Consider the following 144,179-nt stretch of genomic DNA (forward strand, 5'->3'; position numbering starts at 1 on the left):
TACACATCCTGCCAGCTTACACCCATGTCTTCCCCTATTGCAGCTAGGAGTCCAGTCCGGGTTCCTCATCTCACCTCCTGGCTCCTTGCCTGCAATGCCTTCTGGGACTTGTATTTCAGACTGAAACTGCCTTAACCCAACTATCCTGGAGGTGACTTTATCACAGCATAACTGACCCTACTTTATCACTATGCACTCAATTGCACACCTAACTTTGGGTGGCATTTAAAGAATTTGGGGGCAAGTAAATAATTTAGCTTGGCAATAACAGTGAATCCTAACAACCTATGAAACAAACACATGACAACCTATACCAAGGATCCAATGCAACAAAAATGTCCATAGTTATAGGAAGAATCCGAGACTTAGAATCAAGGAATAAATCAGATCTAACTACAGTCTTACAAACATGGAAACAAGAAAGAAAAAATAAAGAAATGGAAATAAGCTTTCTTCTTTAGCTACAGAGCTAATCTGCAAACATAGGGGTCCTTTTACTAAGGTGCGCACTTACAAAAAATGCCTTTTAAAATTTTTTGCCGAAAAGGGACATGCAGCAAAATGAAAATGGCCGTGCATCCATTTTGGATCTGAGACCTTGACCAGGCGGTAAGGTCTCATGCGGTAACCGGGCGGTAACCGGGCGGTAACGGTCTATGCGTGTGAAATTACACTTGATGCACGTAGCTGCCGTGCGTAAAAAAATAAAAAATATTTTTCAGACGCGCGTAGTGGACGCTCGCCTAAATTGAAATTACTGCAAGGGCCATGTGGTAACCGTTTCCGCATACAGTTCAAACTCCTCATATTGACCTATAAGTGCATTCACTCTGCAGCTCCTCAGTACCTCTCCACTCTTATCTCTCCCTGCATTCCTCCCTGGAAACTCCGTTCACTGGGTAAATCTCTTTTATCTACACCCTTCTCCACTACTAACTCCAGACTCCGTTCCTTTTATCTTGCTGCACCATATGCCTGGAATAGCTTTCCTGAGCCGGTACATCAAGCTCCATCTCTGGCCGTCTTCAAATCTAAGCTAAAAGCCCACCTTTTTGATGCTGCTTTTAACTCCTAACCCTTATTCACTTATTCAGAACCCTTATTTTATCATCCTCACTTTAATATTCCCTAATCTCTTGTTTGTCCTGTTTGTCTGTCCTAATTAGATTGTAAGCTCTATCGAGCAGGGACTGTATCTTCATGTTCAAGTGTACAACGCTGCGTACGTCTAGTAGCACTATAGAAATGATAAGTAGTAGTAGTAGTAACTGGGCGGTAACTCCAATTTGGCACGCATTGGGCATGCATAGGCGCCTACGCAGCTTAGTAAAAGAGTCCCATAGCAAACCGACCACTTACCTGCTGGAAATCATATGAGTACTTTGTCCCCTTGAAGTACTGAAGATGAGGAGTCATACGCTGGATAGGGCCAGGCTGCAAATTCCCCCTACTCCTTCTGGAGCTACTAGATGGATTGCCCCAGGTACAAAAACTTAGATTGTGAGCCCTCTAGAGACAGAGAAAGTACCTACATATAATGTGTACAGCGTTGCATACGTCTAGTAGCACTATAGAAATTATTATTATTAGTAGTAGTAGTAGTAGTCATCATTGCTAAAGAGACTTCCTTGGGTCTGGAAATAGAATTCAATTAATCTTGGTAAGAAATACATTATACAAGCTTGTGTCATGAGAATCATTTGTAAACCTCACATCAAGGCTACACATCAACCTGCAAGGGTGCAGTACCAGGAAGGATGCTAAAAATGTCACAATGTAAAGGCAGAATATGAAAGGAGCGTATGTTTGTGGAGGAATTTTCAGATAGCCTGGAGAGGTAAATGAAGAGGGGGGTGGAAAGGGTTAGCGAAGAGAAAAGTGAAAGGGGACAATGTGGAGAGAGGCCCCTGGAAGCTGTCAGTGTGATATGATTATGGGACATGAATCTAAAAGGGGGCAAATGGGGAAGAACCCAGAAATAGAGTCCTTGATTCCTTTAATCCAGGAATCATGATTTTAAAGTTGGTAATTCTAGTTACTCTCACTTTTAAAGGGAAAAAGATGATGGTGGCAACTGGCAAATCCCATGGATGTAAAAGTCCTGTTTGACTCCACCTTCTCCATCACCAGGAGAGGTGCTAGGATACTACAAGGGACAAAATAATCCCAGCTGTTGGTGTGATGGTGTTGCAAAGGGGAGAATGAAAACCTCAGTCACAGACAAGTCAACTCCAGAGACAGAGCAAGGACACAGGGAGGGCTAACCACGCAGCAGCAGCAGCAGCAGCAGCACACAGAGGACCAGCCAAAGAGCCATGGTAAAAGCCTTTAGTGACAGCCTTTTTCTATTCTTAAAAAAGAGGGGTTATCCATGAACACGTTTCTTGTGTCTAGGACTTAACTTTTGAAATATTCCTGTTCTAAATTGGACTGAATATGTGGGTTTTTCACATGCTGGATAAAGCTCTGAAATATACATATATATATATTGGTACATGATATTCAACAAAAGATGATTGTTTTTATTCAGTGTATGAATTTCTTTTCATGTTTCATATCAAATATCTTAACAAGGAGTAGCCTAGTGGTTACAGCACTAGGCTGACAACCTGGTTCAAAACCCACTGCTGCTGCTTTTGATCTTGACAAGTCACATGAATTGAGGTTGCGGGGTGGTAGATCTAGGAGTAATGTCAGAAAATTCTTTTTCATGAAGACGGTGGTGGATGCCTGGAATGACCTTCAGAGGGAGGTGGTGGAGAAAAAAAACCTGTGGCGGAATTCAAAAAAGCATGGGATGAACACAGAGGATCTCTAATTAGAAGATGAATGATGTAAAAAAAAAACAAACTTAAAGAGTTGCATATGTTTTTGCATATCAAGTGGTGCTTAGATGGCAACTCTGGCTGCATCAACTAAGGCGGGTGCTGGTCTGGCTTGAACGGTCTGAGTCCTGTATATGGCGATCCGGTTTAGGATGGGCTAGAGAGAGCTTCAGTGGTTTGGAATGTGAGGACAGTGCCAGGCAGACTTTTATGGTCCTTGTCCCGCAAATGACAAGACAGATTTGAATAGGCTGGAGTAGTTGGAACATAAGGACAGAGCTGGGCAGACTTCTATAGTCTATGTCCCAGAAACACCAAAGAAAACACATGATCAAGTATATAATATCACATTCGTTGTTGATTTAAATTGAATTGATAATGAATGCGACTGTTGGGCAGACTGGATGGACCACTCAGGTCTTTATTTGCCGTCACTTACTCTGTTACCACGTTACTTATCCACACACTGCCTCAGATACAAATGTAGAATGTAGCCTTCCATGGACAGGAAAATACCTAGTGTACCTGAATGTATCTCACCTTGAGCTACAACTGGAAAAGGTGTGACCTAAATCTATGTAAATGTGGTTAAGCACAACATCTGTTATTTATTTTCTCTAGTATGGGTTTATCAACACCTGTCTGAAATCGCTTGTTGTGGAGAAATTTGGTGAGGAAACCTGGGAGAACCTTCGGTGAGCATTTCTTTCCAAAAGTATAATGTCAATAAGTTACAAATTTTGTTTACATTGACGTAATTTTAGTCCTGTAGCTAGACAGCATAATAATGATTTTTCTTTTTTGTCGAGAGACATTGAAGTCTCAAATGATAAAACTGCCAGCTGCAGTGTCTCTGATTTGCTATTGTTTCCTGATGACTAAGGAAGTATCAAAAAGGGAACTTTTTCAGTTTCCAAATAATTTGCCATATATTCCAGTATAGTTATGGAGTAGAGGCTTTGTCTAGTGGTTAGAGCAGTGGGCAAAGCTGGCATTTCAATCCTTCAGCTGCCATTGACATACTTCCCCCAACTATTGTTCAGAGTGTAGAAGGTTTTGCTCGCTTACTCTTCTTACTCTCTTATCTATCTATATGTTCCATCTCTGCTTATACCCTACGCTATTAAAATGTTTTATTATGTATTATGTTGACATTGTAACTAGTATATTATCCAGCTTATTTTCGAAAGTGATGGGCGCCCATATTTTGACCCAAATCGGGAGATGGGCGCCCATCTCGCAAAGGCACCCAAATCGGTATAATCGAAAGCCAATTTTGGGTGCCTTCAACTGCACTCCGTCGTGGAAATGGCCAAAGTTGATGGGGACATGTCGGAGGCGTGGTGAAGGCAGGACTGGGGCGTGGTTATCGGCTGAGGAGAGATGGGCGCCTTTGGCCGATAATTGAAAAAAATGGGAGTTTTTACCGAGAATTTAGGGCACTTTTTTGGACCCTTTTTTTCACGAACAAGTCCCAAAAAAGTGCCCTAAATGACCAGATGACCACCGGAGGGAATCGGGGATGACCTCCCCTGACACCCCCAGTGGTCACTAACCCCTCCCACCAAACAAAAAGAACTTTAAAAACTTTTTTTTCCAGCCTGTATGCCAGCCTCAAATGTCATACCCAGCTCCCTGACAGCAGTATGCAGGTCCCTGGAGCAGTTGTTTCTGGGTGCAGTGCACTTCAGGCAGGTGGACCCAGTCCCATCCCCCCCTACCTGTCACACTTGTGGTGCTTAATGCTGAGCCCTCCAAAAAACCCCAAAACCCACTGTACTCACATGTAGGTGCCCCCCTTAGGGCTATGGTAATGGTGTAGACTTGTGGGCAGTGGGTTTTGGGTGGATTTGGGGGGGCTCAGCACACAAGGGAAGGGTGTTATGAACCTGGGAGCTCTTTTAAGGTTTTTTATTAATTTTTCAAAGTGCCCCCTAGGGTGCCCAGTTGGTGTCCTGGCATGTGAGGAGGACCAGTGCACTACGAATCCTGGCCCCTCCCATGACCCAATGCCTTGGATTTATTCGTTTTTGAGCTGGGCACCTTCAGTTTCCATTATCGCTAAAAACCGATAGCGCCCAGCTCAAAAATGCCCAAATCCTAGGCATTTGCCCCGCACAACCCGTATTATCGAAAAAAAGATGGGCACCCATCTTTTTTCGAAAATACGGTTTGTGCCGCCCACGGAGATGGGCATTCGCGTTCGATTATGACCCTCCATGCCATACTTTTTATTGTCATTTGAATACTTTTATTGCTGTAATTGTCATGTTTGGCTTATTCTTGCTGTACACCGCTTTGAGTGAATGCCTTCAAAAAGGCGTAAATAAATCCTAATAAATAAATAATGCTTTGAACTATGCCATAGGAATTGTGACACTATGGATTACACTTTGTGACATTTTCAAGTGCTGTGATTATACCTTGTTGAGCTATGAGTAGTTGACTTGAAAGATTGTGGCAGTCTCTAAATATTTATGAGCACCACTTAAATTGAATAAAGTTGTTTGAGAGGTATTTTTTAAATAAAGTTTTTTGTGGTATCTCTGGCATTTAAATGCAAGTGCTTGCATCAGCTCTATGGCTGGTGTAAGAACTCATGTCTAACCACTAAGGTTGCCAACTAGCTTCAGATTCGCCCAATAGGATTGATCCAGCAGATTTGCTTGACAGGGTTGATCCAGTCTTGGGCTTACCCCAAAGCATGCAGGGACTTGTAGCCTGGCTTTCCTTAGGGAATTCAATGGGGAAATCAGAGCCACAAGGCCCTGCATGCATTGGGGTAAGCCCAAGACTGGATCAACCCTGTTGGGTGAATCTGGATCTAGTTGCCAACTCTACTAACCATCCGATAAACAGGGGAACACTTATTCTAAACAGAGTGTTATTCTCAATGTCTAACAAAAATACACTCTGAGACAATTAAGCGTATAACAATTATTTTATTGGTGCATACACATGCACCAATATCTTAACATACACGTTTTAAAAAAGGTTGTAAGAAATGCTCATCCTCTACTCACTCACACCGACCCAGCATTCATAAACACACGCACCCTTATTCTTTTTATTACATTTGTCACAATGCTACGCAGTAGCTGCATTGATTTATACAACGTGTATCAAAACCTTATACCAACTAAATCGATGTTTATGCTTCAAAACATATTCAATTTCTCCAAAACATATTCAAAACATATTCAATTTGTTAAACTCTACTAACCACACACGCTGTAATGGAAAGTAGAAGGCTACATTCCTTTATAGAAAAGGTGCCACATCGTTATACTGTTACAGAACTACCCTCAAAGGCAAAATAATATTTGATTTTATACTACATACATGTAGGCATGTTCTGGAGCAGAATTTGATTGGAGAATGGGTAGAGTAATAAAATACACGTGGAGGGGCATAATCAAAAGGGACATCCTCATTTCGATTTGGACGTCCTCGCAAAATGTTCCTATCCAGGGGCAGTTAAACCTGTATTTCCGAAACAAGATGGACGTCCATCTTTTGTTTTGATAATACGGTCAGGTTAGAAAGCTATTTGTGCAAAAATATGGTGCAGAAGTAGCGCCCAATGTTTGGTGCCATATATAGAATTTATTTATTTATTGCTCTTGTATCCCACATTTTCCTACCTATTTGCAGGCTCAATGTGGCTTACAAAGACCTATTACAATGTGGCTTACAAAGACCAGGGTTAAGAAAACTATTGGTGTTACAAGAAGTTGTGGACTACAGGAGGATCTGGTCAAGCAGTTATACAGGATACATTCTTAAAGACAGTGGCGTTCCTAGCCTGGATGACACCCGGGGCGGATCGCCGATGCGCCCCCCCCCCGGGTGCAGTGCACCCCCACTGTGAAATGACACCTCCCCCCCCTGGCGAAATGACACCCCCCCGGGTGCACGCCGCTGGGGGGGGGGGTGCTGCGGCGCACGCCTGTCGGCTCCGAGTTCACTAACTTCGCTCGTTCGCTGCAGCTCCCTCTGCCCTGGAACAGGAAGTAACCTGTTCCGGGGCAGAGGAAGCTGCAGCGAACGAGCGGTTAGCAAACTCGGAGCCGACAGGCGCGCGCCGCAGCACCCCCCAGCGGCATGCACCCGGGGCGGACCGCCCCCATCGCCCCCCCTTGATATGCCACTGCTTAAAGATACATTCTTAAAGGTGGTCAGGTAGGTAGACAGATACATTCTGAGTAAGTGTGTGTTAGCACTTAATGTGGTATACCAAAGGAGCCCCCAAGTAAAGTGAGGTTGGAATTAAGGGAAAGTCATGTTAATGAAAGTGGTCAAATCTGGATTCAGGCTTTGGTGAATGTACCAAGGTACCACAAGCCTCTGCAAATTTCCCATAGACTGGAAATGGCACCAACCCCCATAGTATACTGCTGCACTGACTTTTTAGACATGTGCCTTCAAATTGTAAATGATTTAATTTTCCACTTTAACCCACATCTTCTGGAATTCTTTTCAGAATACAAGCTGAGGTTCAAGACAACTTCATGACTTATGAAGTTTACGATGATGTCATTACTTTAAGACTGATTAAAGAGGCTTGCAGGATGCTGAGTAAGTGAGCCTTATGACCCTGAAGATTTGTTAGCATGAACTAGAAGGTTCTGATTATAGAGTGAATGAGGAACCAGGCTGTGACTGATTCCACTAGGCTTTCAGCATTTCCAGAAAATCTGGAGTGCGCTGGATGCAAACCATAAAGCATTAGGGGGGTCTTTTTACTAAGCTGTGGTAAAAGGGGACCTGCGATAGCATCACTGCATGCTTTTGACACGCGCTGAGGCCCCCTTTTACAGTAGCGGGTAAACGGCTATCTTTTTCTGAGGACAAGAAATGGCCATGCGGTAAGTGAACCACTTGCCATGCGGCCACTTCAGGGGCCACCTGTGCCACCCATTGAGGTGGCGGTAAGGGATCCTGCGCTAAGCCGACAGTACGTCCAAGAAAGATAGAATTACAGTAGTTTATACTGATCAGTACCAATGCCTGCATAACAGTTCATTAGTTGTCTGGAGACAGAGAGAATTATAAACGCCTATTACGTTTGGGGCCAATATTCAGACCACAGGAGAAAGCTCGGCTAACTCTCAGGTTGGTGGTCATCCCGGATATTCAATACCAGGCCGTTTCCGGTGACCAGCATTGAATATCTGGTTTATTTTTGGCCGGTTTAAACTTAACTGGCTAAGTTGATATTCGTAGATAAACAGTTAGGTTTAAACCAGCAAAAGATATTCCAGCTACTTATGTGGCCCAATGTGGCCACTTACAATAGCCGGCTACGCGGTGAATATTCGGGGATAGTCGTCTATATTGTGCGATATAGCCGGTTATCTCCTAGCTGCTAACTGGGAATATTCAGCAGGGGGATAGCCGGCTAAGTGCTTTATTTTTCTTATATTTCATACAAATTGCTAAATGCTAAACATTTTTACCAAATAGAAAACAAAATGAGATTTAAGAAGGCTAACACATGGAAGAAACAAGACCAGGGAAAAAAAAGTGCACATTCTGGGAAAAAAACAAATTGCACTTCTGCTTGAAGGATCCTCCTGGATGAAGTTATTTCAAAATGTTTTATAACACATGGTGGTAATAAGTCATGTTTCTTAATAATGCAGATGTTTCTGAAGAAGCAGTGCTGAAGCTATTTGGAGAATATTTCTTCAGTTTTTGTAAAATGTCCGGCTATGACAGAATGTTACGGACACTGGGAGGAAACCTGATGGAATTCATCGAGAACTTGGATGCTTTGCACAGTTATCTTGCATTGTCCTACCAGGTACAGTCAGGTTTCTTCATTGACCTAGGAATGAGGACAACATAGATGATCATAAACACTGGCAAATTCAACGCAAAATAGTACTAAGACAGGTCAAGAGAGAATTTGAAAAAATGTTTGCAGTAGAAGCAAAAACTAACTTTGAGGCATGTTTACTAAACGGTGTTAGGATTTGGAGTTAACATTGATTTTAGCGCATATTAACTGCAAATCTAATGCTTTTCCTTTTGAGGGTATGTTTTAATGCCGTCATTAACATGCCATAATTGCTAGGATTTAATGCAGGAGCACTTAATGACTTCTATGTAGGAGGTGCTAAGTAATCTAGCGTTAACTCAGCTGTTATCCATTTAGCATGTGTTACCTAGAATGCGCTAACAGGATAATGTTTCCACACCTATGCCACACCTTGTCCCAGAAGAATTCCCCAATTTGCGTGCTAACAGTTATATTACCACAGAATGCCTTAACACTGTCATACGGAAGCCCTGTTAGCGCATGCTAGGGGTTTAATGCCCTCTAGTAAACATACCCCATTATTTTTTAAAATACATCTAAAGCAAGAAGCCTGTGATGGTGCCAGTTGGATGCTGATGGAAGGGGAAGCAATCACTGTTCCCTCTAAGCTCAGTCAGAGTCCTCCACCTACAGTCCTGCCAGTGAGGGGCGCTGTTTCACTATCACATTTTAAATAGGGAGGGACAAGCAAGCTCTGCAGGTCTCCAGGGAACCTGCCTGTCCCTAGTGATTGAAGACACAGTATTGTAGCACTACCCCCCATTGGCAGCAATGCAGTTGGAGGACACCCACTCATCTTAGAGAGAACAGTGGGGGCAATTCGATACATGGGTGCCTTCTTTTAGGCACCCCAATGCTTCACAAAAACCACTTCTATAACAGCATCTGGGTGCCCAGATTCCATTACAGAATAATAGTGAAACCCAGCATCGGTGCACCTAAAATCTAGGCAGCCATAGGTACACCAGATATAATCCTGCTGCAGGCACCTAAATATAGCAAGGGAGCACATAGCTCGCAGTATTCTGCAAGTTGTACGTGTCAATTATAGCCCTGCCCATGCCTCTTCCATGTTTCACCCATGTGAATGCCCCTCCATGCATTTACACGCAATGCCACTTATGTGCACTCTTAGTATAAAAACAAAAAAAGCAACACTGGGCCTTCAAGACTGAGACAACAGGAGTATTTTATTGACAAATGACCCAACACGGGCCGTGTTTCGGCGTAAAGCAACACCTGCCTCAGGGGTCAGGGTGTACTTGCAAAGTGTGCGCAATATATATGCATCCAATGCCTTTGAAAATAATTGAAGTCTTTAAAACAAACGTTCCTGTTGCAAAAGACAGTCGTGATGTTGGAAGTAAACTCCTATATTATCATCGATCTTTTTGATCTTATGTTTTGCACGGAGTGATTTTTGAAAAAAGTATTGCAGTGGACAAGAACTTTGCAGGAAGAAGATCTTTGGTTCTGCACAATCTCTACCTAAGCTAAGTAGCTGTTATACAATATTCCTTTTTTTGAACATCAGTTTTTTAACATCAGGTTTTGGATACTGTTTATTAATTAAACATTGTGATCAGGATGGAGGTAGGATGTGCTATGATGTAAATGCGGTGTCCCTGCAAAGTTTGGACTTTCAGTCCACAGCAATACACCAAAAAACTGAGCACAATAAATAAATATTTATATAATTTTATTGAGCTTTTTACAAAAAGTAATTATTTATACAACATGAGTAAATGAGAGTTTTTCTAATATTTTAAAGCTTTGATAAGGGTTTCTGTTATAGTTTACTTAGTCTGAGTAACCAGGCCCTGCTTGCCTCTTACTTCTGAGGGTCCTCAGTCCTTGGCTCACATGGTATGTCCCCCTTCTCTTTTGGGTTGGGCTCTGAGCCTCCGGCTCTCATCCTCCTCTTAAATGAATACCTCATTTCTGGCTAAGCCTAGTGGACTTTAGTGTAAAGCGGATTTCCTTACCCAAGCTTCCACCTGGACTTGTGGATCTAACAGCTGCTGCATGATTGCTCCAATCTCTTTCCTCTGTCTCTTTTCCCATGAAGCTTCTGTATGTGGATGGGTCTTCCTCCTCTATAAAACCTCTATCCTAAAAGTCTGGGTGGAAGAGCACTGGATCAGCAAAAATCATACAAAGTTTTCTTTTTCATGCAGTGCCTAATTAATCTATCTAATATATTGCTGGAGGAAGTGATTAGGGTGATTAAAATAGCAGGATTCAAAAGACATCTGGACAAATTTCTGGAGGAAAAGTCAATACAAATGATTAACTAGATAGACCTGGGAAGGCTCTGGATATGAGATATGAGAAATTTTATCTACATGTTGGGATTTGTCAGCAGGGCCAGATGTGTGCATGTTGTTGTCACTATGTTGTAACGTTTAAGATGTCCCCTCAATATGTAGGAAGTAAATTTTAGTCTTAATAGATGGGAAAAAATAAGAAATATACAATAACCAACAGTACTCAATAATAAAAACAATAATCATGATAGTTTTATAGTTTAAATTTCATTAGTTACAAATACATTAAATTTTCGGTAGTGAAGCATGAGGCCCTTGGTAAGGCCCCTAAGTTATAGTTTGTCTAGCTTATATGTAAATCTGTCCTTGTCTGCCATGTACTTAAGACCGGGACTGGCCACTGTCAAAGACAGGATGTTGGGCTCTGAGGCTGTTGTCTGTCGTAGCATGGCTTTTCTTATGGTCTTGTGAACAAATATATATGTTTAGTTCATTTTAATAATCCAGACATGCCTGGTTTACTTCAGAGAGGGGCAGTGGGATCACTTTAAGTCACTTTAAATGGATGTGAGGATGGATGTTCAAGTCTGAACCAGTTGAGGTCATTTACAAACTAGGGAAAATATCTGCCATTTGTAAGACTATCCTGCTATAATATGCAGACCTTTCTTTCCCAGTGGATTCAAGAAATCCATGAAACTCTTTTCTGCTTTGAGAACTAGCTTCAGGAACATGAATGCAGTTTATTAAATAATTTTCTGTGCCAGAGGTATTCAATTGTCATGCTTTATGCTCTCTGATACCTTTTGACATTGATTGTCATATGTAACTGGACACTGGCATGGCTGGTGTTAGGGAGTGGCAAACAGGGCAGTTGCCCTGGGCCTTCATACCACAGGGGGCCCTAAACTTGCCTCAAGTTGTAGGAGATGTTGCTTGCAGGCAGGCTTTAGGGCCTCCTCAGTTTCTGCCCTGGGCCCCTGAATGTCTAACACCAGCCCTGGACACTGGATGTTTACAGATGAAAGTAATTTGCCTCCTGTACTAACAGAAATGTTTTGGCTTCTCAGGCGATGAATGCACCATCATTTCGTGTGGAAAAAAGGGCTGATAAATCAATGCTTCTTCACTATTACTCTGACAGGCATGGCCTGTGCCATATAGTTCCAGGTAATCTTTAACTGTTCCAAATTGTCAGCTCTTTATTTACAAGGCTAGGGTCTCTAAACCTGCATTATTATTCATTCATATAATCAGAGGAAAAACAAAATACCTGTGTTATGTTATGTTATTTTTGGACCTGTCCTTGTAGGTTTTGCTTATGTCAAATGTGAGATGCTAATTGTCTCCCAGAGAATCTAACACTAACTGTGCAAGTCCAGCCCTATTGGATGCAGTCCCAGGGTGCTGCATCTGGATATCATCAGCTAGCTGGCTTGAACATACTAATAAAATCCACTAAAATCTACCAGCGAGAGATCCCAAAACCCAGGTGATAAATACAGGGCAACAACCAGTTTCCTTGCACAGGGCTATAAACAATCTTGCATCAAGAAGGAGTAGCCTAATTGTTAAGTAACAGGCTGAAAGGCAAGGAAGCCAGAGTTCAAACCCTGCTAATGCTCCTCCTTGTGATCCTCCTTTGTAAACTCTCTGGGGAAAGAGAAACACCTGCATGCAATTTGTCTTAGGCTAACAACAAAATGCAACGAGCTAAATCCAAAACACAACCACAGATATGTGATATTGCTATGAAGGAGGATATACAGTAGAATAAATCTTATCAGCAATACATAGCAACATCCCCACTTGTATGTGCAGTCTTGAAAGAGCGTGGGACATAGAGATCATCTGACCTGTGTGCATGTTGAAGATGGAGGCACACTGGACTGATTGAATGGCTGGTTTCCACAGTCCTTGCATTCAATACCAGTCTTTTGTATGTCTCTGTATTTGTACCTTTTTAGTAACTCTGGGCAGGCTCATGTTGTTTAAAGACAGCAGTCTACACATAGACCCCACTGCCCCACAAAAGCAGTGCTGTATGAAGGTGTCTACTATAGGGATCTTTCCCCACTGGCATCAACAGCAATCTCTCAAGCGTAGTTTTGAGGGTTGGCTATTATGCCATTCAGGTTTGATCTGACTGGATGAAACACTGGCAGAGTCAGGAAGTGGTCAGAAGTTCAGACATCGGGTAATGCCTATCCTTTATGAATTAGCCCCAGTATTACAAACACAGTGGGAATTTAAGGACCTGACAAAAGCAGGGCAAAAAGAAAAAAAAAAGCGTAAAGGCTACAGATGAGTAACTTAGGAAATGCTGAAATTGTGCATCTTATGCCACAGGCCTTGGGTTCCTGAAGCTTTAGGAAGGGGGAAAAAGTCTACAGGAAAAAGATGTACAAGTCAAAGCTTGTGAAAATAAAAGTTGGTTCTAAGTACTAATAGAGGAGTAGCCTAGTGGGTAGAGCACCAGGCTGACAACCGGGGAAGTCTGGTTCAAATCTTACTACTGCCCTGTGTGATTTTGGACAACTCACTTAACCCCAGGGGCATAGCCAGACCTTGAATTGGGAGGGGCACATTTTAGCCCACCTCCCCGCTGCTCTCTCCCGCCCCGCTGCAATGCCAAATACCATGGCTGGCAGGGGTCCCAACCCCCACCTGCTGAAGCATTTCTCCAGCGCTGTTGTCCTTACATTGCCTGCCCTTCTTCCCTTCACGTTGCGCATGCTCGATTTTAATGAAATTGAGCATGCACAAAGTGTCGCGCATGCTCAGTTTCACTAAAACCGAACATGCATGCAACGAGAGGGACAACCACACAAAGTGGAGGAACAATAAGTCCCTACATACGTCAGCAAGAGAGAGTCCAAGGAGTTGGGTAGATAGACACTTCAAGGACCGCTGGCGTTTTGCTGACAGAATGTTCCATGCGTGTTCACAGACTCTGGATCTATTCCATTCATTTAAAGTTGTACGCCATCTTGGAAACATTGCCTACCTTTGTACAACGAACATCATGAGACTCCTGAAGCAGCCGGGTTGACGCTGAAACACAGCAGTTATGTCGAGTCATTTGACTTGTTTCGATAAAGATCACCTTTTTGAACTAGCGTCTCCCTTGGTCCTTTGGAAGTGTCTATCTACCCTACTCCTTGGACTCTCTCTTGCAATGAGAGGGAAGCAGGGCAATGTAAAAAGAGCAGCTATACTACTCCTTAACCCTCCACTGTTTCAGGTACAAACATAGATTGTAAACCCTCTGGGGACAGGAAAATCCCTAGTGTGCGAGTGTAACTCACCTTGAGCTACTACTGAAAATGACAAGCACAAATGCCACAGTGATCTTTATGTGGGTATTTTCATATCAGGTTACCTATGTAAAATATTCAAAAAAGTGCCTGTGTCAGATGGTCAGAACTATCGCTATCAGTGCGCACACTCTCTTGCCCAAATTTACCCCTGCTCTGAAGAATGTGCAAATTTGTGCCTATGCTCTGTGGGGGTAATTTTGTAAAGGGTTTTCTCCATGTACATATTTTACATATAGAGAAGGCCTTGTACAAAACTGTGCACTGGTCTATGCATGTATAAAGTACACATGGTGGTAGCTTCTAGCAAGGACTCCCAAAATATGGGCAGTAAGGACTAGATTGTATAAATGGCACCAACCCCCCCCCCCCCCCCCCCACCACCACTTAAGCAGTATTCTATAAGCCGCGCCTAAAGTTTGGCACAGTTTATAGAATTAACACTTAAGCAGAGAGGTCGCGCATAAATTTAGGTGCCGCCATTTGCACCAGCGAAAATATGGTGCAAATGCCCATGGCTAAATTTACAGGTGGATCACCATTATTCTATAATTACACATGTAACTCAAAACCATGCCCTGATCTGTCCTGAAACGCTCATCAACCTCCTATTTCTGTGCTTCCTTTCTTTGGCCGTGCATAAATTTTAGGCGTAGATCCCATGCCTAACTTTATGCACGTAATGTATTTATTTATTTATTTTATCACATTTATACCCCACATTTTCCCACATGTTTGCAGGCTCAATGTGGCTCACATTAAACTGAGAAGGCAATCGCCAACCCGGTTATTAATCAATTACAATATATTGTTGTAAACAGAGAGTGTAGAAGTATAAGTTGAAAGGAGGGAAAAGGGAAAGGAAAAAGAGTCCAAAATAGTCCATTAATGTATTGCTTTGGAGGACTTTAGGATTTATGTTGGATCCTGGGAGTAGGCTTTCTTGAATAAGCTGGTCTTGAGTAATTTCCTAAAGTTAAGATGATTCCCTTTAAATCTAATTAGCACCAATAATTGTTTGTTAAAAAGTCAATTGTGGGGGTCTTTTACTGAGCCATGGAAGTGTTTTTAGCTGGTGGTAGAAATCAGCTGACAGTAAATGCTGAGACATCCATTACCACAGCTTAGTAAAAGACTCTCTATTAGCGCAAATTGGCTCGTTATTCTATTAAAGGGCAAATCAGGGCCGCACCTAAAGTTTTGGTGACTTTGATAGGCTCAGGGAGTGTCAATTCTATAATGGCACTTACTACTACTACTACTTAACATTTCTAGAGCGCTACTAGGGTTACGCAGCGCTGTACAAATTAACAAATAAGGACAGTCCCTGCTCAGGAGAGCTTACAATCTAAAGGATGAAATGTCAAGTTGGGGTAGTTTAGATTTCCTGAGAAAAGGTGTAGTGATTAGGTGCCGAAGGCGACACTGAAGAGGTGGGCTTTGAGCAATGATTTGAAGATGGGTAGGGAGGGGGCCCGGCGTATGGAATTCCTGTTATTGAATAGAATGGCACGTGCGCGCCTAGACACATGGAGGGTAATTTTATAACAGAGAGACTATGGATATGTTAAAGTGCTTAATTTATAGCCAAGATTTTTCTCCTCGCTGCTTCTTTTTCAACAATGTTCCTTTAATTCACAGTTTTCATAACATGTACTATACAGTAACTCGTACTGTTTATTACTTATGTAAGCCACATAGAGCTGAATAATTGTATTCAGATAATGTAGGATACAAGTATCAAATAAATAAATAAATACCTACTTTATAAATGATATACGTGGACATGGTTTTTCTATTTTAAGATGAAATATTTTGATATTTTATAAATGCAACAAAGGTGCCTATGTGCTTTTATGAAACAGTCTCAGAACTCTCTCCAATAGGGCATGTATTCTTTGGTAGAAATTTACTTATGATCCAAAGAACATGTAAATAGATGCATATATACTCTATATTTTTATAAAATACACCCTAGCTCTGTTCAAACTGTGCCCCCAAGTATACTTATATACAGATTGTATGCTCTTATTGGCACATATAATTATATGCATGTATGCCTCCTGCAAATTTTAATAATCACTTCCCTCGTCTAAAATGGGGGGGGGGGGGGGGGGGGGAGGGAAGAGGGAAGAAATGGATTTGGGTTTTCAGTGTTGTGTGAAATGTCTTATTGTGTATTGTGTTGGCATTGTAATGTAGCATACCATGCTATACTTTGTATTGCTGTTTGAATATTTTCATTGCTGTAATTGACTATTGAGTATGTTTGAATTATTCCTACTGTACACCACCTTGAGTGAATTCCTTCAAAAAGGCAGTAAATAAATCCTAATAACTTAAAGTGTAAGCATTTATGCTATGTCAAAGGCTGGTGTAATTACTGGTGCCTTAAGCATTGTGTAATTTATACGTGCAACTGCAGGGCATGACCCTGATCTGCCCATGGGCTTTGCAGTTGCGTGCTACAGCATTTAGGTGCTATGGGCCCAGTGGCGATCCTAGGTCGGCTGCCACTCGGGGCGGATCGCTGCTGCGTACCCTCCCAGGTGCAGCATGACACCCCCCCCTGCACATCGACACTCCCCCTCCCTGGCGCATTAAGCCCCCCCTCCCCCAGGTGCATTCTTGGCTGCTGGAGGGTGCAGAGAGCAGCCGCGTGCCTGTCGGCTCCACTGGCTCCCTGCTCCCTCTGCCCCAGAACAGGAAGTAACCTGTTCCGGGGCAGAGGGCGCAGGGAGCCAACGGAGCCGACAGGCGCGAGGCTGCTCTCTGCACCCTCCAGCAGCGTGCACCCGGGGCAGACCACCCCCACCGCCCCGCCCTTGCTACGCCACTGTATGGGCCCGATACTTAGCTGGCGGCAATCAGCGTTTTGTATGTGTGACCTCATCAATGAGAATTCAGCTATGCAGCTTTAGAATAACCATTTTCCCCACATGTAAATCCTGCTGTAGTGAGGCCCCACTTGGAGTACTGTGTTCAGTTTTGGAGGCTGTTTCTCAGGAAAGACATACAAAAAAAGACTTGACGTGGTTCAGAGGAAGGTGAGAAAAATGGTATGGGGCTTGCACAGACAGGCTATAAGAAGGCCCATATCATTTTTGTCACATTGGACATCATTCTGACATTTAGTGACTGTTCTGATCCAGGCAGTTGCAGAAAGGTGGCCACATTGGGCCTCTTTTTGTCAATGAACCCTTATCGCCATACCGGTTAGGTGCGTCCCAAGCTAGTCCTCGGGACACACCTAACCAGTTAAGTTTTTGGAATACAAACAATTAATAGAAAGGAAAGGTACAACCTGGTCAGGGGACACCAGGAAGGCTGAACAATTAAGAAACAATTAGGACAAACAGGAAGGCTGATCTATTAGACTAAAAGATCAATTGTTCCTCTCCTCTCTGCCTTACACAAGGGAACTAGATTTTGGAAGATTTATGACTCACTGTTAGGGATTGCTCTGTGGAACTCTCTTCCTATTGCTATTAGGACTGATATCAACTACCTCAGCTTCTGGAAGAAATTAAAAACCTTTTGATTCTCAAAGAATATCATGTGATCACTACTGCACAATTCATGATAATGCTGTCTTCTGTTTCTTTACTCCCACGTACTGTTTCATAGCCTCAATTTATCTTGCACTGTTCAAAGGCATGTGATGTATCTGGTGCTCTAATTCATGTAATTTTTCGATGTAAACCGCATCGAACCCTGGAAAGGAGATTTTAATGGTTTGTAAGACCCAATTTGAATTTGAACAAATGACAGAGACTAACCAGTATGGCGATGATGGTTTATTGACAAAATGAGGCCTGATATGTCCATGTTTCTGCAACTGCCTGCATCAGACCAGCCATTAGATGTCAGAATGATGTCCAGTGTAGTGGGAAAAAACTTTTATCCTACTTTCAAGGCCCAATGCACAAAGACAGCTGTAAAATATAGCTGCCTTGGTAAAATTTAATAACTTGCTAACAACGAGCTAGGGAGAAACGGGATCGCATGCAAATGAACTGCACGGATCCCACTTTGTACATTGCTCGTGGTTTGCAAGTCCGAGCTGTCAAATGGATTTGACACTGCTGTCAAATCCATTTCACAGCTCTGATTCATTGGACCCTCCCCAACCCCACAGTTTTTTTAATGACCCCCCTCTGAATCTTATTTTTAAAAAATTTTCCATGATTCCCCCCTCCCCGTGGTCCTCCCTGTGACCCCAAATGCCGGACCCCTTCCCCTTCGCGTACACACACTCCCCTCCTGTTCAGGACCCTGACCCTACCTGCACCCCTCGTGTACCTTTACAACAGCTCCTCCCTCTATCTTGGGCACACACAGAACACAATGGCGGCACTCAAGCCCTACTCAGTGCATTCTGGAATGCACTGGGCAGGGCTAAACACCATATAAGGAGTTTTTTCCTTATGTGGTGCTTAGCTCTGTCCAGTATGTCCCATAATACACTAGGCAGGGCCTGGGCACCGCCATTGTGTTCTGGGCGGGCCCAAGGCACGAGGGAGGAGCTATTGTAAAAGTACACGAGGGGTGCAGGTAGGGTGAGGGTCCTGACCAGGCGGGGTGTGGGTGGGGTCAGGGTTGGAAAGGTGTGTGTGGATGCGTGGGGGGACTGGAACACCAGGGAGGACTGTGGGGATGGGGAGTCAGGGTCCACTTGACAGTCAAGGATAATTTAAAACAAAATAAACAAACAAAAAAAAGATTTGGGGGATCATGGTCCACTGGACCACCAGGGAAATTGAAAAAATAAAAAGATTCGGGGGGGGGGGGGGTGTCGGGGTACATTGAACCACCAGGGAAATAAAACAAAATTCAGAGGTGGGGGGGGGGGGGGGTTGCTGGGAGGTGAGAAGTAGGAAGCACAAGCAGGTAGCCTTTGCAGCTGCCTACTTGTGCTTCTCTGCTCTCCGATAGCTCCAGAGTAGCCGTAAAATTTGCTTATTAACTTACTGCTGCTCTGGCGCTGTGCATCCCCTGGAATACATATTAGAATACAAATGACCTCATTGTAATACATTTGCATTGGGTTCTCAGTGGCTGTTAACAGCACACGTTTGAGCCAGGGAAAACCCCTTAGTGCATTACTATCTACATAATTTCTTGCTTTACACTGGCTGGAACCATCTAAACCAAACATTAATAGCACTTTAAGCTTTGTGCATCTGGCCCTCAGTCTTGTATTCTTCTTTAAAGTCTACAGACTGAATAGCAACAAAATCACAGCAAATTTTTAAAGCAGGCAGTTATCAAAACATGACCGCGTTGGGCCTCTTTTTGTCAATAAACCATCATCGTAATACTGGTCACTCTCCGTCAATTGTATGGCCTTTCTGGTATCTCCTTACCAGGTTATACCTTTCTGGATCGCCTCTCTGGTTCTCCTACCCACAATGAATATGCATGTGACTGATTTGCATACAATAGAGGTAGTGCATGCAAATTTATCTCATGCATGTTCACTGTGGGTTTCCTGAAAACCTGACTGGCTAGGTGTTTCCCAAGGACTGGGCTGAGAATTCCTGCCCTAGAAGAAAGGAGGGACAGGGGAGAAACTATACAGACATGCAAATACTTGAAAGGGATTAATTTACAAACAGAGAAGATGAAGCGGTGGGACATGAATTGAGGTTGCAGGACAGTAGACTTAGGAGTAATGTCAGGAAATACTTTTTCACAGAGAGTGGATGCCTGGAATACCCTCCCATGAAGGTGCTGGGAACAAAAACAGTAACAGAATTCAAAAACAGTTTTTGTAAAATACAGATGATCCCTACATAGAAAGTGGATGGAATCTAAACAAAGCTTAAATGACCGTCATGCATTAAACAGGGCATAGAGGGTGTAACATCCACGGAGCGGAAGGTACAACTCTAACTGCCTTGTTGGACAGACAGTTACGATTTACGATGTTACTACATGCCAGCGATTGCAAAATTGTGCAAGCAACTGACTGGTAGGCTTTTTGCTCTTTTCCACCCCAATCCTTAAATCTGCTCCTTAATATTTGATACTTTTAACCTATCCTGAACTGTAATGGAAGACATCATATTTCTGCCTTTTTTTAACACTGAGACTCACTGATATTTTTGTTGACACAGGCATAATAGAGTCAGTGGCAAAGGACTTCTTTGACAGTGATGTGACTATGGAGATCCTTAATCAGACTGAAGAAGAGGAGAGGACAGGGAAGAAAGAACACGTTGTCTTCCTTGTTCTACAGAAGTTCCGACAACCAACGAAAAAAACAAATGAGAAAACAGGGACAGAAGCCGCCATCCAGCAAAACCAACCCGAGGTGCCATGGTCATACATAATATGAACGTGATTATATTCAGCATAATGTGATCTGATCATTGCTTTACAACACGGAAATACATCAAGCACTCTCACTCTGTCTAGGAGCAATTTTAGGGTCCTATTTACTAACCTGTGCCTTATTTTACCACTGGACTCACTAACTGATGGTACCTGAGTACTGTGGGTTAGTGAGGGCTATGGTAAATTTATTTTGCATTGCTGCAGCCAGGAATAATGTGGTCACTGCTGCTGCGCTGCACCATGATAGCAGATCTCAAATCAGGCCTGCTATCTTTTAAGGGGCTGGCCTGCACTTTCAAAAATATATGCCCCCACCTCTGCTGGTCTCATAAAGAAATTGTTGAAGTCCCTTTCCTGGCTTCCTAAGAGAAATTATCACTGTCCCTGGTGACTCCCATTCCCCAGTTCCTTAGGGAAAGTATCAATGCTCCTGTGTATCCCCATCCCTGATCGCTTAGAGCAATTATCAGTGCTTCCCAATCTCCTCACCTCCCAATCTCTTTTTTTAACAGATTTGGGTGCAGCTAGCCACCCCCCAACACTTCCTGTGTCATCTCTAGGAGCTATTGGGGATAGGAGTGGAGGAGTAGCCTAGTGGATAGAGTAGAGGTCTCAGCCAGGGTTCAAATCCCACTACTGCTTCAAGTGATCTTGGGCAAGTTACTTAACCCCCTATTGCTTTGGGTAGGAGATTGCAGGCTCTCAGGAGACAGAAAAGTACCTAAATGTCACTCACCTTGAGCTATAACTGAAAAGGCATGAGCAGAATACAAAAGTATTTCCAGTTATTTCTGCCCCAGTGATTCCCATATGCAAAATGGCACCCTTCAGACCCCTAGCAGCAGGGGCGTAGCTAGGTGGGGCCATGGGGGCATGGGTCCCCACAGATTTAGCCCTGGCCCCCTTACTTTTCGATCCTCCTTCCCGTCACCACCGACCCTCCCTGCCGCCTGGTACCATTGCTGGTTGGGGTCCCCAACCCCCGCCAGACGAAGTCTTCTTCAGCGCCGGTGTCCGGCACCTTCACTGATCTGTTTCTGTCAGTCCTGTGAGTATCACTGCCACTTGAGAACACTGAAACAAGGCATATATACCCAGGATAGGTCCGTGGAAGTGGGTGGGGGATGGGAGGGCTCTGGGGAGCTGTGGCTATTGTATCCGGGCAGTGGGTTTGTGTATTGGAACTCAATGGGGGGGGGGGTCAGGAGTGAGCTCGGCCCTCATGGGGTGTCAGGAGGGCAATTGGCACTCATGGGGGAAGTTGGAGGGGGCTCAGAACTGTTGGTAGGGGAGCAGGTGGAGGCTCAGGAACTCCTCTTGATTGGGAGGTCAGGAGGGGGAGCGGACCTGTGCAGCCATGCAGACGGGCAATAGCGCCTCTGCATCTTCTGTCCTCTTGGCAGTTCTGTGACAGTCTGGGTCAATATGAATATCTCTGTTACTGTTTTATTACATAGACATTCATGTGCTATCTAATGGATGTTTATGTGTCTGCTTTTCCCCATCCATATCTTCAAATTGTTTTTCCTAAAATACACATTCCTACTGCACATAATTGGCACAAAGATGTCCATTTCATCATGTATTTTAGAACTAGCCCTATGTCGGTAGATCCTGTTTCAAAATACTAGTGGAACTTCAAATGTCCCAACCCAGAAATCTAATTTCGATCTGAACATCTGTTCTAAAATGCTGTTCCAAGTTATTGTTATGGCCAGGCTGATTAAGAACAAAAAAATCCTTTACCAGTTTGTTTTCTTTTTTTTTTTTAATAGCTGAATTCTTTTGGATTACAAATCCAGTGCTTTCGAAAACCCGCTAAATCCATATTAGTTGCATTTGACAGAGGGTTTTGGAAATAGGTGTTTTGTCCTGGTTCAAAAGTACATGAATAACCCAGTGGTGAAACATGCCACAAAGTGAAATCTAAATTTAACAGGACTTCACAATTATTCATCTGATCCAAAGTCCGCTAACAGCCATGCTCCAAGTACATAGTTCTCTTTCAAAGAAAACGACACACATATTTTCCAAGGTCATTCAAGAGTCTAACCTGAAGTGGGACAACACTTTCTTGACAAACTGAGTTTTCAGTTAATATGTTATGATTTTATTTGATGGCTTTTCAGCTGGTACAATGATTATAGAGGCTTCGTGACCTGAATCCAGTTTTTGCTGTAATATCTGGAGCTGGATGTATATGAGTAGTCAACTTTTTCTAAGTATGAAAGGAAGGTCTTTGGGACTACAAATTGTGCTAATATTCAAAGTTCTGGCCACCACATAAAGATAAATAGGTGGCTTATTTGTATATCATTAGGCCCGGTATTCAGCGGATCTAATCTGGCCTCCATAGACAAGTTACTCTTACCTTGGGTGTGTTTCTAGCAGGTATAAATGCATGTGCACATGATTAATGATGAATGTCCATATTGGTGTTATTAAATATGTAGTATATTTTAAAACAGGGAACCCTAAACTATGGCCCATGAGTCAAGACAGCCCACCACCTGGGTTTCCTAGCCTGCCTGGTGTCCCCATACCACATGGGTCTCAGGCCATTTAAATTTTACTCCCCTCCTCAACTGCTTCTAACTCCACCACATCCAGCACTTCTTCCTCTCTCTCTCCCCTCCCTCTTTCCTTTAATCCTGCATCTCTTCTGTCTCCCTCTCTTCTGCTGCTACTGCCACATCCTGCCATGCTGCAGCAGTAGCACCAATTAAAGAAATGTGCCTGCCCTGGAGCCTCCCCTCTGATGTGGCAGAGGGAAGGTTCTGGGGTGGATGCAAGGTAGCATTTCTTCAATTTCTGCCCCTGATGCGGCCTGGTGGGATGCAACAGCAGTGGCAAGGAGAGGAGATATGCTGGATCATGGAGTGAGAAGGAGGGAAGAGAGAGGGAGAGATGCTGGACAACAAAGTGGGAGGGTAAAAAGGGTAGATGCAAGGTGACTGGGATGGAAGGAAGAGAGAGGGAGAGATGCTGAACCACAAGATGAGAGATGCTGAACCAAGAGGAAAGGGAGAGAAGAAAGAGGGAGAGATGATGGACCACAAAGTGGTATGATAGGAAAGGGAGATGTAGGAGTGGGATGGAAGGAAGAGAGAGGGAGAGATGTTCACATGGCAAGGAGTGGTAAGGAACAGAAGGAAGATAATGGACCACAAGGTGAGGGTGGAGGGGAATACTGGACTGTAACTCCTTTATGCTTAGGATGCCCAAAGTATGGCCCTGGAGCCTCAGCAACATCTAAGGTACATAGTTTTACTCCTCACCTCTACCAGTGATCTGAAATGTCCATGTGGCTCTTGGCCAAAAATGTTTGAGGACCTCTGTTTTAGCGACACACCCTCAACACATTTTTACATGCTTATAGTCTGGCACTTTCTCTGTTGTATGGTCACAGTCTGTCGCATACACTGTTTTTCTGCTTTTATGTGTCTATTTCCTACATTAGTCTTTTACAATCTTCCTCATTAATGTACAGTAAAACACACATTAAACAACTAATGGTTTATCTCTCCAGGGGATTAGATGTAATCATTAACTAATTAATTAATTAAGCAGTAATAAAGCATTTGATAGTAGTTAATGGCAATTAGCAGACACTTAAGTGGCAATAGCCTCCGGCTGTCTACCAGCAGAGCAAATAATCCTGGGGTTTATTGTTAGACAATAACATTTGCATATTTTGGGGTTTCTACAAAAAGTAGGAGATCAGACACCCCTGGTACTCTGGGAAATCAGATTGCTTCTTCTCAAACTTAAACATGGCGTTTGGCTTATAATGAAGCACTGATCCTTGTAAATGAATAAGGAGCACATGTGTTATGTGACAGACTCTGGATTTGTAAGCAAAATTGTTTGTGCTTAGTTATACAGACATAATCGATGGCTGCCAGCGCGACCAAAAAAAATTTCAATCTGATTAAAATAATGCACTCTAAATAAATTCAATGGGCAGAAAACCTCTGATTTAATATACATTCCATATAATACCAAACTGACAGAAATCACCAACGAAATCAAGCTCAGCTTGAACATCATGGACTCATGGGCAAATGTATTTCAACTAAAACTCAATAAAGAAAAAACTCATTGTCTCATCTTTTCATCCCACCACAGCGCGGACAATCGCACAAGTATCAACACCCCAGACTACACCCTTCCTATATCAGACAGCCTGAAAATTCTCGGCATTACAATAAACCGCAACTTTACACTAGAGAGCCAAGCGGCATCCACAACAAAGAAAATGTTCCACTCAATGTGGAAACTCAAACGCCTGAAAAACTTCTTCCCAAGGGAAACATTCCGCAATCTGATACAATCAATGGTGCTAAGCCACGTAGACTACTGCAATGGAATTTATGCAGGATGCAAAGAACAAACCTTAAAGAGACTCCAGACCGCTCAAAACACGGCAGCTATGCTTATATTTGGAAAAACGCAATTTGAAAGCGCAAAACCCCTCTGCGAAAAACTGCACTGGCTCCCAATCAAAGAACACATTGCCTTTAAAATCTGTACCCTGGTCTACAAGATTATCTATGATGAAGCCCCATGGATACATGACAGACGATCGACTTACCAACTAGAAACACATCAGAATCAACACGATCATATCTAAATCTGCACTACCCAAGCTGCAAAGGACTTAAATACAAATCAATTTACGCATCCAGCTTCTCCTACATAAGCACACAACTATGGAATGCATTGCCAAAAGCCTTGAATTCTACGTACGACCACCTAAACTTCCGGAAATCACTAAAAACTAACCTGTTCAAAAAGGCATACCCCACCGATCCAACTTAAATGCCTGATCCCTGCAACACAACAAAACTAAAGTACGTAATGGACAAAACACAACTCTTCCGATGTACGTTTCCCTAATGTGGCTATGCCACATGAACTTCATCTTACCACAACATCACTTTGTATTTGTTCTCACCGGAGTCTGCAAACGCTCTCCGGTACTATGTAAGCCATATTGAGCCTACAAATAGTTGGAAAAATGTGGGATGCAAATGTAACAAAATAAAAATAAATTATTAAAAAAGACATGAAGGGTCTTTTCTTTTTATTACCATGAAACCTGAGTAAACAAGCAGTTGTGTAAGAACAGCAAGCGGAAGGCTCAGAAACTGGTGAGTAGCCCCCAGGAGAGAGAGAAGAAAGGAGCACCTTTTACTGAAGTGGGAAAAATCTGGGTTTAGCACATTCTAACATTGGACTTTCTCATGTGCTAAACACAAATTTAATGTGACATTTTTGTAGGGCTTTTTCTATTTTTTTTTTTTGTTGCAGGTTGTGTGCTAATGTTCCCATTAGTGCACGGTACCTGCAAAAATTAATGTTGAACCTCTTATCCTCTTTTATTTAGGAGGAGCTAAATGCTCCTGGGTTAACCATGCATTATTCAGTTAGCGCACACTAATCCTGACAGGCTAGCTGCTGGATAACACGGGACTGCCCACTCTCCACCCATGACATGCCCCTTCTACAAAAATATTTTTACAAAATAGGTAATGCGTGGGATATCTTGCGCTAACAGGCAAAATACTGCAAAATGTTGTAACGTGTTTTGCAGTAGCCTGTTGGTGCTCTCTAACTGCACATTATCTAGGGAATTCTATATATGGTGCCTAGGGTTATGTGCTATTTCTGCACATAATGGGTCGATGTGGAGCGTCTGTTTACGCTTTCCAAAAATACTAGGACAAGGGGGCATGTGATGAAGCTGCAGTGTGGTAAATTTAAAATGAATCGGAGGAAATGTTTCTTCACTCAACGCATAGTTAAACTCTGGAATGCGCTGCCGGCAAAGGTGGTTAAGGCGGTTAACTTAGAGGACTTCAAAAAAGGGTTGGACGGCTTCCTGGAGGAAAATGCCATAGAATGTTATTGAATGGACGAGGGAATACAATATTTATAGGATGGGCGGGACAAATTGCTTGTTCTTTTGGCCGCTGTCGGTGACAGGGTGCTGGGCTTGATGGACCTTTGGTCTGTCCCAGCATGGCGATGCTTATATACTTATGTACATTGATTATTTTGGCGCAGAAAAAGCATTATAATGGAAGCAAGGGGCTGAAATGGTCCAAAAATGGCAGATGAGCACAGAACTACATTTATAAAACAGCACCTAAGTGTTTCCACATGGATCTGAAAAGGGAATAATGATGGGAGGGACATGGGTGGGTTTTGGAGCATTCCCTTAAAATGCACACAGTGTTATAGAATTTTTGGGATCCACGCCCAACATGCGCCAGGATTTACATCTAGTTTCAGTTGGCGTGGGGGGCGTGGCTAAGCCTTGAGCAGGATGGCTGCCTGATTTATCAGCTCCCGCTGTTTAACAAACTCCTGAACTTTCGTCAGGCCAGAACTCTAGCCTTGCGATTTCAAAAGTATTGGGGTCAATTACCGATCACTTCGGCATGATATGGCTGGGAAAAATCTGAAGGGGGACCCAATCTCAACACCGTTACCAGCCCCTAAGTGGCACAAACAGGATTCCCGTTCCACGCCGGGCGCGGTGACGGAAGCGGCTTCCGAGGTTTCTCTCCTTGTTATAATGGATGAGTTGCGCTCCATTAAAAACATCTTACAGGAGAACCAGACTTCCCTTAAGGATATTAAGGAGGAGATACAGGATCTCAAGGCGAATCTCTCCCATATGGAGACTCACACTGCGGTGCTCGAGTGCAAAGCAGAGCGGCAGGAAAATCTGATCCTCGATCTACAAAAGAAAGCCCGGGACATGGATCTCTTAAAAAAGGAGGTCGAGGATCTTCAAAACAGGCTACGAAGAAACTCTATTAGGCTGCTTGGCTTGCTGGAAGGCGCAGAAGGTCTCAATTTGAGCGCCTTCCTGGAATCTTTTTTGCCGAAGCTGCTGGACATTAATGCGGAACAACGGTTGGAAATTGAACAGGCCAACCGAACGCCATCTTTTAAACGGCCGCATGAACAATCGCCATGGCCTATAGTGATAAAGTTCCTCCGGTACCTGACTGCGTTACTTGTCCTGCAGAAGGCTAAATTTAAGGCTCCTCTTGCCTATGAGGGTACGAAACTCTTTATTTTTCCGGACCTGAATAAAACTACAGTTCAACGAAGAAGGGCTTTCCTGCAGTTCAGGGATCGTCTGAAAGCCCTCGGAGTGCAGTACGGACTTCTTTACCCGGCACAGATGTGAGTGACAGTGCACAATAACACCAGAAGTTTCGAAGACCCACAACTTTTGGCTTCCTTTCTGGACTCATTGAAGAACTGAAGCTTTTTAGTTCTAATCCACTTATTGTTGGCTTATTTTTCCTGCTTGATGTTAGTTCATAGTTTCTTATTTGTAGAAGGGGTGGTCTTCAGCTCTCCTTTCCACTCCCATGATCGCTTGTTATTATAGGGTTGCTTGCAACTTTTTTATTGTTTGTTCTGTTCTCAGGGGTTATTTTATGTTTGAAGTATGTTTTCTTTGGTTTCTATTATACAATTTCCATGGCAATGCCTGTGATAACAGGTCTTTCCTCTGTTTGAGTGTTATTTTTCTTGCAGGTGCCCTGGATGGCTTAATTACAATTTTCAACTGCTCATCCTGTCTCATATGTGGGTCTTTAATGTAGTGCTGCTGGAGTATCTGTGCAGGCTTCATGTGGCTTACATATTCTTATTAATATAGTCATTGTATGTATAATGTGTTAATGTGGTCTCTGATTTTCTTGCAGGAGGCACTTCCATTGGTATCATTTGTCACTCCATTGTCTCTTTCTCTTGTCATAGGGGGATTTCAGTACCACTTCACTTGCACTTCTACTAAATGAAAATAATTTCACTTAATGTGCAGGGATTGAACAATCCTATAAAACGTAAGAAGGTATTGCTGTACCTCGGGAGACTGCAGGCTGACATTGTTCTGGTTCAGGAGACTCATCTCTTGGCCTCAGATGTAGTCGGATTCCAGGATCAGTTCTATTCTCTTGTTGCTGCATCCTCTGCGGCATTTAAAAAGAATGGGGTTGCAATTCTAGCGCGTAAATCACTTTCCCATTCCATTATAAAGCAAAGCTCTGATAATGAGGGAAGATGGATTTTGGTGCACTTGCAGTTGCGGGATTCCCAGATGTTAATAGGAAACTTGTATGCCCCAAATGCCGACTCTCCCTCGTTTTTTCACAGTGTAATCTCGGAGATTGTTTCCTTTGGAACCGACCGTATCCTCCTTGGTGGTGATTTTAACCAAGTGCAGGATCCTGTTCTAGACAGGAAATCCAAGTGCCTCTCTAGGGTGGCGAAAGCGCTCTATAAGATCCAGGACCTTAAGACAACCCTGGGTCTAGTAGATCCTTGGCGTGTTTTCCATCCCACAGACCTGGGTTTCACTTTTTACTAACCCCCTCATGGCAGTTTTTCACGGATTGACTACTTTTTAATCTCCACCAATTTACTACCTCAGGTATGTAATTCTGAGATACTTGGTAGAGTTCTCTCTGATCACTCGCCAGTATCTCTTCAGTTGGCTAATATCTTAACTGTCCAGAGTAAATCGTCTTGGAGGTTTCAATCAGTTCTGTTGCAGGATGATGACTATTTAATTCATACAATCCAAGATGGATGACTTTTTCCATTTTAATCCCTTAGAGGAGCATAAAGCTCTCCTGTGGTGGGATGCCTTCAAGGCTACTATCAGAGGACATATTATTAGTTATTCTGCCATGGCCAATCTTAGGTGCAGAACGGGCATGTTGGAGAAAACAGCCAAACTTAAGCAGTTGGAAAGTCAGTTCATTGTAGATAATGACCCGGCTACTCTTTTGAGTTGGCAGAAATTAAAATATGATTTAAATACCACACTCTCAAAGGAGGCGCTGGACCTCATTCATGCTCAAAAATCCACATTGTATGCGGAGAGTAATAAAGCAAGCCATCTTCTTGCGCAGTACCTGAAAACTAAAAGGAGTAGGAATAGGATCTCACAAATTGTTGACTCCTCGGAGGTCGTGCATGTCCAGGATGATGCAATTGCTCAGCAATTCCAATTGTACTATAACAAATTATATGATGCTGAAGTTCAATTTTCCGTGGGGTCCTTTGGGGAGTTTGGGAACCATCTTGATAGGCCTATTTTAGATGTCTCTCAAAATGATGCTTTAGAACAACCATTCTCCCATAAGGAGATCCTGGATGCCATTCACTCTCTTTTACCTGGTAAGTCTCCTGGAAATGATGGTTTCACTGTAGAATTTTACCAGAGGTTTGCAGATTTTTTGGCGCCCAAGCTGCTAGCTCTTTATAATTCTCTCTTATTGCATGAGGGTCAAACTGGCTCCTTCCACCAATCCACGATTATTGTTATACCCAAACCAGACAGGGACCCGTCCAAAGTTGAGAATTATAGACCTATTTCTCTGATTAACATAGATAACAAAATTTATGCAAAAATGTTGGCACTCCGCCTTCAACATATTGTTCCAGATATAATCCATAGGGATCAAAATGGGTTCACGGTAGATAGATTAGCTGGTGATAACTCTAGACTTTTCTGGAATATTCTGGCACGTGTTGAGGGCTCTCGTGAACCTTTTCTAGCGGTTTCACTTGATGCCAAGAAAGCCTTTGATAGAATTGAATGGCCTTATTTGTTCCATGTCTTGGCTTGGTTTAATTTTAGCTTATCCTTTATTAAAATGATTAAAGTTTTGTATGCTAATCCGATGGCCACAATCTCAGTGAATGGTAATAATTCTCACTTTTTCCCCTTAGAAGAGGCACAAAACAAGGCTGTCCATTGTCACCTCTCCTTTTCAACATTGCCTTGGAGCCACTAGCTATAGCTATTAGAGCTCATTCGCATATTTCTGGGGTCTCTGTTGGAGGGGAGATGTTTAAACTTTCCATCTACGTGGATGATATTTTGTTATATACCACACCAAATTCTCTTCCAAGTGTATTGGCAGTGATCAATTCTTTTTCCTCTCTGTCTGGTTATAAAATAAACTGGTCTAAGTCAGTCATAATGCCACTCAATTCCTTAGTGCATAGATCACAGGTATCTCAATACCCATTTTCCTGGGAGCCACACAAAATTAAGTATTTAGGAGTATGGTATTCCAAATCTGTTGATCAAAGTCTGTCCCTCATTAAGGACCAAATCTTATCTTTAACTGCTTCCATCCTGGATGCATGGTCTCCACTATATCTAACGTGGTGGGGGAGGGTAGAAGCAATCAAGATGGTTCTAGCCCCAAAGCTAAATTACATTTTCAGCATGACCCCCTTCTCCTTTCCCAACTCACTCTACAACAAGCTTGATTCCCTCCTAATTAAGTTTTTATGGAGGCAAAAGCCTCCCCGCATTGCGCTCAAGAAACTTAGGTTACCGAAACACTTGGGAGGTCTTAATGTTCCTGATTTTAAACATTATCATAAGGCCTTTCGGCTTGCCCAGTCTTTAAGGTGGTTCCAAAGGGAATTTTCTCATCTCATGCCTCGGTGGCAGATTTTTGAGGCGGCGTTGGTGCACCCTTGCCCTTTATCTCTTCTCCCGTATGTAGATTTGTACCCCTATACCAGATGCACTCGGCTGTTAAAAGCCACTGCCTCTGATATCCATACGTTTAGGGCTGGTCTTGGAATCTGTGCTGTCTCTTTGGAGGATATATCTCTCTGGTATAACTCTGGTTTTCCAGCTGGTCTCCTGCAGTCTCAAACAGTGGAAAGGCAGGAGAGGGGTGTATGGCAACTGTCGCAACTGTATGTTGCTGGTACTCTGTTGTCGCCTGCTGCTCTGTCTGCACTGTATAATGTTTCTATACCAGATTCTGGCACATGGAAGGACTTTTCCACATATATTTCAAATTTTCAGGTCTCCAATTCACTTGTACTGACTCCTTCAGAGTTTATCTCCTTTTGTTGTACAATTACATCAGGTGGGAAGAAGGCTTCTCTGCTATACAAAAAACTTCAGGACCTATATATATGCTGATGCAGTTGCTCCATTGAGGATGTCTTGGGAAGCGGAATTTGGTTTGGATGCGTCTGAGTTTGATTGGTCCACTTTCTGGGTTAACTCCATACGTCCCACGAAGTCAGCAGCAATATCCCAATCCTCATACTTCATCTTCCACAAAGCCTATTGGACTCCTGCTCGAGTGGCCAGAATCACTAAGAGTGTCAACTTCAGCTGCTGGTCTTGTCAGGAACGAGATGGTTCACTGGCACACATGGTTTTCTTTTGTAAAAACATCAGAGCTTACTGGCAACTTATATGCAAAAAAATGTGTTTAATCTTTCGCTTGCCTGAGTCCACTGCGCTCTCTTATGAGGTCGTGATCTTAAGAGCTTCTTGTCCTGCTATCTCTCTTTTGGAGTCGGATAAGAAATTGTACAATATACTGCTAGCTGTTGCTTTGCATTTAATTGTCTCCAATTGGAAAAACAATGTGTACTTGAATTATAATGAATGGTGGAGTTATGTATGCATGATCAGGAAATACGAAACAATTTTGGCCCATAGGCGTAGAACCATTAGGTCTGTTTTGCGGACCTGGGCTTGTTTAGATCTCTTTTGCAGGAGCCACATAGCACTCATTGACCTGGAGTACCTATTTGTTTACAGGTATTGCCATGGACCTCTGATTATGTTATGCTGATCTTTTTTTTTTTTTTTAACATTGTGTTTATTTTTGGGGTTTTTTTGTTTGCTTTAGTGTTCACTTTTGTATTATTTGTATGACAAACGCTTTAATAAAACATATAAAATATAGTTTCAGTTGGTGTAAATCCAGTGACATAGCTGGGGAGGGGGGGGTCGCCAGGGGAGCGACCATGCCCCCAGAATTCTGTAGGCTCCGGTGTCTATTTTTCACATGGTCTGTCGCCTACTCAGTCCACGCGCGTGCCTATGCACTCTGCTGTCCGCTCTTCCTGATGACACAACCTTGCTACTCTTCTGTGTAAATCCTCATGCCCAAAATTGGTGCACAGATCCTAGTGCTAAGCTCCAGTGGCGAACCAAGGGGGGGGGCGGTGGGGGCGGTCCGCCCTGGGTGCACGCCGCTGGGGGGTGCCATGGCGCGCACCTGTCGACTGCGAGTTCGCTACGCTAAATTCTCTTGTTCGCTGCAGCGCCCTCCCTCTGCCCCGGAACAGGTTACTTCCTGTTCCGGGGCAGAGGGAGGGAGCTGCAGTGAACGAGAGAATTTAGCGTAGCGAACTCGCAGCCGACAGGCGTGCACCGCAGCACCCCCCCCCCCAGTCATTTCACCGGGGGGGGGGGGGGGGGGGGGGGGGGGGCGCTGCACCAGGGGGGGGCATCGGCGATCTGCCCCGAGTGTCGTCGAGGCTAGGAACGCCACTGCTAAGCTCTATTCTATAAATGGTGCCCATCTTGGAGTGCCATTTATAGCAAAATGCTTGGCGCTCATTTTTTTCGACGACCAAATTTGGGTACCATTTACTGAATCTAGTCCTAAAGGCTTACTGTCCTTTAGCAAAAAGGCCCCAAAATTATCTCTGTAGGGCTCATCAGACATTGGAACTGACTTATAAAGTTTTTATTCCATAGATCTAGTGGGGGTGATTTTATAAAAGTCATTTTAGTACATTTGCATGTTATAAAACTCCAACTGGCATATGAGTAAGCGCATTGCGATGATGGTACATACTCTGCCGGTAGGTGTGTACAGGGACGGAATTTGGGCAGAGCATGGAAGAATACGCAAGTATGCACAGAGATTAGAAAATACCCTAATTTATGTACATACTTAAATTTTCTAGGTGATGGTTATTGCACTTGTTCGAGAGTAGGTATAAATGTTCCTACCTGTAATGTAGGTGTAATTCTGTCACTTATGCTAGTATTTTTTTTAAAGAAAGGTAGGTGCATGAAAATACACTTAATCTAGGCACTCCCTTATAAAATTACTCTCAGAATGGGAAAAAGAGCCTTATTAAATCATGCCCAGTGAGTTTTACATATGAGGGTAGATGGATTCAGAAATAACATTAGAGACTATTTCTAGACAGAAATAATGGCAGATCAGGGGCTCATAACCGAGTCCTCTGGACACGCCCATCCAGTCAGATTTTTAGGATATCCTCAATGAATATACACATGAGAGATTTGAATGCATTGCTTTCATTATATGCAAATCTTCCTCATGCGTATTCATTGTGGAAATCCTGAAAACATTTCATATTCACATTTCAACTCTATTTAATATATCACAAATAACAGTTAAAGGGAAAGAGGGAATGAAATGACAGAGGAGTACTAAATTACAATCAAATCTGTTACAAGGGTATGGGATGGGGGTCAATTAAAACTAGTATAACAATGAGGCAGAAACAGTAGGAAGGGAGAAAGAACATGAGACAAGTGAATCAAGGAGAAATAGCTGCTGTATGGCTGAGGGATACGGCAAATCATGTAAAATCGTGATGTTGAAGAAGGAAAAGCTTGTGAGAAAAAGTAAGTTTTTAATAAGGCCTTAAATTTCAAAAAAGACAACTCGGATTAAAGGTACAAGGGGAGTGAATTCCATAGCATAGGCATTCCATAGCATAGGCACTAAAACATGTGGATCACTCAAAATGAGAGCAGATTTGAAGAGATGAGGGAACAACAAGGAGATGCTATTCAACAGAATGTAAAGAATGGACAGGTCAATAAGGAGTAAGAAAACTGAGTAAAAAAGATGGGGATCTTTGGTGAAATAAGGATCTTAAACGATAGATAAAAAAAATATGGGTAGACAATGTTCAATATGAAAAAATGGTGTCATGCTATCAAACTTCTTGGCCCCAAATAGTCTTTTCAGGGATGTATTCTGAATAACCTGTAGACAGCATAATTGATATTGAGGTATACCATAAAGAACAGAATTACAGTAATCCAGGTGGGAAAGAACAAGTGAGTGAATAAGAAGACGAAGAGAGGATTTGTCAAGAAGAGAATGAGCAGCATGAAACTGCCTCAAAGTAAAAAAAAGATTTCTGGTCGAAATATGAGAAGAAAAGGACAGTTGACTGTTGGGGTGTGTCCCGAGGACTAAGCTGAGAAGCACTGTGGTAGATGCATGGAATAGATTCACAGTGGCAGAGGTGAAGTGATAAAGAGAAAATTGGAAAAGGAATTTAAAAAAGTAGGAGAAGATTCCTAGAGGTGGTGGGGAGGAGGGGGGGAGGGTATGAATCAGTTGGGGTCTGTGGGTTGAACCAGGAAAGAAGTGGGGCAGTCTAGAGGGGCCCGATGTCCTTGTCTGCTGTCATTTTCTAACTCAGTGGTAGGGACAGGATCGGCAAGCTGGATGTTTGGACAACAGTCTCTTGAGATTTGGTAGCTGTTCAGATTATAACAAAACTTGGATGTAAACCATGAGGCTAGGTGGAAGGACGAATGACTGGGTGCTGGATTAATTAAGAGATCCTGTATGCTCATCTACCAGAAGGGTATCGAGGTAATCAGAAAGAAAACAAGATTGGAGCAGTGTATTCATGAAGAATACAATGGTGTGGTAGCCATGTTATTCTACTTTTAAAAGTAATAAATAGGAACAAAACAAAACTTTTTTATTGGACTGACAATACATATCTTGATTAGCTTTCGAAGGCAACACCTTCGTCTTCAGATCAGAAATGAGCAAATGTTCACAAATTAAAAAATATATAAGTAAAACATAAAAGCATTCCAATGACAGTCTGACAGGAAGAAGGTAGGGGTGGGTTTGGTGAGACACAGGGAGAGCTGGGCAGGTCCAAAAAATGCTTATTCCCCATTTCAAAAGGGAATGAACATTTATGTACAAAGAGATAGACATCAGGATTTAAACATGCTACTCGGGACGTTCAGAAAAGTGCTCCTTTTGAGCAGAGGTCTATCGGAGGGGTTATGAGAGGTCACCTCCTTTATCCCCCTACTACTACTACTACTACTACTACTACTAAACTAATCATTTCTGTAGTGCTGCTAGGTGTATGCAGCACTGTACACATTATGGGCCAGATTCTATATATGACGCTTAGAAAATCTGTGCGGAAAACATTTCCACCTAAGCGTATTCTATAAACAGCACACTATTTACAATTTATGCGCGGAAATTTCTAAGCATATTCTATAAAGAACTGCACCAAAATAAACACAAGTAGCTTAAAAGGGACGTGTTTATGGGCATTTTGTGGGCATTCCAAAATTTCCACATGTAATTACAGAATATAGGTCAGTGTGCCTAAATCTACGTGCATGGAGTTATACCAGGTTTTTATTGGCATAAATGGATGCATGTAGATTTAGGTGCTATGGTATTGACTAGAGTATTCTATACACCACATCTAAATCTTATAGAGAACTCTTAGCTCCATACAGATTTTTTAGGCGCCATATATAGAATCTGGCCCAGAGTGGGTGCATTCTATAACAACGTGCACAGATTTTAACAATGCCCATGCCACATGCATGGCCACACCCCTTTCAACTGACTTAGAATTTCGGCACACCACATTACAGAATACACTTAGCGAGTTGTGTGCATAAATATTAATGCAAATTAGTGCTGATAATTGCTTGTTAACATCCAATTAACAGCGCTGATTAGCTAGTTAATCAATTAAGTTACACGCATTGTTATAGAATACACTTTGGTTTCCATGTGGAAATTAAGGTGCCATACATAGAATCTTGGGTTTAATGCCCTTTAGAAAAAAGGCCCCACAGTACGATGTGGAACACTATTTTTAAAGAATACTATTTGCTTGGCGAAGTGCGGCACAAGCTCACCGTCAAATATGTTTGGAAAATGACACGATTATGGTTGACACTTCTATCATAGTTGGTGGTTAAGTTTAAAAAGTTGTTCAGAAAAGAAACGAGCTGCTGTGGAATCAACAACAATAAAATTAACTGTGTGAAACAGTGAGGGATTTTATTTTGTGGAACTTTTTCATTTCCACATGTTTTTTCCCAGGTGCTTCCTACAATAAAATGAAGAAATGAACTCCTATCCAAGCAGTGGCTATGTTTAGCCAAAGTATATAACCTTATATAATATTCAAACATTTGAGCACCCATTTAATACACATTTTCTAGGAAACTTTAAATAAACTTCCAGGAGTCCTGGGCAGAGTTATACCTACAGAATGAATTCTAACTAATTAATTAAATAAATATAAAATATTGGATTTTATATTCTTAGTTGGCATTTCTCACCACAGGAGCTGGATACGGCTGTTCAGAAAATATCTACAAAATGTTCCAGTTCATCCTCTGGCCAAGTACTGAAGAAATCCTACTGGGATATTGTGAGAAGTGTTGTCAAATTTGGAAAAGGTGAGTGTGCTTCATTTATTAACTTCAGGAGCCCTTTTACTACAGTGTATTTATTTATTTATGACATTTATATACCACATTAGCCCAAGTAGAACTCAGGTTCAATGTGACTTGCAAAACAATTAGAAAAGCATGAACATATTCAAAATAAATTAACAGAAAGTAAAATACATCATATAGGGGCCCTTTAACTAAAGTGTGCTGAAAAATGGGTGCGCTAGTGTAGGTGTGTGTTTTGGGCATGCACAGATCCATTTTTCAGTGTGCCTGTAAAAAAGCCTATTTAAAATGTTTGCCGAAAATGGACATGCGGCAAAATAAAAATTGGCGCGTGTCCATTTTGGGTCTGAGACCTTACTGCCAGCCATTGACTTAGTGGTAAGGTCTCACGCATTAACTGTGAGGTAACTGCCTACATGCATAGAATGACAATTACCGCCCGGTTTCTGCCATGCGCCAGAAACTAAAAATTATTTTACTGCGCGCGTAGCGGACACGTGTCAAAAATGAAATTACCACAAGGGGCACTCGGTAGCTGGCTTGTAACTCCAAACTGACATGTGTTGGGTGGCTTAGTAAAAGGGTCCCAGAATATTAGACCAGTAAAACCTGAATTAGGAACAGATGTAATTAAATACTTAGGGGCTCTTAAAGGCACGGTAGGCTCTACATATGTGCAGCATGTGCCAAAACGAGACTACCGCCAGGCTAGCATGCCCCTTGGTGGTAATTTCTGATCTGGCAAGTGCCCATACCGCTGGGACTAATTATTTTTAAATTTCCTACAGCACACGGCGTTTCCGGCGTTAATCGACAGTGTGTAGCATGTGAGCCCTTACCGCTAGATCAATGGGTGACATTAAGGGTTCAGGTTGTAAATAGGCACGTGTTGGTTTCAGTTTTACCGCAGGCCCTTTTCCTGGCCCATTAAAAAAAGATTTCTCCCAGAAGTGTAGAAACTGGCCCGCATTTTGGATAATTTGCAGTCTTTTCAGTTGTTTATCTGGGAGCCATAAATACACAATGTTACAGTGATCAATAGTTGATAATACCATAGACTGAATAACTATCCGAAAAAGTAGGAGCTGATTTTCCTTTATAGAATGCTAGCATAACTGGGTATATAGATGCCTATGCTGGCATTTACACCAACTATAGAATGCTCCTGCCTAAATGCCAGAGAGAGGTGCGCAATTTATAGTGTTCTACAAGCTATCCCCCTGATTCTATAAATGTCGCCAAAAATTGCATGTGCGAATTTAGGCGCATTCCTGATTTGCGCAAGTAATTTAATAGAATAATGAGTCGATTAGTGCCAATAATTGGCTTTTTAACAAGCAATTATTGGCACTAATTAGATTTAATTGGGACCAATGCACGTAAATTTAGCTGCAGGATCCGTGCCTAAAATTTACACATGGTCCAAAAAAGGGGGGTGAGGAAATGGGAGGGCCTTGGGCATTTTGGGGTGGGACCAGGGGCGTGGCTTCGAGTTACGTGCATAAGTACAGAATAATGATGGTCCGCCTGTAAATTTAGGCAAGGGCATTTGCACCTAAATTTATGCAGGATTCTACGCCTAAGCGTGTATTCTAGAAACCATGCCAAACTTTAGGTGTGGCTAATAGAATATCATTTATGTGGGTATCTGAGAATCTAGCCCTGTGTGCTTATTATGTGTGAGTCCTGCTCGGAATGTGAGCCTATATTCTGCCTATGCATACACCCATCTCTCAGATACATGCTATGTAATATATATGCATATTTACAGAATAGCGCTCAGATAGAATTGCATTTGTGAAGTGGGTATATAAATATTAGTGCCCACTTTATAGATTTACCCCCAGTGCATTCAAACTGCTGCAGTATGGGAATCCCCTGTGCTAGAAATGAACTGGGCAGGCAGGTTTTGTGCTGAATGCTTTCTTCATTTTCACAAACTTGCCTTGGGGTGTTAGATCAATGAATGCAGGGGAAACATGCAAATGCTTGTGCTTTCCTGGAAAGGTTTGTAAGAAGCTAGAGAGTTTCAGTTACACTGTAAGTTTTGGAAGTTAAAGCCTTCCACGTATGTAAATCTGGAAAAATTCTCATGATTTGCAATGCAAGCCAGTAATGAGGATCCCAGATTTTAAAAAAAGGTACAAAGAAATGCAATAAAATCAAATGCTCCCACTCTCTGATTTCTGAAGAGTTGGGAGGGGGATGGGTGGTTGTAGGAGGGAGATGTAACCTATTTCCAAATGAAAATCAACCATGTGTACACTTCCACAGATTTTCTGCTGAAACTGAGAATTATGGAAGAAAGTACTGCTGTGATTTATCTCAAGGGTTCAGTCTTCGCTGGGAAGTTCATTCCATGTTCATTTATACAACCCTGAGTGCTCAGTTTCACAGCCTAAAAAAAAGTTATAAGCCAATCCATGTTCTGAACTGAGAAGCCACCAGAGGCAACACTCCCTTCCCCCCCCTCCCAACCCATAGGCTTCAAGTACAGGAGACATTGAAGTTGCTCAGAAGTATGAGCTCATTTTCAGAAGAGCTCACCACTGCAGTATGATCTCATTCTGATTAGCTTCACATCGGTGACCATGAATCAGCCTACACGCACGACCATTAATCTTGCACTTTTAAAACTGTGATTATACAAATTGCCTGTAAAATTACCTTTAATCCAAAGATATTTATTTTTCTTTATTCTCTGCATGGAATTTTTATATAAGCTAGCTCCCTGTTTTATTCATTATTTTCCTTGATACTGAAGGTGGTAACCAGAGATCTTTTTGCACTGCAGGGAGTCTGCTGCATTCCTTTGAACCTGTGTATCCCCAGCAGCTGTGGGTAGAAGAGAGAGTATTCTGTAATGCTTTCCCCTTCCACATTGTATTTGATAAAGAAGTAAGATACTGCAAGTCATTCTGTTTAAAAATATTAGTTGTTACTGGACAGATTATTGCAAAATACATTTTTTGTAAAAAAAATATATATATATATACATACATACACACACAAATACAGACACGTTTCTAAGGTCCTGATCAACAGACATCATCTTCTTGTCCTTAAAGTAGCAGTGAGATGCATTCATTACAGAAATGAACTCTGACTAACAAGTCGCTTTGGGATCCAGTGAAAAACATATAGGCTTACACAGCTGTTATCTGGATACATATACATCTGGCTTTTCATATTTGTCTTTTGTGCTGATATTCCCAGAGGCAAGTCAGTGCTGTGCATTGCTTGGGTTATATAGATCAATGACAAAAAGTTCACACAAGCCCAAATCAATCAGAAAATCTCTCCAAAAACCAATTCTTTAAATATACCATGCACAGGTACACTGAGAGAGAAAAACACTCAAGCACTCACAATGAGTAGAGAATAAAAGGCCTCAGTTGAGCCACCCAGCCAACCTGAGTTGTCAGGCATAGGCACCAGGGGCGTAGCCAGACCTCAGCGGGAGGGGGGTCCATAGGCTGAGGTGGGGGCACAGTTTAGCTTGCCTCCCCCAGCCACTGACCCCCCTGCCTCTGCCAACCCTCCCACACCACTTTCGATCCCCCCTCCCACCACCGACCCTCCCCCGCAGCCGCCTGGTACCTTTGCTGGCAGGGGTACCTTTGCACGCAGGATGTCAGTAGTCAGGACTCACAGAAACAGATCAGCAATGGCGACGGAGACCGGCGCTGAAGAAGACTTCAGCTGGCGGGGGTTGAGGACCCCTGCCAGCAAAAGTACTAGGCAGCGGCGGTGGTGGGGGAGGGTTGGCGGCGGCGGTGGGAGGGGGGATCGAAAGTGGTGGGGGAGGGTTGGCGGGGGGGGGGTCAAAAGTAGAGGGGGCCAGGGCTAAATCTATGGGGGCCCATGCCCCGTAGCCCCACCTAGCTACGCCCCTAGGCACAATTCACCACCACAGGTCTAAGTCACAAACGCATGTATACATCCACATAAAATCAAAAAATTAGTTACTAATTTAACCCAATCATAGCATGTTGGTAGCTTAATATTTATCCATTTATCTTCTTATCCAATGTAGAGCTAGCCAGCATGTCCAAGGGTCCAATATACCCAACAAGGATTCCCCGTTTCGCCGAAGCTGCGTCGGGGGTCAATACCAGGTTTCAGTGAGTTAAAATGAGGAAGGTATTATTGTGCAACTCGATACATTATTATTTAGGGGTGGATTTTCAAAAGACTTATCCCCCGATATTCAAGTTAAATAGCACTTAACCGGCTATCTAGGAATATTCAGCAGAACATAGCTGGTTATCTCCTGATGAATATTGACAGTCAGTACTTATACCGGGAGTTTACAGTGGGGGAAATAAGTATTTGATCCCTTGCTGATTTTGTAAGTTTGCCCACTGACAAAGACATGAGCAGCCCATAATTGAAGGGTAGGTTATTGGTAACAGTGAGAGATAGCACATCACAAATTAAATCCGGAAAATCACATTGTGGAAAGTATATGAATTTATTTGCATTCTGCAGAGGGAAATAAGTATTTAATCCCTCTGGCAAACAAGACCTAATACTTGGTGGCAAAACCCTTGTTGGCAAGCACAGCGGTCAGACGTCTTCTGTAGTTGATGATGAGGTTTGCACACATGTCAGGAGGAATTTTGGTCCACTCCTCTTTGCAGATCATCTCTAAATCATTAAGAGTTCTGGGCTGTCGCTTGGCAACTCGCAGCTTCAGCTCCCTCCATAAGTTTTCAATGGGATTAAGGTCTGGTGACTGGCTAGGCCACTCCATGACCCTAATGTGCTTCTTCCTGAGCCACTCCTTTGTTGCCTTGGCTGTATGTTTTGGGTCATTGTCGTGCTGGAAGACCCAGCCACGACCCATTTTTAAGGCCCTGGCGGAGGGAAGGAGGTTGTCACTCAGAATTGTACGGTACATGGCCCCATCCATTCTCCCATTGATGCGGTGAAGTAGTCCTGTGCCCTTAGCAGAGAAACACCCCCAAAACATAACATTTCCACCTCCATGCTTGACAGTGGGGACGGTGTTCTTTGGGTCATAGGCAGCATTTCTCTTCCTCCAAACACGGCGAGTTGAGTTCATGCCAAAGAGCTCAATTTTTGTCTCATCTGACCACAGCACCTTCTCCCAATCACTCTCGGCATCATCCAGGTGTTCACTGGCAAACTTCAGACGGGCCGTCACATGTGCCTTCCGGAGCAGGGGGACCTTGCGGGCACTGCAGGATTGCAATCCGTTATGTCGTAATGTGTTACCAATGGTTTTCGTGGTGACAGTGGTCCCAGCTGCCTTGAGATCATTGACAAGTTCCCCCCTTGTAGTTGTAGGCTGATTTCTAACCTTCCTCATGATCAAGGATACCCCACGAGGTGAGATTTTGCGTGGAGCCCCAGATCTTTGTCGATTGACAGTCATTTTGTACTTCTTCCATTTTCTTACTATGGCACCAACAGTTGTCTCCTTCTCGCCCAGCGTCTTACTGATGGTTTTGTAGCCCATTCCAGCCTTGTGCAGGTGTATGATCTTGTCCCTGACATCCTTAGACAGCTCCTTGCTCTTGGCCATTTTGTAGAGGTTAGAGTCTGACTGATTCACTGAGTCTGTGGACAGGTGTCTTTCATACAGGTGACCATTGCCGACAGCTGTCTGTCATGCAGGTAACGAGTTGATTTGGAGCATCTACCTGGTCTGTAGGGGCCAGATCTCTTACTGGTTGGTGGGGGATCAAATACTTATTTCCCTCTGCAGAATGCAAATAAATTCATATACTTTCCACAATGTGATTTTCCGGATTTAATTTGTGATGTGCTATCTCTCACTGTTACCAATAACCTACCCTTCAATTATGGGCTGCTCATGTCTTTGTCAGTGGGCAAACTTACAAAATCAGCAAGGGATCAAATACTTATTTCCCCCACTGTATATAGTGTGACTTAATTTGCATGTACAAATCTAGTCGTATTCTGGATTTGCACACACAACTTAATTACTTAACAAGCCAATCAGCGCCAATAATTGCTACTTAAGAAGCAATAATTGACACTAATTGGCATTAATTAGAATATACATGCAGAACTGTCTAAGTGTATTCTATAATGGGATGCGCATAAATTCTAAGTCGCATAGTTGAAAAGGAGGCGTGATCATGGGCATGGAATGGGTGGGTCGTGGGGTTTCTAAAATATATGTCCATGGTTGGGCATTCAGCATAGTCTTTAAACCACTTGGAAATTTAGACATTCTATAAAGTACGCCTAAATTTCGGCTTCATTTCATTTCAGAGCTGAAATTTTAGGTGTCACATATGGAATCAAGTCCTAAGCAGCAACTGTTCACAAATACTCAGTGCATTGCTGGCTAAGTTTGGTGGCCAAATTGGGCCACCCATACAGCAGGCTTATCTTTGGCTGGTTAAATTCTAAGTCGCATAGTTGAAAAGGGTACATGGGCGGGGAGTGGGCATTTCTAAAATCTATGCGCGTTTTTATAGAATACATCCGCTCTGCAACTATTTTAGGAGTCGGGATTTATGCCAAGTTAAACATGGCGTAAATGGCCATGACTATATTTGGTCACGTGGAGAGATGCTCACATTATTCTACATACTGCGCAGAAATTTAAGCCTATTCTATAAAATTTAGGCGTACTTTACAGAATACGCCTAGGTGTATTTTTTTCCACGTGGAATTTTCAGGTGCCATATATAGAATCTAGATCTATTTGCTTAGATACACAATTGCACCCTAATTCTATATAATGGCGCTCAAAATTGCATATGCAAATATGGGTGAGCACCCAATTTGCATGTGCAATTTAATTAACAAGTCAATTAGCACCAATAATTGGGTGCTAATAATTATCAGTGCTAATTAGCATTACTTAAAATTTTCACGCACATCTTTAGGTGCCAGGATCTGCACCTAATTTAGGCACAAGAATTTGCACCAGGTTTTAATTGGTATAAATTCCTTGTGCCTACAATTGGGCACAGATCCCGGTGTCAAATGCTAGTCTATAAACGATGCCCAACTCTGAGCAGCGTTTATCTAATAGCGCTTAGTGCTAATTTTTATCAGTGCCTAATTTTGGCCACCATTTATAGAATTGAGTCCTTGGTGATTTATGTTTGCATATGCAATGGTAGTTTGAGCGGCATATGCAGTAAATTTTAAATGCATAAATGAGTGCAAAGAAAAGAGAATAAAGAAATTCCAGACTCTTACAGTATACTTTTTATCTTCTGTACAGTTAAAAGTAAAGCAGGCCGGTGTAAACATCCAGAAGTACGTCCCAGGGTTGCAAACTATGGCGATCAGTATAGATGACTACTTCACCATCATTCACCCAGAAATAACATTCACCATTTCTAGCATATGCAAATTTATCAACAGCCAATTTGTCCTGAAAACCAGAAGAGAAATGATGCCTGAGTCATGGAAAAAGCAGCCCATGCTAAAACTTCGAGGTATTTAACTAAGCCTGCTATCTTTGGATCATGTGTGTTAGTTTCTGGACTTCTTTTCCCAAATAAACTCCTTAAGTGAAACAAAACACATTTAATAACAAAGCAGTTTTTAAGATTCCAGTCTGCAATACCTCTTAAGTACATAGGTACATAAATATTACCATACTGGGACAGACCAAATGTGTGTCAAGCTCAGCATCCTGTTTCCAACAGTGGCCAATCCAGGTCACAAGTACCTGGCAAGATCCCAAAAATGTACAATACAGTTTATGCTGCTTATCCTAGAAATAGTCAATAAATAACAGCTAAGTCTCTACTAATAATATTTGTAATATCAAATTAAACAAAGGTCGAGCTATGAAACAGAGAAATAGCTACCACCATAGGCACAAACTGTTGTGGGAGGAATCTCCGGTTTTAACTGAGGAGAAGTCTCATATCTCTTGTACAGCTGATTTCACTTCACCTACGGTGAATCTTAAACACTGTCTATAATCTTAATCATCGACTCTCCTGCCTCCTCCCACTTACTTCAAATATTGTACACCTATTATACAAACAATTCGTGCCTACGGGAGCAAAATAATCTAAGTCTTGGTATACTGCGCTTTACTTATCCATGTCGGTCGGCATGCCCTTTACCCCGACAGGTTCCTGTTTCGCAAGGATGCTTTGTCAAGGGGAATCAATGGCGCTGGACCGTTACACCTTGTTCGCGCTGTCACTTAGAAATAAGCAGTGGATTTTCTCCAAGTCCATTTTAATAATGGTCTATGGACTTTTCCTTTAGGAAGCCAGTCAAACCTTTTTTAAACCCCGCTAAGCTAACTGCTTTTACTACATTCTCTGGCAACGAATTCCAGACCTTAATTATATGTTGAGTGAAGAAATATTTTCTCCAATTCATCTTAAATTTACTTTGTAGCTTCATTGAGTGCCCCCTAGTCCTAGTAATTTTAGAAAGAGTAAACAAGCAATTCACGTCTACCCATTCCACTCCACTCATTATTTTATAGATCTCTACTACTACTACTACTACTATTTAGCATTTCTATAGCGCTACAAGGCATACGCAGCGCTGCACAAACATATCATATCTACCCTCGCTTGAAGTTATTGATAACTATTTATTTATTTGCTTTTAAGGCCAAATGACTTGGATGGAGTCGATACAATGCATGATCTACCTGTGCTCCCCAAAGCTGCGCAGTTTACAGGAACTGGAAGAACGGCAGATGCACATTTCTGACATTGCACAGCATGACACAACCCGAGACCTCATCCTCCTGAACCAGCAGAGACTTGCAGAGATAGAGCTGTCCAACCAGCTAGAGAGAAAGAAGGAAGAGCTAAGGATTCTCTCAAAGAATTTAGAAATAGAAAAAAAGAAAACCGAGACCCTGCTCTACGCCATGTTGCCTAAGCATGTGGCTAATCAACTGAAGGAGGGCAAGAAAGTGGAAGCAGGTACTTGCTTGTTGTGTGTGTTGATTATTGGTTATAAATATACGAACAGTGGATCCAAAAGAAGTCCTCTCACAAATTATGTTTCCCAAACAAGGTCTTTATTTAAATCATTGGGTCATTTTATTGATTTAAATAAAGACCTTGTTTGGGAAACATCATTTGTGAGAGGACTTCTTTTGGATCCACTGTTCGTATATTTGTCTTCCGTTTCTCCTGTGGAGAGATCACCTTCTGTAGGTGTTGATTATTGGTTATACCAGTGGTTCCCAAACCTGGTCTTGGAGGCACCCCAGCCAGTCAGGTTTTCAGGATATCCATAATAAATATTCATGAGAGATGAATCAACACCCTCACTTATCAGCCCTACCACTGCAATTTCCCCACCCCTAGCTGTCTGTTCGTCTGTCCAATTTAGATTGTAAGCTCTGTTGAGCAGGGACTGTCTTTTCATGTTAATTTGTACAGCGCTGCGTAAGTCTAGTAGCACTATAGAAATGTTTAATAGTAGTAGTAGTAGATTTGCATGCAGTGGAGGCAGTATATGCAGATGTCTCATGGATATTCATTGTAGGTATCCTGAAAACCTAACTGGCTGGAGTGCCTCCAGGACCAGGTTTGGAAACCACTGGGTTATACTGATGGCACAAATAGTTGAAGGATGAAAACTTGTTCATGGTCAGTGTCAGCAGCAGTAGACGCCTACTTTGCTTTATAAAATAGGTTTGAAATGGGCACATTTTTGCTGTCTTAAACTAGGCACCCATCTATAAAACTACCCTCTAAAGCAGGAGCTCTTTGCATCGGGCACACACATATGACATCTCACCAACTGGGAGATAATCATACATGTGACACTCAATGCAAAAGACTGGGTAGCATCCCTCCTGCTGCTGGACTGCTGACTCCATCTTAGTGTTTTTAAGTTTTCAATCTTATACGAGTATCTAAAGTATTAAGAATGTTAGTAAGATATAAGTGTCCTGTAGTTTATATAGGATATTGTATGATCCCTGTTGTGTTACCTGCTTAAGTGGTAATTACTGGTAATGTAAGAGCACTCCTAGCTTATTAGCCCAATTACAGCACCTGCTATAAATGTAAAGTTGTCCTAGGGGTGGGTGGGAAAACCAAACCAGATCTTACAGTGCCTGCTAGCCTCTATCTGTTAATGCAAATGAAATGGCTTACTTCACTTGGTAGAGAAGAACACAGTTCCAGAGAGCACCTTTAACACAACTTCAGCACAAAGAAATCACCAGCACAGCAATTCAGTACAATTTAAAGAAAAACCTTCCAGCCCAAAATTGTAATTATTCATTAGCCAGTCTTCCATTGGTCCCAGGGTAGGAATCACTCTTTCTCCATTTAAATTTCATTTTTGCCTGCATTGTCCTTAATTTTTGAATCTGGGCTGGATCTTTACCAGTTCCTTCGGAGCCCTCCTCCTCTCCTTCTGCTTTTCCTTTCCCAGGGTCCTACCCTTTTTCTATTGTCCTGTAAACTGCCCTCTATTTAGGGGTTATTTAGAGCCAAACCATTTCCCCTCCCTCAAGTCTCTGAATCAAACCCTCCTAGCAGTCTCATGTTCTTGCCATTAATTGGATACTATATAGCGTGCCTAGCGTACCATACTGAAATCCAAGCATATTCTATAACAACATGCGTAACTTAATTGGCTTAACAAGCCAATCAGCATTGTTAACACCACCTAACAAGCAATAATGAGCACTAATTGACAATAATTAAAATTTACATGTGCAAATCGCTAAGTGTATTCTGTAACCAAGGTTGCCAGCTGAGAAAAATTTTCCCAGCCCAAAACCAGCCATAAACCCGCCCAAAAACCGCCCGCAGCCAACCCCCGTCTCCCGCGTCACCGAACCCCGCCCCCCGCGTCACCTAGCCCCAACCCGCGTCACCTAACCCCGCCTCCCACGTCACTAACCCCACCCCTGACGTCATCCCTGACGTCAACCCCGCCCCTGAAAGGCTTCTATTGGACCAAATTGGACCAATAGAAGCCCCGGAAAAGCTTCTATTGGACCAAATTGGACCAATAGAAGCCCCGGCAGCGGGAAAACCGGCCAATTGGCGGCCGTGAAAACCCACCCAATCCCGCACCGTGGCCGCTCGAAAACCCGCCCAAATCCCCGCAACCCACGCGATTAGAAAATTCCCCGCAGCCGTTTCCGAAAAGCCGCCCAATTCGGCGGCTTAACCGCAACCCTGGCAAGTTTGTCTGTAACGCACAGTGCCTAAATTTTAATGTGCAAAGGCAAAAAGGGGTGTGGTTATAGGTGGGGAAATGAGCTTTTTGTTGGTGTTCCACAATTTACACACACTTTTATAGAATATGACCCTCTGCACCTAAATCTACATGCCAGGATTTACCCCACGTTTTCATTGGTGTAAATGGATGCGTGTAGTTTTAGGTGCTAGGATATCAACTAAACAAATTCTATATGCTGTGCCTAAATCTAGGTGCTGCTTATAGAATATGCTCGGGCAGAAATGTTTTTCACGTGGATTTTTTAGCCAGCATATATGGAATCCCCCTCTTAGCGGCTAGCCACTAACCAGGATATTCAGCGAGAGATAACCGGTTATCTCTTGCTGAATATCCACAGTTAGACTCTTTACTACTACTACTTAACCAGCCAGGAGCAGTTCTTGGCTGGTGAAATAATTTTAAATATGGGGGGAGTATGTTTACAAGGGGCATACATAATTTTGAAGAAAATTTGCAATTTAAGGAAGAAATATTCAAATTAATCCAGATCTCTAAGAGGGATCTCAGTTATGGGGAGGAATAGCCTGGTGGTTAGTGCAGCTGCCTGAGAATCTGGAGAACTGGATTTGATTCCCACTGCAGCTCCCACTTAACCCTCCTTTGTCCCAGGTACAAAATAAGTACCTGTATATAATATGTAAACTGCCTTGACTGTAACCACATCCCCTTTCCATTTATGAACATAGGAGCCAATAATGAAATCAGATAGGCAGCGCTGAGCAGCCCCAGTCAATAATTTTCAGTGGCATTCTCCAGATAATGCTGCTGAAAATTATCTCTGACTACCTCAGCACTATTCAGGTAGTACCAGGCTGGTCAGGGGCTAGAGCTAATGTGGAACCAGGAGCTAGCCAGTTAGTGTCTGCTAATTGAGTAACTATCTGAATAAAGTTAGGACAGCAGAAAAGCTGTCCTAACTTTATCAGGGTAGTTATCTGGGTACCAATCTAAATATCTATCAAACGCAGCAACTTCTCTGCAACAGTGGACAATGCATATCACAGCGCCAAACCAGTTATGTTGAGCGATCAAAATAGGCCGCTTAAATAGCACTGAATATCAGCATAGCTAGTTAACTTTTTATCAGCCACAATAAACCCAGATATTCAACGCCAGTCACCGGATACAGCCTGGCATTGAATATCTGGGTTTAATGCTGGCAGCAGACAACAAACACACTACTCATTGATGGCTGAATATTGGTCCCTTAGCGTGTAAGCCTTCCAAAGACAGAGGAATGCTGCCTACTGTACCTGAGTGTAATTCACCTCAAGTTCATACTGAGAAGATGGAAGCTAAATCTAAAGAACTACACAAATAAATAAGTAGATATGTGAACTGCCAGAAAATAAAGCCCCTTCAACACTACTACTACTACTACTATAAATCACTTCTATAGCGCTACCAGTCGTACGCAGCGCTTTACAATTGAAAAACACTAGAAAGTAACTGGCAATGACATGGGGTAATCCTACAAGGAGTCACTTACACACTTAATTGACCTTTTATAGAATGCTGATTAGCAGAAAGTGTGCACCTAGATCTGACGGTACATGTTTTGCTAGTGGGCATGGTGGGAAAGAAGTGCAATGGGCCCCAAGAATTATTACTTACTGTAAACCATTTAGGTACTTGATGTAATTTGCGGTATAACGAATAAAGATGAACTATGAATTATTAGAGGAGGTTCCAATACACACTGTTGTGGCAATATACCTGCGACAGGGGTCTACAATAAAAAACAAAAAAACACATATAAAAGCCTATTACATTAAAAACATATAAATCTATTTAATAAAACAAGCAAATATTAATATAAAAATGCACCAATAAAGAATAACACATATTAAAAAAACCTTACTCACGTAAATTAAAAAAAATACATTATAATGCTAGTGACATGCACATGAGAGAAGCTTGGTTGGAGCCTGTAAATATTCATGCAAATATTGAAGATTATAATTTACATGCATTCTGGTTAACATCTAGATGTGGGCATTTACACCAGTTATAGGATTGTGCCTTAAATACAAGGTCAGTTACAAAAACCCAAAGTAGCAGTATATTTAAGCAGGGGAAATACTTTTGTGCACGAAAGAGAAGTGCGACTTGGGTATTATATGTGATGATCTTAAGGTGGCCAAACAGGTAGAAAAGGCAATGGTAAAAGCTAGAAGAATGCTTGGATGCATAAGGAGAGGAATGGCCAACAGGAACAGGAGGTGATAATGTCTTTGAGATCTCATTTAGAGTACTGTGTGCAATTCTGGAGAGTGCACCTTCAGAAAGATATAAACAAGATGGAGTCAGTCCAGAGGGTGGGTACTAAAATGGTTAGTGGCCTTCATCATAAAGCCTATGGGGACAGACTTAAAGATCTCAATATGTATTCTTTGGAAGAAAGGCAGGGGAGGAACGATATGATAAAGACATTTAAATACCTCAGTGGCATAAACACACAAGAGGCTAATCTCTTTTAATTGAAAGGAAGATCTGGAATGAGAGGGCAAAGGATGAAGGTGAAAGGGAACAGATTCAGGAGTAACCTAAGGAGATACTTCTTCACAGAAAGGGTGATGGAATCATGGAATAACCTCTCAGTGGAGGTGATGCAGATGTACTGTATTTGAATTTAACAAATCATGGGACAAATACATAGGATCTCTAAGGGAGAGGAAGGGATAGTAGATGGCATGGATAGGCAGATTGGATAGGCCATATTGTCTTTATCTGCCTTTATTCTTCTCTGTTTCTAAACATAAGACCATTTTATGCCACTTGTGCTAATATTTCTTAACAGTAACTACTTGCCTACTTTCCTTTACATAATAAGTTTGAGGTGCTCTGTTATAGAATAACCCCATACTGTTGATAAATCTTAAAATATTTGCAGTTTACAAACCACACTGAAGATGAATTAAGTCTCTGCACAGAACAAGCTTAATGAAGTAAACAAAGGTCCAGGGAGCTTCCCTAGTTCATAACACCTTGCACCGTCTGGATTTGCAGCTTGTTTGCGCTTTTAATTAAGATTTTGACAGATGATGCTAAAATTTAACTGATGCTCTGTTCTTGATTTAACCTCTGGGGGATGGAGGAAATCCATAGTGGAGATGCACCTGAGAGGAGTTCTTGTGCAGCTAGAGATTTTCCATTTCAGACTGTTTGAAGCACCAGAAAGAAATGTGGAGGGGCATTTTCAATATGACGTCTAAATCCGACTTTGGACATTTTGTGGAAAACGTCCAAAAATCCAGTAGTGAACATGGCTATTTTTGAATCTGAAAAAAGTCTGTTTTCTTTTTCATAAATGGCCATTTGCTAGACCTTGTTGTGCTCAGTTCGTCTATCTTTTTGGACTATTAAAAAAAATATCCAATGGAGAAGCACACAAAAACAAGCCATTGGGATGTATTGGGGGGGGGGGGGGGGGGAGCATTCTTAGTAGAATGACCAAACAGATGTCCCAGCAGAGTAGTGGGGCACCCTAGGGGGTGCTGCAGTGAACTTCACATAAAAGGTCCCTGTTACACATCTCACTGTTACCTCCTTATATTGTATGGTGAGCACTCCATAACCCACCAAAAACCTACTGTACCTACATATAGGTGAACCCTATTGTAGTGGTCTACAATTGGGTACAGTAGGTTGTTGGTGGATTTTAGAGGACTCACACTTTCCACCACAAGTGTAAGAATTAGAGTGGGTTATGGGCCTGGGTCGCCTTCTCCACAGTGTACTGCACTGACTACTAGGCTACTCCAGGGACCTGCTTGCTGCTCTAATTGGACTGGCTATAACATCTGAAGCTGTCATACAGCCTGGTATGTACTGTTTCTTTTACATCTTTGGGGGGTGGGAGGGGTCAGTGACCACTGGTGGAGTAAGGGGGGGTCATGGCTTAATCCTTCCAGTGGTCATTTGGGGCACCTTTTTGTGACTTAGTCGTTATTAAAACAGGCCTAGCCCAAAACATCTAGGTTTTAGCCCCGGACATTTTTGCTTTGTTCCATTATGGCAGAAAAATGTGTTAGGAATACCGAAATCCCATCTCCAACACGCCCTCAACACGCCCCCTTGTGATTTGGATGCACTGCAAATGAACTGCATAGAAAATCATCTTAAAAATGGGTTTAAAAATAGCGATTTGGATGTTTTGAGAAAAAAAAGTCTGAATGTGGGGGATTGGGCTAGTATTTTACATCATTTTATAAACTATTTTGCACACATACATCACTTCCTATTCCTCTTTTGTATTTCAGCATTACTAACTACGTTACATTTGATGGATTAGTAAAAGGAAAGATAATTATAACAATAATAATAATTATTATTATAAAACCAGTTATCTCCTGCCTATAGTAACATTGGTAGGAGAGTTATAGTATTAACATACATGGAATCAAGATGTGTGTTGAAGTCAAGAAGCGTTCTTGTGGACTATGGTCTAGTCATGGGAAGGGTAAATTTTAAAGGAATTTGCCCGAGAAACTAAGTGGTTACCTCAGTGTATTCTCTAGGCTGAAATTTGGCCTCCTGTCTGTGACCAAACGCACACATGCTCTTTCACGGCACATGTGCTTTTCCGCAAGGTGCAAAGCCTGTGGGTACTTCTGTGTCTGTGATCAATGCTGACCCAGACTTTTCAAAGGTAAGCTTTGCCAAAAGTCACTTGTAGATGGTGCTACTTGGAGACTATGGAAAACTATTATGGAAAGGATAAGGAGGTTGAAAAGGTGAGAAAATGGAGGATGATGAGGAGAGCTAAAAAAGATAGATGAGGAGGCAGCAAAGAGGGAGGAAGGGAAAAGAAAAATTGGGAGGAAAAGTAGAGAGGAATCTCCCTCATCTCAAATTGATGATTGTGGATGTAGGATGACAGCAAGCACCACAATGACAATGCTGCCCATACCCCTGGTCCCTTCCCACCACATAACCGGGGAGTGCCACGGTGGTCAGAGTAGATATTCAAGAGCAATCTCTGGTTAAGTGCCTCTCCTGCCTGGTTAAACCATGCTGAATAGTATTTCTGTGCAAGAATTACTGTCTTTCCTCCAATGACTGTGAATAATTTTGAGAGACCACATTTATGTATGCATCTGATTTCTCACTCAGGGGAGTTTAAAGCCTGTACCATTCTCTTCAGTGATGTTGTGACATTTACAAACATTTGTGCAGCTTGTGAGCCCATCCAAATAGTGACGATGTTGAATTCCATGTATTCAAAATTTGACCGTCTTACCAGCATTCATGAGGTTTACAAGGTAAGAATATGCAGTTCTGAGTGATACGCAGTGGTGGCCCTACCATTAGGCCACATGAGCCAGGGGCCTCAGGCAGCACTCTTTTGCAGTGGCATCCATACTCATACCTGCTGCTCTCTGGCATCGCCCCAACCCTTCCTTCCCTGAATTTGCCTTCTTATCTTGCTTTCCAAAAGTCAGGGCGGCAACAGTTCCCATATGCTGCCCTGCTGATGATCACTTCTCTCTTATGGCCCGCCTTTCTGATGTACTCTCTGTTTCCTTGGAGGCAGGGCGGGTAGCAGGGCAGAGTATGAGAACTGCTGCTGCCTTGACTTTTGGAGAGCCAGAAAAGAAGGTAAATTTGTGGAAGAAAGGAAGGGAGGAGATATCAGACTGGGGAGTGGGGTGAAGCCAAGACAGCAAACCATCCTCTTGCCTCAGGTGGCAGGCTGTCTTGGGCCACCCCTGGTGATACCTTTCAAAGCCACAAAGGGTGGGGTATAGCAAACCCCAATAATAATAAACTTGAAACTTATCAAAGTGCCCAGACTTTATAGGAGTAATGCTATGAAGATATTTCTGCATATAAGGACTGTTTGATATATGGAATATGCTTTTAAAAAAATTACCCTGTGTTACATGTGTACTGTGTATATATATATATATATGAATGGTATATGCAAGCATTCCTGGGGCATGGTTTTGGTGGATCAGGGGGCAAATGTACATTGGGTATTTTATAAAATATGCAAGTACATGTACAGAATACACTTGCTTCAGAGAAGGGGTAAATAATGTATATACTAGTATTTATGTGCTCCAGGAGCAGGATCTGGGAACCTATTTTATAAAGCCATATATGTTGCCATGTTGTCTTTATAGAGTGTCTTTTGGACATTAGTAGTAAATGTCCATAACTTTTGTCAAATTTGACAACTGCCACCCCCACTTCCGGTTTTCAGCCAATCAGAAGTGAGGCCAGACCCAAGTTACGCCCACTGCTCACCCCTTTGATGATGTCATCTCCCAAACTCCACCCAAGATATGCCCACTCTCCGCCCCCAGGGATGATGTCACCAGATATGACATCTTTACCCTACCTAAAAACTGCCCATTTTACATAACCATGCCCTTTGTCCCATTTTATTTGCATAGCCCCTCCCCAAATCCCACCCCTTTTGCATAGTCCTACCCCAAACCCTGCTCCTTTTGGTGATGTCACAGGAAGTGACATCATAGTCATACCCCTTTTCAAGATGGTGGTCACCACCATATGCATCACGTTACTTCCTATTTGCACTACTAGCCACCATCTTGGATGGGGGTCACCTGATAGGAAGTGACATCCAAAACTTCCGACACTGTCCCCTACAACCTCGGTGGAATTTAGTCGCATGAGGGGTAAAGCAGCCACAGGGAAGGCATTGCGGTGAAGAATGATGCTGGAGAAAGACTTCTGCTTGTGGGGCTTGGGGACCCCCACCAGCCAAGGTATGTGAAGTTGCAGCAGAAGCAGGGAGGTAAGGCAAAATATGCCCCCCCCCCACACTTTGGGCTCCAGCCCTCCAATTTTTGTGGTCTGGCTATGCAGAAGTCCAGGAGGGAGGTGGCAGCAGAGGTCCTGGGGGGGGGGGGGGGCCTGGCCGCAGTGATCTTGGGGAGATGGTGGCCCTGCCCTGGCTCATTCTCTTGGCAGATCTGCTGCCAGGAGCTGTTTCTGACTAGTTAAATTGCTTTGAATATTGACCCCTTTAGTTTTTAAAGAATTACTCGCCTGTCGATCCAAATAGTTTTGTAGTGCTTTCTATCAGAAGAACATTGTGGCCATAAAACTCTAGGAATTACTTACAGAATGAAGAAGAAACCTTAGTAAATATAAACTGAAGCATTAAATTCTTTGTAGTTTGGGATACCTTTAGGGGCCAACATAAGTTTTCCAGTGTTGTCATGTAGCTCTTCACTGCTTATTCCTGGGGCTAAGCAGCATGAAGTCTTGCTACTTTTTAGGATCCTGCCAGGTACTTGTGACCTAGATTGGAAACAGGATACTAGGCTTGATGAACCTTTGGTTTGATTCAGTATGACTACAAAAAAAGTTCTGTCAAATTATTTAGTTGCATGAGATTAAAAGAAAAAGAGCTTATTTTGCTGTAAGAATGTACACTGGCTTATCTATTGGAATCATTCATGGTTCAGTCCCATTTGCTTTTTCCTTTCTTTGAAAGACTCATAATATGCACTGCAGAAGTCATTCTAGGGGTTGTGTGCATACAAGGGAACAATATTAGGAGAAAGAGCTTTCAACTGTAGCATTCTTTTGTATCCTTTCAGGTTGAAACCATAGGTGATGCCTACATGGTTGTAGGAGGGGTGCCGGTACCTGTTGCAAGTCATGCAGAAAGAGTAGCCAATTTTGCCTTGGGTATGAGACTCGCTGCTAGAGAAGTGATGAGCCCTATCACTGGAGAACCCATTCAGGTAAAATCATTTATCAGTCTGATGACAAACCACTGTTGTTGAATGTATTTTCAAAATGTTTTTCTGTGTTCTGGGTACATGGCAAAATATTTTTAAAATTAGGGTCCTATATGTTTATTTAAAAACATATTTGCAAAAATTATACAACAGCAATAATATAGACAGTTTAGCCATTATCAACTTTACTAGTGAAACTATGCAGAATTATTTATCCTTTGAGTAAGGCCATTAACCCAGCTCATGGGGTCATCAAATAATCATAAGATAGTTGAATTATTTGTTGCCTTGATGGAGTAGCTGAAAATGAGACAGTCACAAAAAGTATTTACTGTTGAGAAACAGGATTGTGTCAGGCACATTGTGTTAGCCAAGGAAAACAGAAAAATAGAGAATGTAACACAAGCTTCAACAAAGGAAGGGTTGAACAAAATACCTTTATTGGCACCAAACAGAGACCCAACATGGGACTGTGTTTCGGTGGGAAAACTTGCCTGCCTCAGGGATCAAAGAAAACACTGTTATAAAAACATATATAATAAACATTAGTATTGTGTAAATCTTTTAAAAAGTTTAAACAATATGCGTAAAATAAATACCATGAACAATAATAATATATAACGTGTTGGGTCTCTGTTTGGTGCCAACAAAGATGTTTTGTTCAACCCTCCCAGTGATGAAGCATTCTCTACTTTTCCATTTTCCTTGGACTTAACATCGAGATGTTTTCCTGTTCTTTGTGGATATTGTGTTAGCTTTCATTCTTCATTCAAAAAATACGACAATATGTTGCCAAAGTCAGGATATTTTCTGTGCCAAAGAATTCAGAACTTCAACACACCTCTTATGCTTCAGTCTTGACTGAGACCAGAAAGGTAATAAACATTGTGCCCGGATGTCACTAACAGCATGAATAGTCCATCCAAACTGTTTCAGAGAACATCTAGACTTTGAAAGAATCAGCTCTTTGAGAAATTTCACAAAATGATATCTACCCAAGTGCAGCCTAGTTGCAAACCTTCCATGAAGAACCTATCAACCTCAAGGCACAGTGACCACATCCAAAGGGCAGAGACACTTGAGTTATTGAGACTCATAGTGCAGATGCTTTGGGAGCTCCTGAATATGCCTGAGCAGAGGCTGCCTGCATCAACTCTGGCCAAAGAGCGGATGAAATATAAGCAGGTTAGTGCAGACTGACCTACCAATAAAGGACATGTTCAGATATGCTCCCTGGGTAGAGACATCAGCACAATACCAGTACTTCTTTCATGGAACTGCCTTATGAAGCAAAAGGTTTCTTCAGTGAACATCATTGTGCAATTGACTACACAATCTACTGTGCAACATCTGACTACACCAGTAGGAGGTAATTCTCTACAGATTGCCTAAAGTTAAGTGCCAGGATGATGGGTGCTAAGCACAAATTTTACTCATGTAATTGCCATTCTAGAATACTAGTGTGAGTTCACAGTACCTAAGAAGGATTTATTCTAGCTCAATGGATGGTATAAATGCTTTCGCCTAATTGCTGTCAGTTATTATTCTATAGCCTGCTTGCATAAGTGCTAGGCATGACCCTGACTCACCCATGCTTCTCTCAGGTCCATGTCCCCCTAGCAGTTGCATGCTAAGGATTTGGTGCACTCAATTTGTAGAAAACCAACTAAGGGCAGTTACACACATAACTGCAAATTAATGCCAATTAACACCAATTATAGACAATTATTGGTTGTTAAAGCCAAGTAGCATCTAATATAACAATTAAGTTATGTGCATAATTGGCAGTACTTTATAACTTGCATACAAATTTATAGAGTTTATAGAGTTAGGGGGATCTTGATCATGGTAGCAGATAAATCTTCGTCTTTCACATATTTTCAGCTACCTGAATATTCCCACTGTTTTTTTTGTTTTTTGGAAAAGATGTTTCCAGCCTTTATTAAGGGCTCTATGAGTAATTCCATCTCCAACACGATCAATGGACCTTACTCATTCACAAAATGCAACCTACTCTGATTTGTTTATCTCCTTGCTGTCATCTTCAAATTTGAAACATGAATGTCTTTCCTTCCATTCCTCCATTTTCTCTAGACTCATTTCAGCCTAATGTTCAGGGTCTATTGAATTTTTTCAATATCCAACTACCCTCTATTGAATGTGAAGAGGAGTCGATAAGAATTCCATCTGATCCTTCTTCTTGGTCATCAAAGAATGAGTTTCCGTATGAGGACATTTCGTACTTAAAGTTTGTCCGTAAAGTGGTTAAGGAAGTTCCTCTTTCCCTTCGGCAACAAATGTAATCAAATACAGAGAGACCCCCAAGACAGCTGTGGCTGTAACCATGCATAGCATGCTCAAAGATCAGCAGTTCTGTATGTGGCAGAATCCACTTTCTGTTCAGCCTGTTTCAAAAAGGTTACACTTGAAATATAAAGTCCAACTGCATCCAGATTTTAATAAGGTACAGTTATCCCACTCATCAATAGTAGTGGATCCATGACAAGATTCTCTTTCGATGGATCATCTTAAGAAGTATTTCGATGAGTTATGCTGTCTGCACGAACAGATAGTCACTGGTGCTATATGCATATGATCTTCCACAAGGTATAGATTGTGCCATCTTCTTCTTTCTACACATGCTGAGGAGCAACTTGCTTCCATTCTGGCAGAAGCTGATGAATGTTGTACCCATCTTATTAGAAGAGCTTGCCTTTGAAACCTTGGCCAGATTCCCCGCTATGGTGATCACAGCCAGACAGCTGGCATGATTGCAAGTTTCTGACTTGTGGGAAGATGTTCACTCCAAATTGGCTGATGCTGCTTGTACTGCAGATTCCTTCTTTAGGGAAAGAGAATGGACTTGATATACTGTGTTTCTGTGGTTTTTGCAACAACATTCAAAACGGTTTACATAGTATATACCAGTGTATTTTTTCTAGCGAAAAAGGTGCCGGCACTCAAATGCCAGGCCACCCTTCATGGGTGGGGTGATCACTGATGGACCCACCCCACAATAGCCAGGCTCCCTGCAACCAGTCACAGAATCTATGACAAGGCAGAACTGGTGTGCAGAGCCTGAGCTCTTTCATTAAAAGTTGGGGATCATGGGTCAATTTTAGCAGACAATGGAAAAGGTGCTGGTACTTAGTATTCCCTCAAAAAGAGCCCAGGTATATACAGGTACTTATTTGTAGCTGGGGCAATGGAGGGTTATGTGACTTGCTCAGAGTCACAAGGAGCTGCAATGGGAATTGGACCCAGTTCCACAGGTTCAAAATCTTTTGCACTAACCACTAAGCTACTCCTCCACTATGGACATGATCAAAGACCAGTGATTCACGTTTCAACATTTCTCAACAGTGCAACTTTCTTTATTGGCCACCTCTGCCAGGCACGCTTCTTTCAATCAATACAGAAGCAATCTCAGTAGGCTCAATGTACAGTTGCCCCTAAACAGACACAGAGGGAAAGGGATCAGCTGAAGCAGATGACCTCTCCAGAAATGAACATTCTTTTTGACTATGCTCCTTGCCTCCTGCTCTACAAAACCTTCATCTGGATCCACCTGTGGGAGGCAGAATTCAGTTTTTCTTGTTGACTTGACAAAGCATCACCTTTGACACCTTGGTCTTTTGTCTTGCCAAGGAGGGCTATCATATTCATCAGCCATCCTCTGGATTGGCTTCTTCCACATAACAAATCTCCTTCCAACCAATTTATTGCAGGAAGAAATGTGCCTACTTCTCCAAGCCAGTGGCATAGCCAGACAGGAGATTTAGAGTGAGCCCGAGACCAAAATAGGTAGGCCACAAATTTCATCTCTGCTCCTCCCCCCCCCATCTCAGTGCCTCCCTCCAAGGTAAGCAAGATATCTGTGCTGTTGGGGATCTCCAAGCCCTGCCAGCTGATGACCTCCTCACTGCCAAAGAAAAATTTACATCTTGGCCAGCCTGCAGCATAGGCGAAAACTGAGCTCGAAGCCAAAGCCATAGGAACTGTCCTACCACAAGTACAAAATCGAAGGTTTTATTTGAGATACTTCCTAATTCCAAAAATGATAGGAGGCTTATGCCCTATTCTCAACTTCAGAGAGCTCAACTGCTATCTTTTCAAAGAAATGCTCAAAATGACCACCATGCCCTACATTCTTACCTTGGGACTTAAATTTAGTTTTGCCTCCTTCATGAAGCCTACTTTTGAGTTTCCAGAACAGTGTTGTAATAAGCAGTTTGAACGTTGTTGGCTGATATTTGGGCATCATGCCTCTGACTCAATAAAGATATTAAAAAAAAAAAAAAGAATCAAAGTCACATCTAATCAAATTAGAGCTACTGCAACTGTAGCTTTATTAAAGTCTGACTCGTTGAGTACTATCTGCAAGGCAATTACCTGGTCCTCTCTTCATACCTTCATTTTGCACTGTTGTTTGGTCCAGGTTTCAACTCAGGACAGTGCCTTTAGTTGAGTGATGCTGAGCAGTCTGTCCCTATGAATTACCAATTGTCACGTTTCACTGTGCCAGATGCTAAAAAAGAAACTTAATAAAATTCAATACTGAACAACCTTAAACCTGGGAATTACCCACTCAGTCCTGGTTGTTGACAAAAAAAAGCAATGTTTTTCATAGACAGCAGGATTGATATGTCACACAATCCCTCTCACCAACCTGAGAGTTTTCTCACTGTTTGAACTTTGAACCAACTGAGTAGTGGAGTAGATGGCTGTACATGGGAAAGGCCATACATTATCAGACCTTTACAATGAAAGCAGTTCTGTCCCTGTGCCACCAGATGGCATCACCCACTTGTGTATCTTATCAAAGGGGTCTTTTACTAAGGGTTAGCTCAAGTTTTTTTTTTTTTGTTACATTTGTACCCCACGCTTTCCCGCTCATGGCAGGCTCAATGCGGCTTACATGGGGCAATGGAGGGTTAAGTGACTTGCCCAGCGTCACAAGGAGCTGCCTGTGCCTGAAGTGGGAATTGAACTCAGTTCCTCAGGACCAAAGTCCACCACCCTAACCACTAGGCCTCTCCTCCACTCCTGCAGCAGGTCCCATTTTATTCCTATGAGCGCTGCTGCAGATAACACGAGCTAATCTTTAGTAAAAGACCCCCCCTCCCCCCAATTATGCTGCCTGTAGAAAACATCTGTTACAGGTGAACAACATTGCTATACAGCCTAATTCTATTTATGGTGCTCAAAACTGTATGTCACTAATAGTCAATAAACACTAATTGACATCAATTAAAATTTATGTGCATATTTTTAGGTGTGGATCCTGGCACCAAATGCTATTCTGTAAACGACGCCCAACTCTGAATGCCATTATAAGCCACACTGAGCCTGCAAATAGGTGGGGGAATGTGGGATACCAATGCAATAAATAAAATAAAATAATTTATGCAATAACACGCTGGAGGGCTCTGAATGCAACTAGCATGCAAATGCATGCAAAACAGGGCTAAACATATTCATCCCCAATGATCAGTGACCAGCGCCAAAGATTTGGTCGCTGGCCACGGCAAACCCTATGCCAACTCCGAGCTGGCGTTAGGGTTTGCAGATCATTGGGGAGGAATGATGAGCCCTGTCCAGCATGCATTTGCATGCTAGCAGGCCCCCATTCTCCCCAACAAAGCAAACCTGGACCCCTCCCAGTGCCAGGGGGCTGGAGGTCCGGTGGACCTCCAGTCCCCCCGACGATCCCCCTCCAGGTTCAGGGAGGGCTGGAGATCTGGTGGGTCTCCAGCCCCCCCTAACTCCCCTCAACATTTCCCAAACAGTCCCTGGTGGCCCAGTGGGCATCCAACCCCCCCCCCCCCCCAGCAACAGGGGGGCTTGAGGTCTGTTGGGCCTCCGGTCCCCCCGACGATCCCCCCCAGGTTCAGGGCGGGCTGGAGATCCAGTGGGTCTCCAGCCCCCCTAACCCCCCAGAAAAGGGTCCCTGATGGTCCAGTGATCAATCCGCCCCCCTCCATCCCTACCCCCCACCCCCTACCTTGTGGGTTGGAGGAGGGAGGTAGCATGCCTCCCTCCTCTTCCTTCGACGCCGCAAAATGGCGGCGCCCAGACATGCCCAGTGTATCCTGGGATGCGCTAGGCAGGGCTTCACACCATATAAGGTAGGGGGAGGGGTGGGGTAGGGACCTCCAGCCCCCCTGTTGCTCGGGGAGGGGGTTGGTCGCTCACTGGGCCACCAGGGACTGTTTGGAAAATGTTGAGGGGAGTTAGGGGGGGCTGGAGACCCACTGGATCTCCAGCCCTCCCTGAACCTAGGGGGGGGGGATCGTCGGGGGGACCAGAGGTCCACCGGACCTCCAGCACCTGTTGCTCAAGGCAGGGGTAGTTGGGGCCTGGTGGTCCCATGGACCTCCAGCCCCTGTGTTTAACAGGTTTGGGCTTTTGACAGCCCAGACCTGTCTACCAAGTGCGGGAGGATTGTGGTGAGCGCATGCTCAGGCACAATTCTCCCACAATTCTACCCCACGATCAGAGATAATTGTGTGCTTAAATTTGCATGCAATTATCTCTGATCATAGGACTAATAACGCCCTGCGCTGTTCCAGCGCTATTTTAGAGCGCTGATTGGAACAGCGCGGAGCTTTTGATTATCTGCTTGCTAGTGTGAAATTTTATCAGTGCCAATTTTCTGGCACCATATATAGAATTTTGGTCATAGTGGCCATTCAGAGAGGATATGCAGTATAAGACTATCCCATATCACATATTATATCCATGTTTATAGGGAAAAAATGAACAAGGTGCACAAAAGGCATTTTGGTGAGAAACAATTAAGAGGAGGACAGGACAGCTGCCATAGTACTGCTACTTTAGAAATACTGATCAAAAGACTGCAGAGTCATCTTCATTTCACTTTCCATCAAATAAGATTGAACTGCAAGTATGGAATGCATTTCAAAACTAAGTTGATGAAAAGTTATTTGAGGACTATACGATAGGCTTCTATGAATACATTTCCAGGAGGTAGAAATCTGGTGGACCATAATACCAGCGGAATATTGCATGACGTGGAACAGGTTTTCCTTGATATTTTTTTACTTATATTTTTATTTCTTGCTAGTTCATCTATTAGATGTTGATTATAAAGCAGATAAAAACATATCATTTGTTCCTTTGAAGAAGAAATGCATCTTTTATATTTGGTTTTTGTTTGTTTGTTTTTACTGCATATTGATTTTGAGAATGTGGTGCTTTTATGTTGGTTTTGGACTGACAGATCCGGGTTGGCATGCACACAGGGCCGGTGCTGGCTGGAGTGGTTGGTGACAAGATGCCCAGATACTGCTTGTTTGGAGATACTGTCAACACTGCTTCTCGGATGGAGAGTCATGGGGTTCCTGATAAAATACACCTGAGTCCAACAGCATTTAGGTATCTAGAATATCAAAATATAAAATCAAAGGAATCATCAAGCTGATATTTGAAAGAAGTTTTAGATTCAGCATTATTTTCAGAACTTAAATGGATAGTATCAGTAAAATATCTAACTGAAAGGCCTGATATTATCTGCTTAAGAACCGACTGGGTTTGGGGTTGGCTAAAAAAGTATCCATTTAATGCATAGGCGTAGTTTGACTGTTTCATTTGGGGGGGCAAAGGAAGGGGCGGGGCATATTAGCATATTCATTTGCATATATGTATATGCAAATTATGCTAATATGGAGGAAGGAAGGGAGCAAGAGCTGGCTTTTTTGGGAATAACCAGTGTTCGTTTGCCAATGGATAGCCACTGAATCAGAGAGGCAGCGGGTTTGGCGACAGGCAGTGGTGTGCTGGCAAATGTTTAACAACAGGCTCTCCCCCCAGTCCCCCTCTGCGCCCCCCCCCCAAATTGCAGAGCTGGCTATAGCCGGGGAGAGAGCCTGGGGGGGGGGGGGTATAAATAAGTAAATATAAACTTTTAATGTTGAGCACCTGATTCTCAAAGTGAACATATTGCAAACACTATAATGAAAATAAAATGATTTTTTTCTACCTTTGTTGTCTGGTGACTGTTTTTCTGATCATGCTGGTGCAGTATCTGATTCTGCTGCTATCTGTCCTCTTAAATCCGTTTCCAGGGCTTCCTTTCCATTTATTTCTTTCTTCCTTTCTTCTTCATTTCTGGTCCTCAGCTTCTGCCTATTTTCTTCATCCATGTGCAGTTTTTCTCCTCTCTTCCTTTTCCCTCATCTCATCTCCTTCCTCACTCTTTCCTCCCCTCCATCCATGTCCAGCATTTCTTTTCTCTCCCCTGCCCTCCATCCACCCAGTCCAACAGTGACCCTCCTCTTCCCTGTCCCCATACCCAGTGGCCCTCCTTTCCCCTGCCCTCCATCCACTCAGTCCAGTAGTGACCCTCCTCTCCCCTGCCCCCATGCCCAGTGGCCCTCCTTTCCCCTGCCCTCCATCCACTCAGTCCAGCAGTGACCCTCCTTTCCCCTGCCTTCCATCAACTTAGTCCAGTAGTGACCCTCCTCTGCCCTGCCCCCATGCCCAGTGGTCCTCCTTTCCCCTGCCCTCCATCCACCCAGTCCAGCAGTAACCCTCCTCTCCCCTGCCCCCATACCCAGTGGCCCTCTTTCCCCCTGCCCTCCATCCACTCAGTCCAGCAGTGACCCTCCTCTCCCCTGCCCCCATACCCAGTGGCCCTCCTTTCCCCTGCCCTCCATCCACTTAGTCCAGCAGTGACCCTCCTCTCCCCTGCCCCCATGCCCAGTGGCCCTTCTTTCCCCTGCCCTCCATCCACTTAGGCCAGTAGTGACCCTCCTCTCCCCTGCCCCCATGCCCAGTGGCCCTCCTTTCCCCTGCCCTCCATCCACTTAGTCCAGCAGTGACCCTCCTCTCCCCTCCCTTCATTCCGCCCTCTCCCCGTTCCTTCCCCCCCCCCAGCGAGCCAGTTCTCCTCCCTCCCTCCGGATCCGTCCCTCACCAACGATCTTCGAATTTTTCACCTGCCCGGCCCGCTAGCGCTGACTCTCCACTGCCGGTTCACGCTTCAAAATGGCCGCCGATACTTCTCGCGAGGCCGCCTCTGAAAGTCTCGGCGGCCATTTTTAAAGCGCGAACCAGCAGGGGAGAGAGCGCTAGCGCCTAGCGGGCAGGCAAAGGATTCGAAGATCAGGTCGGTGAGGGACGGATACGGAGGGAGGGAGGAGAACTGGCTCACGGTGGGCGCCAGGAGGGGAGGAGAAGGAACGGGGAGAGGGTGGGGTGAAGGGAGAGCTGCCTGTTGCCGGCCCTGCGTTTGGGGGGGCATTGCCCCCCCTCGCCCCCCCCCCCAGTCTACGCCCATGATTTAATGGCAATATCTAGCTGCTTTGAATATATGAAATAGTTTAAACTCTTGGGATTAAAAAGTTTTAAAAGATCTGTAAATTGTTATTGGTCATATTGGCTAGGGAAACTCATCGCTTATCTCTGTGTGTGGCCAGTAAGGAATAGATCTATTCCTTGGGATCATGCTGGGTACTTGTGACTTGAATTAGCCACTTTCAGACAGGATGCTGGGTTGAACCCTTGGTCTGACCCTGTATGATGCTTCTTTTTTCCTAACATTCAGTAGATTTGATCATGGTAATTTGGCAGCAAGTACTTTTGTCAGCTGTGGCATCCATGAGCAACACAATGGAAAATAATTTCTGAAGAATTTTCTTCATGAATAGCAGATGAGTGGTGAAAATAAAAAGAGGAAGAACAATACATCCAGTTAGTTCACACCACAGAATTCAAGTCGAGCAGTACTATGTTGAGATTTGTCCCATATTTTCTTCAGTGCTCAAAACTGTGGATTTTATGAACTCCTGTTTTTATGCGCATCAATCGTCACTTTATTATGAGTAAGTGGTAAACTAAACCCTCTACCTTTTGTCTTACATTAAATGGTATTTCTGTCCCTCTTCTGTCCAATGTGCAAAGTTTGGGTGTATGGATTGATTCTAATTTGGAAGGCAAATCTCAGATTTGTCCTGTAGTGTCTTCTGTATTCTGTTTTCTACGTCAGAATAGGGTATTTTTCTCTGAGGATGATTTGCAAAAATTGATACATGCTTTTGTTAGATTTAGTCTGGATTAAGGAAGACAGAAAAAAAATACCTAGAAAAGCTAAGAAAAACTGGAAAAGCTGTCAGGAAAGCAAAGATACATATGGAATAAAAGATAGCCAGTACAGTAAAACTGGGGGACAAGACATTTTTTAGATATGTAAGTGATAGGAGAAAGTGCCAAAATGACATAATTAGGCTCAAGAGTGAAGGGGAGGAATACATAGAAGCTGATAAGGAAAAAGCCGAACTGCTTAACAATTATTTCTGTTCTGAGTTCATGGATAAAAGGCCAGGGGTAGGACTTCAGAAAACAAATGCTAATGAGAATAGATGTTTGATAGACCAGGACCGATTCTCAGATGACTGTCTTTCTGAGGAGCTAGCTAAACTAAAAATAGACAAAGTGATGGGGCTTGATGGGATACATCCAAGGGTGCTCAAAGAACTCAGGGAAATTTTGGCTGCTCCATTGTCTGACCTCTTTAATGCTTCCATAGAGTCTGGAGTGGTCCCGGAGGACTGAAGGGCAGATGTGGTCCCTTTGCGCAAGAGTTGAACTAATGAGGAGGTTGGGAATTACATACCTGTTAGTCTGAGTAAACTAATGGAAACGCTTCTAAAGTGGAGCATTGTGAAGTTTCTAGAATCAAATGGACTGCAGGACACGAGACAGCATGGCTTTACTAGAGGCAGGTCTTGTCAGACAAATCTGATTGATTTATTTGACTGGGTGACAAAACAGTTGGATATGTGAGGGGAACTAGATGTGGTATACTTGGATTTTAGCAAAGCCTTTGACACGGTTCTGCACAAGCGACTAATAAATAAACCGAGTGCCCTCGGTATGGGCACTAAAGTGACTGACTGGGTTAAAAACTGGTTACGTGGAAGGAGAAAGAAGGTAGTGGTAAATGGAGTCTGTTATCAGTTGTATACCACAGGGATCGGTCCTTGGGCCGGCTCTTTTTAACATCTTTGTGAGTATTACTGTGGAAAGACTGTCTATTAAAGTTTGTCTCTTTGCTGACAATACCAAACTTTGTAATAAGGTAGACAACCCAGAGGGCATGGGTAGCATGCAAAGGGATCTGGTGAAGCTTGAAGAATGGTCCAGCAATTGGCAACTCAGATTTAATGCTAAAAAATGCAGGGTCATACACTTAGGTTGCAAAAATCCAAGCGAAAGGTGATGAAGTACTTCTATGTACGAAAGAAGAGCGAGACTTGGGGGTTAATATGTCTGATGATCTCAAGGTGGCCAAACAGGTAGAAAAGGTGATGGTCAAAGCCAGAAGAATGCTCAGGTGCATAGGGAGAGGAATGGTTAGCAGGAAAAAAGAGGTGATAGTGCCCTTGTGTAGGTCTTTGGCGAGGACCCATTTAGAATACTGTGTACAATTTTGGAGACCGCACCTACGAAAAGATATAAGCAGGATGGAGTCGGTCCAGAGGGTGGCTACAAAATTGGTCATTGGTCTCTTTCATAAAACGTATGGGGACAGACTTAAGTCTTTCAATATGTATACTTTGGAACAAAGGCAGGCGAGAGGGGATATGATAGAGACATTTACACACCTCTGTGGCATTAATGTACTGGAGGTGAGCCTCTTTCAAATTAAGGAAAACTCTGGAATGAGAGGGCATAGGATGAAGTTAAGAGGTTATAAACTCAGGAGTAATCTAAGGAAATACTTTTTCACAGAAAGGGTGGTGGAAGCATGGAATCGCCTCCCTGTGGAGGTGGTGGAGACAAGGAATGTACCTGAATTTAAGAAAGCGTGGGACACACACGTGGGATCTCTTAAGGAAAGGAGGAGATAGTGCTCCTTAGCAGACTGGATGGGCTATTTGGCTGTTATCTGCCATCATGTTTCTATGTTCTATTGTAATTCTCTCTATTTAGATAAACCAAGTTCTTACAGCCAGACTGCAACTTTGCAAAACACAGATGCAAGGATAATTTTGAAGAAAAACAAGTTTGGTAATGCAACAACTGCTTTTGATAACTTTGCACTTAGCTACCTTGGAAGCTCATGTAGAATTCAAGATTTTGGGGTCCTTTTACTAAGTTGGTCTAAAAGGTGGCTGTGTCTTGACTAGCGTGTGGGTTTCACCGCACACTGAGGCCACTTTTAGCGAACCTGTAAAATGGTCAATTTTTAATTTCCTCAATTAATGGCCACATGCTAATTTCCCAATTAACGTGTGGCCATTATTGCCTGAGCCCATACCGACACCTTTTTAGTAGGTGGAAAGGGCTAATTGGTAAGCACGTGGCAATGTGACTGCGCTAACTGATTAGTGCATGGGAAGCATGCGCAGATGCCAACATTACTGCGGGGATGCCTGAGTGTGCCTCGCGGTAGTGCTTTTTCTCACATGGTAAACACGTGTTAGTGCTTACCACCGCTTAGTAAAATGACCCTTTTGTGTTTTAAGGTAGTGTAGGACAAATATACGAACAGTGGATCCGTAAAGGCTTGCGTCATTCATAGACACCTGACGCAGGCCTTTACGACCAAAACACGATTTGTGTTGGGTCGTTTTATTGATTTAAATAAAGACCTTGTTTGGGAAACATCATTTGTGAGAGGACTTCTTTTGAATCCACTGTTCGTATATTTGTCTTCCGTTTCTCCTGTGGAGAGATCACCTTCTATAGGTGTTGGCTTTTTAAAGGTATTGTAGGTAGGGGGCGTTTCAAGATGGCGGATGGTGTGGCAGACGCTTAACATCGAAGCTGACCTTTCCTTAGGTGAACGATTACCACAGTAAAAAATCTTCCTAATATGCCTCACACTAAAAGGAAAGGGGTGGTGAAGGGCTTACCGGTGAAAAATCCCGACGCTGCCCTAGTGCAGACGACGATGAAAAAGTTCGCTACCAGTACTCCACGACAGACCGGCTTGAGTTTCCCTGCAGTGGAAGACGATGGTGGATCGTCTTTTCCACGGGGAGTTGAGACCTCATTATCCTCGCCGGAAATTAATCCCCCGCCTTGCCCAGCAGGCCTCAGAAGTGGGCTAGGACTTCTGGAAACGTCTGAAGATGGCGAAACAGAAAACCTGTTCACCGGAACCCAAGACGAGACCCTGGGACAACAACAAAACAAAGTGGAGCTCAAGGCCCCCGAGGCGGTAACTTTGGATACTATCTGGATGGCGATACAGACGCTAACTTCTTTTGTAACCCCAATTGTGAGTAAACTAGATTTAGTAACTTCAGCGTTGGATACCTTTAAAAAAGAATCTGAAAAGACTAATCTAGCAGTTCAACAGGACTTAATGATTTTGAAAGAGAAATCTGATTTACTTATAAAGGATAAAATGGCAATCCATCGAAAGATAGAATACTTTGAAAACTACAATAGACGTTTAAACTTAAGATTTTTGAATTTCCCTGTTTCCTCTGAAATCAATGTGAAGGATCTGTTAAAAAAATTCCTTTTGGAAAATCTTCTATACACTCCAGAACTAATTCCTCCAATTAATAAAATATATTACCTACCAGATTTGAAAAAAGGAGAAAAATTCAAGACCCCAGGAGATTTACAAAATCTAACAGCCTTCCTAGAACAATCGACAACTGAAATTATAACAAGGAAGACTATGCTAGTTTCATTAGTTTTTGAACAGGATGTGAATGCCATAATGAAAATGTACTTTAAAAACTCATCTAAAAAGTTTCTTGGAGATAAGATATGGATCTATCCAGATGTGGTGAAAACCACACAAGATAGAAGAAAAGCTTTTTTAGCTTATAGAGAAGAAACCCGATTGCTTGGGGCAAGATTTATTTTGTCATATCCTTGCAAATGTATGATAAATTACTTAGATAAAAAGAATGTATTTTTTGAACCAGAACAACTAAAAGTCTTTTTAGAGATGAAAAAATTAACCAGATAATTTCCGAATAATGAAAAGATCAAGATTAATATTTGAAAGTGTGGAAGTCATCCAGGCCATATTTACTTTAAAATTGTTTTCTACATGTTCATTCCATCATTAATATTTAACCCCCCTTTTCCTCTTTTTGGTGGTCTAAGAAAGAGATTAAATATTATGTTCTTTTTACCTCTCTTAGTATAAGAGGGGAAAGATTAATTTTGTTTTGCTATTCAATACTAAATATGCTCTGTTTTTCTTAACAAGATGTAATGCTTGTATAAAATGTTGAAATTATAAATAAAATAATAAAAAAAAAAAAAAGGTATTGTAGGGACATGCCCATCTTACATAATGCCCTTAAGAAAGATCAGATTTGGATTTTCATCTAAACCGGGGGTTCTCAACCAGGTTCTCCAGACACACCTAGCCAGTCAGGTGTTATGACTGGGGATGTGAGCCCTTGTGCCCCGACTGAGCACGGCGAAGATGGAGTGCACCGTACTCGGTCAGGCAGCCAGACAACCCCTAGCTTCACCTGCACTTAGCCACTATTCCCCAGGAGTTGAGCCCCTGGGTTCAAGCGGCCGGCAGGACTTCCGGAACCGGCGGGGTTGCAGGACCACCGACCAGACAGGTAGCCAACAGACACAGTCCAAGAGCCAGGAAAACAGCAGAGCTGAGAATAGTCAAAACACAGTCCAGGGTCAGAGGCAGGCAGCAACACAACGCGTGGTCAGGAAACAAGCCAAGGTCTGGAACACCGAAAACACTGGAAACAGGATAACCAACAAGGACCACAGATGTGGACCACGACCTCTAAGCAGCAGAAGCCGAAGCAACAAAGGGCTGGAGGCAGTGCCTTAAGAAGAGGAGGAATTAGGCTCAAGCATGTGCAGCTGATTCAATATGGCTGCCCCCATCAGCAGAGATGCCTTACGCCCAAATATGGGCTTCCTTCCTGACCTCGTTACTCCAAGATGGCTTCCCGGGGCCTGATCTATCCAAGATGGCTGCGGCCATTGATCCAACCCAGATGACAGCTGCCAGAAAGAGGAAACAGAAACAGACCCTCCTTCCTTCCTGAAGCTAAACCAACACCAAGATGGCCGGCTATCTTCGCCGGACCACGACTCGCCGACGAATCGGCCGTGCAGGCCTGGCACCAGGTGAGGAACGTAACATCAGGTTTTCAGGATACCCACAATGAATATGCATAACATAAAGTTGCATACAATGGAGGTAGAGTATGCAAATTGATCTCATGCATATTCATTGTGGGTACCCTGAAAACCCAACTGGATAATTGTGCCCCAAGGATTGGGTTGAGAAATCCCTGATCTAAATGGATGATTCATAAAAAATAAGTTTGAATTTCCATCTACTACTTCTACTTGACTTATCTAAGAAACTTTTTAGTTCTGCTTTTCTGATGATGTGGAATTCTTTGCTCTTAGACTTAAGATGCAAATAAAATAATTTTAGATTTTGGAAATGATTGAAAACCTGATTATTTGCAATTTTTTCCCATTGATTTCAAATGTTTTGTTGTTGATTGCTCCTTATACAGCCACTTGATTAAATGGATTTCTTCTGAGTTTGTTTGATTATTCACTTTATCGTATACCATATTGAGCTAATGGCTGAGACAGTTAATAAGGGGGTCTTTTAGCTCAAGTTATCTGTAGCAGGGCCCATTTTATTCCTATGGGCCCTGCTGCAGATAACTTGAGCTAAACTTTAGTAAAAGTCCCCCTAAGACTGCTATTATAGCTTATCTTGTATACTAGAAACCACCTATACTATTAAAATAATGATATATTATTAAAAAAATGTAATATAGGGTGCTCAGAGAGAATTCCTTTTCTCCATTCAAGGGTAAATGTTCATACCATCACAGCATTATGATTTTCTAATAATATTTCTAGCGTCACCAAATGCACTGCTGTCACCGTTCAAATAAAAATGGTGGTACATATCTGTTTGAAACTTTCGCAGGCACTTTCCTTGACTTGCACTCTCTGACTGGGTATTTGGATAAACATGCTCAATGTGACATAATAACCATCACCAATATTAAACTTCTTGATCCTGACATAATAGCCACCACCACCACCAATATTAATCTTCTTGATCCCAACATGGTCCCATGTTTCACATATTTTGCGTCATCAGGGGAACAAGATTGACTGGTTATGCTAGGAGGGGTTATCCAGCTGCTCCTTTTTGTTTTCACAAAAACATTTTTTGATAATATATCATTGTTTTAATAGCATAGGTGGTTTCTAGTATACTTTGTGTTTATTATCAGAAAAATCGTATAAAGAAGTGAAAACCCTTGTATTAGTGGATATCTTATCTTATGACATATCTTAGGGAAGTTTGCATTCTCATGCCATCCTTATGACTTGCTGCCCATATAAATACCTTTTAAAAACTTGGAAATCTTCACTGAGAAATTTTTGGTTTCATCTGGTCCTCCCATATTGCTCAATGTGTCTCCAGAGCATCTTTGAGAACCACTTTTAGACAGCTGTATTATCTTTGGTCTTTTTTTTTTTTTTTTTGGGGGGGGGGGGGACTGAATCTTTGATTCTTCCTAGTCTAGAAACCTTTCCCCTTTTTCCTTTCTTCACCAACACTTCCTTTCTTTGCCTCTCTCTCTCTGTCACTCAACCCATCTGTATTCACTCTGACAGGAGTGCCCCAGATAAGGACTCCCCTGGTGAAGCCTTGATAACTTCTTAGATCTTACAGGTGTTCTTACACTAGGCAGAATATTTTATTGGCCCATTTTATTTTGCAGTTACTTTTACACAATTCTAACAATGCCCTGACATGTATTACTTGTTCAGAACAGTGGATTTGGTTTGTGTTGATTCTATTGTTTCTTTGTGCCAAGACTTTATGACATCATACAACTTAGCTAAGATTTAGTTAAATAAATGCTTCATGACAAGAAAGGCTGGACAGACAATATTTTAATTCTCCTCTAAAATGAAATAGTGAAGGATAAATCAACTGATGGCAATGTTTTTGTTTCTTTTTTTGGGGGAGAAGAGCTCTGCAAAACAAAACCTTTGAAATAGTCAAACGAGGAGAAATTGAGGTGAAAGGAAAAGGCAAAATGACCACATACTTCCTGATACAGAACCTGCATGCAACAGAGAATGAGATCATGGGCAGATCAGAAAATTACACTGCTCTGGTCAATGATATTCATCAGAATGGTAAGCTTATAAACAGTTCAAAACATTTTCCTGGGCCTCATACCCCTGTACTGGCTGGCATCTGCCAACCCCTCCTCCTGTTTCATGTAATTTTCCTTAAATATATTCCAGATTTGGCTGAGGTTCGGAATATGAGACATATGTGTGTTTGTATGGAAAATTTTTGTTTGAATAAGTCTCAAAAGTTTCTAAAGTGGCTAAAAATTGGAGTAAGTTGAAAGCGTTGCATACTGCCATGCAACAAACCTGGGTTTAATTTTCAGCTCAAATGTTCTACTCCTGGGACTGGGATGTTGCAGAGGCAGAACCATAGTTCCTGTGAAAAGTTAAAAATTGGAGATATCAAAAGATAAATATCAATTTATTAAAAATCTGTAATAATAAAAAAGACATTAAAATAAACTAATCTATTGCAATAAAACCCCAAACAGTGCTATATTGTTAAAACTGTGTTTTTCCAGTGCAATATTCAACAGCTGGGTAAAGCCTCTCAGTCTCTCATGGGTTGATGATCAGAAGCCCTGCGTTGTTCCAAACAGTGCTCTAAAAATAGCGCCGGAACAGCATGGGGCTATAACGCTCCTATGATCAAAGCTAATAGCATGCAAATTTATGTGCACTATTAGCTGTGATCATAGTGGTACTTCTGGCACAATCCTCCCACAGAAATTGTTTGACAGGTACGGGATTTTCTCGTGGACCTGTCAAACCTAAGCCCAACCCCCTCCCCAAAACTCAAGACCTGGAAGGCAGGTGAACTTCCAGCCCCCCCAAAGCACAAAAACCCTGGTAGTCTAGTGGGACCGCTAGCTTCCCCCTCCCACCCCCCACAAAAACACCCTGGTGCTCCAGTGAGACCACTATCTATCCGCCCCCCCTGCACTCCCATTGGCCTACCTCTCTGTAGTAGTAGTAATAGTTGGAGGAGGGAGAGACTAGCACTCCCTCCCTCCTCTTTGGGGGCCTTCCCAAAATGGTGGCATCCCACCCTGCTTGATGTATCCTGGGATGTGCTGGGCAGGGCTGGGTTAAGCCATTTTAGGATGGCAATGGCACCTGAAGAGGAGGGAGGGAGTGCTAGTTCCTCTCTCATGCGAACATAAGAGTATCCATATTGGGTCAGACCAATGGTCCATCTAGCCCAGTATCCTGTTTTCCAAATCGTGGCAACACACCACACTACAAAACTCAGGGCAAGCAGTTGCTTCCCATGACTGCCTCAATAGCAGACTATGGACTTTTCCTTCAGGAATTTGTCCAAACCCTCTTTAAACCCAGATACGCTAACCACTGTTACCATATCCTCCGGCAAAGAGTTCTAGAGTTTAACTATTTGTTGAGTGAAATTTCCTCCCATTTGTTTTAAAAGTATTTCCATGTAACTTCCTTGAGTGTCCCCTAGTCTTTTGGAATGAGTAAAAAATCAATTTACTTCTACTCGTTCTAAACCACTCAGGATTTTGTAGACCTCAATCATATCTCCCCTCATCTGTCTCTCTTCCAAGCTGAAGAGCCCTAACTTCTTTAGCCTTTCCTCATATGAGAGGAGTTCCATCCCCTTTATCTTTTTAGTCGCTCTTCTTTGAACCTTTTCTAATTCCGCTATATATTATTTGAGATACGGTGATCAGAACTGAACGCAATACTCAAGGTGCGGAAACACCAAGGAGCAATAGAAAGGCATTATAGTGTTTTTGGTCTTATTCACCATCCCTTTCCTAATAAGTCCTAGCATCCTATTTGCTTTTTTGGCTGCCGATGCACACTGAGCGGAAGATTTCAGCGTATTATCTAAAATGACACCCAGATCTGTTTCTTGAGTGCTGAACCCCAAGGTGGACCCTAGCATCAGGTAACTATGATTCGGATTATTCTTTCCAATTTGCATCACCTTGCATTTGTCCACATTAAATTTCTTCTGCCATTTGGATGCCCAGTCTTCCAATTTCCTAAGGTCTTTCTGCAATATTTCACAGTCCGCACATGTTTTAACAACTTTGAATAGTTTTGTATCATCTGCAAATTTGATCACCTCACTCGTCCTTCTGATCTCCATATCATTAATAAATATGTTAAATAGTACTGGTCTTAGTATAGATTCCTCTATTCACTCCACTATTCACCCTCCTCCATTGATAGAAATGACCATTTAATCCTACCCTCTGTTCTTTGTCCAATAACCAATTCCTAATCCACACCAGAACCTTACCTCCTATCCCATGACTCTTTAATTTTCTCAGGAGTCTCTCATGAGGAACTTTATCAAAAGCTTTTGAAAATCTAGATACACTACATCAATAGGCTCACCTTTATCCACATGTTTATTCACGCCTTCAAAGAAATGAATCAATTTGGTGAGGCAAGACTTCCCTTGGCTGAACACACGCTGACTCTGTCCCATTAAATCATGTTTGTCTACATGTTCTAAAATTTTATTCTTTATAATAGTTTCCACTATTTTGCCTGGAACAGACATCAGGCTTCCTGGTCTATAATTTCCTGGATCAACCCTAGAACCCTTTTAAAAAATTTGTGTCACATTGGCCACCCTCTAATCTTCAGGTCCTATGGACGATTTTAATGACAGGTTACATATTACTAACAGCAGATCAGCAATTTCATGCTTGAGTTTTTTGAGTACCCTTGGATGTATGCCATCCGGTCCAGGTGATTTACTATTTGGCTCAGTACATCTTCCAGGTTCACCAAGATTTCTTTCAGTTCCTCTGCATTATCACCCCCACAACACCAGTCCTGATACCCACTGACTGTAGGATCCTGGAAGAAGCCTTTCTGCATGTCTTCCAGACAACTGATGCCATGAATGAGGTAGGTGAGCTGGGAGGGGATATACAAGAGGAAATTTTAAAAATCCCCATGCAGTTGTGAATGAAAGCTCTTGACACCAGATCTCAGCCCCAACTCCCATTGTGCTCGAATCAGTAAGAAAAACTCCTCCCCTTCCCAAAACAATGGTAAAACAAGTAGGCATGTGTTTGTACAGTTGGCATTCTCAAGGGAAGAGTTTGGGTAGAGCATGGGCAGAGTCACAATCTGCGCACATACACAAGTACTTTACGTGCTAACATTTAGGCCTGCTCCTGAGAAAACACAAATGTCAGTGCCCACAATTTAAGTGGTATTATTTGTGCTAGTATTTTATAAAGACACTAGTAAAAGAGGCCCGTTTCAGAGCAAATGAAACGGGCGCTAGCAAGGTTTTCGTCGCCAACACCCCTCCCTCCCTCCCTCCATGGCCAACCCCTTCGTTGTTCTGCCATTGCTCCGCCCCCAACGTCATGATGTTTGACGCAAGGGCGGGGCCCGGAGCGATTCCCCCCCCCCGCCTCCCTGCCTCCCTCCCTGCCAACCCCTTTGTTGTTCTGCCATTGCTCTGCCCTCGAGGGCGGGGCCCGAAGCGATTTTGGTGGCTTCACCACCACGAACCTTCGAACCTTTTTGAAGGAAGTCAGGGCTTGGCTTCACTGACGTCTGTGTCCTCAGAACGTTGAGGGTGAGTTTTATTATAGTAGATATGGGTGGCTATGGTGCTTATTTTAGAAGCTCTATTTATGTTTTAGACAACTGAAAACTTGCATTTAGACATCCATATTGCATGGTCATCCAAATCCTGATTTTATAAAGCCAGGATATGGACATCAAAAACTGCAGTACATATGGCAAAGCGGCTGTCATGACCACAGAATGGTAAGCCCTTGGACTGCAGCTAGAGCTCCGGCAGACAAGACCCCTGGACTAGCACAAGGCAGGAACTGAGGCATGACTAGAACACAGGCAGACAGAACTAGGCAGGACATGGCAGGACAGAGCAAGGCAGGACATGGCAAGGCTAGACTGGGCACAACTAGACACAAGACAAGACTAGGCAAAGCTAAACAGGACAAGGACTGGATCTAGACAGGCCAAGGAAAGCAAGGCAGCAGGGCTAGAACTGGAACCCAGACAGAACAAGGCAAGACAAAAAACTAGGCTAAAACTGGGTTCAGACAAGCACAAGGGCAAGGCAAGAACTGGATCCAGGTAGGACAGAACAAGAAAACAAACAAGACAGACAAGGCAGGGACTAGACACTAAAGACAAAGCAAGGCAGGGCTAGGAGCTTGGCAGGAACTCTGAGACAAGGCAGGGATTGGAATTTGGAAGGAACTCAGAAAAAAGGTGGGCTTCGGAAACAAAGCAGGGCTTGGAGCTTGGCAGGAACTTGGAGACAAGTCAGTGCTTGGAGCTTGACGGGAACACTGAGACAAGGCAAGGCTGGAGCAGGAACAAGGTTGGAACAAGGGCAGGAACCAGAACAGGAACAAGGCTGGAGCAGGAACAAGGCTGGAGATCTCATTGCGAAGGCACTGAAGAAGGGCCTGGGCTTCTATTAAATATACCCAGGTCCAGCGCAATGCTTCCAGCATACCCTCCAGGATTTGCACCACAGGCCCTTTAAAGCCACCAGTACTGCATGCACGCACCTAAAAATGACAACGTCGGGAGCACACAGTACTGGAAGGGAGACAGGAACATAGACTGCTGCCCGGAAGAAGAATGCCAGGGAGCCAGTGCAGGACCAACCCCAGCATCAAGAGGTGAGTCAGGGTGCCAGTCATGGCGAGAGCCATGATAGGGGTGTGGTCTGAGCATATTTTGGGCCAGACTAGGAAGGGGACAAAATATGGATGTCCAACAACAATTGTAGAAGGGAAAGGGACATCTATGTTCAAAAAGATGGATGTCTGTATTTAGACCTGGAACTTGGTGCATCCAGATTGCAGAAAGATGTTCCAATTGAGTAGCTCTCCATTGGAGAGAGTAAGGGAAGTTACAGTAGATATTTTTCTGTCCCCAGGGGACTCACAATTTTTTAAAAAATGGGAAAGAAAATTACAGTAGGATTTGAACCAGCAATTTCTGGTTCTCCTCTAACTGTTCTAACCATCAGACAATTCCTGCATAAGTATGTCTATGTGGTCATTTTATGATATGGATGTTCCACTGCTGCCACAAAGATGTCCACATCCCTTGTTTTGCCTCATCATAATACAGCCAGCACTTGGATGTTCATTTTTCATGTATTTTAGATCAAGCTGTATGTGGGCCGATCCTGTTTTTACCAGTAACTTGTGCTATTTTAGCACAGGTCTCATTTTATGCATTGAGACCTAGTTACTAATAACTGGGGTTAAGGGTACACACACATGTCTCATACAGTAACAGTAGCTCATATTGATATCTTCCTCCCTGAATGTTTCTGTCATGTGCTCCCTCTAGGATATACATTTTTAGGTTCTTAAGTCCTATCTTATACAGCTTTTGGTATTCCTTCACCCTATCATTTCTCTGTCTCGCTCTCATTGATGCCTTAAGAGATTATATTATCTCATGGCATAGAAGGATAAACTTACGCATTTCTGAAATTCATTTCCAAACCATGTTTTAGTAAATATTATGCACTCATCTTTCTTAAAATATTACCTCTGCCTTCCTTTTCCCTATACAGATGGGAGTACTTTGAAGAATTGGGACAGTGGCAATGTTGTAATGAAGTATGCTGATAGCCAAAGTTTATCAGAAGGCAAAGATTCCGTACATGGTTAGTGTGTAGTATATTATTTTTTTGAAAATACCTATGATGCCTTGTAGAGACTACTCAAATTAAGAGGGATTAAGAGGGATTTTGGATTTAACATGCATTTTTCAGTAGTATCTCCAGGTGGGTTGCATTCAGGTACAATAGTTCTTTTTTCCTGTCCTCAGAGAGCTTACAATCTAAAGGATCGATATGAAAAGACGTCTTTCTGGGTAAGAGCAGCTCCTACTCAGATAAGTGTCAGTGAGAGGGATATGCAGCGGCACTAACTGGTTAATACTACTACTACTACTATTTAGCATTTCTATAGCGCTACAAGGCATACGCAGCGCTGCACAAACATAGAAGAAAGACAGTCCCTGCTCAAAGAGCTTACAATCTAATAGACAAAAAATAAATAAAGTAAGCAAATCAAATCAATTAATGTGAACGGGAAGGAAGAGAGGAGGGTAGGTGGAGGCGAGTGGTTACAAGTGGTTACAAGTCAAAAGCAATGTTAAAGAGGTGGGCTTTCAGTCTAGATTTAAAGGTGGCCAAGGATGGGGCAAGACGTAGGGGCTCAGGAAGTTTATTCCAGGCGTAGGGTGCAGCGAGACAGAAGGCGCGAAGTCTGGAGTTGGCAGTAGTGGAGAAGGGAACAGATAAGAAGGATTTATCCATGGAGTGGAGTGCACGGGAAGGGGTGTAGGGAAGGACGAGTGTGGAGAGATACTGGGGAGCAGCAGAGTGAATACATTTATAGGTTAGTAGAAGAAGTTTGAACAGGATGCGAAAACGGATAGGGAGCCAGTGAAGGGTCTTGAGGAGAGGGGTAGTATGAGTAAAGCGACCCTGGTGGAAGATGAGACGGGCAGCAGAGTTTTGAACCGACTGGAGAGGGGAGAGGTGACTAAGTGGGAGGCCAGCAAGAAGCAGATTGCAGTAGTCTAAACAAGAGGTGACAAGGGTGTGGATGAGGGTTTTGGTAGAGTGCTCGGAAAGAAAGGGGCGGATTTTACGGATGTTGTAAAGAATGAAATGACAGGTCTTGGCGGTCTGCTGGATATGAGCAGAGAAGGAGAGAGAAGAGTCAAAGATGACCCCAAGGTTTCGAGCTGAGGAGACAGGGAGAATGAGAGAGCCATCAACAGAAATAGAAAACGGGGGGAGCGGGGAGTTGGGTTTGGGGGGGAAAATGAGAAGCTCGGTTTTGGTCATATTTAATTTCAGGTGGCGTTGAGACATCCAGGCAGCAATGTCAGACAAGCACGCTGAAACTTTGGCTTGGATGCAAGGTGAGATATCAGGGGTAGAAAGGTAGATTTGGGAGTCATCAGCATAGAGATGGTAGGAAAAGCCATGGGATGAGATTAATGAACCAAGGGAAGAAGTGTAGATAGAAAAGAGGAGGGGACCAAGAACAGAACCCTGAGGTACGCCGACAGGCAGAGGGATAGAAGTAGAAGAGGATCCACCAGAGTGAACACTAAAGGTGCGGAGGGAGAGGTAGGAAGAGAACCAGGAAAGGACAGAGCCCTGGAATCCAAGTGAGGACAGGGTATCGAGAAGTATGCTGTGATCGACAGTGTCAAAAGCAGCGGAAAGATCAAGAAGAATGAGGATGGAATATTGACCTCTGGATTTAGCCAGTAATAGGTCATTGGAGACTTTAGTAAGCGCAGTTTCGGTTGAGTGGAGAGGGCAAAAACCAGATTGTAATGGATCAAGAATAGCATGTGAGGAGAGAAAATCAAGGCAGCGGCGGTGAACAGCACGCTCAAGTAATTTGGAGAGAAAAGGAAGGAGGGAGATGGGTCGATAATTAGAGGGACAAGTAGGGTCAAGTGAAGGCTTCTTAAGGAGAGGTGTGACCACAGCATGTTTAAAGGCAGCAGGGACAGTCGCAGTGGAAAGTGAGAGATACTGCTGAATATTTCCTCTGATCATCTCGGCACTATCTGGATAGCGCCAAAGAGGTCTGTGGGCACAGTTTGGGCAATGCTGCAGGTTATCCAGTTAGCAGTTATAGTGCAGTTACTCAGATGATTATCTGGATAACTTAGGATGGCAAAAAGCTGTCCTAAGTGTATCTGGATAAGCTATCCAGATAGTGATAATGTTTAGCCACTATAGACTGGATTCTTTATAAGATGCAGCGAGTAATGCGCATTAAATTGTGCATGCGGCCAATTTACATGCACTACTCAATTGAGTAACGAGCCTAGCGATGATGATAATTAGATGATAGCAACTAATTATCATCACTGATTGGCAATAATTGGAATTTACGCGCGCTTCTTTTTAGGCGTATTCTAAAAAAGAGGTATGCGTAAATTGCAATGCATGTAGCTGAAAAGAGGATGCAGCCATGGGAGAAATGTGGGCATGTCAGGGGCATTACTCAAATTTAAGCGCGTTGTTATAGAATTTGGGTGAACGTACCCATATTTAGGCACGGGTATTTACACCAGGTTTTCAGTGGCGTAAATGGCTGCACCCAAATATAGGTGTGTTCCCTGGTCCTATGCGCTATTTTATATACTGTGCCTAAATGTAGGCATGTTATATAGAATAGCGCTAGGCACGTTAATTGGACGCATCTAGATTTCAGATGCCATTTAACATAAGAACATAAGAATACCATATTGGGTCAGACCAATGGTCCATCTAGCCCAGTATCCTGCTTCCAACAGTGGCCAATCCAGGTCACAAGTACTTGACAGAAGCCCAAATAGTGGCAACATTCCATGATTTGTAGAATCTGGCCACATCTGGATAGTCCCACCAGCTCATTACGCTATCCAGATATTCAGTGGCAGCCTTAATTCAGACACTGCTACTAAATATCAGGATTTTTTTTTGCCCATGATGGCCAGCTTCATTGCATGCCCCCTTAGTCCTCAAATGTTTGGAAAGAGTTAACAAGCAATTCGTGTCTACTCATTCTACTCCACTGAGTAATTTATAGACCTTTATCATATCTCCCCTCAGCCATCTCTTCTCCAAGTTGAAGAGTCCTAACCTCTGCAGTCTTTACTCATAGGGAAGTCATCCCATCACTTTTATAATTTTTGTCACCCTTCTCTGTACCTTTTCTAATTCTGCTATATCTTTTTTGAGATGTGGTAACCAGAACTGCACACAGCATTTGAGATGTGGATGCACCATAGAGTAAAACAAAGACATTATAATATTCTCAGTTTTGTTCTCAATTCTTTTCCTAATAATTCTACATCTATAGGAAAAAAAAAAAGCTCAGTAAATAAAAGTTCTTAGACCTTAATTTATGATAATGTGATCTAATACATTAATATGTATAAACGCCTGCCCATTTTCCTAAAGAAGTATTAATGTGGGGTATGGTTGTTCCCCCTGTACTCAAGCTGTGAATGAGCTATGGGGGCTGCCACAAGCATGATGGCTTCTATGGTAGGTCATAAGTAGAGTGGATGTCCAGCACTGTCTCTAGTCATCCCGAGGCAATGGAGGGTTAAGTGACTTGAACCTAGGCCTGCTGGTTCCTAGACTGCTGCTCTAACCATTAGGCTACTCTTCCACCCTCACTATTGAGGAGGGTAATTTTGTAACAGGTCACCTACATTGAGAAGGCAAGACAAGAACCTATTTGTAGGTTATTTTATAAAATACCAGGGCAAATCCTACAGAAACCATAGTTACAGTGAAGCTGCAGAGATTTACACCTGTGCAAACTTCAAGGCTGCCCTTAAATATTAGGCCTTCTGGTAATGTTTCCTGAACATTTGACAGCATACTAGAAACCCCTTTCAAATTCATACAATTAACATGTCTTGAAGCCTTGCTGAACAGTTTTTCTATTTTATTGAGTTCTTTTGTTAATTTGTTTTTAAAATATGTGATATTCTTAAATGCTGCTGCTTACTGTGCATCATTCTTTCACCTCTCCATGGTAGCATGGAATCTTGCTACTCTGGGATTTTGCCAGGGACCTGTGACCTGAAATGGCCACTGCTGGAAGCAGGATACTGAGCTAGATGGATCATTGATCTGCACCAGTATGGCTATTCTTATGTTCTCTCTGCAGGGTTCTGAACAAGCAATCCTTCTAATTCAATAGTCCCTTGAGTAAATGTTCCTGCTATTACTGTTTCAGCCTCTAACAGATCAATATGTGGAAACAGCCTGTCCGATGGAGAGGATCCGAAGAAGGCAGAAGAGTCTCCTTTGGAGGAAAACAGCACTATCAATTCCAAGCTTTGTCTTCTGCTATAATAAAAATGAGGTGAACATGAAAGGCAGCACTTATGAGCTACTGTGATTCAGGAAACAAATAAAGTAGAATTTAAATAAGGGTAATAATATGGCTGTAATGATAGGAACAAAAATCAGGAAACATTAAATCATAATGAGCATGGTTAGAATGATCAACAAACTCCATTTGGTTCTTATTGTGATTGTAAAGATTGATTTATCAAGTTCTTTCATTTCCTTTCAATAATTGCACTTGTTAATCACTTTTCTAGGTACCCCTAAAGCAGTGCATAAAATATTTTTCCCCTGGTGCATGGAGCACATTCGATGTATGCATGCAATGGGTGGTAACATCTGAAATGGGTTCCATTACTACATAGTGTATACCCTACTTTGATTTGTACCTGTCCTCTTCAGGGCACAGACCGTATAAGTCTGTCCAGCACTATCCCCGCCTCCCAACCACCAGCCCCGCCTCCCACCACTGGCTCTGACACAGACCGTATAAGTCTGCCCAGCACTATCCTCCCCTCCCACCACCGGCTGGCTCTGCCACCCAATCTCGGCTAAGCTCCTTAGGATCCATTCCTTCTGAATAGGATTCCTTTATGTTTATCCCACGCGTGTTTGAATTCTGTTACCGTTTTCATTTGATAGTTTCCTCCTGTTCTTTTAGGGCTCCAGTTTAATCAGAACCAGGGCCGAGCTCTTGTACCCAGATGCTGAAAACTCTGATGCTGTTCAGTACTGCGCCAGAAAAATATCGCCACAACAGTGCTGCAACACAGCTCCCTAATATTCACTAATGACATGCAAATTTAGGTGTGTCATCAGCGCTGAGCATTAGGGAGCTATTTCAGAGTTAGGGGAAGGATGATGCCTGGCACCTACACTGATGAGTTTTGCATACAGCACAGCTCTTCAGCCTATACCCAGAATGGCAAGGGGGGAGGAGGGAAGGAGGAGGAGGAGGAGGAAGAAGAGGCTGCCAGTTGCTGTTGCTGTTGCTTCATTGCAAGCTTTGATGAGCTGGAGTCTAGCGGGGCAGGACCTGCATGCAGCATGTGGGTGAACTGGGAGATATTAAAACACAGTTTGTAAAGTGTTGTAGAAAGGCTTAAAAAGCATGGATTTAAAGCTTGCTCTATAGAAAAAGCAACTGCCCCTTTCATCCCATGCTCCCTTTTTCTTACAAACACACTAAAGCTAGTCATACCATGAAAAAGGAGAATCCTGCAGTAAACCTGTAACCACACCGTGAATGTCATGCTGGCTGCCACTCGCTCCTCTCAACAACCCTAACGCCACCTCCAAGCTGGCGTTAGGTTCCCGGCGGTAAAGGCACCCTTGTTAAGGGCACTCTTCTTTGAGCATCTGGGTGCATCTAAAATTACCTACTTTACATGCAATTTACATGCTAGCCGTGCTAGCCTTTGCCGTATTCATTGATACCCATGCTGGAGCCCTCCGAGCATCCAGCGCTAGCTAATGTGGGTTCTAGTCTGGCACTGATGGCCTCTAACACCCGCATTTGCTTCTGAGCGTCAGGGCCTTGGTGCCATGAACCTTCATCCATAATTACCTGGGGGTTTTACCACTATTTTGTTACCTATGCCCAACATATTTAGTCTGGACTAGGGTTACCATATGGCTCCAGAAAAAGGAGGACAGATTGAGCCAATCTGGGTTTTACTTCCATTGCTTTCAATGGAAGCGAAACCCGGACTGGATCAGTGTCCTTCTTTTTCTGGAGCCATATGGTAACCCTAGTTTGGACATTAGCATGCACTAAGTGCCACGTGGCCCATGGCTATAAAATAGAATGTACAGCATTTAATGCACGCTAATTCCGTTAGTGTGTGCTAAGCTTTATTAAAAGGGTCCTAAGTGCCCTGCAGAAATAGCTAATATAATTTGAAATGTCTGACTTCAACTTATACATGTATATTCAGTAGTGTCATCTTAACTAGCGGAACCGCTGAGTATATGTATGACTCAAAACTAAGCTAAAGATTGGCTGAATGTTGACTTCAAAAGCTGTTTTAGTGCACGAGTTTTGTAGCTATGTGTGGGAAGATGGGATAAAGGAGACTGACGACTAGGAGAGATACTGGACGGAGAACAAAGGATATTGCAGAGAAGATTAGATGGAGGCAGAAGTGGAAACTGAAGGTAAATGGGAGAGGATGGAAAGAAAGACAAACAGACTGGTGGAGTGGAGGCAAGTAAAAGGAAAAGAATCAGCTTTTGGAGGGAGACAAGCAGGGTGTAGTGAGAACAGGTCGGGGTAGAGAGAAAGGGGCAACAGAGGATTGAGAGGGAGAAAAGAAAAGTAATGATAAGTAAAAGAAAACAGAAAAGAGCCGAAGAAAGAAGGACATGGAAAAAATTGAGAAAAAATAGTTTAGAAAGTTATTTTTGAACAAATATTACAAATCTTTGCATAGCAGTCCATTACATAAAAACAGCCAATTAGAAAAATGACATTTTCCACCCACCATCTAAGGAAAATCTTAAAGATCAGAAGCGTGAATGTAAGTCTAGGCCTCATAAAGTTTGGACTCATTTTCTGCAATTTCTTAAAACTGATGATAGGAATGACTAGTCCTTTCTTTAAATTATGTGTTATATGGCACATGTAGCAAATCTGTGATGGTAAGAAAAGTTACTAGCACATGGCATGCATTTGTTATATAATATTTAGGGGGAAGTTATCAAAGTGGGCTAGCGTTTAGACAGGCTATTTTACAGTTAACCTAGGTTATTAGCAACTGGGAGTGGAGTTGTGAAAGTGGGCTATCATTAAGATGGGTTATTTTACCATTCACTCATACTATTTCACGTAGATCCCATTTTATAATTTTGGTAAACGTATAATAACTCATCTTCATGGTAGCCCATTCTTATAACCTCCCCCCCTCCTTAATGATAATGTGACAGCTGTAAGATTCCATTGTATGTATGTTGCCAATAAATTTAAGTTAAAAATTAAGATATGTATACTTTGTATCGTTGTTACCACCAATAAAAAAGTTTTAACATAAACATTTGTCTAAATAAATTTTACAAGCCCTGGGCGCAAAGTTTTTTCTTTGATTTCCATGTAAATGCATGATACATTTAAGAAAAGTTTCTTTTATTTATTTTTTAACCTAAACAATTACATGCTTTCATTCAGTGTCGTATACCAAGTGCTTGGGTATAGATGTTGCAGTGGCATAGCCAGGATTTTTCAACAGGGGGTGCATCTCAAGCTTCCTGACCCTCCCACCAAATCTTTCCATCCCCAGTCCAGTACCTCTCCCTCACTCACACTCCCCAGCTCCAGTCCAGCTCCTCTCCCTCATTCTCAAACTCCGAGCCCCAGCATTTCCTTCATTCTCAAACCCACAGCCCCAGTCCAGCACCTCTCTCTCATTCTCACACTCTCCCAGGCCAGTCCAGCACATCTCTCTCATTCTCACACTGCCCCAGGCCCAGTCCAGCACCTCTCTCTCATTCTCACACTCCCCCAGGCCCAGTCCAGCACCTCTCTCTCATTTTCTACCCCCCTCCCCAGGCCCAGTCCAGCACCTCTCTCTCATTCTCACACTCCCCCAGGCCCAGTCCAGCACCTCTCCCTCATTTTCTACCCCCCTCCCCAGCCCCAGCATCTCCTTCATTCTCAAACCCACAGACCCAGTCTAGTAGTACCTCTCCCTCATTCTCACACTCCCCCAGGCCCAGTCCAGCACCTCTCCCTCATTCTCAACCCCCCAGCCCCAGGATCTCCCCCTCATTCTCAACCCCCCCAGCCCCAGCATCTCCCCCTCATTCTCAAACCCACAGCCCCAGCATCTCCTTCATTCTCAAACCCACAGCCCCAATCCAGTACCTGTTCCTCATTCTCACACTCCCCCAGGCCCAGTCCAGCACCTTTCCCTCATTCTCAAACTCCCCACCTTAGCATTCCACCTTCCAACATGTCTTTGAGGTCACCTGCGACAGGCCCCGCTGCCCCCTTCTGACACAATTTCCTGTTTTTTTCTCTGGTACAGTGGGATGCAGTTGAGGAAGAAATGTTGTGTCAGAGGGAGTGGGGAACCGGAGAAGGAAAGCCGCAGGTGACCTCAGGTATGAGTTTGAAGGTAGGATGAGGGAGGCTGTTTGAGATTGAGGGAGAGGTGTCGGATCGCAGATGGGGAGAGGAGGGGGAAACATGCTGGACCGGGGACAGCGGAAGAGATGGCAGACCATGAGGATGGGACTGGTCCCCGAGAGCGTGTGAAGAGGGGTGCTCAGCGCGTGAGCTTGTGAGAGCAGCCTAATGCATGTGACTTGATATCTCTGGGAAGGGAGAGATGCGGCGGGAGATGGTAGGGACTGACAGGGGGTGCATATGCAGCACATGCACATTGAATGGTTACGCCATTGAGTTGTTGTTATCTAAGTTATGAGATGATTGAGTTTACATCTGAAAGTTAGCAGCTAATTCCTATTATTGTTTATTTAATATGCCTACTCTCTGAGGCTTTTCATATTATGGAATCCCCTTTCTATTTGTGGTCTAAGTTTTCTCTTACCTCAGAGTTAAAAGAGTTTTTTTTTCTTTGTTTCCTACTGTAAATTTCCTTTAGTAGGAACATTTTCTGTTATCAAGATTGTTGTTTTGATTAATATTGTAAAATTGCATGAAGATGGGGTTCAAGAGTAAGAGGAAGATAAAGGGGGGATCACTGTGATGTACACTTTGTTTTCTTCTGTAGCACTAAGATGTTCTAGCAATAATGTTTAGTGATGTACACGGAGACAGTTTTATCACCTCATAATGTTTTGTTATCTATTGGAAAAATCTTAAAATAAAAAGTTAAAAAAAAAAATTGCATGAAGATAAATTAAAAAAAAAAGAAGCAAATATATCTTACAAATATACATATAGGAACATTTAGGCATATGTGCCATGGAATTGTTACAGAATCTTGAAACTTGTGCCATGTAGAGGGGCATTTTCAATACGATGTCTAAGTCAGACTTTGGTTGTTTTGTGCTAAGGAAGAGATTCTAGATATTGCACCTAATAAATTGGCACAGAAATCAGTGCTGACTAAGCATATTCTATAATTGGCACCTAGATTTAGGCGCCGATTATAAAATACGCTTAGTTGATATTTCAGTGCCTGATTCTGCGTGCATCCATTTACAGCAAGTAAAACATGGCATAAATCTGGCACGTAGATTTAGGCGCACTGGGCTATATTCTATAACAAGGCACCTAAATTTTGAAACGCCCATGAAACACCCATTTCTCCACATATAACCACACCCCTTTTTTGCCTGCGCATGTTAGAAGTTCGGTGCATATCATTACAGAATATGTTTAGTGAGTTGTATGCCTAAATTCTAATCAGTGCCAATTAGTGCTCATTATTGCTTGTTAAGTGCTGATATCAGCACTCATTAGCTTGTTAAACCAATTAAGTTATGCATGGTGTTATAGAATCCACGCCGATTTTGGCACCTAAATCTAAGCGCACTATATAGAATCAGGGGATAAATGTCCCAAATCCGAATAGCAAATGTAACCATTTTCAAAAAAGCAAAACATCTTTTTTTTTTTTGTCAAAAACACCATTTGTAACACGTTCTTGTGCTCTGTGTTCATCTTTTCAGGCTGTTTTTGAAAAAAAAAAAAAAAAAAAGCACAAGTGAAAAACGTAGAAAAGCGAGCCATTGGGATGTAGAAGGGGCCAGCAGTCATCCTTGAATCCCTCTAGTGGTCATCTGGTCATTTAGAACACCTTTTTGGTGGAGTAGCTTAGTGGGTAGTGCAGTGGACTTTGATCCTGGAGAACTGGGTTTGATTTCCACTGCAGCCCCCTCTGACTCTAGGCAAGTTACTTAACCCTCCATTGCCCCAGGTACAAATGAGTACCTGTGTATACTATGTAAACCGCTTTGAATGTAGTTGCACTAAGTCCCCCATAATCTTGCTTTTGAAACACCCCTGACACACTCTTTTGTGATTTGGATGAACTGCAGATGAAATGCATAGACAGACATCTGTAAAACAGGTTTTCGAAAATACCAATTTGGACGTTTTGAGAAGAAATCCATCTCTTTTGAAAATGAACCCCATAACCTATGGTTACAGAGGAGCAGAGGTCTTGTCTTTGATCATATTGTTTTCATTAATCCAAATTTTACCTCTTTTTGGACTGTTTGATAAACCCTGGAACTACATGGAGGAGTAGCCTTGTTGTTGAGCACCAGGCAGGCCTGATATCTAAAAGGGTCAGGTTCAAATCCCACTATGGTGCCTTGTAATCTTGGGCAAGTCACTTAATCATCCATCAGGTAAAAAAATTAGAGGGTGAGCCTAACAGGGAACCTAGTATACCTGCATGTAACTTGCCTTGAACTACTACTGAAAAAGGTGTGAGCAAAATCAAAATAAATATAGTAACTGACATTTAAATGCTGGAGAACATGAATCAAAGCAGAGTAGAAAATTCCAGTTAAAGTGTCAGGTGGCAGAATTTATGGACGTTAACATAGAAGCAATGAAAAAACTAAGTAGAGAAAATAAAAACCTCCTCTGGAAGCTGTCGGTTCCTAAATTAAGATTCATCTAAAGAGTGGAGGCATAGAGTAATGGTTAGAGCAGCAGGTTGACAGGGGAGCCAGGTTCAAATTCTTCTGCTGCTCCTTATGAGCAAGTCACTTCACACTCCATTTATCAGGTATACATTTAGATTGTGTGTCCTCTGGGAACAGGGAAATACTTAAGTGTACTTGAATGTAACTCATCTTGAGCTACAACTGAAAAAGGCATGAACCCAAATCACCTTCCATAAACATTGCATTCACTGAATATTATTATAATGGACAGGACCACTGCAAGAATATCAGACATCCTAGGCAAGTCATTAACCTAGTGTGCCCCCTCCCGTTAGCTTTCAGGATCTTTGCCTCCCTCCCATGATCATTATCACCGCAACATCACCCCTTTCTGTTGGTAAAAATACCCTATGTTTAAATTGTGTTTTCTACTGTATGTTTTTTTTCCGTTTTCATGTTCGTTCCAGTTTCCTACAGTGTGTTTTTTCCATTTTCAATTCTTCGTCATAACAAGAGGCTGCTTTGCACCTTTGTCCAGTTCTGGTTTTCATTGGGGCTATGATGTCCAGAGTGTTGGTGGTTCTCTCATCCCATTCTAATAGTGTTAGTCATTGGTGACCATTGGTCTGCATATATGGCTGTCCAAAAGTTGGTTGCATCAATCTTTCCTTAAATGCTAGCCTATGGAACTGTAATAGAGACTTCATATGCTAAGAAAAACTATTCCTTAAACTTCTTTGGTAAGTGAGCAGAGTAACTTAAAATAAAGTCCCTAAGATTACCTGTTTAATTCTAAGTCTACCTTTCCCCAAGTTTAAAAACAATTTCCCTCACAGCACCTCTTCTGAACTGAGGGGAACTCAGCCTTGCCTTATATGTTTGTGCTTCCTTGGTGATTCACACTGCAATCAGTGTGCGAATAAAGACATTTGAACATTTTTCTTTAATCAGTCACTGTGGCTTGATTGACAGATAACTGAACACAGTGTTTATCTTGCTGCCTAAAAGGAAAGTCTTGCAAAACGTTCTCTGAAAAGGTTTCTTTCTCTGGTAAACTATTTGATAAAGCCATAGCTCCCTTTATATAACAGATGCATGACATGCACCCATATTCCCTTCCTAACTGCCCTCTTATAAAATTACCTTTCCATTTCATGGTGTAATATAATTCCTTCTTGAAATAATCTCCAAAATTTAATAAGAATATGCTCTTTATTAAAATACAAAAATATTAAATCATGTTTTAACATGTTTGCTAGAAAAGTAAAGTACTCAATGTTATGTTTAATGCACATGGTAATTTTGTACTCCCATTTTCATGATTTAGTAATGCAACATCTATTGTAAAATATAGTATAATGTAAACAGTCGCAGTGCTCAGTGCAATACTGCCAGAACAGCAGAGGTTTTACAAAATATATTATCACTAGAACAGGGCTTCCCAAACATATCAGTTGGTTTTTCAGGATATCCACAATGAAGGTGAATGAGACAAATTTTCACATACCGGAGTACAACATATACAGGCTAATTTTATGGCTTATTTAACTTAATATACCGCCAATCGTGGGACAACGCAATTGTGGTTTACAAATCAGACACAGAAAAGAACTCCAGATTATGAGTGGATATCCTGCAAATATCCTGACTGGCTGTGGACTGTGGAGTTTCCTACACTGGACACTTGGAAAGCAACAACAAATTCAGAAGCTACTCTCCGTAACATTGTTCTAACACAGTTTTCATGCACTCCCTGTACCATAAGCTCCACAGTTTAAAATAAACATACTTAAAGTGCCACAAGTTTGCATTTAAACATTATGGGGGGATTTCAGTAAATGGTGTCCATAGTTAAGTGCTGACATGATCAGCGCTAAACTAGTATTCTGCAAAGAGCGCACAACCTTTACAGAATACTAGGTTAGCCTGCATTTTCCCCGGGATTCTATATATGGCACCTTAATTTCCATGTGGAAATCTAAGTGTATTCTATAACAATGTGCCTAACTTAATTGGTTAACTAGCTAATCAGCGCTGTTAACTGGACATTAACAAGCAATTATCAGCACTAATTGTCATTAATTAAGAGTTACATGTGGAGGAGTGGCCTAGTGGTTAGGGTGGTGGACTTTCGATTCCCACTTCAGGCACAGGCAGCTCCTTGTGACTCTGGGCAAGTCACTTAACCCTCCATTGCCCCAGGTACAAATAAGTATCTGTATATAATATGTAAGCCGCATTGAGCCTGCCATGAGTGGGAAAGTGCGGGGTACAAATGTAACAAAAATAAATAAAATAAACTCGCTAAGCGTATTCTGTAATGTGATGCGCCTAAATTCTAAGATGCATAGTTGAAAAGGGGCAAGGCCATAGGCGGGGCATGGGTGTTTCTAAAATCTATGTAAATTGTTATAGAATACACCACCCGTTCTGCTCCTAATTTAGGCGTTGGGATTTATGCCAAATAAAACATGGCAAATGGCTGCGATTAAATTTGGTCGTGTGGACAGGCACTTGGTGTTATTTTATATACAGCGTGGAAATTTAAGCCTATTCTATAAAGTTTAGGTGTACTTTACAGAATACGCTTAGGTGTATTTTTTTCCACGCAGAATTTTCAGGCGCCATATATATATAAAATCTAGCCCTTTGTGCCTAAGTTAGGCACCAGAGTTATGCCTGCTGAAAGCTGGTGTAATACTATCACCCAACTCAAGTGCAGAAACAACAGTATTCTACAACATTGCGTATAAATTCTGGGAACGCCCCTGACCTGTCCATGCTCCTCTCATGGCCACACCCCCTTTGGAGTTCCATGCCATGAAAACTAGGCATGCAAGTTATCGAATAGGGCACAGGGCAGTACATAACTCCAAATTAGTGCCAATTAATGCCAATAATTGATTGTTAACACCTGATTAAATAATTAATTTAGGCGCAGATCTAGGATCTGTACCCAAATTTGCACACTTAACTTAAGGCGCCATTTTCTGAATTCTCCCCTATAAGACTGTTTCTATTTAAACATTATAAGACTGTATTTTATATAAATTACCTTAAATGGGACAAATTCTCATAGACATTTACATATTTTTATGCCTAGGGTAATATTTGTCCATGCATCTCATTAAAAGAAAGCCAACAGGTCTCATCCCATACCCAACTAGTTTGTTGGTTTTAATTTAAGAATGTTTTTTAAAAGCCCAACATGGCACCTCTTTTCTATGCTCCATTAAGTTATGAAAAATGATGAAGGCATTACTTGCACTATATCAGTTTTCCCATAAGCACTAGGCAAGTTTTCAAAAGGTTTAGTTGGTTATAATTACTCTCTTCCTGGCCAAATAAATGTGTCTAGTTTTACTGGGCGCTGAAATTTAGCATCTTAAAAAATATATAATCCCAGTGAGGATGGGGGGGGGGGGGGGTATGGTTTGATTGGGACAGGGTAGTCATTTATTGTAAAGGGAAGTTATTTATTATTTTGACTTAGAATTTGCCTAGGGATAAATTTTTCAATCCATTTATGTGTATAAAACAGAGGTTTATCATGAAATTGTTAAACAACTGTCCATAGTATATGCAGAGAAAAACATTTGTGTAATGCAATTTTGTGCACATATTTATCAGTAATGAGTAGAGACATTCTCAGAGGTGGTCTTGGGGTGCAATTTGGACTTACAAATGTAGTTTTAGATTTTCAAAGTATGTGCATATATATTCTTGGAAATGTTGTGAATGTTTGTGAGTAGTTTCAGTCGGGCAATTTCAAAACAGAAAATATGCGTGTACCTTCCCTTGAAAGTTTGTGTAACTTCTGTGCATACTGGCTGCACAAGTTATGCAGTCTGTTTATAAAATTACCCTTCCTATGACCAATAAAATCAAAAAGCAAATAAACATGTAAATATACACCTACAGCAGAACAAAGTTATCATCCAATTATACATAATAAGACCAGCATAAAAACACCCATGATTAGAACCATATTCAACACAAAACATAAAATCCAATCATAATCCATTAAAAAAGCTTGGCAGTATAAGTCTACTAATAAATCACACCTGGGGTATCTTTCTTCTCCCGGTTTCGTTTACTCAATACTGATAATATATATTAGAAACCTTTAACAATTTTTTATACACACAACTGAGCACTGTTCACTAATATTAACCACAAGCTAATTAAGGGATAGCCTAGTTAGCTTGCACTGATTAGTAGATATAAGCGCATAAAAAAATATAAATTGTTAATAAAAATATGAAACAGAGAAACCTTTAAGATTTCTCAAGCATAACACAAAACAAAAAGGAAAAAAACAAAAGTAACAATAATCCATGGCAAATAAAGAAACAAAAATGAAAAGACAGAACAACATCAGCATTTCTAATATATATTATCAGTATAAGTCTACTGCCAACATTTTACCACTTCCCTAAAAACTAAACTGAAAAACCTTAGAACAGCCCACTCTCAAATCACTGTTGATCTTCTAAGTCCAACTAATGCCAACCATTACTTTAACAGATCAATTAGTCAGCCATGAACTCACTCCAGGCAGCCAAATTCCCCCCTGAATGAAATCATCTTAACTAACTTCCTAAAATGCAAATAATCTGGTGGCATTCTAGCTCCAGTGGGTACTTTGTTCAAAAGTGTGGAGAGACACACTTAAAGGCCTTTGGCCTCTCAGCATCCCTCAAAGGTGGTACTACTAACCATGAGACCTCTGAAGAGAAGGTCTCAACGGGTGAATACTACTTACAGCTAGAATTACTAACATGCAATACCGTGTTAACACATGTTAATGCCATTACTGCACATAATTAGTAACTAGTTCCACTGCATAAAATAGGACTGTAGTAAATAACGCATGTTAATAGCATTAATTTATGTTAACACGCTAGCCTACATAAGTACATCTAGCTTGTTTGATCAATATCCCTCACCCATTCTTCTCAGAGCCTTAAATGTTAGGCCCAAAAATCTGAGAATTAACATTATCTTGGACAGTTAGCTAGTGTAACAATTCCCCAAATTAACTGACTTACCCCCTGTTTACAAAGCCGCGCTAGTGGTTGCCGGTGTGCTAATGCCGATATAGCTCATTCACTTTGGGGTCCTTTTAATAAAGGGTTGTTGTGCAGCAACGGGCTTGCCACGTGGCAACCTGGAACAACTGACGGCCAAATCGGGTGCTGGTGGTAGTTTATCCCCCAGCACACACCATTTCCTTTTCCTGTACAATAATACCGCCGGGGGGGGGGGGGGGGGGGGGGGTTACCTGGCAGTAATTGGGCAGCACCACACACACCTCAATGGGTGGAGGTAAGGGCTTCCTCTGAAACGGCCGTGCGACAAGTGCAAACTTACTGCATGGCCATTTCTTTTTTCAGGCTTTTTACCCATTGCAATAAAAAGGGTCCTGGCACTTGACAAAAATGGCCGCTGCCGCTAGCACAACGCACCTTTTACCACAGCTTAGTAAAAGAGTCCCTTTGAATGGGATGTGTTGGCATTTTGCCATGCAACTTTGTAAACAGGGGGTTTACTTTGGTGTCCAAATTTAGGAAGATCAATTTTAGGTTTAAAATTAGCCAAAGACCTTTTGGCTACTAGACTGTTTTCAGCTGCAGCCTGGTCAGCTAATTTGTGGCTCAAAAGCAGCTTATTTTAGCTGGTCAAAATCTGGTTCAGTGAGGCGTCTAGCTGTGCTCTGAATATCCACTCCATTGTTTTAAAAATTTAGCTACAAAAAAGGAGTCAAGAGTATTTCTGGGTCCTGGAAGTCCGCATTCAGGCTTCAGAATCTTATTTCAGAGTATATATGAAGAAAAAAATAATTGGTATCTGGAATGTTGAAAGTTGGCATACAGCCTTCAATCCTGAACAATTCATTTCTTCTTCAGTCGTCCTTTTGCTGCCACCTAGAGATAAAATGGGAAATAAAACCCCAAATATTTTTACATATATAGTCATAGCAGTAAAATCAGTAACCCTTGATTTTCAACTATACACCTATATTCATGTGTTTGAATTATTTTGAATAGTCTTGTACAGTTTCCTCAGAGCTATTTTTCTGGGTTATATCAGTAAGGAGTAGATAGTGGGACTCCCTAGGGATCTGTGCTGGGACCGCTGCTTTTTAACATATTTATAAATGTTTCAAAATGGCCAGTGTTGAGACCGGATGGAGGTTATGCTCTTGAAGAGATTGATATAAGAAGTGGAGTGGAGCAGTTAAGTTTCCATGTGTGCTGGTTAAGCTTTTCACCTTTTGGACTGGTCAACAATCTGATTATCTGGAATAGATAAGTCTTTTCATCTTTTGGACTGGTCAATATTTTTTCATTTGGAGTTCATCGAAGGATCTATTAAGATACGATTAATCATATGTTGGGATTGATCGTTGGATTAATATAAAGAAGATTTATTGAAGACTTATTAAAGGAATGTAAAGGTGGATCGTTTATAACATGGACAAGTGATTCTTTCATGGACTTAATTGTTCATAGTTTGTATATTTAATTGTATTTTTGTGGTATGTAAGAAATGTGTGTGAATGTGTGTGTTGTTTATGTAAATGACGATTATTTTGAAAAAAAATTTTCTATGCATATTCATCAGGGAAATCCTGAAAACTCAACTGTGTTGTGGTCCTCGAGGACCAAGGTTGCCCACCCCTGGTGTACAATGTGAAGTGCAATTCTATATCCGAGCGCCTGAGGTTAGGCATCCCTTTGCACATGTATATGCACTGAAAAGTAGCACTTATGCACATAAACACCCTAAGCACTATTCTATAAGGGCACGTGTAAGTGCTATACCATGCAAATGCTAGGGTGGGGCATGGGCATGTCTCCCAGTTACACATGCTACTTATGGAATGCTATTAGTTATGCATGCCCCTGCTGTTTTTAAGTATGCTCAGTTTTGTGCAACTCTGGGTACCTAAATGAAAGGTGTGCTGATGCCAGATTACACTAGTATTCTGTAGTGGAATCTGGGCATCTAGATGCTGTTATAAAATTGGCACTCCTACGCAGCATCAGGGCACCTTCATGGAGGTGCCCATTTATAGACTTGCCACCAAATTGGCTGTGCTATTTGGTCCATATCGAATACTTTGCAGTGCGTGCAGAAGTCTTTTAAGACGAACGTGTCCATGCTAAAAACAGTCTTTTTAAAGACTATTGCTCTACTTTGAAGATTTCCCTACATCATTTTTCAGGAACATTCTGCGAAAGAGACTCCTGTTGCAGGCCTAACGGCCGAAACACGACGTTGTGTCGAGTCTTCATACTTTAAATAAACTTTTTCATTTATGTACATCTTCCTGTCTTTGGTATCCTTGGTCGCTCTCCCACTCTCTTTGTTGTACTGTTAAATTTGGTTATATAAACACTAATCACTATTTTTAAATAAAATGAACTACAAATAAAAAAGTAATTACTAAAGTACGGCACTTAAGTGAGTCCAAATCTGGTTAACCTAAGTTATAGGATCTCTCATTTCAATCTAACATAGGTCATCTGATATTTTTCAATTTAAAAATTAATTGTACTACTGAAAATACCTTTTGCATGGAACAGTGGAGTTTATTTTCCTATTGCAATATTTAAGCTATGAAGCAAAAGTCTACTCTCAAAATATCTGCAGTTTCTGTTATTTCTTAAGGTAAATAATATCTAATTTTATTGGTTCTTTGGAGGCTTATGAAGTCTTGTAAAGGAGCAGCTGCTCAGCAGCAGTCATTTCCTAAAGTCAAGCTGAAATGTTAAACAAAACACCTGTTTGAATCAAGTTGAGTAAATCACTCTTTTTAGCTGTGGTTCATTAGAACTGAGAGGTTTATGAGATTTTATTGAATGTGTGTGTACTGCAGTTTGTGTTTTTATGGCATTTTCTAATAAGAAATTCAAGCAGCTTGTTGCCCTCACCTCTTTATAATTCTAAAGCTAATAAATCTGGCTCCCACCAAACTTTGTGTGGAGTAAGTCCTAGAGAAGACATCAGACTTTTCAAAGTTGGCGAGTGACTGAAGGAAAGGCCAGAAAGGGGCAAGTTGGCATATTTCCAAAAAATATGCATTTGGAGGGGAGGGGTGTTTTATAGTTTAACTTGCAGGTCAAATGCAGCAGAAGGAACACTGCACCAATATACAGTATTGTTGAACTTAAAATATATATTTTTTAATTTCCATAGTAAAGTTATCAAAAATTCTTAAACTTGGGTAACTGAATTCTTTAAGTTAAGTGAGTCAGAGTTCATATATGGAAATCAGAACATCAAGATGACAGATTTTTGTTGCAAAATTACTGTTTGTGGGATAGTAACACTGCGATGATGTCAAAGTCATGGACTAAAGAATAAGGCCAGTTATAGTAAGATGTGGTTTTGTCAAGAATTACTTTCCTTAATTAATGTCTAATGTATGACTGAGACTGTGATAAAAGCATCTAAGCTGAATGTCTCAGGAGATGAAGAAGGCATCTACTGATATCACAGGTCTAGAAACCTGCAGTGGGTGCAATATTAATTTTCATTTGTAATTTCTGTTTGAACTGATCAGTCCATGATAAGAGACTGTGGTGCACAGCCATCTTTCTTAGAGATAGTAAATTTCCGCTGATGGAATCGGGAATCTGTTCCTATACTTAATTCTGCTAATTTGTATTTTTGCTGTTTTTAGGTAAAAAAAAAAAAATCTTCCTAAGGTGGAAGCCAGCAGGGCTGGTATTAGGGGGGTGCAAGCAGGGAAATTGCTGTAGGCCCCTATGCCACAGGGTTCCCCAAAGCCTCATCAAGGCTGAAGAAGACAATTTGCAGGCAGGCTTTGGGGCCCCCTTCCAAATTTCTGCCTGGGTCCCAGCATGTCCAACACCAGCTGTAGAAACCAGATAAACTTCTTTGAACCCTTGCAGACTGGTGCATTTTGGTTGGTCTGTCATCTTCTTGTGTCAATCCACAAAGTCATATTTCTATACAACGATGGTGAGTTGGCCTCAGCAAGATCCCTCTATTGTATAAGGGCTATCCTCATGCAAGGGTCAGTGAGACACCACATTCCCTGTGCTCTGAGTTGGCCTTTTATCCAAGCTTCTCTAGTCTCTACTTATGATTACTGTTAGCTTTTGGTCCAATTAATCTTTCCATTAAAATCTTTTTTTTCTCTGTCACCAGTACACGTCTGTCTTCAAGTTTCAAGGAATGGGGATCTCATAAGCCTAGTAAGTAGGTAATCAGGCCTAGAACAGAGTGGAGGAGTAGCCTAGTGGTTAGAGCACTGGCATGATAGCAGGGGAAGCCAGGTTCGAATCCTGCTGCTTACTGCTCTGTGTGATCTTGGGCAAATCCCCTAATCTTCCATTATCTCAGGTACAAACTTATATTATAAGCCCTTTAGGAACCCGGAAATACCCAGTCTATCTAATATAATTCATCTTGAGCTACTACTAAAAGGTGGGAGCTAATTCTAACTAACTAACTAACTAACTAACTAAATAAATAAAATGTGGCACTTCAATGGCTTTATGGGATACTTTGCTCAAGAAATAATACCCATGCATTATGTCAAGAAGTAAAAGCTCCTCTGCAACAAATATGTAAAGGGAAGAATGACCTGCTCCCTTAAGCATAGGCACCAACTCCGTGGGTGTTGTGGGTGCTTGAGCACCCCCAATATTTCACCCGCCAGAACTGGAAGTTCCCTGGTCTTCGCCCGCCCGACTTGCCCGGTGCCCGCCCTCGCATTCCTGCATGCCGCCCAGAATTTTAAAAGTCATCTTACCTCGGGGTCTTGGCGGCAGCAGTGAAAGGCGAGCAGGTTCGGCACTTCAGCCTTCCCTTCTCTCTCAGCTCTGGTCCCGCCCTCATTTCCTGTTTCCGCACAGGGGGGACCACAGCTAAGAAAGAGAGAGAAGGGAATAATTTCTGATCATATGCAACATGATACGGTTTCCGTGCACATGTTCATTCGGAAGTTGATTGAGTTTTTGACGAATAAAACGAAGATTACAAGAATATACTACTTTAGTGACGGTTCAGCAGCACAATACAAAAATTTCGTCAATCTGTGCAATCACAAGAATGATTTTGAAATTGAGGCCGAATGGAACTTTTTTGCCACGAGTCATGGCAAGTCACCATGTGATGGAGTTGGTGGCACGACTAAACGTTTGGCTGCTCGAGCCAGCCTCCAGCGACCATTAACCGACCAAAGACCAACGCCAATAGATCTGTTTAACTTTTGTGGTTGGATCGAAATCCTGATTGTGATTCATGTAGTACTGAGAATTTGTTTAAGTAGTTGGTAAGCTGCTTGGTTACCATACTTTCCATTAGTTTGACTTCCAGAGGGATAGATGCTACCGGGTGGTAATTGGTTATGTCATTTGCTTTTTTCTTTGGCTCTTTAGGTATTGGGGTAAGTAGTACGTTTCATTTGTCCTTAGGGAAGAGTCCATGTTGTAACATATAGTTTAGGTGTGACGTGAGGTCTGCTATGAAGCGTTGAGGGGGGGATTTTATTAGATTGTTGGGCCATATGTCCAGTTTGCAGTGGGATTTGGCAAACCTGTTGATTGCTTGGGTGATGGTTTCATTGGTAAGTAGAGTGAAGTTTGTCCAGATTCGGTCTGCTGGATATTCAGCGGGGATTGGATCCAGACAGTCAATGAATTTTTCGTGGTCGGTGGTATTAATTGGTAACGTGATTCGTAGCTTTATAATTTTCTCGTTGAAGTATTTAGCAAGGTTGTCTGCTGATAGGGTGTCTGTGTTGGTTGTGGTAACCGGTGTGGTATCTAGTAGTTTGTTCACGAGCTGGAAAAGTTTATGCGTGTCTTTGTAGTCTGGTTCTATTTTGTAGTATGACGTTTTGGTTTGTCTTATGGCATATTTGTATTTTCTTTGCATTTGTTTCCATGTGTTAAGTGTGTATTCATCTTTTAATTTATTCCATGCTTGTTCAAGCCTCCTAACTTGTGTTTTTAGTTTTTTTCAATTCTTCGTTAAACCACGGTATCGAGTTGTGTCTTCGTGAGGTTCTTGTTTGAAGTGGTGCTATTTTGTCTAATATGCTTCTGCATCTGTTGTCCCAATCTAGAAGATAGTGTTTCGAGTCCGTTTGTGCTTTCCATTTGTTCTTGTAGATCTGTTGCCAGAATGTTAGAGGGTCGATTTGGCCTCTCGTGGTGTAAGTTTTGCGTTCTTGATTGTGGTATGAGCCTTTTTTTCGCCATTGTAGGGATAGGTTTAATTTGTAGTGGTCTGACCATGGGTATGTCTTTCCATTTTGTATGTGATAGTATTAGGTTTATGTCTGAGGACAGTTTGTATGTGATGAGGTCGAGTGTGTGTCCTTTGACATGGGTTGCTTGCATATTTGGCCATTTGGGGTCCCATAGTTGGAGGAAATCCTTGCATTCAAGTGCATTGGTTGAGTTAGGGTCTTCTAGGTGTAGGTTTATGTCCCCTATTATAAGTAGATTGGCGTTAGATACACAGGTATTCAATATGAAATCCATGAAGTGTGGTTGGCATTCATGCCAGTTACGTGGTGGTCTATAAAACAAGACAACGTTTAGGTGGTCAAGTAAGGTTGTATGGTGGATTCTAACTGAGGCAATTTCAAGTTGGGGTGTTATTGGCTCAGCTGTCGTTGTTACAGTGAAGTAGGACCTATGGATTAGTGCTATGCCTCCTCACTTTTTTTCTTTCCTTGTCCAGTGAGTGATTTTGTAGCCTGGGGGGCATAGATCTAAAATTATGGGGTCCTTATGATCGTGGATCCAGGTTTCACTGATGAATAGTAGGTCGAGGTTGTCTGCCGTGATCCAGTCTGTTATTGTTGTTGTTTTGTTGACTACTGATCTGGCGTTTATGTATCCCACTTGAATTGTTTGGTAGGGGTCAGCTAGGTTTGAAGTTGTGTTGATTTTTGTTAGTTGTCTATTCTCTTGTAGTGTGGGTTTGTTGTGTCCTTTCTTTCCTTTTGTGTTGATTTTGCCCGTGTATAGTAGTGCTTCGTTTTGGTTGTTGTTATTTTGGTGAGATGTATGGTATCTGGGTAGTCTGTTGAGCTTGTGTATTGTGGGTATGTTGTTGGTATCTGTGAAAGGGGTGGTTAGTGTGTGGTGAATTAGGGATAGGGAGTAAATTATTAGGAGCAGTTTGGCGGTGTTCATTTTGTTGTTGGTACACTTTGGGCTATTAGATGATCGGGTATGATGGTTGTGTTGTTGGTCCTTGTTCATAGGATGGTGTCTATGCGGTCTGGCTTTGGTGCTCTATGGTAGTAGTGAATTTGCATCCCTAGAAAACAACCATCACAAAAAACCTCCCACCATCAGGTTGGCCCACTCCCTTTTATTTGGTGAGATAATCCATCTAATCGTATTTGCCTAAAGGTTTACTAAGGATGGGTAAAAATAAAAAGTCAGAATGAAGTGAATTCAATTCCAGTGTTTTTTTTGTTTTTTTTTTTAGACTGGAGGTCGAAAAGCTTGGGAAATTTGAGTTTTGCAGAATGATGGCTATTGTAAAATGGTCATTTGGAGACATGTTGCATAAACAAAAGATGGCATACGAAAAATATCAAGCAGCAGATGAAGACACAGTAGACGATTCATTAACATCCTCTGCTCACAAAATGCAATTCACCCAGGTGCCATTTTTAATTTATGCTTTGAACCACAAAACCTGCTGGAATATATTCTGCCTAGGGCTGGAGTATCTCTGGAAGGTCTCTTTCCAGTCATTCAAAACCATGGCCGCAGTCGTTTCCTTTCAAGGCAACCTTGGTAAAGCTAGCTGAAACAAGCCACACCAGTTTACTATATCACAGGGCTTCCCAAACTTGACCTGGGGACCCCATAGCCAGTCACATTTTCAGGATCTCCCCAATGAATATGCATAACACAAATATGCATTCACTAGAGACCCAGCAAATGAAAATTTATCACATGAAATGCATATTCATTGTGGATCCGCAGGGAAGACCTGCTCTATCACACAGAGGGAAAGACAATAATACTGCTAAGAACATAAGAGTAGCCATACTGGGTCAGACCAATGGCCCATCTAGCCCAGTATCCTGTTTTCCAAACAGTGGCCAAGCCATGTCACAAGTACCTGGCAGAAACCCAAATCGTGGAAACACTCCATACTACAGATCCCAGGGCAAGAAGTTGCTTCCCATGTCTGTCTCAATAGAATACGATAGACTTTTCCGCCAGGAATTTGTCCAAACCATTTTTAAACCCAGATATGCTAACCACTGTTGTTTAACATCTACTGGTGGCAATTTCTTATGGCAAAGGCCACCTTTAAAGAGATGGTAATGCTTTTCTCAGTGGTACTTGCTTTATTTTTTAAAGCGCTCCACCAGACCTTGTTCTTTACACAACCAGCCTAACATTATCACTTAAAACATATGCTCCTTCCTTTCAATCATACTTCACATTCCAGATACTTTCTCTCTGAAGAGTACCACTTATTAATATATGCATATTCTTGATCACATACAAGAAATACAACATGTAAGATTTATGCCAAAAGTAAAATCTTTACTGAAAATAAATTTAAATTCCATTATCCCGAACTAAAACAAAAAAGCTTACAGTTTCTTTTGGTTGTCCCCTTCTGTGGGGGTAGGGGGACAAGGAGTGTATAACTAAGGTAAGAGCTGCAAGGTCTTGCTCTGTCTATCTTGATGGGTGGAGGGTCCCTTGTTCCTCTTCTCCTATCCCATGGAAGGATCTTCATGTCATTGTGGAGCTGAAAGAAAAACAAAACAACTGAGAAAGGATGTATCACACATAAAACAGAACCTAAGAAGTGCAAAGCAACATGGTAGTAAGCATTTAAAGCTCCATCAAGTGTAATTTACTTAATTCCGGTATAAACCCCAGTGTATGCATCCAGTGGGGAGAATATGGAAGGTCCAGACATTTTAGAAAAGCAGCTGCACTGTCTGCCTGCACTGGAAAAAAATAAAATAAAGCAAAACACAAACCAAAACCACAAATCAATATCTAAAAAGATAAGGTACAAAGAGCTACAGATGAGAATCTACACAGACAACACACACAAAGATAGGACAGACTTACACCACACATGCCTCTTCTTTGCATGCAACACTGAACTGCACCCACAACACAGAAATGATACAGTGTAAACAAAGGGTTGGATTCAGTAGGCAGTCAAAAATCAGCACCAAGCGCTATTCTATAAAAGGTGCTGCAAAATGAGTTTACTTTATAGAATAGGTTTAGAGCTAATTCCACACCTACAATCAAGCGCCAGAATTTATGCCAGCTGAAACTTGGTGTGCCAGCACGAAATTCATTGCATTTCAGCGCATAATGGTGCTATTCTATAAAACTAGGCAACCTTTTTTGGAATGCCCAAGCCCCTCCCCTGGTCACACCCTCTTTTCAGTTACACGCTAGAGCAGTGGTTCCCAAACCTGGTTCTGGAGGCACCCCAAAATGCAAGAACAATGAGAAGTGGACCAGGCTCTCCAAGGACAGATCACGGAGATGTCAAGTTCTTGATTGCACAAATTTAACTGATGATTAATTACACAAATTTAATTGAAGACTCAACACTACTGTGTTTTGGCCTAAGGCCTGCCTCAGGAGTGTTTTTATACACTCTGTGGATTCAAACCATCCAGTGTGGAACGTGGCAAATCAGCAATGAAATCAAGTGGTCAAAGATGAGTTTGCAGACCACTTGATTTCATTGCCGATTGCCACATTCAACATTGGATGGTTTGAATCCACAGATTGTATAAAAAAAGACTTCTGAGGCAGGCCTTAGGCCAAAACACAGTAGTGTCAATCTTCAATTAAATTTGTGTAATTAAAGTCTTCAATAAAGTTTGTGCAATCAAGAACCTGATGTCTCTGATCTATCTTTGGAGAGCCTGGTCCATTTCCCACTGTTCTTGCATCTTTGTGGGATTCCTGCGTTCCTCCACCCCAGTGGACTTTTTACATATCTTTCAGCCAGTCAGGTTTATAGTATATCCACAATGAATATTCACGAGACAGATCTGCATGCCGTGGAAGCAGTGCATGCAAATCTGTCACGAATATTCATTGTGGATATCCTGAAAACCTGACTGATGGGTGCCTCCAGGTCAGGTTCGGGAACCACTGCGCTAGAGGATGTAGGCACGGGGTGTTATAGAATAGCACACAAAATGATGTGCATGTAAATACAAATTAGTGCCAATTAAGTGTTATTAATGATTAAGGCCTATTAATTCATTATTGATAGCAAATTAACTAATTTAGATATGGATCTTGGATCTGCCATCTAAATTTTAGATGCGGATCTTTCAGCACCATATATAGAATCGGGGATGGGGAACAAACTTGGAGAGTAAATATCCAGCATATAAAAACTCACTGTGGTGCACCTGCCAGAGCCACAGAGAAAATGACAGCAGATAAAAGACCATATGGTCTATTTAGTCTGCCCATCCATACCATCTACTATCTTCCTTCCCTTAAAGATCCTATGTCTCTCTCCCATGCTTTCTTGAATTCAGATAAAGTCTTTTGTCTCCACAGACACACAATATGAAAGGCAACTCACAAAGACACAAATAAAACATAGTAGACATTAACACTATCACCATACTTGCAGTCACAGCACACACTGGACCCGTCAACAATGTGTGTGAAACTTTAACACAAGTACAATATGGGAAAGGAGGACCTGGCAGGATGGTCTTCAGGGTCCCAGTAGTAGTAGTCTTGTAGCTGCAGAGGGCGACTATCTTCACCATCGGTCAAGCAATGATCAGGCGCACGTGGATCTCTGCAGTTCTATACAGTTAAGTATCACAGCAGAATTAAAGGGACTACATCTGTGCTGATTTGGTTGACATTCTGTGCTCTCTTCTCACAATGAGCACCAGCTTTTATAAAACAGACAGTGAATGGCAGCAATCATTCTTCTGATGGCAGTGTCTTTACAGTTTTTGACATGTCAAAAAGGCAGAGCTGAAAATGCACCAAGGAGGCCTATCACAAAGCTCACTTTCCCAAAAGTGAATGATGGTTGTGACAATGCAAATTACTTGATTCCTGCTGTATGTGACATACACGATGGCAGATCCCCCTATATGAATAAAGGTGCGATGAGCATGCTGTATGTAAAGTTGGCTGTACAGAGACGGAGCCCTCATCTGCAAACCTGAGAGCGCCATGTTCCACTGCCCTAACCTTTGATGGTATTGCTGCCTCTTGTGTCCCAATGAAACTGGCCTGCATAAGCATTTGAAACCATATTTAAATGTTCCCTCTAATTTTTGATTGGGTATGTGCACAAAAATGTTCTTTTGAGCCACTTTTTATAACAGCGTTAGAATTTCCATACTGGGTCAAACTGAAGGTTCATCTAGCTCTGTATTCTCTTTTCAACAGTAGCCAATCAAGGTCACAAATACTTGGCAGAATCCCATAAAATAGCAAGATTCAATGCTACCAACCCCAGGGATAAGTAGTGGCTTTCCATGTGTCTACCTTAATAGCACTTAAAGGACTTTACTTCCAGGAACTTGTCCAAACCTTTTTAAAACCCAGCTAAGCTCACCCCCTAATTCTATAAATGTGCACATCCAACTGCATGCTTATTGCACAAAGTTGTGTGCACAAGTTATAGAACAGTGTTAGTTGCGCCCATAGCTTCAGCTTCTAATTGCATTAATGAGCAATTATAATAGATGTTAATTCGCAATAGTCGGCACTAATTTTTTTTTGTTTTGTTACATTTGTACCCCGCGCTTTCCCACTCATGGCAGGCTCAATGCAGCTTACATATTGTATACAGGTACTTATTTGTACCTGGGGCAATGGAGGGTTAAGTGACTTGCCCAGAGTCACAAGGAGCTGCCTGTGCCTGAAGTGGGATATTGCCCTTAGTCCGTATTCTATAAATCGCGAACGCAAAATCTATCCAGCACAACTGCAAGGGGGTGTGGACTGGTGCATAGCACTTACATGTGGTCATAGAATAAGGTCAATTACATGTTGAACTGCATACCTTTAGGCATGATTGTTTATGCCTGCCTTTAAGCTATCCCAGGGGTTCTCAATCCAGTCCTCGGGACACACTTAGCCAGTCAGGTTGTCAGAATACACGAGATAGATTTGCATGCCCTGCCTCCATGATATGCAAATTTATCTCATGAATATTCATTATGGGTATCCTGAAAACCTGACTGGTTAGGTGTGTCCCGAGGACTGGTTTGAGAACTCATGAACTAGTCTAATTGCTTGCACAACTGTAGATTTAGGCTAGAATTCTATAACAGCAATTGCCTGTGCAATTGACATTATAGAATTGGCGCTTACCCCCAGATTCTCTATAGCGCGCTTAGAGATCCATGATAAAATCCAGGCGTATTCTATTAACGAATGCAACTTAATTGGGTTAACAAGCCAATCAGTTTTTTTTAACAGCTCTTTAACAAGAACTAATAAGCACTAATTGGCAATTAGAATTTACATGCACAACTTGCTCGTTAACGGCTTGTTTGCATCTGGCCCTGTATTCTGTAATCAACAGTGGATAAAGCGAATGCTACATACCTGTAGAAGGTATTCTCCGAGGACAGCAGGCTGATTGTTCTCACTGATGGGTGACGTCCACGGCAGCCCCTCCAATCGGAACACTTTCTAGCAAAGTCCTTTGCTAGTCCTCGCGCGCCGATGCGCACCGCGCATGCGCGGCCGTCTTCCTGCCCGAACCGGCTCGTGCCGGCCAGTCTCATATGTAGCAAGACAAAGAGAAGGGAAGACACAACTCCAAAAGGGGAGGCGGGCGGGTTTGTGAGAACAATCAGCCTGCTGTCCTCGGAGAATACCTTCTACAGGTATGTAGCATTCGCTTTCTCCGAGGACAAGCAGGCTGCTTGTTCTCACTGATGGGGTATCCCTAGCCCCAGGCTCACTCAAAACAACAACCATGGTCAATTGGGCCTCGCAACGGCGAGGACATAACTGAGATTGACCTAAAAAATTTACCAACTAACTGAGAGTGCAGCCTGGAACAGAACAAACATGGGCCTAGGGGGGTGGAGTTGGATTCTAAACCCCAAACAGATTCTGAAGCACTGACTGCCCGAACCGACTGTCGCGTCGGGTATCCTGCTGCAGGCAGTAATGAGATGTGAATGTGTGGACAGATGACCACGTCGCAGCTTTGCAAATCTCTTCAATAGTGGCTGACTTCAAGTGGGCTACCGACGCTACCATGGCTATAACATTATGAGCCGTGACATGACCCTCAAGAGCCAGCCCAGCCTGGGCGTAAGTGAAGGAAATGCAATCTGCTAGCCAATTGGATATGGTGCGTTTTCCCACAGCCACTCCCCTCCTGTTGGGATCAAAAGAAACAAACAATTGGGCGGACTGTCTGTTGGGCTGTGTCCGCTCCAGATAGAAGGCCAATGCTCTCTTGCAGTCCAATGTGTGCAGCTGACGTTCAGCAGGGCAGGAATGAGGACGGGGAAAGAATGTTGGCAAGACAATTGACTGGTTCAGATGGAACTCCGACACAACCTTTGGCAAGAACTTAGGGTGAGTGCGGAGGACTACTCTGTTATGATGAAATTTGGTGTAAGGGGCCTGGGCTACCAGGGCCTGAAGCTCACTGACTCTACGAGCTGAAGTAACTGCCACCAAGAAAATGACCTTCCAGGTCAAGTACTTCAGATGGCAGGAATCCAGTGGCTCAAAAGGAGGTTTCATCAGCTGGGTGAGAACGACATTGAGATCCCATGACACTGTAGGAGGCTTGACAGGGGGCTTTGACAAAAGCAAACCTCTCATGAAGCGAACAACTAAAGGCTGTCCTGAGATCGGCTTACCTTCCACACGGTAATGGTATGCACTGATTGCACTAAGGTGAACCCTTACAGAGTTGGTCTTGAGACCGGACTCAGACAAGTGCAGAAGGTATTCAAGCAGGGTCTGTGTAGGACAAGAACGAGGATCTAGGGCCTTGCTGTCACACCAGACGGCAAACCTCCTCCATAGAAAGAAGTAACTCCTCTTAGTGGAATCTTTCCTGGAAGCAAGCAAGATGCGGGAGACACCCTCTGACAGACCCAAAGAGGCAAAGTCTACGCTCTCAACATCCAGGCCGTGAGAGCCAGGGACCGGAGGTTGGGATGCAGAAGCGCCCCTTCGTCCTGCGTGATGAGGGTCGGAAAACACTCCAATCTCCACGGTTCTTCGGAGGACAACTCCAGAAGAAGAGGGAACCAGATCTGACGCGGCCAAAAAGGCGCAATCAGAATCATGGTGCCTCGGTCTTGCTTGAGTTTCAACAAAGTCTTCCCCACCAGAGGTATGGGAGGATAAGCATACAGCAGACCCTCCCCCCAGTCCAGGAGGAATGCATCCGATGCCAGTCTGCCGTGGGCCTGAAGCCTGGAACAGAACTGAGGGACTTTGTGGTTGGCTCGAGATCTACCAAGGGGGTGCCCCACACCTGGAAGATCTGTCGCACTACACGGGAATTGAGCGACCACTCGTGAGGTTGCATAATCCTGCTCAACCTGTCGGCCAGACTGTTGTTTACGCCTGCCAGATATGTGGCTTGGAGCACCATGCCGTGACGGCGAGCCCAGAGCCAAATGCCGACGGCTTCCTGACACAGGGGGCGAGATCCGGTGCCCCCCCTGCTTGTTGACGTAGTACATGGCAACCTGGTTGTCTGTCTGAATTTGGATAATTTGGTGGGACAGCCGATCTCTGAAAGCCTTCAGAGCGTTCCAGATCGCTCGTAACTCCAGAAGATTGATCTGCAGATCGCATTCCTGGAGGGACCAGCTTCCTTGGGTGTGAAGCCCATCGACATGAGCTCCCCATCCCAGGAGAGACGCATCCGTGGTCGGCACTTTTTGTGGCTGAGGAATTTGGAAAGGATGTCCCAGAGTCAAATTGGACCAAATTGTCCACCAATACAGGGATTCGAGAAAACTCGTGGACAGGTGGATCACGTCTTCTAGATCCCCAGCAGCCTGAAACCACTGGGAAGCTAGGGTCCATTGAGTAGATCTCATGTGAAGGCGGGCCATGGGAGTCACATGAACTGTGGAGGCCATGTGGCCCAGCAATCTCAACATCTGCCGAGCTGTGATCTGCTGGGACGCTCACACCCGCGAGACGAGGGACAACAAGTTGTTGGCTCTCGCCTCTGGGAGATAGGCGCGAGCCGCCCGAGAATCCAGCAGAGCTCCTATGAATTCGAGTTTCTGCACTGGGAGAAGATGGGACTTTGGGTAATTTATCACAAACCCCAGTAGCTCCAGGAGGCGAATAGTCATCTGCATGGACTGCAGGGCTCCTGCCTCGGATGTGTTCTTCACCAGCCAATCGTCGAGATATGGGAACACGTGTACCCCCAGTCTGCGAAGTGCCGCTGCTACTACAGCCAAGCACTTGGTGAACACTCTGGGCGCAGAGGCGAGCCCAAAGGGTAGCACACAGTACTGGAAGTGACGTGTGCCCAGCTGAAATCGCAGATACTGTCTGTGAGCTGGCAGTATCGGGATGTGCATGTAGGCGTCCTTCAAGTCCAGAGAGCATAGCCAATCGTTTTCCTGAATCATGGGGAGAAGGGTGCCCAGGGAAAGCATCCTGAACTTTTCTTTGACCAGATATTTGTTCAGGGCCCTTAGGTCTAGGATGGGACGCATCCCCCCTGTTTTCTTTTCCACAAGGAAGTACCTGGAATAGAATCCCAGCCCTTCTTGCCCGGATGGCACGGGCTCGACCGCATTGGCGCTGAGAAGGGCGGAGAGTTCCTCTGCAAGTACCTGCTTGTGCTGGAAGCTGTAAGACTGAGCTCCCGGTGGACAATTTGGAGGTTTTGAGGCCAAATTGATTGTGTATCCTTGCCGGACTATTTGGAGAACCCACTGATCGGAGGTTATGAGAGGCCACCTTTGGTGAAAAGCTTTCAACCTCCCTCTGACTGGCAGGTCGCCCGGCACTGACACTTGGATGTCGGCTATGTTCTGCTGGAGCCAATCAAAAGCTCGTCCCTTGCTTTTGCTGGGGAGCCGAGGGACCTTGCTGAGGCGCACGCTGCTGACGAGAGCGAGCGCGCTGGGGCTTAGCCTGGGCCGCAGGCTGTCGAGAAGGAGGATTGTACCTACGCTTGCCAGAAGAGTATGGAACAGTCTTCCTTCCCCCGAAAAATCTTCTACCTGTAGAGGTAGAGGCTGAAGGCTGCCGGCGGGAGAACTTGTCGAATGCGGTGTCCCGCTGGTGGAGCTGCTCTACCACTTGCTCGACTTTTTCTCCAAAAATATTATCCGCACGGCAAGGCGAGTCCGCAATCCGCTGCTGGATTCTATTCTCCAGGTCGGAGGCACGCAGCCATGAGAGTCTGCGCATCACCACACCTTGAGCAGTGGCCCTGGACGCAACATCAAAGGTGTCATACACCCCTCTGGCCAGGAATTTTCTGCACGCCTTCAGCTGCCTGACCACCTCCTGAAATGGCTTGGCTTGCTCAGGGGGGAGCTTGTCCACCAAGCCCGCCAACTGCCGCACATTGTTCCGCATGTGTATGCTCGTGTAGAGCTGGTAGGACTGAATCTTGGCCACGAGCATAGAAGAATGGTAGGCCTTCCTCCCAAAGGAGTCCAAGGTTCTAGAGTCCTTGCCCGGGGGCGCCGAAGCATGCTCCCTAGAACTCTTGGCCTTCTTTAGGGCCAAATCCACAACTCCAGAGTCATGAGGCAACTGAGGAGTGCGCATCAGCTCTGGGTCCCCATGGATCCGGTACTGGGACTCGATCTTCTTGGGAATGTGGGGATTAGTTAATGGCTTGGTCCAGTTCGCCAGCAATGTCTTTTTGAGGACATGGTGCATGGGTACTGTGGACGCTTCCTTAGGTGGAGAAGGATAGTCCAGGAGCTCAAACATTTCAGCCCTGGGCTCGTCCTCCACAACCACCGGGAAGGGGATGGCCTTAGACATCTCCCGGACAAAGGAAGCGAAAGACAGGCTCTCAGGAGGAGAAAGCTGTCTTTCAGGAGAGGGATCGGAAGGAAGACCCTCAGACTCCTCGTCAGAGAAATATCTGATGTCTTTTTCCTCTTCCCACGAGGCCTCACCATCGGTGTCAGACACAAGTTCACGGACCTGTGTCTGCAACCGTGCCCGGCTCGACTCCGTGGAACCCCGGCCACGGTGGGAGCGTCGAGAGGTAGACTCCCTCGCCCGCACCGGCGAAGCTCCCTCTGCCAACGTAGTCGGGGAGCCTTCCTGGGAGGCTACCGCAGTCGGTACCGCAAGCGGCACCGATGTCGGAGACCTCACCCCGGACAATGGGCCAGCCGGCGCCTCGCTCGACGGTACCGGTGGCGCAAGCACCCCCGGTACCGGAGGGGAAGGGCGCAACAGCTCTCCCAGGATCTCTGGGAGAACGGCCCGGAGGCTCTCGTGCAGAGCGGCTGTGGAAAAAGACATGGAAGCCGATGCAGGAGTCGATGTCAGAACCTGTTCCGGGCGTGGAGGCTGTTCTGGGCTGTCCAAAGGGGAGCGCATCGACACCTCTTGAACAGAGGGCGAGCGGTCCTCTCGGTGCCGATGCTTACTGGGTGCCGACTCCCTCGGCGACCCAGAGCTCTCGGTGCCGACACGGGAAGGGGACCGGTGACGATGCTTCTTCGATTTTTTGGAACGAAGCACGTCACCGGAGCTTCCCGGCACCGACGAGGAGGACGTAGAATCCAGCCATCTCTTCCTCGGGGCCGAGGCCGAAGAGGGTCGGTCTTGGGGGGGCTGTACCGCAGGAGCCCTCAGGGTAGGGGGAGACCCACCCGAAGGCTCACCGCCACCAGCAGGGGAATGGACAGCCCTCACCTGCACTCCAGACGAAGCACCACCGTCCGACGACATCAGCAGACGAGGAGGTCTCGATACCACCGACACCGACGCAGCCCTCCGATGTCGCCCCGATGCAGAGGGCCGATGCACTCGATGCAATCGGGGGCGAGGATGAAGGTCCGGCCGCCGCCGACGTCGAGGCAGTCGATACTCCCGGTGCCGATGCCGACGAAGAGCCCGAGAACAAAATGTTCCACTGGGCTAACCTCGCTACCTGAGTCCGCTTCTGTAAGAGGGAACACAGACTACAGGCCTGAGGGCGGTGCCCAGCCCCCAGACACTGAAGACACGACGCGTGCCTGTCAGTGAGCGAGATTACCCAGGCGCACTGGGTGCACTTCTTGAAGCCGCTGGAAGACTTCGATGTCATGGGCGGAAAAATCGCGCCGGCGAGATCAAAACTCGAAATGGCACCACAAAAATAGGGGGAAGAAAAACTTCGACCGAGGCCTAAATAGGGCCTACCCCGACGATGAAAGAAAACTTACCGGGGCAAAAAACTGGAAGTACGGGAAGGGAGAAAACCAAAAGGCCTCCTCCCGACACCTTTTTTTTTTTTTTTTTTTTTTAAAAACAAAGTCGCGAGGTCAACTTTTTGGGGCGCGAACGGCGAAACACGACTGTACCGAGCGCGGACAAAAGAAGACTGGCCGGCACGAGCCGGTTCGGGCGGGAAGACGGCTGCGCATGCGCGGTGCGCATCGGCGCGCGAGGACTAGCAAAGGACTTTGCTAGAAAGTGTTCCGATTGGAGGGGCTACCGTGGACGTCACCCATCAGTGAGAACAAGCAGCCTGCTTGTCCTCGGAGAAACTCTAATATGCACAGTTCAAAAGGGGCATGGCTAGGTGTGTCCCGAGGACTGGGTTGAGAACTCCTGGTACAGATAGAACCTAAACATGCCAATTCAAGCTAAGATGTGCTCAGCTGCTAATATCTAGCTGATGCAAATAGTTCAGTTTCTCTATTGTAAAATTTATTGCAGTATTATATTCTCTTGTGCAAACGCCCCCAATATTCAGCCAATGGCAGGCTGTGCTATCTGCAGCTGAAACTGAACCCAGATATTCAATGCCAGGCCATATCCAGTTGCTGGCACTGAATATCCGTTCCTTTTTTTTTTTTTTTGTAAGCCGGCTAGTGCATGTCCGGTTAACTTGATATTCACAGCTAACTGGCCCTTCATTAGTGCATAAAGATAGGACTGCTATTTATGCGGTCTTATTTATGTGCTAACACTGGTCAGTTAGCTCTGAATATCTGGAGCTGCCTGGACTCCACCCCTGAAACTTTTTCAACATAGCCGGCTTGCACTTTGGCACTAACCAGTCATTTTCAGTAAAGATAACCTGTTAAGCACCACTGAAAAATGACCAGATGATCTCCGATAAGCAAGTTAACTGCCTGTTAACGCACTTTGAATATCGGCCGGACTGCGTTTTCCTCCATGCACAGGTTTCATAATCTGTGTGCACAGGCACATGTGCACTGCTTCAATAGAACACTGGTTGTAACCAAACTGTAGAAAAGCATTTTGGGTCTCTTATCTTTTTATATAACATCATGAGGCTGCTCCACCCAGTTGTCAAAGCAATACTGGACACCAAGCAGGGAAGAGGTAATGCTGTCTCTCTGTGTCCCACCCTGGCTGGAGAAACTGTCAGGGAAGGCCTGTGGGTGGAAGAGAGAATCAAGGCTGGGAAGAGAAAAATTTTCATGCTTCAGGTGGATAGCAGGGGTATAAAGGGGAGCTGTAGGCCTGTTACAACTTTCATTCCTGTTTGTTATTTTGGGAATGGTGGGTGAGAGAGGAGATTGGAGGAAAGGAGTGGATTGAAGAGCACTGGCTAGCTAGATTCAGGACTGTCTGAAGTACCTAAGACTAGCTACTTGAGTTAGGTGGCTAATGTTAAAATCAGTGCAAGCAACATAACAGCTCTACCCCTGACATATCCTGACCCAGGACATCCAGAACTTGGCTGGCTGTGGTTTTTACCTATCTACTTCTTTAGTTAGCTGGTCTAAAGAGATCACAGCATAACCCGCAATATAGCTATTAAGAAAATCCTATGTTGAGGACACTTTCAGTCAGAGGATATACAAACTACTACTACTACTACTATTTAGCATTTCTATAGCGCTACAAAGCGTACGCAGCGCTTCACAAACATAGAAGAAAGACAGTCCCTGCTCAAAGAGCTTACAATCTAATAGACAAAAATAAAGAAAGCAAATCAATTAATGTGGGGGAGTGGTTACAAGTCAAAAGCAATGTTAGAGGTGGGCTTTCAATCTAGATTTAAAGATGGTCAAGGATGGGGCAGTAATATTCCAGTAAGATGTGTAAATAAAAAACTTAAAGCAAGACGGTCAATATATTGTATATGGATTTTCAGAAGGCACTTGGCAACATGAAAGACTCCTTATGATGAAGCCACAACTTAAGTACTGCAAGCAGTTCTGGGTAGCTGCACCTCAAAACAGCAGAATGAGGAGAAAAATGATTATAGGGCTGATCAGTCCTCTTATAAAAAGAAAGGCTCAACTGGTTAGGAGAAGAAACAAGTGACAGCTGATACCAACAGAGGTCTATAAAATTCTGTATGGTGTGAACAAGTTATTTATACTATCAAACAGTACTAAGACTAGAAGATGCTCCAATGAAACTATCCAGCAGTATATTTAGGAAATCATGTTTTGAGCCAACATGCAAACTCCAGAATTAATTCTGCTAGAAATGTGGTCAAGACGTATAGAATAGCTGAGTTAAGACCACCACAAAAAGGTCTGGACAAGTTACTGTCAGTCAGGGCTGGCGTACACTTGAGTATGGAAGATGAGGAAAGTAACATGGTAAAAGTAGCACCACTACAAGTAGCTACAGACTATCAGCCACAGAACTTGGCTTGCAGACTTAAAATGGAAAAATGGAGCTAACCCTATGCCCTAGCAGCAGCTACATGTGCTGCCATGCAGGAGACTTGAGTTTGAATCATATTATTATTATCTATTTATAAAGTGCAGCGACACATATACAGCCTGCTCCACAGTCTGGCAGAGGCTGGGACACAGTGTTCAAAGAGTTTGTAAAGGAGTCTGCTCCAGTATCAGGCAACAGTAACACCTACTGGCCAGCTAGGAGTATGCGTGTGCCATGTTACAAACTGAACAGCAGTCTGCACCTCTCAGTCATAGTATTGGTACAATAGTTGGAACAGATGGATGGGGGGCTTTAAAAAAAAAAAAAAAAAGGGGGGGGGGGAAGGGACTCAGACAGCTACATATGGAGTCACATGCCCAGTAACTGAGGCTGATTCCAACTCAATTAGAAGCAGCTGCTGGGCTGAAATAGAAAAATAAAAGAGGAAAAACAGTGGAACACTAACGTGGAAGAAAACAAAGCAGGACAATCAAGTCTTACTTCAGTGGCGATACATCTGAAAGAACTCTGAAGGGCAGTGCTTATCAATGTTTTTTTGTGGCTGTGACTCCATGATCACAGCCAAATAAAATTGTGTGATACCACTCCCCGAGTGCAAAATGCAGCTTTGAATCTCATTTAGGGTGCTGATCCACAGTTTAGGAAGCTCTGCTTGAAAGGGCCTGTTATCTTAGTGACAGATTGTTGTTACCATACACTGCCCATGGTAAGGCCCACTTTGAGGTTGCAACATTCCCTATGGTCACCATAAAGACAAATAGCACCATGCACTTTCTTCCCCGAGGAATACCTGCAACATCTACCCACTTTCAAACAAAGAGGCAATTTATTCAACAGATATATGAAGAAAATAAGAACATGGAGGGAACAACCAGGACATCACTCTGGCTCCATCTTAACCCTACTGCACAAACAACTGCATCTATTTATCCAGCCCTCACTGTACATTATAAGGGTGGTCTGCCTTAAGGGCAAGGTCAGGAATTAAGGAGAGTTAGTGTGAAAAAGTAAAAGACTTGTTTTAGGTGAGGAAGAGAACCAGAAAAATAACTCTTGTTCAAAACAAATGAAGATGAGACAAGTTAACAACAAAAAAAATTTATTACATTAAAACACTTTGAAAAATCCTACTTTTTTGATACACTTTTAGGGCTGAAAAATGAAGATATATTTTTCATTCCACTTTTGTCTACTTTGGCAAGGGATTTCTGAGCTGCCGTCATCTTGTTACTTGGCTATAAAAAAAAAAAAAGAAAAGAAAAAATAAGCAGTCAGCACGTCCCCAGGCATCTGTTGTATAAGATTATGACACTTCTAATTAAAAGGACTCAACCACACTATTAAGATTACTTCACAAAACACATATGTGGTCACTGAACTGTGGTGATATCAAATTCCTTTGCTTATGGAGGAAAAGCCTCTGTATGTCCCCGGTCACCGTTTTGAGTTTTTGCGACTCAGAGGGATCCAACTCTTCATTGGCTAAAAAAAACCCTCCATATTTTATGCATTTAATTCTTCATACCATTTATTATTTTACATTAATATTATTGTTTTTACAGCATACGGCATAAACAATGGAATTCGATTATTACCACAGTTCAGTGACCACATATGTTTTGTACAAGATCATGACTACACAGGGGGCATATATTTAATGGTTGACTATATATTTTCTATTATGAACCTGAGATTTATTCCAACTCCCCTAGACTATTTTTCTTTATTTCCGTTAAGTGAAAGCAAGGAACTGCTCAATGAATATAGCTACTCCTGAGTTAATTCTGCACAACTGCACAATTTGTGCAGAAATCCCCCATTATACAGAATTTAACTCGAGCTTGGGGAGGTGGGGCTGTGGATATGTGTGTGGTGTGGTGGAGTGGGGTGGGGGGGAAGAGCTGGAGAACAGAGGGTAAAAGAACTTGCGTGACAGGAGAGATTATCTGGAGACAGGGAATAGGGGATGTGTGAAGAGGGAGGGCTGAGGACAACAGGAGGGTAAGGGGATATGTGGAAAGGGAAAGAAGCTGGAGGACATGGGGTAGGGGAAGGGATGATGGAGAGTTGGGAACCAGAGGTAAGGGGACATTCGTAGAAGGGGATATAAGTTGGGATAGAAAGGGGAGGAGGATGAGTGAAGAGGGCAGATAACCTGGTGGAAACTGGGTATGGAGGCATATCATGTGGGCTGAAGAACTGGGTGATATAAGGATCTGGGGGAAATGAGGGAGAGGATGAGCTGAAAGAGGGAATATTGAAGGGGGTGAAGACTTCTGGATTTCATGCATTTTTGTTTGGCAATCTGTGGAGCCCAAGATGGATTGCAGGAAGCACCAATTTTTTTTGCAACTGCAGATATCTGTAGCAACATTTATGAACCACATTCTGTTGCTGAAAGATGTCAGCACTGTCTACAGCTCAGATCTCCCTTGGACTCACTGGATTGCTGAAATAAAAATCACTGAAAACCAGAAGCCATAGCTATGGTACATCATTACAGTACTCCTGAGGAAAATCTGCACCAATATCATTTATTTTGCATCTTTGAGTAAGAACTTCTCTGTCTAGATGTTTAAAGGGCCCTTTTACTAAAGCTTAGTGCAAGCTAAACAGACATTAGCATGTGCTAAGTGCCACGTGGCCCATAGATATACTACTACTACAAATCATTTCTATAGCGCTACAATAGGACACGCAGCTTTTAGCATACACTAATTCCGTTAGCGTGTGCACTGCAGACTGACAAAAAATATATAGGCCATACAGTAGGATATAAAAAGCAGAGCTACATCACTGAAATGGATAAAATCTGCAATCGCTGCACAAGTTCATTGATTATTTAAGGCAGAAACAATTTTAATAGTTTTTTTTTTTTACATGGCTTATATCAAAGGACAACAACTGGTTAAAAGGAGGAAGGGGCATTTATGGACACCCAGTACCCCACAGCAGACACTGAAATCATCATTTGGTCAGAGCAATGGACTGGAAACTAAGGAAGCCAGGGTTCAAATTCCACTGTCCCTCCCTGAAATCTTGGGCAAGTTACTTAGCCCTCCATTGCCTCGGGTACAAATAGATTGTGAGCCCTCAGAGGACAGGCAAGTACTTTCATTGTACCTGAAAGTAACTCGCCTTCAGCTACTACTGAAAACGTGTGAGCTAAATCTAAATAAATAAATACATAATGGCATACAGTAAATCATGCATCCACTGCATACCATACCAAGAGGTGGGAGTGAGTGTGGACAATGCTATCACCAATACAGTTACTCCAGGTGCACTTACTGCCTCCAGTGAATGCATCCATGTAATCTTCAACTGCACTTGCCACGTAGTGGAATAATTTTCTGTGCAGTAACTTTTCAGGAACATGCCAGAATATCCCCAACAATTAAGTGCAAAATTTTATCACACTTTTACAGGGCCCCATAGTTGTATAACCGTTTCTGTACTTTGCATATGCTTAAAATGACTACATAACTTTGTAGCTGGGAGCACCACTGAAAATGTATCTCAAAATTTCAAATATTCTCTGCACTCTAGATAGTGAGATGGATATTCAGCAGTGCTGTCTTTGGCCATACCTTTTTTTTCTTCAGGTCTGTGCTGTTAAACTTTGTGTAATCTTCTTCTGCTTCAACAAGTACGTCTGAAACTTTCCTTTTCTGAAATTTCAAGAGTGATGAAGTTTTTTTTTTTTGTGTGGTTAATTCTGTATTTGCTTATCAAATATTTTCTCTAACCCCTGGATACACTGGCACAGGATGAACAGGCGCTGTTCCACAGTGAATTTCAGGAACAAGTCATTAGTGAAAATAAAAAAAATCACAATACGCAACTCGTATGGTCTTCTCTCATGCAAGGGCGTACTTCCAAACAGATTTTTCTTCAAGTCAAGCAACGTTTCCTTAAGTTCTTCAAATGTCATGGTCACTGCAAGTTACAGAATTTGGAATGCAGTTGAATGAAGAACAAAGAGGCTGTACAGGAAGCAAAAGGCGCTTTGCTAAATCCACACTGCACTGGGCCAGATAATACTCTTGGTTGCCAGCACTTCCTTTGCCTCTTACCGGAAGCCTAAAAGAAAATCTTCAGCAACTAAGAGGACAAACACTACAGTAAGCAAAAGTACTGGACAGCTTTTCACAGAAACTGCCATATCAAGTGAAATCACATATTCATTTAACCCAGCTCCCTGTCTTAAACAGTGGTAATTAGCAGGTGCTGATACATGCATATAAATAGAGAAAGAAGTCCCTGGGAAGAGAAAAATCAGAACTAAATGGGAGCTGAAAAAGTGGCTGATAGGGGTCCTTCCAAAGAAAATGTATCAAGGTCTAGACATGGATTTAAGATCCAAGTCAAAAAGTTAAGACCTGTAAAGTAATTAAAATACAGTTATATAAACAAACAACATATAAATATATGCACCCAGGAATAAACTGCTCCCTAGTGAATCAGCACCTAATTTATTTATTCTTATATTTTTCTGATCTCTGATAACTTCTTCTCTCATACCCCTCACGGCTGTTTCCACCGAGGTTGGGAAAAAGGGAAGGGTGTGTGGGTGTGGGGGGGGGGGGGGGGGGGGGGGGGGTCCCTTCTCAGCACTGCTGCAAGTCCTTCAGGTCCTTCATTCATTAAGGATATTTTCCTATTATATGTTTATGAGAAAAATATAAGAATAAATAAATTAGGTGATGATTTCACTTGTTTATATAACTGTATTTTAATTAATTTACACTTTCTGGAGCATTACGTGACCTACGTTGGTAACAGAAAAGAAAGCTCATAATCAGATTTGTCAAAAATATGTATGATGCTAGCCTTCAATGGAGTTGGATTTGAAGGGGAGGGGGCAGAGCAGGAATAAAATCCAAAATCTAGGGGCACACCACAGCCTTAACATCTGTCAGGGTCAGAAAGTGACACCACTTCATTCTTACAACCAATCCCTGAATAAGAGGGAAGAGGCTCCACCCCATCACTGTATTTTAGTATTGTTGTTTAGTGGATATAATTTTATTATTTGTGTCCTTTTAAATTATATTTATTGTTCTGATGCTCTAAATCCTCTAAGATACTTTGTACAATCTGTAGGCTGAAAATGAGAATTCAGTTCCTTAAATTAAATATGCCATTACATGTCTCAGTGCAGTGGTTCTCAACACACTAGTTCTCGAGGCACACCCAGCCAGTCAGAATTTCAGGATACTCATAATATATATGGATGAAATAGATTTGCATACCAAGGAGGCAGTGCAAGCAAATCTACATCATGCATATTCATTGTGGATATACTAAAAACTTGACTGGCTGGATGTATCCCAAAGAATGGGTTGAGAACCATTGTCTTAGTGGAATACATAAAATAAAAGAGCTATTTTAATTTTAAAACAATCACAACAATTTCATGTTTTTCCTTCAAATGACCCATATGGGAACAAACAGTAAACATTCAGAAGGCTCTGGATTAGAGTAGTCCTAAACATGAGTCTCATCTTAAAATAAAAGAGGGAGAGATTGCAACTTTAATCCTTATAGACCACAAAAGATTTGCCTTTTAGGTAACCAAAATATGCAAAACTTGCCTGCCTCCTAGGCCTAGCACATGTAATCATCATCCAAACCAACATTTCCGGTAAATTAACCTGAAAACAAGACCTATGTGTGGGCTCTTGAGTACCACAGATGAGGAACTCTTGTTAGTCAAGGGATATGAAACTATCTGCAAAATGGATAACATTAAATATGTGCTGGGCTGTACTCAAAAGAATTTAACTGGGCAAGAGAGGTTCCTGCCCAGTTAAACCATACTAAGCTGGCTGACTGCTGATACTGACTGAACATTGGCTCTGACTGCTGTGGCATTCTCCAGGCAGTGCCACAGTGGTCTGGGGCAGAGTCAGGAATTACAAGGCAGCAGCAGCAGCAACATTCAGTGTTGGAGCCTAAATACCTAACCAGGCAAGTTTGACCGTAGACAAGGCAGTCCTAAATTTGCCTGCTTAACAACTTCCAGGTGCTGCCATGGACCTGTTTATTTAATGCTGGTGCCTGGACAGGGCCCACTATTATATATCCAGGTCTAGCTTAGTCAGCCATGATCAGTGTGCCGCTGGCTGAATATTGACTGGTTGGTTTCTACAGCTGTTGCATTTTTGTAAATTCCTAATTTAGTCACTGCCAACATCAAAAACATTGAAAATAAATCAAGCATTGTGACGCTGATCCTCAGCTAAGTCTCATGGGGGCACCATGTCCTGATACACGCAAAATCTGAATGGAGGAGAGAACTTGGGGATGAGAGGGGAGGAGAGAGAAAGATTTTTGCGAATAAGGGGTGTAACCATAATAAAAGAAACACATCTTTAATTAAAAGTAAAATGAAAACCCTGGAAATAAAACCCAAACAAAACAAATGAAGCAATAAAATTGGCTAAATATTACATTTTAAGGAATCTAGCTGGCACTGCCACTTCCAGTTCTGTCAATAGGACTTAAGTCAGATAAAACATTATAAAATGCCCTACCTTTACTGGAGGTTGCGCTGCTGGGCTTGACAGTTCTGGAAGTCTGAAAAACAAACGAGCCATCAGTTAAAAGTGTCTACACAGAATGTGAGATCAAAAAGGTATAGGACAAGTTCAGCTTCATTTTGACCATAGGCAGCAGAATTTGGTAGGCCATGGGAATCCTGGCCTAAAGAATATTTGCTATACCAAAAAAACGTACTCCTTGTTTAAATATCCATTATATTTTATTACTACCACTCTATATTTCAATGCAACCTCTTAGAAAATTATCTAACTGGTGTCTAAAGAACTCACTCATTCAAGCTTTCACTCCACAATTCTGGCACAGCTCTATGTATATCCTCAATTTTACATACACAATTGAATCATCCAGCATACTACATAAAAGATATTGGTTAAATCCACATTTGCGCTTCCAATACTGATCTTCGCACTGTATACAATGTTCTGTGTAATCAATTCACTTGAATCGTTGGTGTATACCAGCAGGACCACCACTACTTATGCTGGAGAAAAAGTTCTTAAAGAATCAATATCTCCAAAGGCTCATTCAGATAGCAGAGTGTGGCTTGAAGAGGGCTTCCATCAGGCTCCAGAAAATGTCAAAACAGCTGATCGCATTTTAGCTCCTCTATGCGAGATCGCATTTCGTGTTGCCCTTCATCAGGAGGAGCAACTTCCAATCCCTATAAAATCAATACATATATACATATTTTTCCCACTCTAATGCTGTCTTTTACTTTCTGTAAACTTCCATTCAATGAAGTTCACCTAAAAGCTCCCAGGTACACATCTCACTGTTGCTCCCTTATATTGTAGAGTCCTCCAAAAACAACCAAAAACCTACTGTACCCCAATGTACACCACTACAATTGCTCTTATGCTGCAAGTGTCACCTATATGTGGGTACAGTAAGTTTTTGGTGAGTTTTCGGGGGCTGACACTTTTCACCACAAGTGCATTGTGGAGATTATGGGACTAGGTCCCCTTCTCCACAATGCACTGCATGGACCACTAGGAGACTTCAAGGATCTGCTTTCTGCTCTAAAGGGACTGGCCGTAACATCTGAGGCTGTCATAGAGGCTGGTATGCACAGTTTCTTTCAAATTCTTGGGGGATGGGAGTTATTCCTTTATTCCTCCAGTGGTCATCTGGTCTTTTAGGGCATTTTTTGTGGTTTACTCATTATTGAAACAGGTCTAGCTCAAAACATCTTAGTTTTATCTTGGATGTTTTTGTTTTGTTCCACTATGGCAGAAAAAATATCCAAGTGTTGGGTATTTTTTCTGCCATAATGGAACACAACAAAAACACCAAGATAAAACTAAGATGTTAGGAATGCCGTAATCCCGCCCCCAACACGCCCCCTTGTGATAAACGTCTGCAAAATAGAAAAATAGGTTTTGAAAATAGTGATTTGAACATTTTGGCAAGCAAAACATCCAAATACTGCCGTATGCCACTTTTTAGATGCTTTTCTCTTTTGAAAATGAGATGCAGATTATATCTGTGAGATGAGAATACACAGGGACAGAAAATCGACAGGGCTCCAACTTATGCACACAACTTACAGAATACATCTCTACAGCTGATGTAAACAAAAGCGCCTAATTACAGTGCAATCCGCTTAAGTGCAAGGGTCTGGGAACAAAGAAATGCATGCAGTTAACCAGAGTGTGCACTTAACCGTTGTGACCCAAAGAAGCTTGACATCTGATAAACATATGTACAGTACTGTTTATTATTATACGTACAGTATACAGTCTCGGTTAACTGACATTAGGCTGGCTTGAAGTAATTTATTTATTTATTATATTTGTATCCCGCACTTTCCCACTAAAAGTAGGCTCAATGCGGCTTACATAGTAATAGTCCTCTGTACACTCTTGGGTCTGTGAGTTCCATAGACTACGTCTGCCAGACGGTAAAAACTGTCATAGCACTGACATCCAGTGGCCTCCAGATAGGCCCACACAGTGTTGAGACTCTCCAGTGCTCTTGCAAAAGTGACAGGTGGAGGTTGTTGAATTTCGTCAGCATGTGCCTCGCTGCTCATTTCTTCATCTGTTCCATCATCAGCCATTGCTGCCTGCGTGTAGGCGCATATCTCGACATCAGTGCTGTCTTCAGCTGTTTGTAGATCGTAATCAACAGCTACGTAGCGATGGAACTCCTCTTCAGTAACACCAGCTGGGATGTCAATAACCTCTTCATCTGACACGTTTGCAACAGCTGCATCTGTTTCATCTCTCTCTACATCCTTAACAAAGCTTGCCCGCTTGTAGTTCACAATGGTTGCCTGTGTAACATGATTCCAGGCTTCTTTCTGCATATATAGGGAATCCAACAGTAATAGATTACGAGCCAGTTCAACAGCATGTTTGTCCTTGGCAGTCTGGTCTTCCATAACGCTCATCAGACGACGTAGCACAAGAGCCCGATAATGTTGTTTGAAATTGGCTATTATGCCCTGATCGAGAGGTTGGATTAGAGAGGTAGTGTTTGGTGGCAGGAAGACCACCTTGACGTTAGACAGCCTGACATCCTGTTTGGCCTTGCCTACGCTCCCAGAGGGTTCACAAAAATGTCTCACTATAGTCATAGGATCACTACGCAGATTGGGAGTCCACGTGTTTCCCCTACTTGGATAACTGGCTGATCAAGAGCACATCAAGGGAAGGTGCTCAAGTGTCAATGAAGCAAACTATTCAGGTACTGGAACTACTGGGGCTCATTGTCAACGCTACTGGTCCTCTGTGGAGTTTGATGCTTTGGATGATCCGACCTAGATGAGGCCAATGCAGGAAGACAAAGGAGTCCGGAGATTGCAACGACTGAACCAGGGCATCTACGCCTCCCTGCCTTGTGATTCCTCCAGCGACTGTAAAACTAGTGCTGCAAGAAGCAAAGCTCATTTTCTTTTTTTTTTTTTTAAACTGAGGTTAGTACTAAAGACATTCAAGACTCCTTTACCTCCACAGGAGGTAGACAGAACCGAGGCATAAGCAGTCCTGCAATTCCTCCTGAGATGGAAAGGAAATACCTAGACAAATTGGGGGGGTGGGGGGGGGGGGAGCTTCAGAGGAAAAATTCTCTGTCTTTTTTTTTTTTTTTTAAGCTAAGGACCAAAGGGTAAATATGAAAATAATATTCAAGAACCTGGGATATTCCCTCAAGACCTACCAGAATGACTGGACTGCATAAGCTTACAATCTACCATCTGCTGGAGCCTGAGAAATACTGGTTCCAAGAGGGACTGCACAGGGCAGTTATAGACTCATTGAGAATTCTAGAATTCTCAGTCTCCAGCTGCATAGTCCATCAGGTAGGAGCGCGTAACCCATCAGTCTGGGCTGGTCTGGAGGAACAATAAGGAATTTGTTTTCTTTGTTTTTTTTTTTATTTCTTTCTACTCATGGACTAAAACAGCAACCATAATTTTTGTGCTACTGATGATCACTGTAAAAGTCTTTTATAAAAATAGAGCTCCAATGTTTCTTTTATAAACTAGGTACATTTGTGGACATTTCACCTAGTTGCCCTGTTATGAAATTACTCCCACATTTTTAATAATCCATCCAGTCCCTTACTTTACTACAAGTACAACTATGCATACTAGTTCCCCTAGTCTTCACTTTTTCATTAACATCAAAACCAATTAGGTTCATCAGAATAATCGACCCATCTAATCTTTTAAAGTCCTCCCAATGAAAATGTCCTCCAGTCAAATTAAACTGCATGAATATGTTTGCTTTATTTTTCATCTGAGTTTTGGAAAGAAAAATGCACAAGGAAGATAGCTCCATTGTGGATGTAATTCTACAAATGGGTGCCTCCATTTAGGAACCCCAAGGGCATGTGGTAGGAGCCTATTTTTTAACAGGACCTAGGTGCCCAGGTTCTATTACAGAATACCCAGGTTCTATTACAGAATACTGGCACAATCCAGTATTGTGCACTTAACAGTTAGGTGCCTGCAGCTTACATTGGCCATAGAGCTGCTGCCCATGTCGGTGTCTAAATGCAGCAAGGTCACACGCAACTTAAATCATTCTGTAAATTGTATATGTAAATGGGAGCCACCTATGTAAAAAGGTAAAGAGTCATGGATTTGATATACTACCTTTTTGTGGTACAACCAAAGCGGTTTTACATTTATTATATGTAGGTACTTTTTTTGGCTCACAATCTAAGCTTTGTACCTGGGGCAATGGAGGGTTAAGTGACTTGCCCAGAATCACAAGGAACTGCAGTGGCATTGAATCCACTTCTGCAGGTTCTTAGCCCACTGCACTAACCATCAGGACACTCCTCCCCTCCAATATGTCCCCCCCATGCACCTCTCCTGAGTACACCTGCTTTGGAAATACCTGATTTTAAATTTAAGCTAGTATTTACAGAATAGCACTTACAGAAATTATTAACATGTGTGTCTGTGTGTGTGTATGTACCTTGGTTTCTGTAAACAGTGACTAAAGTTGCGTGCATAGCCGATTTGCATTTGACAATGCAACTTAATTGCTTAACAAGCCAATCTGTGCCAATAACTGGCTGCCAACAACCAATTACTGGCATTAATTAGGCATTTCGCAGAGATCATATTCTATAACAATCCATGCGTAAATTTTAGGGGGCATTTTGGGGAGTTCCAAAACTTTTTCTTGTGTAAATACAGAATTTGGCCAAACTGCTCCTAATTTAGGCACCGGCATTTACACCAGCTTTTAGCAGGTGTAATTGCCAGTGCCTGAAGTTAGGCACGGTTTATGCCCTAAGCGCTATTATATAAAAGGACATGTACCCTTTATAGAATAGCGCTCAGTGTGTAAAATGTTTGGCACCAATTTTTAGGTACCACTTAATAGAATTTACCCCTTAATGCTCGTGTAAATGTAATCACCCGGTTTACAGAATTGCCCTATGTAATACTCACTCTAAGTACTTCAACAAGTCTGCACTCAGCTCCTCAGGAACGTACTCAGATATTAACCCATGGGCGTATCGCGTATAGTCCTCTGTGAGAAGAAATGAAGAAAAAAAAGGCCATCTGTAGAACTACTAGTACAAAAGCACACAAAGCGATAACTGTGAAACTACTGAGGTGGTGGCTGGATCAATATGGAAAAGTTGTAGCTCGGCGGCTGCAGAACCTTTTCCTTGCTGGAATGTTTAACTGCGGCAGGCGGCAGTGTGCAAAGGCCCTAGCCACAACATTACACAGCCCCTGAATCTTTGATGGCTGACTACGGGAATGGAAATGTCCTTTAAAATCAAATACCCCAACTCCACTCTTGCAAAAGAAGTACAGATGACTTCCCTACCATCTGAGGCCAAGATGTGTCACCCTTCATACTGTAGCCAAGCCTTGTCAGCCTCTGTGGCAGACAAGGATTTGAGTTTCACATGCCATTATAGTGCAACAACTTCATGATGTGTTCTTTAAGGTTTTAATAGATGAAAATAGTAGAATCAAAATGGACCAAAACAAAACAAAATACTGCTATGCTGATCTGACCTGGTAACTTTGTCTAGTTCTTTTTGATCTCTTTACTTCCACCATAATCAAAAGCAAGAATAAGCCTTTTGGACTCCCCTCCCGAGTCCAGACGTCTCTAGCAGAAGCTAGCTTCTGCTAGAGACATCGGGAGCTGGGACTCGGGAGGGAAGGAGCGCTTCTAGTGACAGACAGACGGACGGAGGTTAGGTAAATTTAAAATAAAAATGATCCTTGGGGGGAGAAGAGGGCGCCAGGGCGGATAGGCAGGCAGTTGGACACGGGAGCGGGAGGGCAAGGGAGAGAGGACCATCTGGACATGGATGGCAGGGCTCAGGGAGAGAGGGGAATTGCTGGATAGGGATGAATGGAGGGGGCAGGGGACAGATGGGCATGGATGGATATGGATTGCAGGGCTCAGGGAGAGAGGGGAATTGCTGGATAGAGATGAATGGAGGGGGCAGGGGACAGATGGGCATGGATGGATATGGATTGCAGGACTCAGGGAGAGAGGGGAATTGCTGGATAGAGATGAATGGAGGGGGCAGGGGACAGATGGGCATGGATGGATATGAATTGCAGGGCTCAGGGAGAGAGGAGAAATTGCTGGACATAGAGGGGCGGGAAGAGAGATGAAGGAGATGAAATGAGGGAAAAGGAAGAGAGGAGAAAAACTGCACATGGATGAAGAAAATAGGCAGAAGCTGAGGACCAGAAATGAAGGAGGAGGAAAGGAAATAAATAAATGGAAAGGAAGCCCTGGAAACGGAGTTAAGAGGACAGATAGCAGCAGAATCGGATACTGGGCCAGCATAATCAGAAAAACAGTCACCAGACAACAAAGGTAGAAAAAAATTCATTTTATTTTCATTATAGTGTTTGGAATATATTCTCTTTGAGAATCAGATGCTCAACATTAAAAGTTTATATTTATTTACTTATTTATGGCATTTTATCGCAGATTAAACATGAATTAGATTGGAACCTGGGATCATTAAATTTTTTTTCCTGGAGTAATGCATTGCCCCCCCCCCCCCCCTGGCTATAGCCAGCTCTGCAATTTGGAGGAAGGGGCGCAGAGGGGGACCAGGGAGAGAGCCTGTTAAACATTTACCAGCACATCACTGATCATAACATTGTTAGTACCCCAAAGGAAATACATTCCCTGGTGATACATGTTTTCATGGTGGCTAAGACAGTATTGGCACAACTATGTAAACAAGCTGCTGTTCCACCATTTGGAACTGTCTTTAAAAAAGTGGATTATTGATTAATGTCCAAACTTATAGTTCACAAATATAATCTTACTGTCTCTTACCACAAGATGTGGGACGAAAATGATAAAGGGGATGGGACGACTTCCCTGTGAGGAAAGGCTAAAGAGGCTAGGGCTCTTCAGGTTGGAGAAAAAAAAACAGCTGAGGGGAGATATGATAGTGGTCTATAAAATAATGAGTAGAGTGGAACAGGTAGATGTGAATCACTTGTTTACTATTTCTAAAAATACTAGGACTAGGGGGGCATGCGATGAAGCTACAAAGTAGTAAATTTAAAACAAATCGGAGAAAATATTTCTTTACTCAACGTGTAATTAACTCTGGAATTCTTTGCCAGAGAATGTAGTAAAAGCTTAGAGGGTATAAAAAAGGGTTGGATAGCTTCCTAAAAGAAAAGTCCATAAGACATTATTAAAATGGGGAAAATCCACTGCTTAGTTCTAGGATAAGAAGCATAAAATGTATTGTACTGCTTTGGGATCTTGCCAGGTACTTGTAACCTAGATCGGCCACTGTTAAAAACAGGATGCTGGGTTTGATGGACCTTTGGTCTGTCCCAGTATGGCAATACTTATGTTCTTATAAGACTTGGAGGGCAGCAAATCAAACCTCAGACTACATTATTTTTACTTTGTCTTTCCTGATTTGCCTTGGCTTACTCAGGACCCTTGTTCTACTGTAGACAATTAGTGCTTTGGAGGGGGAGGGGTTAACCACCTTTGCTGAGTGTGTAGGGGTGTTTGCAGAAGATAAATTTCTTTCTTTTGGGGGGGGGGGGGGGGGGGGGGGAATTGGTTAATAATTTGAAGTATATGGCTAAACATTTTGGGGCAAAGGAACTTAATCCCTAAAAAAAAAAAATTGTTTCCTTACCTTCCGTCACATCTAGCATTTGTTTACTTCTGATGAATGTGGCCGAGTGCACTGAACCACCTACACATATGTTATTGCTTTTTAAGGCTTTTACGGTCTGCACAACCTAAAAGAAGCCACAAAGAGGCATCCAAGTTAAGCCATATATTTACAAGTACATGTATCAACTCAGTAATAAAAAGCACTCCCCATTACTGCTCTTCTTTTAAAAGTACACAAAGGCTGTAAGTTAAGAAACCACTGTGAAATTTAATACATGTTCCAAATGGAAAGTTTATGTTTCTAACACACTAGAGATCAACTGATTTTGTGATATAGCAGTTCACAGCTCTGCAACAGGGACATGAATTTACAATCTTAGCAGATTTGATTACATTTATTTTACCAGACTTATTAAATGTGCAACTATCCCATAAATCTTCACGCGAGGAACAGAATAAAATAAACTCAAGTTTTATAAAAATAAATATATGTATGTCTCATGAAGCAAACAGGTCTTCAGCATGCAGTGGAGAGTTTCAACCAAGAGGAAGAGCATTTTTCAGCTCAGAATGAAGGCTGAGGAACTCTGTCCACTACTGACATAAATAAAGCCTTCTAGTCAGTTTGAAGTCACATAAAGTTGCATTAAATATATATTTTTCTTGCTCCTTTTGTGATAATTATAGAGCTGCACAGGAATGGAGATTGCGGGAACCCTGTGGAATATGCGGGTTTCCCATGGGTATGGAAGGAGTTGCCATGGGACTGTAGTCAAAATTCTCTGGTGACTCCAGACCGAGGCATGGAACATATGGAGAGAGGCAGCGGGAATATCAGACTGAGGCTTGGAACACTCACTGATTGAATCGAGAATACCATATAACAACAAAAAAAACAAAACAAAAAAACCAAGCGAGGCTGTCCAGGTTGGGAGGAAACAGAGGGCTGTGAGCAAATAATAACAGCATCAACTCCTGCAGATATGGGTGGGGATGGAGGAGATTAATTGTGGGGACCAGGTCCGGTCTTTGGCAGGGACAACAGGGGCGAGCGCATAGGGCCTCGTGCTTCCAGAGGCCCCGCAGTGCTCCCTCCAGCTCAATATTGGCGCAAACTGACTCTTTCCTCTCCTCCCCCGAGCTGCAGGGTGCCCTCCTGGCACATACTTGAAGCCACCCTGGTGGTCTAGTAGAGTTTTGGGGCAGGAAAAAATCCCCCGTATTTCCTGCCCTGACCCTCTTGCTGTCACATCGCTCTTTAAAAATGGCTGCTGAGACTTCCAGTGGCAGCCTCGTGAGACTTCCGAAGTCTTGCGAGGACGCCGTTGGAAGTCTCGGTAGCCACTTTAAAGAAGATGCAGCAGCAAGAGGATCAACGCGGACAGTGGGCAGGAAAGACTGGGGATTTTTCCTGCCCCGAAGACTCCACTAGACCACCAGGGTGGCTTCAGGTATGTGCCAGGAGGGTACCCTGCAGCTCGGGGGGAGCAGGGAGGTCTGGAATAGGTAGGTTGGTGGGTGTAAAAAAAAAAAGTCAAGATAATACCTGTGTCATTTGGAGGGGCTGGTAAAGGGCCACTAAACAGACATTGTGTTATGAAAATCGTGTTATGAGAATCAGGTGCTCAACATTCAGAGTTTCTATTTACTTATTTATGGCATTTTAGAAAAAATTTTAAAGAAGCATTTATTAAAAATTCAAAAACAACAATAAAACAGATTTCAAATGGAATACAATAGCATAGTCATACATAACAAAACAACATCCATGAACTTGGAGAAATATCAGATAAAAAACAACTTCTCAAATTTTTGTCTTTTTATGTTTTACAAAAGATTCCTTTACCCAACCCCCCCCCCCCCCCCCACACACACACAAAAAAAAACCCCTCAACACGAGCAGTGAGTAATAAAAGGAACCCATATTTCTTCCCACTTTGTTAAAGAATGATGCCTAATTGCCCACAACCTCTCCATGTCACAAACATACCACATCTTATTCAGCCAAGTAATCAAGGAAGGAACATGAGTTGACTTCCAATGAGCTGCTAAAGTAACCCTTGCAGCAGACACAGCATGTCGAACCAAGACATCCTGAGATGTAGATAGTCCTGGAGGTGTACCTGGAAATAAGAAAAATTCTGGGGACCACTTAATTGATTTTGAAAGCCATTTCTGGAATCGATGTTGAACTACCTTCCAAAATGCTTGCACCTTAGTACAGGTCCACCAGATATGACCCATGGTACCCCTCTGGCCACATCCCCTCCAACATAATGGAGAAACTGCCTGAAACATGTGATGCAAACGAACAGGAGTCAAGTACCACCTATATAAAACTTTTACCGCAATTTCTTTACGTGGTACCGAAACAGACGTCTTCAGGAGCGCATGTTCCAGTCGTGTCCAAACATCATCACTCAATGTCAAACCTAGCTCCCGATGCCAATGCATACGATGCTCAACAGGGTAGCTCCTCAAACCACGTAGGTAAACATATAAACAAGAGATAAGACCCCTTGTAGTCCCAGCATCCTCACATAAATCTTCTAAAAAGGAAGCCTCCCTAGTCACAAGCAGTTTGATTGTGCAAGAAGTCAGAAAATGCTTCACCTGAATATATGCGTAAGAATCCGTTTGCAAAATTGAATAAGAATAGACCAAGGATTGAAAAGATATAAACTGATTGTCATCAAAAAATTGACCCCAAGTCTCTAAACCCTTTAAAGACCAACTTATGAAAGGACCGTACCAAGACCTGGAGGAAATAACGGATTATATAACAAGGTCGTGTGTCTTGAAAGAACCAAATTAGGCTTGTCAAATAGTCCACCCAATAATAAAAAGTCGTTCCTATCGAAGGACAAATGTCACAACTCAGAGATCGATAACGCCGCGGGAGCCAGATCAAAGAACGCAAAGGGCACAAACCCACCGAGGCCTGTTCTAAGTGTATCCACCATTTCTGAGGAAAAGCATGAAACCATTCGAAAGATTAGGTACACCCAAACCACCCGCTTTCGGATCTCCATACAATAGTGAGCGAGGAAGGCGTGGGCGTTTATTAGACCAAATAAACTTTAGCAAGCGATTTTGCAAACCCGAAAGAAACTCACGAGAAAGACGAAGAGGTAGTACCTGAAATAGATACAGTAAACGAGGGTGCACATTCATTTTGATAGTACTAATCCTTCCAAACCAGGACAACTGAATAGAACACCAAGTGTCCAAGTCTCTATAGATCTCCCTTAACAGAGGCGTATAATTAAGCGAAAATAAATCTGAAAAATCAGGAGAGAGGAAAACCCCCAAGTACTTAATACCCCTGGTCACAAGTGATTCATAGCCTTCTGTATCTTCTACAAGCTGTCTCTTCTACAAGCTGAAAAGCCCTAGCATCTTTAGTCTTTTCCTCGTAGGAAAGTCGTCCCATCCCATTTATTATTTTCATCATTCCACTCTGTACATTTTCTAATTCCATTATGGGGCTTATTTTTTAAAGCACTTAGATGTACAAAGTTACGTGGAGGGACAGGATTTTGGATGTTTTTGCTCTAAATGTACCAAATCGGAATAGGAAATATACCCATTTTTGAAAAAAGGAAAAACATCTTTTATTTCAAAAATACTGTTTTGAACAAGGTTTTGTGCTTTGTGCACTTCTCTTTTTAGGCCATTTTTGGGAAAAAAAAAAACATAAGATAAAAAAACACAAAATAAGACACTGGGATGTAGGAGGGGCCAGCATTTTTAGCAGACTAGTCCTCTAGACATCCCAGGAGAGCAATAGGGCACCCTAGGGAACACTGCTCTTGACTTCATATAAATGCTCCCAGGTACACATCTCACCATTGCTCCCTTATCTTGCCTTCTGAGCCCCTCCAAAATACACCCAAAACCCACTAACCCCAACTGTACACAACTACAATAGCCCTTATGGATGAAAGGGGCATCTATATGTGAGTACAGTGGGTTTCTGTTGAGTTCTGGAGGGCTCACAGTTTCCACCACAAGTGTAACAGGTAGTAGGAGGTTTGGGCCTAGGTCCACCTGTCTACAGTGCACTGTACCCACCACTACCCTACTCCAGGGACCTGCATGCTGTTCTAATGGACCTGGATATAACACCTGAGGCTGTCATAGAGGCTGGTGAGTACTATTTTTATTCACATTTATGGGAGGTGGGAGGTCAGTGACCACTGTGGGAGTAAAAGGAGGGGGGGGGGGTCATCCCTGAATCACTCTAGTGGTCATCTGGTCATTTAAGGCACCTTTTTGTGTCTTATTCATTAGACAAGCAGATCTAGACCAAAATGTTGAAGTTTTCGTCCTAGACGTTTTGGTTTTGTTCCATTATGGCTGCACACCCTAATCCCGCTTTTGAAATGCCCCGACACGCCCTTTTGTGATTTGGATACACTGCAGATGAAATGCATAGACAGACATTTGTAAAACAGGTTTCAAAAATACCAATTTGGACTTTTGAGAAGAAATCTGTCCAAATAGTGCTTTATGGCACTTTTTGGATGTTTTTTTTTCCCTTTTGAAAATGAGCCCAATAGTATCCTATGAAACTCTGTAAGTCTAAGTGCCTTGAAAATATGCCCCTCTCTCTCTTTTGAAATGTGATGACCGGCAAACACTAACGAAAGCTGCACACTCTGAGATGTGCTTGTTCTCTACCTTCTCTCTAGATCTTAAGCACACTGTCTGCAACTTTTACAATTAAGTTGTACCACGCCATGTATTAGTAATCATTTCTTCAACAGCAGAACTGCAAGGTCCTGGGTCCCAGGAACAGCCAATTCTGACACTCTGGACAGTGTAAAAGCACAAGACAATTGGCACATTAGAAGAATAGTATAACAAAAATACATTACCTTTTTCTTCAACCATTTCAGTGTTTTCTCTTTATTGTACTTGTAGAACTTCTTACTGCCAATTTCTGTAATTAAAAAAGGGTAAGTGTGAGAGGCTTAAAATTAATAAAATACTTATCTGTGAACATAAGTTAAATGGAGGAGAGAGAAATGTAGATGCATGTTTCCTCTCAAAATGATGCACATTTATGAAAGGAAACATGCATCTACAAGTGTGCGTTGCATAAGAGATGAATGTTTAAATACATTGGGAAGGGAAGTTGGAACTTGAAAGAAAGTGATGGTGTCCCTTTTGTGCTGGTTTATCACAAAACTTTTAATATGGGATTCAACAAATCACTCAACCCAAATATAAACACAGGGTAAACAATTATTTAAATATTGTAATTTAAATCCCTATTAAATAGTATATATTTGGTGTCTAGGTAGTTGAATTACACATTTTAATGGTATATATATTTTGTGCCAGTTTGAGATACTCAGAAAGACTACTGAAAACTTTATAGGTTTTCATGACCACAAACTTATTCTGTGATTAAACAGCCATACAGGTCAAGGTCTGATGTTCATACAGGAGGAAACCACTGGATTAAAATGCATAGGACAGTGGCTCCCAATCCTGGTCCTGGAAGCACCCCAACCAGTCAGGCTTTCAGTATATCCACAATAAATAGGCATAAGAGAGATTTACATGCAATGGAGGAAGTGTATGCAAATATCTCTCATGAATATTCATTGTGGAAATCCAGAAAACCTGACTGGCTGGAGTGCTTCAAGGACCAGGTTTGGGAACCACGGGAATAGGACAAAATATGCAACTGTAAAGTTTCCTAGTCCCTTGACTGCCTCACACCACTCTACCCATTCAGGCTGCCTTATTTAGTTCTTGTGTATCACTCACTGACACTGAAAGTTCTCAAGTCAGATTTCTTCCTCACCTAGTACATCTATAAAGTTAAACACAAGAAAAATTGAAAGATCAATAGATATTTATATACCTGTTACAAAGCTCCCAATATACAAAAAAGGAAATTATGGGATTTGGAAATCCCATTTTTCTTGTTTTTCACTTATTAAATTCATGCATACTTGCTTTTAAAGAATACTTTGGATGCAAAAATGTGCTGATAATATTCAAAGCTGTCCTTTCACAGTTTTAAGATATTGTGTTATCAAGAAAAGGAATTCAATAAGTATGGTATGCAGGCACATACCTACCAGAGCACCAGTAAAAGTAGATGATGGTAGATGATAGAAAAGTCAAATTTGCCATTAGTACCTTAGTCATTTGGGGGTCAAGATATGATTCTTAAGCAATAATACAAAACTCTAAATTGAGAGGTGGGGGTTTACACTAGATAAGGACCAAGTATCTCATCCACATCTAACTAGGTCTCCTCTTCTAGGGTTCTCTGTTATTTTGTATAGACCAGCATATAAAATCCCATACTTAAAACATCATCAATTTAGTCCCCCCACCCAACCTAACTTCTCAATTCTGCTCCCAATGCTGCCTTCTATATCTGTTCTTCAGGATTTCCATCATGACCATCAGTGCCAAGAGATTACATAAAATCCACACTATTGCTTCTCACCTCATAAACATCTTCTTTACTAGTGGTTCTAAAATCACGAGTCTCCATTCACAATTTGACAAATAAAATATTTTTTTTTTAATTACTGTTTTCAGAAGAGGTTTTATCATGCATTTTGAGAATGTATTGCACCCTTTTTCAAACACTATGGGCCCTGTTTACTAAGGCACGTTAGCATTTTTAACACACCTACAGTTAGCGTGTGCGCTAACCGTGTAGGCGCCTATAGGGATCTTGTAGGCGCATACACGGTTAACATGCATTAAAGACGCTAAAGCATTTATTCTGTATACTCATGTCAGTGGTGTACTAATGGGGGGGGCAGTGGGGGCGGTCCGCCCTGGGTGCACGCCACTGGGGGGGGTGCCGTGCGCCTGTCGGCTCTTCGTTTTCATGCTCCCTGTGCCCCAGAACAGGTTACTTCCTGTTCTGGGGCAGAGGGAGCATGGAAACGAAGAGCCGACAGGCGCGCGGCGGCACCCCGCCCCCCCCCCAGCGGCTTGTCCCCGGGGGGGGGGGGGGGGGGGGTTCTTTCGCCGGGATGTTGCGCTGCATCCAGGGGGTTATTTCGCCGGGCGGGGGGGGGGGGGGGGGGGGGGGGGGGTCGTCGCGCTGTTCCGGGGGGGGGGGGGGGGGGGGCGCATCGGCGATCCGCCCCGGGTGTCAGCGCCCCTAGGAACGCCACTGACTCATGTACAAATCAATAAGGCCTTTTAAAACAAAAAATAAAGCATAAAACTACATTGACCCAAGTTGAGGTTTTGATTTCAGGATTCATCTTGCTTCTCTTCCCTCCCCTTCCCCCAAGCGTCCAACATATTCCCTTCTCTTCCATGACCAACTTCCAGTCCTCCCCCTTCCACCTCAAAGGTCAGCATGGTCAGTAACTGCAGTTTTAAAAAGCAGAGTACCTTTTTCCTCAGTCACATGATGAAGTGACTGCATTGCTCGTGTGCACTGTAGTAAGATGCAAGAGGAAGGAAAAGCTTCATCTACCACAACCTGATCCACTGGTTGAAACTTTCCTTGCTGAAAAATGCAAAATGATTTCATCACTGCTATAATGATGACTTGGTATAAGAATTTTTTTCATATTCATTACACATAGAAGCTCCCATTGGTCCAGTTTTAGCAAAATTTACTATTTATATAGCAAAAGTTATGAATTGCCTACATCTCCAAGGAAATTCCAGGGTATGTACCAAACAAACACAAAAAATATATAAATCTCTCTCTCTCTCCACTCCCTCCCTTCCCAGTATCTCCTCTTCTCTCTCAATCCCCCCACCCCATGTACTTTCACACTCTAAGGCGCTGGCAGCAGCAATGATCAACACATGGTACCTGGGCCCAGCGTGAAGCTTTCCTTCTGACGCATCCTCTCCCATCCCACTGGAAACAGAAGTTGGGTCCGAGGGGGTGGGAAGAGAGAGGGAAGGCTCCTGACTGGGCGCACACAATACAGTGGTGGAAATAAGTATTTGATCCCTTGCTGATTTTGTAAGTTTGCCCACTGACAAAGACATGAGCAGCCCATAATTGAAGGGTAGGTTATTGGTAACAGTGAGAGATAGCACATCACAAATTAAATCCGGAAAATCACATTGTGGAAAGTATATGAATTTATTTGCATTCTGCAGAGGGAAATAAGTATTTGATCCCCCACCAACCAGTAAGAGATCTGGCCCCTACAGACCAGGTAGATGCTCCAAATCAACTCGTTACCTGCATGACAGACAGCTGTCGGCAATGGTCACCTGTATGAAAGACACCTGTCCACAGACTCAGTGAATCAGTCAGACTCTAACCTCTACAAAATGGCCAAGAGCAAGGAGCTGTCTAAGGATGTCAGGGACAAGATCATACACCTGCACAAGGCTGGAATGGGCTACAAAACCATCAGTAAGACGCTGGGCGAGAAGGAGACAACTGTTGGTGCCATAGTAAGAAAATGGAAGAAGTACAAAATGACTGTCAATCGACAAAGATCTGGGGCTCCACGCAAAATCTCACCTCGTGGGGTATCCTTGATCATGAGGAAGGTTAGAAATCAGCCTACAACTACAAGGGGGGAACTTGTCAATGATCTCAAGGCAGCTGGGACCACTGTCACCACGAAAACCATTGGTAACACATTACGACATAACGGATTGCAATCCTGCAGTGCCCGCAAGGTCCCCCTGCTCCGGAAGGCACATGTGACGGCCCGTCTGAAGTTTGCCAGTGAACACCTGGATGATGCCGAGAGTGATTGGGAGAAGGTGCTGTGGTCAGATGAGACAAAAATTGAGCTCTTTGGCATGAACTTAACTCGCCGTGTTTGGAGGAAGAGAAATGCTGCCTATGACCCAAAGAACACCGTCCCCACTGTCAAGCATGGAGGTGGAAATGTTATGTTTTGGGGGTGTTTCTCTGCTAAGGGCACAGGACTACTTCACCGCATCAATGGGAGAATGGATGGGGCCATGTACCGTACAATTCTGAGTGACAACCTCCTTCCCTCCGCCAGGGCCTTAAAAATGGGTCGTGGCTGGGTCTTCCAGCACGACAATGACCCAAAACATACAGCCAAGGCAACAAAGGAGTGGCTCAGGAAGAAGCACATTAGGGTCATGGAGTGGCCTAGCCAGTCACCAGACCTTAATCCCATTGAAAACTTATGGAGGGAGCTGAAGCTGCGAGTTGCCAAGCGACAGCCCAGAACTCTTAATGATTTAGAGATGATCTGCAAAGAGGAGTGGACCAAAATTCCTCCTGACATGTGTGCAAACCTCATCATCAACTACAGAAGACGTCTGACCGCTGTGCTTGCCAACAAGGGTTTTGCCACCAAGTATTAGGTCTTGTTTGCCAGAGGGATTAAATACTTATTTCCCTCTGCAGAATGCAAATAAATTCATATACTTTCTACAATGTGATTTTCCGGATTTAATTTGTGATGTGCTATCTCTCACTGTTACCAATAACCTACCCTTCAATTATGGGCTGCTCATGTCTTTGTCAGTGGGCAAACTTACAAAATCAGCAAGGGATCAAATACTTATTTCCACCACTGTATATATAAATTGCTGCTGCTGCCTGCTCCCTCTGACATAGGCCTAGGAAGCAGAGTGTTAGAGAGAAGAGATACTGGATTGCAGATGGAGATACATGAGGGAGAAATACTGGACTGGGATTTTGGCGCCCTGAGCCAGTGCTCATCCAAATCAGAAAATAGAGACATCGTTGATGCCTGTCAAAGTGCCTTGCTGGATCTAGTGTTAACAAATGGAGGAAGTGTTTTCAATGTCCGGGTTGGTGTCCACCTAGGTAATAGCGGTCGTCACACATGGTTTGATATAAGTGCGAAAGCGGAGTACGGATGCACAAAACTCAAAGTACTGGATTTCAGACATACTGATTTGGGTAAAATGGGGGCATACCTAAAGAAGGAGCTTATGATATGGGTAAGTGTAGGAGAAGTGGAATCGAAGTGGTCCAAGCTGAAAGCCGTTATAAGTATAGCAACAGATCTTTATACAAGGAAAGTAAACAAAAGCAGAAGAAACAGGAAGCCTATATGGTTCTCCAAACAAGAGGCTGAAAATATAATGGCAAAAGAGGCTTTGTTCAAGAAATATAAGAACGAAACATGAGGATCATGGAAAAGATTACCAGATTAAACTCAAAGAAGCGAAGAGGGATATAAGCAGGTGGAAGAAAAAAATGGCTAAAGATGTAAAGAGAGGTGACAAGACTTTTTTCTGATATATTGGGAGAAAGGAGAAAAGATAGGAAAGGAATTGTAAGACTGAAAAATGCTGAGAATGGTTATGTAGAGAGTGAGGAGGATAAAGAGAATGAACTAAACGAATACTTCTCTTTGGTGCTCACAGAAGAAAATCCTGGAGGACTGCGTTCGGCTGCCCAGGGTTTATCTGGGAATGGAGTGGATATTGCACTGTTCATAGAAGAAAAAAAATTTATAAACAGTTTGAAAATCTAAAATTGGAGAAAACTAAGTGGTCGGATGGGATACATCCCAGGATACTGAAGTCCAGGTGGGACCTCTTAAGAACTTATTTAATAGATCTTTAGAGACAGGAGAGGCTCCGCGGGAATGGAGATGAGCTGATGTGGTCCCTCTTTACAAAAGTGGAGTCAGAGAAGAAGTGGGAAACTATAGGCCGGTAAGCCTCATGTCAGTGGTAGGAAAAATAATGGACTTGCTGCTGAAGGAAATATAGTTAATTTTTTAGAAGCCAACGAGTTACAGGATCCGAGGTAATATGGCTTTACCCAGTGAATTTCTTCTAGTAAGACCCACCCCACAATAGCCAGGCCCCCTGCAACCGGTCACAGAATCTATGGCAAGGCAGAATTGGTACATACAGCCTGAGCTCTTTCATTAAAACGGGGTCCATGGGTCAATTTTAGCAGACAATGGAAAAGGTGCCAGTACTCAGTACCCCCAAGTAACCCCTCAAATAAAGCCATGGCTTTACCAAAGGAAAACCCTGCCAAACAAATCTGATTGACTTCTTTGACTGGGTGACCAAAGAACGTGCGCTAGATGTAATCTACTTGGATATCAGCAAAGACTTTGATATGGGCCCTCACAGAAACTCATGAATAAGCTGAGAGGGTTGAACTTAGGACCCAACTGCATTAAAACTGGTTGACCGACAGGTGACATAGGGTGGTGGGTAAATGAAATCCGCTTGGAGGAAATGAAGGCGAGTAGTGATGTGACTCAGGGGTCAGTGTTGGGGCTAATTCTGTTTAACATATTTGTGAGAGACATTGCTGAAGGGTTAGAAGGAAAAGTTTGCCTTTTTGCAGATGACACGAAGATAGCCAATAGAGTGGATACTCTGGAGGGAGTAGAAACCATGAGAAGAGATCTCCAAACATTGGAAGAATGGTCAAGGGTCTGGCAGTTAAAATTTAATGCAAAGAAGTGCAGAGTGATGCACTTGGGGTGCAGAAATCCAGAAGAGATGTACCAGATAGGAGACAGATTGATAAACTCGACCCAGTAGAGGGACCTTGGGGTAATGGTGTCTGAGGATCTCAAGACGATGAAACAATGCAACAAGGCAGTGGCCGCGGCCAGAAGGATAGAGAGAGGTATAACCAACAGAAGAACGGTGGTGTTGATGCCCCTGTACAAGTCATTGGTGAGGCCCCACTTGGAGTATTGTGTTCAGTTTTGGAGGCCGTATCTTGTTAAGGATGTAAAAAGACAAAGCGATTCAAAGAAAAGTGACAAAAATTGATATGGGATTTGAATAGCAAGACATACGAGGGACTTGCTGACCTGAACACGTTTACCCTGGAGGAAAGGAGAAACAGGCATGACATGATACAAAACGTTCAAATATTTGAAAGGTATTAATCAACAAACAAACGTTTTCCAGAGACGGGAAGGAGGTAGAACTAGAGGACATGAATTGAGGTTGAAGGGGGGCCAACTCAGGAATAAAGTCAGGAAGTATTTTTTCACCGAAAGGGTGGTAAATACATGGAATGCCCTCCTGCGGGAGGTGGTGGAGATGAAAATGGTAACGGAATTCAAAAATGCGTGGGATAAACACAAAGGAATCCTGTTCAGATGGAATGCATCCAAAGGAGCTTAGTGAAGATTAGGTGGCAACATCGGTAACTGAGAAGCAAAGCAAGTACTGGGCAGACTTCTATGGTCTGTGACTTCATCGTGGCTGGATAGATTCAGTTCAGAAGTTTTAGATCAGGGACAGTGCCAGGCAAACTTCTATAGTCTATGCCCTGAAAACGGAAAGGACAAATCAAGATCAGGTGTACATATGAAGTATCACATCACACCTTATGAAATGAGTTTATCTTGTTGGGCAGACTGAATGGACTGTGCAGGCCATTATAGGTTGAACCAGCTCTGTGATCATCTACACCAGACATACAGCCGGTGTAAAGTGCTTGTGTCTAGATCATTAAAGGATAAACATACATTATAGTATTTTACAATGTATATATGTATGCTCCGCCCACGTGAATGCCCATTTGCAAAGCACATGCCATTGAATATCAGCATGTACTTTAAGAATAGTGCATAGCTATAAACTAATTTATTTCCATGCACATTTGATTAGAATACTAGCATTTACATGTGTTCTTATTGTATAGATAAAAACAGAAGCACGTTGACTTCTTTGTAAACAGCTAATTCATTTAATAACATATCAAGTGCTATTCTGATCTAAACAGTGTACCTCTTTCTCAGCCTTTATCAGGTAATACAATATCAGGAACAAAGCGTCCATTGGTGTAGCAAAGAACAGGCGTCCATCTGTAAGGAAAAGACATCAAATACTTTGTACAAAAAATAAATAAATGGAATATAATTAAACTAAGAATCCTTGTAAGCCCAAAAAAACCTTAAAAACAATCTTAACACCAATACAATGTGTCAAATGAGGTATCATACAATTCTAGCTAAATGCTTCTCAAGCCCATGACTAGAAATAGAGACATTTAAATACAAATATATAAATACAACATTAAGATGTAATAACTGTCTTTTTGAAGTGATTCACTCATAGCAGTTTATAACAGGTATATCTTGACTTAAGCAACTTACATGGCAGTTAACAGCATAACATTGTAAAATGACCAAATGTCAGTGTAAAGCAGTTAAAACAATAACGTAAACTTAGGGATATCCAAATTAAATCCCGATAATAGCAATAATATATACATTACACTTAACCATCTCTCTGATCTCATGCGCACCTTTTATTGGTCAACTTATTTTCTAACTCCTCTTACTCTCTTACCTATCTATAAGTTTCATTTTAGCTTATACACTACACTGTCAATGTAGTTTGGGGTAGTAACTGAATAGCCTAGTCTTAAAATATACCTTTGTTAAATGTTAACAGAAGCCCATGGATTCTGCGTATCACAAGGAATAGGCAAAACGCCAAGTATAACTGGCAACCAATGTAACTGTGACATTAAAAAAAGAGAGTCATATTTCCTTCCCTCTCTCAGAGACCAATATCTCTCCCTCTCTCTTCTCCCTCCACTTCCCTCACTCAATTGGCATCTCTCCTTCCCCTTTTGGTCCTGCCCACAGTTCCCCCACTACCACCACCCGAGGTTCTCCCATCTGCCCAACGTTCTCTCTCAATTCCCCCCCCCCCCCCCCCCACCTCAGGTTCTCTCTCAATTCCTTCCCCCACCCCCACCTGCCCAATGTTCTCTCTCAATTCCCCCCGCCACCACTTGCACACACACAGCTGGTCCAGCATCTCTTCCTCCACTCCAGGTCTGCTGGTGGCTCTCTCTCCCCTGCCCCTTCCCTTCCAACCCAGCTTACCTTTCCAGCAAGTATTCGGCCCTGCAGTCCAACAGCCATACTGATAAGCTGCCTGTGGCCTGCACCGGTCCTTTCCAGGACCACCAGCGGCTCTCTCTCCCCTCCCCCCTTCCCAACCTAGCTTACTTTTCCAGCAAGTGTTCATCCCTGTAGCCCAGCAGCCAAGCTGCCTGTGGCCTGCACCAGGCCTTTCCCTATGACCCATCCCACCCCCTTCTGACACAACTTTCTGTTTTCAGAAGGGGCGAGACAAAGGCCCGATGCAGGTAGCTTTTCAATATAGCAGCTGCTGACATTGCAAGGCGAAGACTTACTGAAGAGGTAAACTGGGTTAGGAGAGGAGGGTAGAGAGAGCAGCCGGCGGTCCAGGAGGGGAGGGAGAGATGCCGGACCAACTGAGCACACGGGAGAAGGAAGAAGCAGGTTAATTATTAATCAGGATTAATAATTAATGCATTGTGACATTAATTGCAATTAACGTGCAGCCCTACTGATATATTACAGCAGCTTCTTTTAGTATTTTGTAATTCATTTATTATTTTATAACTACTTCCTTATGAAGAATGCTCCCTTTTATTTTGCTCTGCCTCTTTTTTGTGGACTGTATTAGTTCTCTCTCTGATTTACTCTCTGATTGAAATAAGTAAAACATATTTTGGGATCCTTATGCGGGAGCAGTCCTATGAAGTGGTCATCATTTAATATATACTTCAGATTGTGCTTTTAGTATAAATTTATAGCTATGAATTTACTCTATTAGTGTTTATCGCATCACCTTTCATGTTTTCTGCGATATCAACTGATTATAGCTTAATCCGGCTGCAGTTATAATTGATAACTTTCTTGAGCAACAAACGAGAGAAGTGCATCCTTCTCATCCCGATTTTATTTAGATATTTATATACATTTTGGTCCAAATAGCAACAGGCT

General features: G+C 42.8%; 2 protein-coding genes across 3 annotated transcripts in view; one reads left to right on the forward strand and one right to left on the reverse strand.

The window, feature by feature from the left end:
- The first annotated feature begins 3,452 nt into the window (after window positions 1–3,452).
- On the forward strand, window positions 3,453–82,826 carry LOC115469611 (guanylate cyclase soluble subunit beta-2-like). Its single transcript, XM_030202406.1, has 14 exons — window positions 3,453–3,520; window positions 7,309–7,403; window positions 8,471–8,631; window positions 11,987–12,086; window positions 20,353–20,549; window positions 36,788–36,902; window positions 39,697–39,800; window positions 44,137–44,353; window positions 45,500–45,820; window positions 53,226–53,374; window positions 55,688–55,834; window positions 63,075–63,229; window positions 72,828–72,997; window positions 82,708–82,826. The coding sequence occupies exons 2-14, from the start codon at window positions 7,337–7,339 to the stop codon at window positions 82,824–82,826; spliced, it is 2,022 nt and encodes a 673-aa protein (XP_030058266.1). The 5' UTR covers window positions 3,453–3,520; window positions 7,309–7,336.
- Window positions 82,827–94,812: 11,986 nt separating this feature from the next.
- RNASEH2B (ribonuclease H2 subunit B) overlaps window positions 94,813–144,179 on the reverse strand; it is a 70,649-nt gene continuing 21,282 nt past the window's right edge. Inside the window, exons 4-11 of one of the 2 annotated variants that reach the window (XM_030200448.1) lie at window positions 142,141–142,217; window positions 136,825–136,942; window positions 134,319–134,383; window positions 129,458–129,563; window positions 126,747–126,828; window positions 121,810–121,852; window positions 118,861–118,941; window positions 116,353–116,505 (exon numbers count right to left, since the gene is read on the reverse strand). In XM_030200448.1, the coding sequence (XP_030056308.1) occupies window positions 116,398–116,505; window positions 118,861–118,941; window positions 121,810–121,852; window positions 126,747–126,828; window positions 129,458–129,563; window positions 134,319–134,383; window positions 136,825–136,942; window positions 142,141–142,217 (680 nt within the window). In that variant the 3' untranslated portion in view covers window positions 116,353–116,397. Of the gene's footprint in view, window positions 95,330–116,352; window positions 116,506–118,860; window positions 118,942–121,809; window positions 121,853–126,746; window positions 126,829–129,457; window positions 129,564–134,318; window positions 134,384–136,824; window positions 136,943–142,140; window positions 142,218–144,179 lie in introns of those variants that run through there. The other variant, XM_030200449.1, reaches the window with a different exon arrangement.

The sequence above is a fragment of the Microcaecilia unicolor genome, chromosome 4, assembly GCF_901765095.1.
Source record: "Microcaecilia unicolor chromosome 4, aMicUni1.1, whole genome shotgun sequence".
Lineage (NCBI taxonomy): Eukaryota > Metazoa > Chordata > Amphibia > Gymnophiona > Siphonopidae > Microcaecilia > Microcaecilia unicolor.

Bases quoted from the DNA above. Each gene is read 5' to 3' on its own strand.
- LOC115469611 (XM_030202406.1), top strand. From the start codon at position 7,337: ATGACTTATGAAGTTTACGATGATGTCATTACTTTAAGACTGATTAAA. The intron at 20,550-36,787 runs GTGCCATGGTCA...TTCTCACCACAG, and splicing joins TCCAGCAAAACCAACCCGAG to GAGCTGGATACGGCTGTTCA. The intron at 39,801-44,136 runs GTAAGATACTGC...TCTTCTGTACAG, and splicing joins ACATTGTATTTGATAAAGAA to TTAAAAGTAAAGCAGGCCGG.